Source organism: Bos taurus, chromosome 15 (assembly GCF_002263795.3).
Source record: "Bos taurus isolate L1 Dominette 01449 registration number 42190680 breed Hereford chromosome 15, ARS-UCD2.0, whole genome shotgun sequence".
Taxonomy (NCBI): domain Eukaryota; kingdom Metazoa; phylum Chordata; class Mammalia; order Artiodactyla; family Bovidae; genus Bos; species Bos taurus.
In genome coordinates, this window is record NC_037342.1 from 54,332,887 (window position 1) to 54,454,571 (window position 121,685).

The 121,685-nt window shown below is 48.3% G+C and overlaps 2 protein-coding genes and 1 pseudogene across 2 annotated transcripts; 1 reads left to right on the forward strand and 2 right to left on the reverse strand.

Moving 5' to 3' along the window:
- Nucleotides 1-13,098: 13,098 nt before the first annotated feature.
- On the reverse strand, nt 13,099-14,064 carry OR2AT2 (olfactory receptor family 2 subfamily AT member 2). Its single transcript, NM_001389911.1, has one exon. The coding sequence runs from the start codon at nt 14,062-14,064 to the stop codon at nt 13,099-13,101; it is 966 nt and encodes a 321-aa protein (NP_001376840.1).
- Nucleotides 26,582-27,496, reverse strand: OR2AT2FP (olfactory receptor family 2 subfamily AT member 2F, pseudogene; annotated as a pseudogene).
- SLCO2B1 (solute carrier organic anion transporter family member 2B1) lies at nt 42,628-95,074 on the forward strand. The gene is given in 15 exon segments (NM_174843.2): nt 42,628-42,900; nt 55,254-55,384; nt 56,431-56,568; nt 58,420-58,582; nt 62,415-62,645; nt 62,879-62,977; nt 65,488-65,678; nt 78,701-78,803; nt 82,992-83,291; nt 83,294-83,348; nt 85,557-85,722; nt 90,379-90,542; nt 91,691-91,755; nt 92,100-92,220; nt 93,229-95,074. Coding segments are annotated over 15 exon segments (2,124 nt in total). The 5' UTR covers nt 42,628-42,884; the 3' UTR covers nt 93,410-95,074.
- Nucleotides 95,075-121,685: the final 26,611 nt, after the last annotated feature.

Below are 121,685 nucleotides of genomic sequence, written 5' to 3' on the forward strand. Positions count from 1 at the left end.
GTTCAGCAGTGCATCATCTCGTGGCTGAGACCTGAGTTCTTTCCAATGATGTCACCTTAACCTCACTGAGCCTTCCTTCCCTTATCTTGTAAGAGTGTAAGTGGCTACCGGGAAGATTTCATGCTTAGCCCAGTGTCTATCACATGATAAACATTCAGTTAAGTGAGAGCTATTATTTTTTTTTCTGATTAAACAAATAGACTGCAACATTGACTTTAAACACTTTGCTTGATGAATGGAAGGTGAATATTTTGCTAATAGTCAAGCTTTATTTATTTGGCTGTGTTGGGCCTTACTTGCCTCCTGCAGGACCTTCTCTTGTGGCTTGTAGGCTTAATTGCCCCATGGCATGTGGGATTTTATTTTCCGGGCCAGAGATTGAACTTGAGTGCCCTGCACTGCAAAGTAGATTCTTAACCACTGGACCACTAGGGAAGTCTCCAGAACTATTATTTTAATGAACTTAACTAGGCAACCCTGTCCTATGATTAGAATATAATCAGTGCTGCTATATGTGAGGTGGGGGTCTATGCCCCCACCCCCAGGCAGTGCCACAGCCTGTTCCTGCCTCAGGCTTTCTGATTCTCTCCTTTGGCTCCACAGCTGTCTTTCCGTTATTCTTTCACTCATGTGTATAAAATGTTAAAAAAAAAACAAAACAGTTTTTTTAAATTTCACAAGTAACAAATAGATCCCATTGTTAAGTATTTTCATCAATTCAGAGCTTTATTGAATAAAAAATGGAAATTTTCTTCACATCAGCCCTTCCGCACAGTTTCCCTTCCCTCCTCACAAGTCATCACTATGACCGATCTGGTGTGTTCCTTTCAGACCTTTTCTAAACATTTGTGTGTGCATAGCTATGTTTTGCTTTTAACATAAATGGAATCATTTTGTACTTATTGTGTCACTTATATTCTAACTTAATAAGTCTTGGAATCTTTCTATGTCTGATCTACTTCATTCTTTTATCTGATATTTGGTATTTGATGGTATGGATATTATATACTTTATCTAATAATCATCCTGCTAGAGGTTATTTGAGCTATATCCAATTATTGATATTATGAATGTTGTAATTAACATACTTTTTAAAAAATTTACTTTTAATTGGAGGCTAATGGCTTTACTTTTCTTTTTTTTTTTTTTGCTAATTGCTTTACAATGGTGTATTGGTTTCTGTCATACGACAATGGTAGTCAGCCATAAGTATACATATGTCCTCTCCCTCTTGAACCTCCCTCCCACCCCCCACCCCATCCCACTCCTCTGGGTTGTCACAGAGCACCAGACTGAGCTGTCTGTGTTATAGAGCAGCTTCCCACTAACCGTTTCACATACGGTAATGCATATGTTTCACCGTCACTCTCTCACTTTGGCCCACCCTCTCCTTCCCCTTGTTCACAAATCCGTTCTCTATGACTGCATCTCTATTCTTTCCCTGAAAATAGGTTCATCAGTACAATTTTTCTAGATTTCATATATATGCATAGGATATTTGTATTTCTCTTTCTGGCTTACTTCACTCTGTATAACAGGGTCTAGGTTCATCCACCTCACTACAACTGGCTCAGATTTGTTCCTTTTTATGGCTGAGGAATATTTCATTGTAAAAACGTACCACATATTCTTTATCCATTCATCTGTTGATGAACATCTAGGTTGCTTCCATGTCTTGACTATTGTAAATAATACTGCAATGAACATTGGGGTACACATGTCTTTTTGAATTATGATTTTTCTCAGGGTATATGGCCAATAGTGGAATTGCTGGTTCATCTGATAGATTGATTCATAATTTTTAAAGTAATCTCCATACTGTTCTCTGTAGTAGCTGTATCACTTTACATTCCTACATGCAGTGAAAGAAATTACCCTTCTCTACACATCCTCTCCAGATTTATTGTTTGTAGATTTTTTTTGTTGATGATCATTCTGACTGGTGTGAGGTGATCGGTTCAGTTCAGTTCAGTTCAGTCACTCAGTAGTGTCTGACTCTTTGTGATCCCATGGACTGCAGCACGCCAGGCCTCCCTGTCCATCATCAACTCCCGGAGTCCACACAAACCCATGTCCATCGAGTCAGTGATGCCATCCAACCATCTCATCCTCTGTCATCCCCTTCTCCTCCTGCCTCAATCTTTCCCAGCATCAGGGTCTTTTCAAACGAGTCAGCTCTTTGCATCAGGTGGCTGAAGTATTGGAGTTTCAGCTTCAACATCAGTCCTTCCAATGAACACCCAGGACTGATCTCCTTTAGGATGGACTGGTTGGATCTCCTTGCAGTCCAAGGGACTCTCAAGAGTCTTCTCCAACACCACAGTTCAAAAGCATCAATTCTTTGGTGTTCAGCTTTCTTCACAGTCCAACTCTCACATCCATACATGACTACTGGAAAAACCATAGCCTTGACTAGACGAACCTTTGTTGGCAAAGTAATGTCTCTGCTTCTTAATATGTTATCTAGGTTGGTCATAACTTTCATTCCAAGGAGTAAGTGTCTTTTAATTTCATGGCTGCAGTCACCACCTGCAGTGATTTGGGAGCCCAAAAAATAAAGTCAGCCACTGTTTCCACTGTTTCCCCATCTATTTGCCATGAAGTGATGGAACTGGATGCCATGATCTTAGTTTTACCTTATTGTAATTTTGATCTGTGTTTCTCTATTAATGAGCAATGTTGAGCACTTTCTCATGTGTTTATTAGCTATCTGTATGTCCTCCTTAGAGAAATGTCTGTTTAGGTCTTCACCCATTTTTTGATTGGGTTGCTTGTTTTTCTGGTGTTGAGCTCCATTAGCTGCTTGTATACTTTGGAGATTAATCTTTTGTTGGTGGTTTCATTTGCAGTTCTTTTCTCCCATTCTGTAACATACATTTGAGGCACACATATGCCCAAATATATCTCTGAGATAGACTCTTAGAAATAGGAATTCTGGAGTAAGCAGTAAGTAGGTTTTGTTTTATTTTATTTCTTAAAATTCATTTTTATGGAGTACAGATGTTTGCACTTTGTATTAGTTTCTACTGTATGAATAGATTTTATTTTATAGATTTTAAAATCTGCATGTGTGCATGGACAGGGATGATCCCAGCTTCAAACCCACAGAGTCTAAGAACACTGAGAAGAGACTTCCATAGTTAATATCTACTCACTATAGATTTATAACTGCAGGATGCAAGGTTACTAAGCCTTGGCAGCTGAGTACAAATCTTCATGGAAACCAAAACCTGGTACCGCATCCCCTCCTGATCTAATGAACTTCATGATGGAGCTGGAGATGGTTTTGGAAGTTTCTTTGAATAATAAACGAGAACTATATATGTCGTCTCTTCCTCTCCAGATCTACTCTTTTTGATCGAAGAGAGAAATTTGAGTTGGGGATAAATTTATACATGTGGATCACTGCTTCTGGATGGTAAAGGTAAATGCTGAAAGTGTTTCTGGGGGAAATAATCTAACCATTCTTAGGTAAAAGGCAAAAAATTTTATAGAATAACCAGATTGTTAGGTGGACTCTTTTGTTCGGTTTTCTGTTTCTCAGACACTACCTAACTCCTTAATAACCAGCCAGATGGTAATAAACTCCTAACTCCTTAATAAACAACCAGATGGTAAAGGTATAAACAACCAGATGGTAATAACATCTGGTAAAGGTATAAACATATAAAGGTATAAACATATAAAGGTATAAACATATAAACATATAAAGGTATAAACATATAAAGGTATAAACATATAAAGGTATAAACATATAAGGTATATGTTTATAAGGTATAAGGTATAACATATAAGGTATATGTTTATAAGGTATAAACATATAAAGGTATAAACATATAAAGGTATAAACATATAACCATATACCTTTATATATATAAACATATATATAAACATATAAAGGTATAAACATATAAACATATAAAGGTATAAACATATAAAGGTATAAACATATAAAGGTAATAACATCTGGTAAAGGTATAAACAACCAGATGGTAAAGGTATAAACAACCAGATGGTAAAGGTAATAAACAACCAGATGGTAATAAACTCCTAACTCCTTAATAAACAACCAGATGGTAAAGGTAAATGCTGAAAGTGTTTCTGGGGGAAATAATCTAACCATTCTTAGGTAAAAGGCAAAAAATTTTATAGAATAACCAGATTGTTAGGTGGACTCTTTTGTTCGGTTTTCTGTTTCTCAGACACTACCTAACTCCTTAATAAGCAACCAGAGCCAGCTTTTGGCAGCATGAGGATGACTAAAGGCTTTCTGGGATGTTATGGATGAAATTAATTGAAAGACTTGGAAACTTGGGCCAGAGGAACCTACATGGATCACAACAGTTAAGTCAGAGAAAACAAGCACAAACCAAGATTTAGATTCCTTTTAGGTTTCTAACTTTATTTTGTTTTACTAAAGAAAATGAACCTAAATAGAAGAGCTAAACAGTTGGCTGAGATTTCCATGCAAAAAGCCATTATTCTAAGACTTACTGTTATCACATTATGGAATAAAATATGATTTATCTCTTTACCTCTGAGAATAAAAATGTTCTCAAACTTCTAGGAAATTACTGATTCTTCTATAACTATGGTGACAAATAGTCATCAGAACTTTTTTAAACCTGTTTTCGTCACTCAATGACAGTTCTGCATCAGTACACATATTGCTGAAAGCCAGCCAATCAATCAGTCACCCAGCAACTACTTCACTCCGGTAACCACACTTCCACAGCTAAAGGCAAACCGATCCCTAGATACTCATACTCCTGAAAGTCCACCAACCCCTAAACTCCACATTTTCCACAACTCTATTTAAGATCAGCTTCCTGTGTTGCTCAAAAATAAACCATGCCAGAAACTATAGCTTTCCTGTGCTTAAGCTAGTGATGAACTCAGCTTTTCGTTTCAGATGTTGTATGGTGATCTCTTTTAACATTTCTTATTTATGTCTCTGTAGATGGTATTAATGTCTTTCTTTTCATTTTTATTTTAGTAATTAGCTCTTCTTTCTTTTTTCATGGTCAGTCCAGATAAAGTTCTGTCAAGTTTGTTGATACATTTAAAGAATCAGTGTTGGTTTTGTTTATCTTCTCTGCAGCTTTTCTGTTCTCTTTTCATTTATTTTCAGTCTAATCTTTATCATTATTTCATGCCTACTGCTTGCTTTGAATTTAGTTTGCTTTCCTTTTCTAATATCTTAAAGTTAAAAATTAGGTTATTAATTTTGAGATTCCCCTTTTTTAATATAAATATTAAAATAAGTATTTACAGCTATAAATTTCCCTCTAAGCATTGTTCTGGGCTTCCCTGGTAGCTCAGCTGGTAAAGAATCCACCTGCAATGCAGGAGAACCCAGTTCTATTCCTGAGTTGGGACAATTCCCTGCAGAAGGGATAGGCTACCCACTCCAGTATTCTTGAGATTTCCTGGTGGCTCAGACAGTAAATAATCTGCCTGCAACATGGGAGACCTGGGTTTGACCCCTGGATTGGTAAGATTCCCCTGGGGGAGGGCGTGGCAACCCACTCCAGTATTCTTGCCTGGAGAATCCCCATGGACAGAGCAGCCAGGCGGGCTACAGTCCATGGGGTTGCAAAGAGCCTGGCACTACTGAGCGACTAAGCACAGCACAGCACAAGCACTGTTTTAGCTGCATCTCATAAGTTTTGATATATTATGTTTTCATTTTCATTCATTTCAAAATATTTTCTGATTCCCATTGTGATATCTTTTTTTGACCCATTGGTTATTTAGGAGTGTGCTGTTTAATTTCTAAATATTGTGGAACTAGTATTCAGTAACAGGCTTCTCTGGTGTCTCAGACAGTAAAGCATCTCCCTGCAACGTGGGAGACCTGGGTTCGATTCCCCAGTTGGGAAGATCCCCTGGAGGAGGGTATGGCAACCCACTCCAGTATTCTTGCTTGGAGAATCCCCACGATCAGAGGGGCATGTTGAGCTACAGTCCACAGGGTTGCAAAGAGTCGGACATGACTGAGTGACTAAGCACAGCACAGCACAGCACAGCATTCAGTGACAGCCTTTATTATTTTAAAGAAAGCATAGAAAAAGTGTGCATATTATTTTTTTAATGTATTGCTTAGAACCAAAAAAAGTTAGTGTAGAAATAATGAAGTCAAAGGTGAAACTAGACAAGGTTAGTGTGAACAATTCTGGCAATATACTTGAAAAAACATAAGAAGATAAAAGAAATTAAAGTGAACCATGTTATTAGGAATACAAACAGAAAGAACAAAATAAGAATTTGGTATACTATAACAACTTCATTTACCATAAAGAATATAAACAATCAATGCATAAAAATAGTATTACAGGGACCTCCCTGTCAGTCCAGTGGTTAAGAATCCTCACTTTCACTTTGTGAGTCTGATCCTTGGTCAGGGAACTAAGACCCCACATACTGTGAAGTGTGGCCAGAAAAGAGTGTTACATAAATATGCTTCCCGGGTAGCTCAGCTGGTAAAGAATCCACCCCGATTTGATTCCTGGGTCGGGAAGATCCCCTGGAGAAGGGATAGGCTACCCACTCCAGTATTCTTGGGCGTTCCTGATGGCTCAGATGGTAAAGAATCTGCCAGCAATTCAGGAGACCTGGATTCGATTTCTGGGTTGGGAAAATCCCCTGGAGAAGGGAACAGCTACCCACTCCAGTTTTCTGGCTTGGAGAATTCCACAGACAAAGGAGCCTGGCAGGCTACAGTCCATGGAATTACAAAGAGTCAGACATGACTGAGCAACTTTAACTTTCAAGAAAGAATTTTCACTTTGCATAAGTGATAAGTAAAGTCAGCTTTAGAATTCAGCATTCTAATTAAGTTTAAACATATTTTAAACTAGTTTTTGAAATCTTAGAATCATTTTTTAAATTATTTTTTAATATTTCTTCTTCCCTCCTCTCCAAGTAATATTGAGTAGCATTGAAATATGAAATATAATACATTGTAGGCTCATGATATACATACTTAATACATGACAGCTTGTGTCATTTAGCTGACAGATTTGATTTTTCTGACAAGAAGCTTAGGTAGCCATTTGTGAGGACAGATTACTTTTAAAAAATCCGATCATCTCTGCCTGTAATACAGCTTGGCTTATGTGATTACTCCAATGCTTAGTTTTTTTTTGAAAGTCTCCACTGGGAAGAATCATTAGGACTATTAGTTGTGCACCCTGTGACTCAGGATGAGCACTACACTTTTAAATTAAAGTGAAATTGATTTTCAGGAAATATTTTCCTGATGTAAGTACACCTTATCTGAGTTTAATGTAAGAAGGTTCCGTAGGCTATAAACCTAACTCAGATAGGACCTTAACACTGGCAGGCAGTCATCCTATATGTCCCTGCTTTGTTCCCTTGTCTTTTCTTCTACATGTCTTTTTCATTCTCTCTTCTCAGTCCATAGATACCTATTCCCATTGTCACTACAGCGAGTGAGGAGAGAAGTCACTCAGAGTTCCATCCCATCTTCACTCACCTACCAGCATCTGTGTTCACACCCTGCCTAGGAAGTTGGTCTGTTCCCATGAACTTTTCATGCTCCTATCTGAAGCCAGTCCTTTCAATAATGTTCCCTTCTGCCTCGTATCACCAATTTTTTTACTCTCTCCTGGATTATTTCCATCAGTGTACAAATATGCTGTTTTTACTCCCATCTTAAACTACGGATTAAATTTTTATTTTTTAGGATTCAAAAAGTTTAAAATACAGATAGACTGTGATTTTAGGGGGTAAGGAAAGGACAGTATATGACAAAATATGTTCATTAAGAAGAAAAAAATGTTCAGTATTTATAAGATGTAACAGTGGAAACAGTGGCTGACTTTATTTTTCTGGGCTCAAAAATCACTGCAGATGATGATTGCAGCCATGAAATTAAAAGACACATACTCCTTGGAAGGAAAGTTATGACCAACCTAGATAACATATTAAAAAGCAGAGACATTACTTTGCCAACAAAGGTCTGTCTAGTCAAGGCTATGGTTTTTCCAGTAGTCATGTATGGATGTGAGAGTTGGACTATAAAGAAAGCTGAGCACCAAGAATTGATGCTTTTGAACTGTAGTGTTGGAGAAGACTCGAGAATCCCTTGGACTGCAAGAAGATCCAACCAGTCCATCCTAAAAGAGATCAGTCCTGGGTGTTCATTGGAAGTACTGATGTTGAAGGTGAAACTCCAATACTTCAGCCACCTGATGCAAAGAGCTGACTCATTTGAAAAGACCCTGATGCTGGGAAAGATTGAGGGCAGGAGAAGAAAGGGACGACAGAGGATGAGATGGTTGGATGGCATCACCGACTCAGTGGACATGGGTTTGTGTGGACTCCAGGAGTTGGTGATTGACAGGGAGGCCTGGTGTGCTGTGGTTCATGACATTGCAAAGAGTTGGACACAACTGAATGACTGAACTGAACTGAATTAATATTTCCTTAAAAAGTGAAAGCAAATTCAGTAGATAATAGTAAATACAAAATACAAAATAATTCAGTGTTAGATCAAGGTATTTTTCAGTTACATTAGTATGTTACTCTCTAAATATTCAATCTGTAATAACAGTGTTCTTTGAATGAATACTATGCATAAAATTATTTATAACAAAACTTGTAGCAATATACAAATATATTTATACATACTTTTTAAAAAAATATTCTTTTCCCTTCAATATCTCAAGATATTGAATACAGTTCCCTGTGCTATACTTTAGGACCTTGTTTATCTATTCCAAACATAATAGTTTGCATCCACCAACCCCAAACTCCCAGTCTATCCCTCTCCTCCCCTCTCCCTTGGCAACCACAAGTCTGATTAAATTTTTAAAATCAGGGTCCTGAACAATACTATAATATGCTACCATTCCTCTAAGACAGAGTGGAAACATGGCCAAAATTGCCATATTTTAAAATAATATAGTCATGTTATTTATTATGCATATATTTATAAATATATGGTTTTGCTTATGTTAAAAATGGAAAGGAAAAAAAAACCAAAAATGAATAAAAATTGTTTCTTTAAGGGGGATGCAACAGGTGAAGGGAGCAGAAATGGAGGCTAGAATTCACTAAAAAATGACTTTTTTCATAATTTTGACTTAGAATTGTTTTATTTGTGACTTTAGAATCAGGTATGGGGACTTTGGACATGGAACAACAGACTGGTTCCAAATAGGAAAAGGAGTATGTCAAGGCTGTATATTGTCACCCTGTTTATTTAACTTATTTGCAGAGTACATCATGAGAAACGCTGGACTGGAAGAAACACAAGCTGGAATCAAGATTGCCGGGAGAAATATCAATAACCTCAGAGATGCAGATGACACCACCCTTATGGCAGAAAGTGAAGAGGAACTCAAAAGCCTCTTGATGAAAGTGAAAGTGGAGAGTGAAAAAGTTGGCTTAAAGCTCAACATTCAGAAAACGAAGATCATGGCATCCGGTCCCATCACTTCATGGGAAATAGATGGGGAATCAGTGGAAACAGTGTCAGACTTTATTTTGGGGGGGCTCCAAAATCGCTGCAGATGGTGACTGCAGCCATGAAATTAAAAGACGCTTCCTCCTTGGAAGGAAAGTTATGACCAACCTAGATAGCATATTCAAAAGCAGAGACATTACTTTGCCAACAAAGGTTCGTCTAGTCAAGGCTATGGTTTTTCCTGTGGTCATGTATGTATGTGAGAGTTGGACTGTGAAGAAGGCTGAGCACCGAAGAATTGATGCTTTTGAACCGTGGTGTTGGAGACGACTCTTGAGAGTCCCTTGGACTACAAGGAGATCCAACCAGTCCATTCTGAAGGAGATCAGCCCTGGGATTTCTTTGGAAGGAATGATACTAAAGCTGAAACTCCAGTACTTTGGCCACCTCATGAGAAGAGGTGACTCATTGGAAAAGACTCTGATGTTGGGAGGGATTGGGGGCAGGAGGAGAAGGGGACGACAGAGAATGAAATGGCTGGATGGCATCACTGACTTGATGGATGTGAGTCTGGGTGAACTCTGGGAGTTGGTGATGGACAGGGAGGCCTGGTGTGCTGCAATTCATGGGGTCGCAAAGAGTCAGACATGACTGAGCAACTGATGTGATCTGATGGGGACTTCCCTGGCAGTCTAGAGACTAGGACTCCTTGCTACCACTGTGAGGGGGCATGGGTTCAATCCCAGGTTGGGGAACAAAGATTCCACATGTCATGTGGTATGGCCAAAAACTGATATAATTTTTTTTAATCAGGTATGAAGACACTCATTATTATTTACTGGAATTCTCACTCTCTGCTAATGCCCTTGCTTTAAGTTCCACTTAAGTGCTGCACCTTTATCACAGTTTGTTAAGGAAAATGTTCTTCCCTTTAACCCATGCCATGAAAATGTCATTTCCTGCTCCATTCACTATTCTGAGAATGGTTTTCCCTTCCTGCCTGTTTGGGTGGGGGTTGGGGGGAGCCTAACAGTGTAGAGAACTACATCCTGATCCCTTTTTGACTTGTGTTATTCCTGAAAGGGATTGGGTGTTAAAATCCTTTGGGTTTAATTGAGTGTTAACTCCATTTCTTTCTCTTATTTGGCTGTGCTGGGTCTTTGTTGCTTTGTACTCCTGGCTTTCTCTAGGTGCAGAGAGCAGGGGCTGCTCTTGGTTATGGTGCCCAGGCTTCTCCTTGTTGTGGCTTCTCTTGTTGCGGAGCACTGGCTCCAGGCTCATGGGCTTCAGTAGTTGCATGTTTCCTCGGGGGCATGTGGGATCTTCCTGGACCAGGGATGGAAGCCATGTTGCCTGGTCAGCACTAGAGTGAAATCTCTCCTTCTCCAACGGGAGCAGTTTAGGGCTTCTATTCAATCAGTTCACATCTATCATGGTGTTAACTCCATGAGGAATCTCAGATAAACAGAAACAAGTGCATAGGTTAACAGTATGTATGGAAGACATTTTTATTGATATCTTGGATTAGATATTACCCTGGGTTCTTGCTGCCCCTTGTGCATCCCTCTGAAACATCATCTACCTCACTACACTTTTTCCACCCATGTCTGTCTTCCTAACAATTCACCCATGCGAGTGAATTGAGGGCGGTGATGGTCCTGAATTACCTCTGTCTCTTAGCCTTTACAGTATAGACTGTGCGGGTGTGCATGCATGGTAAGTCGCTTCAGTTGTATCCACCTCTTTGTGACCCTATGGACCGTAGCCCGCCAGGTTCCTCTGTCCATGGGATTCTTCAGGCAAGAATACTGGAGTGGGTTGCCATGCCCTGCTTCAAGGGATCTTGTCGGCCCAAGGATTGAACCCACGTCTCTTACGTCTTCTGCGTTGGCAGGCAGATTCTTTACCACTAGCACCACCTGGGAAGCCCACTATATAGATTAATACTTCCAAGATGCTCAGTAAAGACTTCTTAAATGAATGGACAAAGGAAGAAAATGATATTCAGCAGCTTGATGCTTACCATGGATGTGGAAACCACCACCATCCATTGTACCCCTGGGAAGACTTGGACCAAACATTGAGAACTACTATCGGAAACTCTGCCCAATGGAATGATGCCTTGTCAGAGGTTATAATGAGATACAATATTCATACAGAGCAGAACTGTATAAAGCCTAAATATATAGTTTATTGTAAAGAAAATACTCATGTCACCATCACTCAGGAGAGAATGAAACATTGACAACACCTCATAAGCCCCCCGGCAGCCCTCTCTGAGAACAACCCTCTCCCTGCAGAAATAACCATGATTTTGATGTTTGCAATAAATATACCTTCTCTTTTCATCATAGTTAATGACATCTGTGTGCACTGATAAAAAATGTATTTAGCTTTGCCTGTCTTTAAGCTTTATACAACTGAAATCATATCCCATGTGTCCTTTTGAGTTGTGATTCTTTCAGTACTGTGAGATTCTTCTGGGTTGTTGCATGTATACATAATTCCTTCATGTTTTATTGGCATATAGTGTTACATTTTAGGAACATTTCACAAACTGGGGAAATGCTGCTGTTGCTAGATCATAGAATATGTGTGTCTCCAACATCATAAGAGAATGATAAAGTATTTTCCAAAATGACTGTACCAATTAGCATTCCCACTCCCCATGTATGAGAGCTCCATCCATCCACATCCTAGCCAACCCGGGTATCATCAGACTTTGGCATTTTAGCCAGTCTGATTGGTTTCTAGTGGCAACTATTTGCTGTTGTAATTTACACTTCTATTACTAAAGAGCTTGAGCACATTTTCTTATATTTATTGGACATTTGTTTATTCCCTTTAGTGCAGTTTTTTGCTGTAGCTGTATTTTTTTTTAATGGCTTGACTACCTGTTTTAAAAACTGATTTGATTTTCTGTATATCCTGGCTATGAATCTTGAGTCTTTTTGTTGGTGATATACATAAGAAATGACTTCTTTTGTTCTGTAGACTGGCTTTCCAGTCTGTTTATGATGCCTTTGGATGAATAGAAATTTTACATTTTAAAGCAGTCAAATTTATGCTTTTTTTCTCTACATTTAGAGTTTTAAATATCTTACTTAAGAAATACTTTTCTTCTCCAAGATCAAGACTATAGTCTCCTACACAGTTGTATAGTTCCGCCTTTCCTATTTAAGTTGAGATTGATTTTTGTGTGTTTGAGGTAAGAGACAAATTTCATCTTTTGACATGTGGATATCTGATAGTTCTAATACTATCATACACTGATCTACAGTGTTATTTATATATCAATTGCCCATATATTCAAGGGTCTGTTTCTGGGCTCTCTGCTGTTTTTCATTGATCTACGTGTCTGTCTATGTCTTAATAACTACTTTGTGTGCATTGCTGTCTTTATTCTTACTTTAGACCTATTATGTTAAAAAAATCTAATTGATACTTTTCAGAAGATGCTTTACATACTGTATCTGACATTCTTATTTCTTTCCACAAAAGGATTGATTTCATTACTTAGCTTTTCATTAATTTTGGAAAGGGAAGCTCCAATACTGCATTTTTGGTCCTGCTATAAGTCATTCTTTCCTTCAAAAAAATTTTTATGGCATTCTCTCTTCTTAACACACAGGTATCCTGGGTGCAGGATTAACCATATCTAAGGATCAAAGGTCCTCAGAAGGCCCTAGGTCTTGAGGACATGATATTTTGGTGATGGCTGCTTTGACATCCTTGTTCCTCAGCGTGTAGATGAGAGGGTTGAGGACAGGTGTGAGAATAGCAAACACCACGGTGCCCACGATGTGGAAGTCGAGGGGCAGGTCAGCCCTGTAGGCCACATAGGCTATGGCAATGGATGAGTAGTAGGTGCCAACCGCCAGGAGGTGGGAGCTGCAGGTGGAGAAGGCTTTGGAGCGTCCTTCTCGGGAGCCGATGCGAAGCACTGAGGCCAGGATGTGGGCATAGGAGAGAAGCACCAGGAGAAGGGGCAGGAAGGACATCACCATGGCGATGCAGAAGCCCATGAGGGTCTGGGGGCTGGTGTCAGAGCAGGAGGCCTGGACCACAGCTAAGTGGTCACAGAAGCAGTTGTATATGTAAACAGTGCTGTCAAAAGCCATGTGGGAGGTCTGCACCACTGCTGGGATGGGCAGAAGGAGGGCGGTGAGCCAGGCACTTGCTGCCAGGGCAGCATTGGTCTGTGGGGTCATGAGCACAGGGTAATGCAGCGGGCGGCAGATAGCCACATAGCGGTCATAGGCCATGACGACCAGGATGAAGGCTTCAGAGCAGGAGAAGCTGTGGAAGAGGTATATCTGCAGGAAGCAGGCAGAGAAGCTGAGGTAGTGATCCCCAGGTAAGAGGAGGGATAGCATCTTTGGGACAGTGGTTGTGGTGAAGAGGATGTCCAGGGCTGAGAGGTTGATCAGGAAGAAGTACATGGGCTTATGGAGTCTGGGCTCTATCACCACGGCCACCAAGATCAGGGCATTACCCACCAGGATAAGCAGGTAGAAGGACAAGAAGATGAAGAAGACAGGGAGGAAGAAGACGTCCTGTAGAGAGGGGATGCCCACCAGGTAGAAGATGGGTGAAGAGTCTTTTGATCCATTACAGGCTGTGGCATACATGGTGGGAGAGAGCTATATGCCAGGGAGACAGGCAGTCAGAGCATCTGGAAACTAGATAAAACAGAAGTTTGGAAGGAGAATTCTGTATAGTTCACTCTACGATTGCAATCCAAATCATTTATGACTGAGTTTAGAGGACTGGGGCTATCATTCTTCCATCTTAACCCACAATTTTCTCCTTCCTTCTTCCATAATGTATTTAGTAAGTACCTACAGTGCACAAGGCTGTGAGAAGGTAAATAAGGTGCATAAGGGCCCTGCCTTTACAAGGCTTAAATTCTAGTAGAAGGATGGTAGGTTTAAAAGCAAACCACATAGGCGTTCCCTGGTGGTCTAGTGGTTAAGACTCTGTACTCCCAATGCAGAGAGCCTGAATTTAATCCCTGGTCAGGGGACCAGGTCCCACATACTGCAACGAAGATTCCCTATGTGGCAACTGAGACCCAGAAGAGACAAATTAATAAATAAATATTTTTTAAAAGCCAATCACATGGTTAATTACTAGTTACAGCTATGATAAGTGCCTTGAAAGAGCTTCTGTTCCTTCTCTGCTCCACGTCCCACAGTATCTTTTGAGCATCAGATCTTAGATGATCGCGTAAGATTTCCTACGTCATTGCTTCTTCTTTTGCTCTTGTTTCAAGTTCTACTAAGTGACATCACTCTACCACATCACTAGAAAGAGCTGATTTTTCCAATATTTTTTGAAGCATGCTGCTTGCCCAGGCTACTCATTACCCAGGGAAGGGCTCCCCTTTCATTTTCCGGGTTCAGAAACTCTGCCGGTTTCTCTCCCTGCCAAGTTCTCTGGGTGCTCTCTCTCTCATGTTTCGGTGATGGGAAGGACCCATGCCTTCAGAGGGACTGCCCTCTTCCTGATGGAGCCCCAGCTGATGGTGCATCTTCTCCTCCTTCAGGGTCTGTCAGCATCCTTCCTCCTGGCTGCCCCTGCCCAGCCAGTGTTGTATTTAGCTCTTTGATGCCAACTGTGGTGTGGGCTCCTCCAAATATCAGCTGAGAAGACACAAGGAGCTGTCATGAGAGCTAGAAAGGACCCAGAGAACTGAAAACTGTAGTTGCCCAAATAGAAAAACCTCATACCGTAGGTTGTTCATTAAATGTGCGCTGAGGTCAACTCAGGGACTGCTGAGGCAATTCTGGCTCATCCCTACTTCAGGATGAGCCTCTAATGAGCAGTCCCGGTAGTTTTATGTTTACAACTCCATCACTGCTGTTTGAACTCTATTGATGTCATCAAGCGACTGTCCTTGAAATTCTTAGGAACAACAGCTACTTTCTTTCTTTTCTAAAACAAATGCAAAACAGACTAGCTACAAACACCCTTCATATCCTATAATCATAGAGTGTCAGACTGGAACAAAAAGTTTTTTTAAATCTTCAATTCCAACTCATTTCCCCTACCCCACACTTCTTGCCCACCTTTAAAAAATTCACTAGTTTGCTCTGTGATGGATTTGTATTGTACAGTCTGGCTTCTAGATTTGGAAGTGGGGACTGGCAACTACTTTGTCTAAAATGAGCACAGGAAGGACAACTGTCCTGTGCGTGTGCTCCTGGAAAGAGAATCTCAGAGGTCACACCAAGGACCTGGCAAGAGACTGACCTAATTGTCTCCATGTTAAAGGGTTCACTCTCAGTTAACCAGAACCCTGGTTCAACAAGTATGGTCACCAGGTTTTTTTCACACCTGAAGGACTGCAGACTGCACTGCCCTGGACATTTCTGCCCTCGGGGAAGCATCTGTGGCTGCTGGTCCTGGGTGAGGCAGAGCAGGGGATTGGAGGGGCAGAAAGGCAGGGAGCCGAAGCCAGAGGGGCCCTAATGGAGCCATAAAGTCAAGTTCCCTTCCCCTTTGCAGATGGAGAGAGGGATGCTGAGACCCCAAAGGAGAGGTGGCATGCGGTTTTTCACACCAACTGGTGCTGGACTGTCCAACAGGCAGACTAGGCATATGCTGGGCCACCAGCCAAGCAGGGGCACCAAGAATACTTTTGGAAAGAATTTAACATTTTATCTTTCAAAGCACAATTCAGCTGGTGATCTTAGGAAATATCTAATTAGCTGGACTTTCTTACACTATTTTGCAGGTTAGGGTTCTCATTTTGTTTGGGATTTCGCACTACATCTGAGTGATGCAGTCCTGTGCTTAGGATCTTTTGTTGCTGTTCTTAATCACTCAGTCCTGTCCGACTCTGCAACTCCGTGGTCTGTAGCCCGCCAGGTTCCTTTGTTCATGGGATTTCCCAGGCAAGAATACTGGAGTGGCTTGCCATTTCCTTCTCTAGGAGATCTTCCTGATCTAGGAATCGAACCTGCGTCTCCTGCATTGCAGGCGAATTCTTTACCGCTGAGCCACTAGGACCTAATAGGTACTATTTCCCAGGGCACAGAACTTGCCCTAGCAGGTCCTCCCTGTTGGGATTGTCTAGGATAATGTTACAGTGCAGGTGGGGACAGGGAAGGATAGAGAATCACCAAGGATCCAATCTTATGCTTTGCTTCAGGTGTGTCATCTTCTCCCATCATCCAACCCTGCCAGGGAGTAGTTGTTCCCTTCAGCATATGAGAAACTGAGGGTTGGAACAAGACCCTTGTTTAAGGCAATGGTTGGTGAGGGGTAAGAGCACAGGTAATTCTGGAGCCAGCCTGCTGTAGAAGAGCCCTGCCTTTAGCAACCAGAAGTCCTGGCTCCAGGCCCAGCTCTGCCACTCACTTCTTGTGACTCTGGTGTATGGCTGTTAGCATAACCGATGCCATCTTGGCCCCTTTCAGTGTCTCCTGTCCTTCCACTGACCCTAACCAGGACTGTACTATGCAGTAAACCACTTCTCTGTCATCAAGGGCTTTGTAGTTAACAGATATTGTTTAATAACGAGGATCATGTGGCCTCTATGCTGTTAGTCCCCAAACAATGCTGAAAATCTTCTGTGATGTACTCCCAGCTCTCACAAGACCAGTCATCCATTCATTAATCTCGATTTAGGAATGCATATCCTGTCTCCAAACACTTACCCCCATGCCCTACATTAACTATAAAATTGTCCCAGTGGCCCCTCCATGGTGCATAGTGTAGCTATGAATGCTTCCAGATTGCTGTCTGCTTGATCTTGATAAGTTACCCTATAATAAAAAGATCCATTGATCATATGGAGCTGCCTGCCTCATTTTACAGTCTCAGAATGCCTTCTCAATTTGGCGGATACTTTTCATTCCCTCCATCCTCCAACACTTGGTTTTCCCATCTGTGTAGTGATGGTTTTAGAGGAAAAGAACTCTGAGGGGTTTCTAATCTGATGAACCCTTTTCCAAGTGTCTGCTCTGTGTCTGGCAGACCGCATGTCACATGGTCCATGACCCAAAGGGAGAGGGCGAGGGAGAGGGCTCTCCCAGCTAGTGAGCACCTGCTGCCAGCCAGAGGCTTTATCTGCAGCGTGTCCTGAGGGCCTTAGTGGTCAAGTGTGTGCACTGTGAGTCAGAAAGGACCGGATTCCCATCCCAGGTCCTGACTGCAGCTCATTTCCTTCATCTGTGACCCCTGGGGTTGCTGAGTCCTGCAGAGAGAATGCTTAAGCAATGCTACACAAGAACCTGGAACCACTATAAACTCCAAGTGGGCTAGTGTCTCCAATGTTACTGCTGCCATCAGCCTTGCTTTCCCATGGAAGGCCTTGACCAGGACAATTTGAATCCCACCTCTGAGCACACAGACTGGACAGGGTATGTGGTCCAAGGCCCCACAGCCCACAAACAAACAGCAAACGTGGCTCCTGGGTGCCTGCCTGTTGTGCACGTCCAGCTAGTCTTCCAGATCCCTGGTCTCAGTTCTATCCCTCCCTCCCACATCCTTGCCCTGTCTCCACACTCTGGTCTTTGCTGAGCTCTGGCACGTCACCCCCAGCTCACTCACCTGCCAAGTCCTGTCTACCTTGATGCCTTTCGTGGTGTCCCCTATCTGTCTTCCAACCTGGCTGGCAGAGAAGAGCCTGGTAGCAGATGGGCTGTGGCTAATTAAACCCCTAACTCTCCCTTTCGGCCAGGCCTGCGGGAGTACTCTCCCTCGAGGCAGGGATCCTTTGGGGCACTGAGCCTCCTACTCACCCAGGATTGACTTCTTTATGTTGAGATGGGATTTACCTCTGAGATTTGCCGATAATGAGAACAACATTGTTAATAGCCCTCATGGGTTCCAGAACTTTACAACCAATGGGGCAGCTTTTACTGACATTATTCCATTTGGTCCCCAGAACAGCCAAGGGAGACAGGCAGGTCAAGAGGAGGAAACTGAGGTCCAGAGAAGTGAAACGACTTACTGATGCTTATGCTAATGTTTAGTATTAAAGCTACATGGCAGACCCAGAACTTCATCCCCAGAACTGTACTCTGCATATGGATCAGGGCAGAGGGTCTAAATAGGGTCCTGGGTTTGAATGCCAGTTCTAATATATTTTGGCTATGGTTGGGAAGATCTCCTAGAGAAGGGATAGGCTACCCACTGCAGTATTCTTGGGCTTCCCTGGTGGCTCAGACAGTAAAAATCTGCCTGCAATGAGGGAGACCTGGATTCAATCTCTGGGTTGGGAAGATCCTCTGGAGGAGGGCATGGCAACCCACCCCAGGACTCCTGCCTGGAGAATCCCCATGGATGGAGGAGCCTGAAGGCTAATCCACGGGGTCACAGAGTCAGACACAACTGAGTGACTAAGCACAGCATGTCACTTTAGGCAAGTTACTTGAACTCTGAGTCTGAGTTTCTCCAACTATAAAATGGAACATAACAATATCACCCATCTCATAGGGTTTTTGAGAGGATTTAAAGAAATAATTTAAATTGAAGAAAGTAGGGGAAACCACTAGACCATTCAGGTATGACCTAAATCAAATCCCTTATGATTATACAGTGGAAGTAAGAAATAAATCTGATAGACAGAATGCCTGATAGACTCTGGACAAAGGTTCATGACATTGTACAGAGGACAGGAATCAAGACCATCCCAAAGGAAAAGAAATGCAAAAAAGCAAAATGGCTGTCTAAGGAGACCTTACAAATAGCTGTGAAAAGAAGAGAAGTGAAAGCAAAAGGGAAAAGGAAAGATAAACCCATTTGAATGCAGAGTTCCAAACAATAGCAAGGAGAGATATGAAAGCCTTCCTCAGTGATCAGTGCAAAGAAATAGAGGAAAACAATAGAATGGGAAAGACTACAGATCTCTTCAAGAAAATTAGAGGTACCAAGGGAACATTTCATGCAAAGATGAGCAGAATAAAGGACAGAAATGGTATGGATCTAACAGAAGCAGAAGATATTAAGAAGAGGTGACAAGAATACACAGAAGAACTGTACAAAAAAGATCTTCACGACCCAGATAACCACGATGGTGAGCTCACTCACCTAGAGCCAGATATCCTGGAATGTGAAGTCAAGTGGACGTTAGAAAGCATCACTATGAATAAAGCTAGTGGAGGTGATGGAATTCCAGTTGAGCTGTTTCAAATCCTAAAAGATGATGCTGTGAAAATGCTGCACTCAATAAGCCAGCAAATCTGGAAAACTCAGCAGTGGCCACAGGACTGGAAAAGGTCAGTTTTTGTTTTAATCCTAAAGAAAGCCACCAATGAATGCTCAAACTACTGCACAATTGCACTCATCTCACACGCTAGTAAAGTAATGCTCAAAATTCTCCAAGCCAGGCTTCAGCAATATGTGAACTGTGAACTTCCAGATGTTCAAGCTGGTTTTAGAAAAGGCAGAGGAACCAGAGATTCAATTGCCAACATTCGTTGGATCATGGAAAAAGCAAGAGAGTTCCAGAGAAACATCTATTTCTGCTTTATAGACTATGCCAAAGCCTTTGACTGTGTGGATCATCACAAACTGTGGAAAATTCTTCAAGAGATGGGAATACCAGACCACCTGACCCGCCTTTTGAGAAATCTGAATGCAGGTCAGGAAGCAACAGAACTGGACATGGAACAACACACTGGTTCCAAATAGGAAAAGGAATACATCAAGGCTGTATATAGTCACCCTGCTTATTTAACTTCTATGCAGAGTACATCATGAGAAATGCTGGGCTGGAGGAAGCACAAGCTGGAATGAAGATTGCCAGGAGAAATATCAGTAACCTCAGATATGCAGATGACACCACCCTTATGGCAGAAAGCTAAGAATAACTAAAGAGGCTCTTGATGAAAGTGAAAGAGGAGAGTGAAAAAAGTTGGCTTAAAGCTCAACATTCAGAAAACTAAGATCATGGCATCTAGTTCCATCACTTCATGGCAAATAGACAGGGAAACAGTAGAAACAGTGTCAGACTTTATTTTCTTGGGCTCCAAAATCACTGCAGATGGTGACTGCAGCCATGAAATTAAAAGATGCTTACTCCTTGGAAGGAAAGTTATGACCAACCTAGACAGCATATTAAAAAGCAGAGACATTACTTTGTCAACAAAGGTCCATCTAGTCAAGGCTATTTTGACTATTAGTCAATTTGACTACTACTATTTTTCCAGTAGTCATGTATGAATGTGAGAGTTGGACTATAAAGAAAGCTGAGTGCTGAAGAATTGATGCTTTTGAACTGTGGTGTTGGAGAAGACTCTTGAGAGTCCATTGGACTGCAAGGAGATCCAACCAGTCCATCCTAAAAGAAAACAGCCCTGAATATTCATTGGAAGGGCTGATGTTGAAGCTGAACTCCAATATTTGGCCACCTGATGTGAAGAACTGACTCATTTGAAATGACCCTGATGATGGGAAAGATTCAAGGCAGGAGGAGAAGAGGATGAGGTGGTTGGATGGCATCACTGACTCAATGGACATGAGTTTGAGTAAACTCCAGGAGTTGGTGATGGACAGGGAGGCCTGGCATGCCGTGGTCCATGGGGTCACAGAGTCAGACATGACTGAGTGACTGAACTGAACTGAATGAGATAATAGACATGGGGTATTTGGAGTGAAACACAATTATGTGAAAATTACTCCAGGAGTTTTGTTTGCATTTTCTAGCAATACCCAGGGAGAGGCTGCCTGCATACATTCAGTTTCCCAGGGGACTAGTGATGTTCATCTCCTGCAGGGGAAGATGCACTTTTCATGGGCTCTTAGGGTCTCTAGATGCCTAACAGCTGGCTTTATAGATACTGTACTTCTATAGGATGTCAACAGCTGGCATCGAAGCTTAGACCGCTTAGTACCCAGTAGTTCATTTGTTTTACTTATAAAGCTACTCTCTTATTCACTTTCCCCCAAAAAGGAAAGCAATGAGGGTCAGGGTCAGCACACCTCTATCTTAGGGTATATGTGTGGGAGTTGTTAGCAGCCAGCACTCAGCTCCTAGAGGACAGACCACTGTCTACTCCAGTCTATCCCTTGAACCTCTCAGATTCATTCACTTTTTAAAAAGTTTTTCTAACATGGACCATTTTAAAAGTCTTTATTGAGTTTGTTATAATATTGTTTCTTTTTTATATGTTTTGTTTTTTTGCCTGTGAGGCATGTGGGATTTTAGGCTCCCCCACCAGGGATTGGAGAAGGAAATGGCAACCCACTCCAGTACTCTTGCCTAGAAAATGCCATGGACAGAGGAGGCTGGCGAGCTACAGTCCATGGGGCCGCAAAGAGTGGGACACGACTGAGCGACTTCACTTCACCAGGGATTGAACCCACATCCCCTGCACTGGAAGGCAAAGTCTTAGCAACTGGACCACCAGGAAAGTCCTAGATTCATTGACTTTTCACAAATTCACTCTATTTGGACATAGGGTTTCCAGAATTCTGACTCACCACATTTTCGCGGGAAATTTCCAAGAAAAAGATTAGTTGAATTAACGACTGCCCCTGCTGCTGCAGTCAGTCCCAAGGCTGCAGGCAATCCTCCCCTTCTCCTTCCTCTTTCACCCACTCTAGCTCCCCTTCCCCTTTTCCTTCACATTCAATCATTTCAGTGGATCTAGATGGAGTCCCTTCTAGCATGATCCAGATCCTCGTCCATGTCAGTTCTGGACCCCTGGTTGCTATGCCTCTTCATGCTATGGTTGTTTTCATGGCCCACTAAGAGTTAGAGTTGGCAGAAATAAGAAATGCTTACTTGCCTGAGTGCCAACCTCCCAGTCCCCATTATGGAAGAGCAATTTTCCTTCCTCCTGAAGATCACAGTAAACTGCCCTTGTAAACAAGGTAACTCCTTTTTATGACTGCTGATCTACTCTCACAGTGAGCTTAAAATGACCAGGCAGAAGTTGTAGCTTTAAATTTAGTGAGACTTATACAAGGAGTGGTGGCTGTGTGGGTGCAGGAGGGCCGAGAGGAGCCACTCCACGTTCAAGGTCAGGAGGGGTGGTGGTGAGGAGATACCCCTTGTTCAAGGTAAGGAGCAGCGGCTGCACTTTGATGGAGCAGCCATGAAGAGATACCCCACGTCCAAGGTAAGAGAAAACCAAGTAAGATGGTAGGTGTTGCAAGAGGGCATCAGAGGGCAGACACACTGAAACCATAATCACAGAAAACTAGTCAATCTAATCACACTAGGACCACAGCCTTGTCTAACTCAATGAAACTAAGCCATGCCTGTGGGGCAACCCAAGATGGGCGGGTCATGGTGGAGAGGTCTGACAGAATGTGGTCCACTGGAGAAGGGAATGGCAAACCACTTCAGTATTCTTGCCTTGAGAACCCCATGAACAGTATGAATAGGCAAAATGATAGGATACTGAAAGAGGAACTCCCCAGGTCAGTAAGTGCCCAATATGCTACTGGAGATCAGTGGAGAAATAACTCCAGAAAGAATCAAAGAACGGAGCCAAAGCAAAAAAAGTACCCAGCTGTGGATGTGACTGGTGATAGAAGCAAGGTCCGATGCTGTAAAGAGCAATAATGCATAGGAACCTGGAATGTTAGGTCCATGAATCAAGGCAAATTGGAAGTGGTCAAACAGGAGATGGCAAGAGTGAATGTCGACATTCTAGGAATCAGAGAACTAAAATGGACTGGAATGGGAGAATTTAACTCAGATGACCATGATATCTACTACTGCGGGCAGGAATCCCTTAGAAGATATGGAGTAGCCATCATGGTCAACAAAAGAGTTCGAAATGCAGTACTTGGATGCAATCTCAAAAATGACAGAATGATCTCTGTTCGTTTCCAAGGCAAACCATTCAATATCACAGTAATCCAAGTCTATGCCCCAACCAGTAACGCTGAAGAAGCTGAAGTTGAACGGTTCTATGAAGACCTACAAGACCTTTTAGAACTAACACCCAACAAAGATGTCCTTTTCATTATAGGGGACTGGAATGCAAAAGTAGGAAGTCAAGAAACACCTGGAGTAACAGGCAAATCTGGCCTTGGAGTATGGAATGAAGCAGGGCAAAGGCTAATACAATTTTGCCAAGATAACACACTGGTCATAGAAAATACCCTCTTCCAAGAACACAAGAGAAGACTCTACACATGGACATCACCAGATGGTCAACACCAAAATCAGATTGATTATATTCTTTGCAACCAAAGATGGAGAAGCTCTATACAGTCAGCAAAAACAAGACTGACTGTGGTTCAAATCATGAGCTCCTTATTGCCAAATTCAAACTTAAATTGAAGAAAGTAGGGGAAACCACTAGACCATTCAGGTCTGACTTAAATCAAATCCCTTATGATTATACAGTGGAAGTGAGAAATAGATTTAAGGGCCTAGATTTGATAGATAGAGTGCCTGATGAACTACAGATGGAGGTTAGTGACATTGTACAGGAGACAGGGATCAAGACCATCCCCATGGAAAAGAAATGCAAAAAAGCAAAATGGCTGTCTGGGGAGGCCTTACAAATAGCTGTGAAAAGAAGAGAAGCAAAAAGCAAAGGAGGAAAAGAAAGATATAAACATCTGAATGCAGAGTTCCAAAAGAATAGCAAGAAGAGATAAGAAAGCCTTCCTCAGCGATCAATGCAAAGAAATAGAGGAAAACAACAGAATGGGAAAGACTAGAGATCTCTTCAAGAAAATTAGAGATACCAAGGGAACATTTCATGCAAAGATGGGCTCGATAAAGGACAGAAATGGTATGGACCTAACAGAAGCAGAAGATATTAAGAAGAGGTGACAAGAATACACAGAAGAACTGTACAAAAAAGATCTTCATGACCAAAATAATCATGATGGTGTGATCACTCACCTAGAGCCAGACATCCTGCAATGTGAAGTCAAGTGGGCCTTAGAAAGCATCACTACGAACAAAGCTAGTGGAGGTGATGGAATTCCAGCTGAGCTATTTCAAATCCTGAAAGATGATGCTGTGAAAGTGCTGCACTCAATATGGCAGCAAATTTGGAAAACTCAGCAGTGGCCACAGGACTGGAAAATGTCAGTTTTCATTCCAATCCCAAAGAAAGGCAATGCCAAAGAATGCTCAAACTACCGCACAATTGCACTCATCTCACATGCTAGTAAAGTAATGCTCAAAATTCTCCAAGCAAGGCTTCAGCAATACGTGAACTGTGAACTTCCAGATGATCAAGCTGGTTTTAGAAAAGGCAGAGGAACCAGAGATGAAATTGCCAACATCTGCTGGATCATCGAAAAAGCAAGAGAGTTCCAGAAAAACATCTATTTCTGCTTTATTGACTATGCCAAAGCCTTTGACTGTGTGGATCACAATAAACTGTGGAAAATTCTGAAAGAGATGGGAATACCAGACCTCCTGACCTGCCTCTTGAGAAACCTGTATGCAGGTCAGGAAGCAACAGTTAGAACTGGACATGGAACAATAGACTGGTTCCAAATAGGAAAAGGAGTATGTCAAGGCTGTGTATTGTCACCCTGCTTATTTAACTTCTATGCAGAGTACATCATGAGAAACACTGGGCTGGAAGAAGCACAAGCTGGAATCAAGATTGCCAGGAGAAATATCAATAACCTCAGAGATGCAGATGACACCACCCTTATCGCAGAAAGTGAAGAGGAACTCAAAAGCCTCTTGATGAAAGTGAAAGTGGAGAGTGAAAATGTTGGCTTAAAGCTCAACATTCAGAAAACTAAGATCATGGCATGTGGTCCCATCACTTCATGGGAAATAGATGGGGAAACAGTGGAAACAGTGTCAGACGTTATTTTTGGGGACTCCAAAATCCCTGCAGATGGTGACTGCAGCCATGAAAGTAAAAGACGCTTACTCCTTGGAAGAAAAGTTATGACCAACCTAGACAGCGTATTGAAAAGCAGAGACATTACTTTGCCCACTAAGGTCTGTCTAGTCAAGGCTATGGTTTTTCCAGTAGTCATGTATGGATGTGAGAGTTGGACTGTGAAAAAAGCTGAGCACCGAAGAATTGATGCTTTTGAACTATGGTGTTGGAGAAGACTCTTGAGAGTCCCTTGGACTGCAAGGAGATCCAACCAGTCCATTCAAAAGGAGATCAGCCCTGGGATTTCTTTGGAAGGAATGATGCTAAAGCTGAAACTCCAGTACTTTGGCCACCTCATGCAAAGAGTTGACTCATCGGAAAAGACTCTGATGCTGGGAGGGAATGCGGGCAGGAGGAGAAGGGGACAACAGAGGATGAGATGGCTGGATGGCATCACTGACTTGATGGACATGAGTTTGAGTGAACTCCAGGAGATGGTGATGGACAGGGAGGCCTGGCGTGCTGTGGTTCATGGGGTCGCAAAGAGTCGGACACGACTGAGTGACTAAACTGAACTGAACTGATTATGTCTCCAGTTGAATCAGGACTGCTTAATCCACAGAGGCCAGAGTCATCAGGACTGGAAACACAAATTTCCCCTCTTGGGTCAGTGAGGGTAATGATGAGTGGAGCCACTCTAAATTCCACCCGCCAGTTCTTGGCAGGAAGCATCACTTTTTAATGGACATCCAAGCTGAAAATGGATCCATTCCATTGGACAAGAACACAGACCCTGTTACTGCTCCCTGACTGGAGAAGCTAGTGGTTTTCTTATGCAGTCTTTTCAAGCCTCTCCCCCAACTGTATTGCTGATTCATGAATATTTGCTAACAAATAAGTGATATCAATGCCAAAAATAGAAGAACTTACAGGAAAATTTTAACACTAAAGCAAATGGTAACTTCTTGGCTCCCTCAGTCCCCTGCCCTGTTGCTTCTCTCGGTCATATTGTCTTATAGTATTTCTTTGGGTCTGACTCTCCAGTTAAACTATAAATACCATGGGAGCAGCAAATAGGTCTGGTTTATTTCTGTGCAGATCAAGTAAAGATTTTTAATATGAATCACTGAATGATCAAATTTTATTCATCATGTTAATGACTGGGGGAAATTGTGAAAATCAATTATTCTGTAGCACCAGTGGGAAGACTTCTTGAAGTCCTATTATTTGAGGACCAGGTTTTAGATGTCTGATCAACCAAATGAAGTCAATTTGGATTGCTATAACTCATTTAAAAATCTTTATTGTGTTTATTCTGTACTGGGCACTGTCATTTGTGCCCAGGGAGCTGAATTAGTTGTAACTAAGGATTAAGGGCCCAGGAATTCCCTAGGTTCTGAGGACATGCCATTTTGGTGATGGCTGTCTTGACATCCTTGTTCCTCAGCGTGTAGATGAGAGGGTTGAGGACAGGTGTGAGAATAGCAAACACCACGGTGCCCACGATGTGGAAGTCAAGGGGCAGGTCAGCCCTGTGGGCCACATAGGCTATGGCAATGGATGAGTAGTAGGTGCCAACCACCAGGAGGTGGGAGCTGCAGGTGGAGAAGGCTTTGGAGCGTCCTTCTCAGGAGCCGATGTGAAGCACTGAGGCCAGGATGTGGGCAAAGGAGAGAAGCACCAGGAGAAGGGGCAGGAAGGACACCACCATGGTGATGCAGAAGCCCATGAGGGTCTGGGGGCTGGTGTCAGAGCAGGAGGCCTGGACCACAGCTAAGTGGTCACAGAAGCAGCAATAGGTGTGAACAATGTTTTCAAAAGTCACGTGGGAGGTCTGCACCATTGCTGGGATGGGCAGAAGGAGGGCGGTGAGCCAGGCACTGGCTGCCAGGGCAGCATTGGTCTGCGGGGTCATGAGCACAGGGTAATGCAGTGGGCAGCAGATAGCCACATAGCGGCCATAGGCCATGGCCACCTGGATGAAGGCTTCAGAGCAGGAGAAGCTGTGGAAGAGGTACATCTGCAGGAAGCAGGCAGAGAAGCTGAGGTAGCGATCCCCACGCAAGAATAAGGACAGCATCTTGGGGACAGTGGTTGTGGTGAAGAGGATGTCCAGGGCTGAGAGGTTGATCGGGAAGAAGTACACGGGCTTGTGGAGGCTGGGCTCTATCACCACGGCCACCAGGATCAGGGCATTTCCCACCAGGATGAACAGGTAGATTAAGAGGAAAATGACAAAGACAAGGAGGAAGAGGGATTCAGGCAGAGGGGGAATGCCCACCAAGTAGAAGCAGGTGAGGAGCCCTTTGATCCATTGCAGATGGCTTCCACTGTGAGTCAGTGCTGGATATCAGCAGACAGACTGGAAATATCAATACATTTCTGTAAACCAGAACAAGCATGAAAACGTCAACTGAAACACATATCTTTTTCTTTCCAACCATGGATTTCAATCCTAACAGTTTCTTTGTGCCTAGAATTTCATTGCACAACTAAGATGCCCAGGATGGTGAGTTGTCTCAGGAGCATTGGTTGCAAAGCTGGTCCTGGCTGGTGGGGAAGAGAAATGGACATAAACCCCTGAAGGGCTGTCAAAGGACAGGTAGAACACATACCAAGAACTGGGGCCAGTGTGAGCAGCTCCAGGGACGCAGGGAGTCCCACATGTGAAATAAGTTTCTTACAATCAGCATCATCCCATATGGCAAAAGACTGGCTTGAAAATGAGCAAATTCCATATAAGTGCTGCTGCTACTGCTGCTAAGTCACTTCAGTCATGTCTGACTCTGTGCGGCCCCATAGACAGCAGCCCACCAGGCTCCCCCGTCCTTGGGATTCTCCAGGCAAGAACACTGGAGTGGGTTGCCATTTCCTTCTCCAATGCATGAAAGTGAAAAGTGAAAGTGAAGTTGCTCAGTCGTATCTGACTCTTAGCAACCCCAAGGACTGAAGCCTACCAGGCTCCTCCATCCATGGGATTTTCCAGGCAAGAGTACTGGAGTGGGGTGCCATTGCCTTCTCCGTTCCATATAACTAGAGGCATGCAAAGCTGGGGTGTTTTTAGCTAAAATGGTGCAGAGGAAGTTTTAATGTTTAGATAGGCACTAGATTAAAAATCTTTAAGCAACCATCTGACCCTAGATCCATTGGTTCTTTTTAAAAAGTAATATAACTGAGTGACATTAATAGGAACATGGAGGATTCCCTTTCTATGATGTCTTATTGATAGAGACAGCTGCTTTCCTCAAGGGCTGCTACAAAATGCCATCTGCTTCAGCTGAGAACAGCTCCTCTTTCCATGCAGCTGCTGCTGGGGCTCTGTCTGTCTCAATCTAACATGAGCGCCCTGGGACCTGTCCTTAGATCCTGTCTCTTTGTCATGTCCAGGGACCAACCATCCTGCTCTGCCCAGATCTGCCAGGTTTTAGCACTGCTAGTGCCACATCCCAGGAAATCCCTTCAGTTCAGTTCAGTTCAGTCGCTCAGTCGCGTCCAACTCTTTGCGACCCCATGATTTGCAGCACACCAGGCCTCTCTGTCCATCACCAACTCCTGGAGTTCACTCAAACTCACGTCCATCGAGTCGGTGATGCCATCCAGCCATCTCATCCTCTGTCGTCCCTTTCTCCTCCTGCCCTCAATCCCTCCCAGCATCAGAGTCTTTTCCAATGAGTCAACTCTTTGCATGAGGTGGCCAAAGTACTGGAGTTTCAGCTTTAGTATCATTCCTTCCAAAGAACACCCAGGGCTGATCTCCTTTTGAATGGACTGGTTGGATGTCCTTGCAGTCCAAGGGACTCTCAAGAGTCTTCTCCAACACCACAGTTCAAAAGCATCAATTCTTCGGGGCTCAGCTTTCTTCACAGTCCAACTCTCACATCCATACATGACTACTGGAAAAACCATAGCCTTGACTAGACAGACCTTAGTGGGCAAAGTAATGTCTCTGCTTTTGAATATGCTATCTAGGTTGGTCATAACTTTCCTTCCAAGGAGTAAGTGTCTTTTAATTTCATGGCTGCAATCACCATCTGCAGTGATTTTGGAGTCCAAAAAAATAAAGTCTGACACTGTTTCCCCATCTATCTGCCATGAAGTGATGGGACCAGATGCCACGATCTTCATTTTCTGAATGTTGAGCTTTAAGCCAACTTTTTCACTCTCCTCTTTCACTTTCATCAAGAGGCTTTTGAGTTCCTCTTCACTTTCTGCCATAAGGGTGGTGTCATCTGCATCTCTGAGGTTATTGACATTTCTCCCGGCAATCTTGATTCCAGCTTGTGCTTCTTCCAGCCCAGCGTTTCTCATGATGTACTGTGAATAGAAGTTAAATAAGCAGGGTGACAATATACAGCCTTGACATACTCCTTTTCCTATTTGGAACCAGTCTGTTGTTCCACATCCAGTTCTAACTGTTGCTTCCTGACCTGCATAAATGCAAAAAAGCAAAATGGCTTTTGGGGAGGCCTTACGAATAGCTGTAAAAAGAAGAGAAGCGAAAAGCAAAGGAGAAAAGGAAAGATAAAAGCATCTGAATGCAGAGTTCCAAAGAATAGCAAGAAGAGATAAGAAAGCCTTCCTCAGCGATCAATGCAAAGAAATAAAGGAAAACAACAGAATGGGAAAGACTAGAGATCTCTTCAAGAAAATTAGAGACACCAAGGGAACATTTCATGCAAAGATGGGCTCGATAAAGGACAGAAATGGTATGGACCTAACAGAAGCAGAAGATATTAAGAAGAGGTGACAAGAATACACAGAAGAACTGTACAAAAAAGATCTTCATGACCAAAATAATCACGACGGTGTGATCACTCACCTAGAGCCAGACATCCTGGAATGTGAAGTCAAGTGGGCCTTAGAAAGCATCACTACGAACAAAGCTAGTGGAGGTGATGGAATTCCAGTTGAGCTATTCCAAATCCTGAAAGGTGATGCTGTGAAAGTGCTGCACTCAATATGCCAGCAAATTTGGAAAACTCAGCAGTGGCCATCGGACTGGAAAAGCTCAGTTTTCATTCCAATCCCAAAGAAAGGCAATGCCAAAGAATGCTCAAACTACCACACAATTGCACTCATCTCACATGCTAGTAAAGTAATGCTCAAAATTCTCCAAGCCAGACTTCAGCAATATCCGAACCGTGAACTTCCAGATGTTCAAGCTGGTTTCAGAAAAGGCAGAGGAACCAGAGACCAAATTGCCAACATCCGCTGGATCATGGGAAAAGCAAGAGAGTTCCAGAAAAACATCTATTTCTGCTTTACTGACTATGCCAAAGCCTTTGACTGTGTGGATCACAATAAACTGTGGAAAATTCTGAAACAGATGGGAATACCAGACCACCTGACCTGCCTCTTGAGGAAATCCCTTAGTCCCTGGCAAACTGAGATGTTAGTCACCCTACTAGGGTAGGAGCATTTTATATGCCTTTGGTAAAAGGAGTCATTTTCCCCAGTGAATCCAAGTGGAACATGGATTCTCCACCTATTGGGAAAAAAAGAAAAAACCAGACTCCCAGGCACTTCCCGGACCACTCCATGGTCTTCCCCACGCTCAGCTGCTGTAGCTCAGCAGGTATCACTGTTTGGCCACTTCATGCCCATTGCCTGGGCCCCAGTCCAGAGTGCACCACAGGGAACTAAAACATCTCAGAAGCAATGTCAGGAGAGACAGCCAAGCCCTCTGCAGAGAGTAACTCCGCTCTTGGGAGACCACTGAAGAAAGCTACTGAGGATGCATGGCAGCCCAAGGCCCCCATAGTGAGACTTTCCAACCCTCAGAACTGAGCCAATGGCAGTGTTCACTCACCCTTCCCCTTGACTGAGTGATCCAGGGCCAGATTACGTTGATGTTCACTGCCTCTCTGCCCCAGGAACCCCTGGAGCTGATCCACTTGATTTTCCAGAACCATCCCAGCTTCTCTCCCTCTTCTTACAAAACCCTTCTTGTGTCAAAGATTATGTAAGCACGAAAATTGCTTGCAGACAGTTGAGTCCCTGACTCTTTCTTTCACAAATGAATCTTCAGACCGGGGTGGGAATGGCGAGCAGCCTCAGGTCAACAGCTGGTCTGCACCAGCCTTCATCCTGGAATCTAGGCCTCTAGATCTGGTCTTATACTCTTTCCACCAAGATAGGCCACCTGGAGGATTCAGAAGCTCTGGTTTCCACCTAGGGAAAAAAATAGGCCAAAATTTTCCTTTTCCTCTTTCTGTTTCTTAGACTGCTATCAGAGACAGTTATGAACTCTCTTTTGTTCTGAGGGTGTTTTCAAACAGTTTTAAGTGGACTGGTTACTAAACAGAGGCTCTGCATGGCTAGAAAAAAAAAAGCTATCCTCAAGAAGTGACTTAAGGGGACTTCCCTGGTGGTCCAGTGGTTGAGAAACTGCCTTGCAATGCAGGGGACCCAGGTTTGATCCCTGGTGGGGGAACTAGGACCCCTCATGCTGCAGGGGAACTAAGTCTGAGAGTCACAGCTACTGAGCCTGTGAGCTACAACTCGAGAGTCTGCAATGCAAAGAAAGATCCCACCTTCTGCAACTAAGACCTGATGCACCAAATGAATTTTTTAAAAAAGAAAGAAATGACTTAAAGAAGAGGTGGACTGGATGCTTCTGCATGCAAAAAAGTCATGGCAGTCAGAGCACCCATCCTGAGTAAAACTGTTGTACACTTTGTGCCTGGTAGAACCTAGCTCATAATAAACCCTCAACAAATACTTTTAAATAAATGAATTAATGAATGAGACAGTTAACCCAAGTTCAACTTAACTTTTTCCCATAATTGACTAATCAGCAGGGATTTTTACTTTCTTTTGTTTTAGCATCTAAATTAATACAAACCGTATTTCTGGGGAAGTTGATACAATTCTGAGATGCTGTTCTCTCCCCCCTGACTGAGCCCATGTAAGTGAGTTGTGTGAGGTTTGTGCAAGGTTTGCAGGGCTGTCACAGAATATCAGAGCCAGAAGCATCCTTAAAAGCAAGCAATGTAGTCCACTTCCCATGGCCCTCCCCTCATTTATCCAATAAAGTAACTCAGAGAAGGGAGCTTGACTTGCTCAATCAAGGTCACACAAAGAGGTGAAAGTCAGATGCCCGACTCCCTGCCCACGGCTCCCAAGAGTCCACCATGGAAGAGGCACTGAAGCACCCCTGTCTGACAGCCTGGATCATTCATGTTTCCCTCACTAGCCTGCCGCTTTCTTGAGGCTGGAGACTGAGCCAGCTCATCTCCTGTAAAACCAGCATCTCCATGGGGCCCAGCACCTCGCTTCTCAGTGTTTCCATAGAGTTGTTCTGACCACCACCAGGGCTTTCCCTCCAGCGTCCTGCAGAATCAGACCCTTGATTCTGTGAAAGCTTCTGGCCCTGCTCCCTTACTGTTGCTAATAGGGAGGAGGAGGCCTAGAGAGGGGCTGTGCCTGGCCATAGTCATACAGTCAGTGAGTCAGCAGCCAGCCTGCATGCCCAATAGCTTCAACCATGTCCTATTCTTCACAACCTCATGGACTGTATGTAGCCCACCAGGCTCCTCTGTTCATGGGATTCTCCAGGCAAGAGTACTGGAGCAGGTTGCCATGCCCTCCTCAAGGGGATCTTCCCAAATCAGGGATCGAACCCACGTCTCTTACGTCTCCTGCATTGGCAGGCAGGTTCTTTACACTAGCACCAACTGGGAAGTCAGCCTGCAATGCTATAAGTTGAGGCAGAAAGAGTTTAGCCCATTTCCCTTCTCCTGGAGCCCCTTTCATTGTGGGATGAAGGTCCCTGACTGTCTGCCCCCTTAAACCATGTCCTTCCAGAGCCTTGTCCCTCCTTGGGCTCTGACAGGCTCTGGGCACTTCCTTGTAGCCACCAAGTCTACATGAGGGGGGCTCAGCTCACCTGTAGCTCAGGCCACTCCAGCTGGCCCTTCCTCTCCCCAGGCCAGTGTCACCTCAGTAGGGAGAACCAGGCTGGGGCTGAAACTGGATTCATTAGACCCCTAAGCCCTCATCCCTAGCCTGCTGGGGTCCTGTCCCCTGAGGCCTCCTTCTATCAGGGCCCTGTGTATTGCTTTTCTGGGGACTCCCAAGTGGCTGGTTAGCAGCTACCACTGGGCTTTGCTGATATGAGAACAACAATATTAATAGTCCTCACTGGGGCACAGAACTCTGTGGTCTATGGAGGCTTTCCCACCAATTGAACAGCAATTCAGAACCCCACGTGACAGGCGAGGAAACTGAGGTACAGAGGCGAGAGGAATTGCCCAGTTCACAAGGTCAAGGCATAATCGAGATCTCAGGTTTGCTAATTCTTAGTCTAGCCTCTGAGCCAACCAACCACACAAAGGAGAAAAAGTTTGTGAAAACATCTCCATGTAATTGTAAACTGTGCTATTGGCCAGAGGATGGGGTGTGGGCAACTTTGGAGAGTTTTGAAGCTAGAGGAACAGGTGTTACAGAGCAGAGAGCTACTCAGTTTCCCAAATGTCCACTCTCTCTCTCCTTGGCTTCTCTCACTCTGTCTTTCTTAGACGGAGTTTGTTCTCCATCGAATGAGTCTGAGATGCCATAGAGTGGATATGTGCTCAGACGCTGGGGGCAGACCAATTTGGGTTCAAGCCTGGCTTGGAGCTCTCTGAGGTTCTATTTCCTCTTCTGTTGAACGGGAGTCTGTTCTGTGCAAGCTCTGTACTGGTGAGGTGCAGGGTGAGAAGAGGCGAAGGGGGCCAGCAGTCGTCAGAAGCACCTTCCACCCAGGTTCCCCGACCCTGCCTCTCTCCGGGACTGTGGGCAGGCCCATAACATTCCCAGTCCAGGTCTCTTCCATCTGAGGAAGCGGGTGGGGTGGTCCAGAAACGTCTCCAGGAGGAGTCCATGTATCTCAGGAATATTTTTTTTTAATTTATAGTTCCTTTACTTTTTATTAAAAAATTATTTTATTTAGTTTTGTGGCCACACTGTGTGGCATATAAGATCTCATTTCCCTTACCAAGGACTGAACCTGTGCTCCCTACAGTAGAAGGGTGGAGTCTTAACCACCGGACCATCAGGGATGTCCCATCTCAGGAATATTTTTGAGCTCCAAACAGAAGACAGCCTGGCCCTCTGAATTCCTCCCCGCCCTGCTCCCACACCCAGTGGAGGCCAGCTGCCTAAGCCACTCTGCCCTGGCAAGTTGTCAGTGACGCTCTGTCTATCTCCATCTCGCTCCTACTGCTCCTCACCTTCCCTGGCGTCAGGCTTCGACAGATCCAAAAGGCTGGAAAAAGAAGGTGCCAAGGAGGAAAGGGAAGTTATAAATACATTGGGGGAGAGACTGGGCTGCCTCTTGGTGTGGGCAGGAGGCTCCTGGAGTGCTGGGGAGGAGAGTCCAGAATCCAGGGCCATCACTGGGGCCTCCGGCACACTCATCACTGTCACCATCGTTTCTTCCACCAGGAGGCAGTGTGCCATTGGCTTTGGGGGCCACACTCTTGAGTTCGAATCCCAGCTCCTCCATTTGGGCAATGACGTCACTTCTCTCTTTGTCTCCCCTTCATGAATAGTAGGTAACAGTAGCGGCTATATTGGCTGGAGTGAAGGTTTAGTGAGACACTCTAGGAGAGAGTTCTTTGTAAGCCATGAAGTGCTGTGAAGAAGTTTTCTATATTATCTATATTATATATTATATATACTTTTTCTATATTATCACCACCATAGTCACTGAGAGGCCACCCCCCAGATGTCTTCCCCTCTGCAGGGGGACAGCTTCCTCTGGTGAAGCGGCTTGTGCTGTTGGCCACAAGTGAGGTGCAGGTACTGTGGCAGCTGGTCACACGAGGGGATATGCGCCTGGTGGTCAGGTCTTAAGCACAAGTGCGTCACTGTCACTGTCTCCTCAGGAAAGGGGACCTGTGTGACCAGTCACCTCTGAGGTACCCTTGAACTGCTGTGACGGCCTCCACTGGTGAGGAGGCGGGTGGTATCAGCCATGTCTGAGGGACACATACACTGCTGTCACAGTCCGCTCAGGTAGAGAATTTATGGTTAGTGGTCATGTCAGGAGCACCCCTGCACCACTCTCTACAGTGAGGGGGCTGTAGTATCTGTCACATCAGAAGTAAGTGTGAAATGCTGTGAAAGCCTCCTCAGGTGAGGGAAAGTGTGGTGATGGTTCGTGTCTCACCACACGCTCCTGGCCTGTGGGACTGGGACATCACTTGCACATGTACCTCAGACCTCATTGCACAACACTAACCTATATAGTGTAGGACATGTAGCATTATCACTGGTTAACCAATGTTAACAGGAACCAATGTTCCCAACCAACCAATGGTATTCCTGTCTCTTTAAGAATTTTCCATAGTTTGCTGTGACCAAACACAGTCAAAGGTTTTGACGTAGTCAATAAAGCAGAAGTAGATGTTTTTCTGAAATTCTCTTGCTTTTTTGATGATCCAACGGATGTTGGTAATTTGCTCTCCGGTTCCTCCTCTGCCTTTTTTAAATCCAGCTTGAACATCTGGAAGTTCACGGTTCACATACTGTTGAAGCCTCACTTGGAGAATTTTGAGCATTACTTTGCTAGATGAGTGCAACTGTGCAGTAGTTTAAACATTCTTTGTCATTGCCTTTCTTTGGGATTGAATGCAAACTGACGATTTCCAGTCCTGTGGAAAACTGCTGAGTTTTCCAAATTTGCTGGCTTATTGAGTGCAGCACTTTCACAGCATCATCTTTTAGGATTTGAAATAGCTCAACTGGAATTCCATCACCTCCACTAGCTTTGTTTGCAGTGATTCTTCCTAAGGCCCACTTGACTTCACATTCTAGGATGTCTGGCTCTAGGTGGGTGATCATACCATCGTGGCTATCTGGGTCATGAAGATCTTCTTTGTACAGTTCTTCTGTGTATTCTTGCCACCTCTTCTTAATATCTTCTGCTTCTGGTTGGTCCATACCATTTCTGTCCTTTATTGTGCCCACATTTGCATGAAATGTTCCCTTGGTAGCTCTAATTTTCTTGAAGAGATCTGTAGTCTTTCCCATTCTGTTGTTTTCCTGCTTTTCTTTGCACTGATCACTGAGGAAGGCTTTCTTATCTCTCATTGCTTCTCTTTGGAATTCTGCATTCAAGTGGGTATAACTTTCCTTTTCTCCTTTGCCTTTAGCTTCTCTTTTTCAGCTATTTGTAAGGCCTCATTAGACACCATTTTGACTTTTTGCATTTCTTTTTCTTGGGGATGGTCTTGATCACCGCCTCCTGTAAGATGTCATAAATCTCCATCCATAGTTCTTCAGGTATTCTGTCTATCAGATCTAATCCCTTGAATCTATTTGTCACTTCCACTGTATAATTGTAAGTGATTTGATTTAGGTCATACCTGAATGGTCTAGTGACTTTCCCTACTTTATTCAGTTTAAATCTGAATTTTGCAATAAGGAGTTCATGATCTGAGCCATAGTCAGTCTTATTTTTGCTGACTGTATAGAGCTTCTCCATCTTTGACTGCAAAGAATATAATCAATCTGATTTCAGTGTTGACCATCTGGTGATGTCCATGTGTAGAGTCTTCTCTTGTGTTCTTGGAAGAGGGTGAAGAAATTCTGGAGATGGATGGTGGTGGTTCTACCACAGTGCAAATGTACTTGATGTCACTAAACCATAAACTTAAATGTTTAATATGGTAAATTTAATGTTTTAGATATGTAACCACACACACAGAAGGCTATGGTTTTTCCAGTAGTCATGTATGGATGTGAGAGTTGGACCAAGCGGCAAAGAATTGATGCTTTCGAATTGTGGTGTTGGAGAAGACTCTTTAGAGTCCCTTGGACTGCAAGGAGATCAAACCAGTCCATCCTAAAGGAAATCAACCCTGAATATTCATTGGAAAGACTGGTGCTGAAGCTGAAGTTCCAATACTTTGGCCACCCAATGCAAAGAACTGACTCATTGGAAAAGACCCTGATCCTGGGAAAGATTGAGGGCAGGAGGAAAAGGGGACAACAGAGGACGAGATGGTTGGATGGCATCACCGACTCAATGGACATGAGTTTGAGCAAGCTCTGGGAGATGGTGAAGGACAGGGAAGCCTGGTGTGCTGCAAAAGAGTCGGACACGACTGAGCGACTGAAAACAACAACCACACCCCTCCCCCCCAAAAAAATTAAGTGACACAGCTACCAAGTGGGAAAAACCAGTACTCCTGCCCCAGAGCCTTGTTCTTGTCCACCCACAATTTCCTCTCATTACAAGTGGAACTCCTAATCTGGCAGAAGACAGAGGAGGAGTAGGCATCCACATCAGGCTCAGAGAGAGGTTGATCCTGAGGGCCCCAGGGTGTGGGCCAGGGCAGAGTTTGAAGCAGGGAGGGGCATGGTCAGATTTAAGGGCTGGAAAGTTCCCCCTGGCTCACAGCAAGATGGAGACTGGAGACGGGGAAGAGGCTGGGACACTGCCCAGGCCAGAGCTGCTAGTGGCCAGCACCAGGGCAGTGACAGCAGAACGGGAAGAAGTAGGCTGGTTTGAGAGACGAGTGTGGAGGGGAGGGAGAGAAGGGGAACAGGCAGTGACTGCACCTACTGGGCTCCCTTGGCCTGTCCACTTCAGCCTCCTCTGACAGTCTCCCTTCCAACCCCCTCCTCCCCACGCCCTGCGCCCCACGACTGGAGTCTTAAAAAAGAGCCAGGGGTGCAGATCTCCTCTCTGGACCTCAGGGGGCAGTGTTATGAAGTCTGCAGGGCACTGGGGCGCTTGCAGCCAGGGGCAAAGGCTTGCTCCCCTCTGTCTCCGCTGCACCCCCACCCATGTGTCCTCTCTCCCAGAAGTCAAATTATTAATAACTGTAATCTCTCATGTCCCACACTTGACACTTTACAAAAGCAGTGGTACATCCATTAGCTCACATGTTCCTTCCCCAAAGATGGGGCAGAGCAGGAAGAGACCCAGGATGACCACTTTATAATAAGGAAACCTAGAACCAGGCAGGAAATAATACCTAACCAAAGCCAGGATGTTAGTTAGAGTCAGGGATGGGAGCCACAGACCAGCCAGTGCCCAGTCTGGACCCTGTGCACCCACAGAACAACAGGCCACCCACCGGCCTGGGAGCCCCAAATTCGCCCTTGAACTCCCTCCCACCTCAGAGGTAATTGAGTCCCATGGGGTTGTCAGTGAGGTTGGACTGCCCTGGCATGCACCTGATTTACTTCTTCCTCATCCTCCACCTCCAGAATTACAAGAGTCATCACCATTACCATCATCACCATATTAATGATGGCTTGTGTCTGCTCAGCTCTCAGACTTAGTGAGCACTAATCCATCAACTCATCTGAGCCCTTGGACAGCCCTGGGAAAGTATTTCACAGACAAGGGCACCGAGAATCAGAGACGGCAGGAGACCAACCTGAGATCACCCAGCTAGGTCTCTGGAGAGTTCACAGTCTCCTGGGAGAGCTGCGCACATATTGTTGAAGACAGTGAGATGGTTGGGTTTAGTGCAGCCCTGCTGGGAGGTTTCCCGTCATCTCTACAGATGAGGAAACTGAGCCTCAGAGATCTTCTTACTGGGTCAGGATGAAACCATCTGTTGCCACACTCATGCTCTGTCTGGGCACATATTCTCTCCAGGCTGGAGGGAGAGGCTGGTGAGAGGTAGCGGCAGTTGGCCGCAGGGGAAGGCTGCTGTTAGGGCAAACAGGCTTCTCCAGGAAGAAATTCCAGGCCAGGTTTAAGCTGCAGAAAGCACAGCCAGGGCTGCACAGGGCTAGGTGGGCTGGAGGAGCCAGTGGCTGTGTTGAGCCAAGGGGGTAGGGCTAAGGGGCCAGGCTGGATGCTTACCTGCCTGCAGACCTGTCTTCTCACCCAGTTGGGAAATTTGCTGTGTTCTGATCCAGGAGCCATGCCAGCAAAGGTGGGGAAGTCCTGAACCCTTGGCAGGAGGGGGGTCTGTTTCTCTTCCACCACAGGGAGATATCAAAGCCCAGGGAGAGACTGTGACTTCCCCGTGGTCACAACGCAGCAGAACCTGCTGGTCTCCTGGCCTCAGTCTCCCAATCTGAAAAAGTGAGGGATTGAATTAAATGAGCTCCAAGTTCCTGCTAGGCTCTGACCTTCTGAGTGCCATCCTTGCTGTCCTTGGCTCAGACCCCAGTCTGGAAGTATCCTCGACATGTAGCCCTGGGCAAGTCACATGGCCTCTCTGAGTATCAGAGTCCTCATGGCTGAAGTCAGTATGATACTGCCTCCCTTGGGCAGATCTAATGAGCCATACATGGGATCATGTGGACACAGCTTGGGCTCTGATCCCCGCACAGCATCTGGGGGTAAGGATGACTGAGGCTCTGACAGAGGCCATTGCTCATCTGCCTGGCCAAGGGCTCATTTATAGATATCCGCTCCCTGGCTGCCAGGCCAGAGGGAAGTGGGAACAGCAGTGCTGATGTGGCAATTTAGGGCCTTTTTAAGGAAGGAGACTCTGCCACTCTTCCCCTTCCCCCAGTGCCCTGCCCTGACCTCCATCTTCTGGACACTTTCTCAGTGATCCTCAGAACAGTCCTGAGGTTGGGTCATTTGATATCAGCATCTCCATTTAACAGATGAGAAGACTGAGGCTCAGGGAAGAGAAAGGGCTTGCTCCAAGTCCCACAGAAATGTTATTACAGAGCTGGGGCCAGAACTGAGGTCTTAAGGCTGAAGCCTGGGGCTCTCCCCTTGTCTCCAAATTCAGATAGTTCTACAAAATGAAGAGTCCCCTGTCTTGCCTGGTTTGCAAAAGAGCTTGGGTTCTGCAGATGGCTTGGAGTTTCACAAGCAGCATCTGACTCGACACAAGATGCAGGACTGTGCAAACATCATGGGGCCCTGAAAGCTGCAGAGTTCTGTAAACTGCACCAGGCTTTGCCACCAGCATGGGACTCTAAAAAGGCATCAAGCTTTGCAAACTGTGTGTATCCACAGATGGTGTTGCAATCCATGCACATCCTAGGGCCCTGTGAAATGTACAGGGCTTAGCAAACACCATGATGGTAAGTGGCAATGGTGGGGTGCAAACCAGGTTGGTTGAACCTTAAGCCTGGGCCACCAAAAATGGAAACCTCACTGCTGGATTAGTCCAAGAGTTATCTGAAGGCCTGTTAGCCTAACTCCCAGAAGGTCCTGGAGATTGGACTCATCCTCTAATTCCACAGCTGAATTCAGGAATATTCTTGGACCTGGGTCAGCCTGGGGAGGCTGAAGTGATATATGAAGGTTGCTCATGCCTGAGGTTACTGTATGTTCTGTGCCCTGTCAGGTGCTGTGCATGCTTAGACTCAGAGATTGGTGAAATGAACTTAGCCAGCCAAGCCGGTCCCAACATCATTCCATGTACAGAGCTTCCGCAGGCTCTGGAGCCACAGTGGGTGTAGTGAGCTTCCAGAAAGTTAAAAGGGACCTTTCCTCTCTCAACCACATGCCTGCAGTTTGGAGTCTGGGAGGCTGCACCTCTGCCAATCTCTGTGAGGACTCACAGTGCCTGTCTGAAGGATTTAGAGAGGGAAAGCCAGTTTGGCTTTCTCAAACAGAATTGGGGTCTGGTTTCAAGAATTGATGCTTTTGAACTGTGGTGTTGGAGACTCTTGAGAGTTCCTTGGACTGCAAGAAGATCCAACCAGTCCATCCTAAAGGAGATCAGCCCTGGGTGTTCTTTGGAAGGAATGATACTAAAGCTGAAACTCCAGTACTTTGGCCACCTCATGAGAAAAGGTGACTCATTGGAAAAGACTCTGATGCTGGGAGGGATTGGGGGCAAGAGGAGAAGGGGACGACAGAGGATGAGATGGCTGGATGGCATCACCGACTCAATGGACGTGAGTTTGAATGAACTCCGGGAGTTGGTGATGGACAGGGAGGCCTGGCGTGCTGCGATTCATGGGGTCGCAAAGAGTGAGACACGACTGAGCAACTGAACTGAACTGAACTTCCTATCAACTGAAGCCAGTTGTTGACCTCTTCCTGGGTGGTGGTCCTGCATTCCCATTTCTGATCTCTCAGAGACTCACTCACACTACAAGTATCTGTCAAGGGCCTACTATGTGCCAGGCTGCTGTGATTGTTTCAGATACTCCCCACTTCCTTCTAGCATCCCTTATGCCACTAGGAACCAAGTGGGGCTCATGTGCATCTCTCTGTTGTTGCACTCCAAAAGCTGGACTCCAATCCACATCCTTGTAACATGCAAAGACTCTATTCTTGGAACTGGGTTGGGTTCACTTCTGTATCTTGGATTTGGATGTCGCACAGAGTCGGACACGACTGAAGCGACTTAGCAGTAGCAGCAGCAGCAGCAGAGGTCTTCCTCAGAAAATGCAGCCTGGGCGGAGGAAAAAACCTGGTTCCTAGCATCAGAGGTTCAAGGCAAGACCCCACCACCTCCTAGCCAGGTGACCTCTGGGTGGTTACTGAGACTCAATGCCTCATCTGTAAAATGGGGGGAAAATGGCCCGAAAGGTCATTAGGAGGGGCCAGTGGGGCCTCACATATAAAAGTGCTGAGCAAGGCAGAAGAGGCAACCCAGGTTCACTTTCCCTTTCCCTGCCCTGTTCTGAGTCCCACCTCTGCCACTCCCTTCCCTGAGCTCCGGACCTCAGGCTTCGGTTCTTTCCTGCACTGAATTTGCACAGTGGCCCTGCGAGTGAGGACTATCAGTCCTTCTTTATAGAGGAGGCAGCTGATGCTCAGAGAGGTGCAGGGACTTGCCTAAAGTCACTTGACCATGGAATGACAAAGCTGAGACAGGACTCGGGTCTGTCTGGCTCCAAGGCCTCCATCTTCAGTCTTCAATCCAAAAGACTCTGGGGACCTCTTATATGCTCTTCTGCTCTCCAACCCCACCCTCCACTGAGATGGTCATACTTTATGGAGCTGCTGCCATGATTCCCCATCTCCCAAGGGCTGGCCACTGTGATTCCCAGTGGATGGGGTCCCTCCTTGCTCTGGATCTGTGGAGCTCAGAGAAGAGATAGGGGTTCAGTGAGAGGGGAACAGAGCTTGAGGGAGACAGAGGTTCAGTGAAGGAGGACTGTGGGAGAAATGGCCTTATATGGGGCTCGTGAAGGGTAAAAAAAGTTCTGTAACTGAGATAAGAGTTTGATGAGGGAGGAGGCTCAGAGTGAGTGCTGAGAGGAAACTGGAAAATCAGGACTGAATGACCCCAGGGCTGGGAGGGGCTGTCCACATTCCCTCCACCCCCCATCTCTCCACCACTAGTAGGAGAAAATGTCCAAGGGAAATGCCACACCAAGAAGCTGGGAAGGAACAGGCTGAGGGAAGGCTCGTCAGCAGCCTCCTCCCACCAGAGGGGTTGTATCTAAACAAACCCAGCCTCCTCCACAACCCTGGTCCTGGGCTGCCACAGACAGAAATCAGAGGGATTCAGAGAAAGAGACAGAGAGTAGGAACAAGTGACTAAAGGAGATAAGCCCTTGGCGGGCAAGGTCAAGTCTGAGCAGGACTTCCTTACCCACCTGGAGAGGGGGCTGCTGTCCAGCGTGGCTCAAGAAGCATCGGTCGACCCAGTGGCTGGAATCCGCACACTGGCGCATCCCCACTGCGGCTCCCCAGCTGCTGTCTCCGGGAGCTCCTGTAAGCTCTCACTGCCTCTCTCCTGCTAAAATCCAGTCCTGTAATTGGAATAGGGGCTGAAACTCACCACCCCACTCCAGAAGTCATGGCACCCAGGATAGGTAAGTCTGGACAAAGTAAGAAAGGGGTAGGGAGTCTGGGGGCCATGTTCCCAGGGTGAAGGGGGAGAGCTAACATATGTGCACTGGGGTCGGGGGAGTAGGGGCTCCCAGTTCCCTACATAGAGCCAGGCATATGGCCAGATCTAGTGAGGGTGTGTTGAATGAAGGATTGAAGGACCAGAGAGGTAAGAAGTGTTGCTGTTTACTCAGCTGGAGGCAGGGCAGCCAGCTTAACCTCCCTGCTGAGACAGAGAGACCTAAAGAGCAATGGAAGGGCAGGCCCCGTTACTCCCCATGTCCTGTTCCCTCTCTGAAGCAGGCAAAGATAGAGACAGACAAAGCAGACAAAAATAGAGACAGAAGTATATAGTCAGAGATCCAGCAAGTCCAGAGACACTCAGAGTTGGACAAAGGCGAAGACAGAGGCCAGAGATGGCAGGAGAAGACAAAGATCAACAGGTGTCAGCTGCAGCGTGCGGGAGACAGAGGCTCCAGAAGAGACCAGAGAAATAAAGAGAGGCAGAGACAGAGAGAGGGAAAACTGACAACAGAGATCAGGGGAGAGCAGACTGCATCAGAAAGCTGAGAAGTGGAATCAGAGAGAGACCAGCAGAGACCTTGGGTGTTGGGGTGTGGAGAAGGCAGGTGGGAAGGTGTCTTGAAACCTTGAGAAGAGAAGCTGAGACCAGAGAGTGATGGAAGCACCGTTTGGAGAGGGCGGTGGTTCTGGGAACAGGAGCGCCCAGTGTCTGGGGCAGGAAGAGGGAGGTAGAAGAAACAAAGGATCTTCAGACAGGGTTACGCTCGGGCTAGACACCCTGTGGTGATCACCTCTGGCCTCGCTGCAGCTGTCTGTGTGCCTCTCACCCACTCAGACAAGGCCTGACTTGCATCCAGAGGGAGGGGACGTGTGGGCTTCCTGGGTCGAGCAGGCAGACGCGGCTGTGTTGCAGCCCCGACTTGGGGACTGTGGTGTGGAAGGAAGGGTGGGGTTGGAGCGTCCTCTGAGGGCCTCACAGGAGAAATGACAACGAGGTCAGATTCAGGTGAGTTGGTTTGGAGATGGGCCACCAACAAACCAGGTCTCAGTCAGCCTTGGCAAGCTGTGGGATCCTGGTGATCCTATGGGAATGGGAAGAAACTAGAGACTTTGGTTGTACTGCACCTGTTCCTCAATTGTTATTCTGATGCCAGCAGGGCTTGGTTCTGGAATGTTCTCTGGCTGGTCCTTCACTTCCCACACATACAGCGGGAGGGAGGCTGACCCCAGCATCTGACCACTGAGCCACCAGAAGCCACCTCTGACCTCCCTTCCTGAGCCCTAATCTGAGCTGAGGCCAGGCTTCCTCCATGCCCTCTTTCTGGTCTGAGGGTTGCGGGCAGGACAAAGAGCCTGGGAAGAGACCCACACCCAGCTCGCCCGAGGGAGAGGGGCCAGCAGTCCCAGCCAGGAGCAAACAGCATAGAGAGGAACCAGGGTCAAAACTGGCCCTCAGTGAAGCCCCACCAACTCACCATGTGCTTTTAGGCAACAGGCAGAGCGTCCCGGTCTGTGGGGGAGGTGCTTGAGAAAAATGACCTCCCCAGGCCATTCCTACTTTTGTGATTCAGAGAAGCCACTTTCCCTTCTCTGCACCTTTGCTCAGCTTTCCCTCTACCCAAAGGAAGGCACCTGCCCACAATCCCATTCTGGTGAAATCTGCCTTGTTTTCTAACTCTTCCAAATGCCACCTCTTCCAGGAAGCCTCCCTGACTGATCCTCCCAGTTGGAAGTAACCTCTCTCCCATACGCTGTTTGACCCTCCCTCTGCAGGGAGTTTCCTGGTGGTGTTTGTGTTGTTCTCTCCAGTCCTAGGTTCAAATGTGGGCCAACCCAGGGTAGGAGGCAGGGCAAGGGAAAGAACCAGGTTCACACTGCAGCTCTGCATCACTGGCCTGATGAGAATGCACACTCTCACCCTTTTTTTTAATATGTGAGGAAACACATGCTTACAGAGGGTAAGTGACACATCCAAGGTCACCCAGCAAGCAAGCAGCAGAGTGGGGGGCCAGAACCAGATCAGCCGGATGCCAAAGCCCTTTCCCTTCTGTCCCCTTGCCTTCGGGGTTTCCTCTTCCCTCCACACACCCCACGCTGGCGAGTCTCCACCCACCTTGGGCACTTCTCCACTGGCTCCAGACAAAGCAAGCTGTTGTCTGGGAGCTAGTGACTGCAGAGGGGGCAGGAGAGTTATTCCTCCCAGGCCGGGCCGTGTCCTCTGGGCCACATATCAGGCAGCTGGGAAACACATGGCGAGCTTGCTTAGACCCCACATTCGGGTGCCAGGTATCTACTCCCCAGTCTGCGTCTGTCTCTCTCTGGGATTCACTTTCTCCATCTGTGCAGTTGATGGTAGGGGTTGGCTGAGGTGGTCGCTTGGTCCCTTCCACTGCTGAGAAGCTCAGCTTTCTGTCTCTGGAGGGAAGAGCCCTCTTGTATGGGGCAGGGGCTTGGCTATCTCCAGGGTGCAAGTCTGGGCCCATCCTGTGGGTAGAGAGAAGATAAACTTGGCTCCTGCTACCCCTTCTGGGCTGCAGTCCAGAGCCCTAAGTGCTAACGTTTGGAGTGATGGACAGCAAGGCCCACCTCTCCAGCCTGGGAGCTCCCTGGGAATGGGGCCTGACTTGATCCATTCCTGAAGCCCCAGAACTCTGCACAGGCTGGGCAGAGGTCAGGTATTGGGGAAGGTGCAGCCCAGAAGCTGTTCTTTTTCTTCCTCATGCTCCCACCCCACCCCCCCCACCCCCACCCCCACCCCCATGACATTCCTTCCCTCTTCCAACCTGCTTTGAAAGCCTACTTTGTTGAGGACTGGAGATTCATGATAAGGAATGAGATGGGGCTACAGTGAGGTGCTTGGGAGTAAACGTAAGCACAGAGAGAGATGAGCCAGGACTCATGGTTGGTGGACAGGGTGTGGCCTGGGCCAATGCCTGAATGTCTCTGAGCCTCAGACTCTGTGTTTTAGGGCTAAGGAGGCCGGCCTGCATTCCCTGCAGGCTCAGGGCTCACCCTCCCTTCTCTCTGCCTTCATCTCTATTTTAAGGGTCATCTTGGGTCTAGATGGGGTAGTCGGGGTCAGAATCGGGAATAGAAAGTCCCAGTGCAGGGTCTGTGACCCAGCTTGGAAACCACCAGAAAAAAGCAACAGCTGGAGGCCTGCAGCGTGTTATTGTCTTCCCAACGGACCACCCAAGGGTCCTGCTAGGAGGAATTTCCCAAAGAGGAAAGCCAAGGCCAAAGCCTGAGACCTGACCCCGCTTCCTGTCTTTGATTCCAACCTCCCCCCGCCCCCACTGTACAGAAGCCCCATGGGGTCACATGAGGCACTGCAGCCCCTTGGAGCCCCACGCTCCCCGACCCCACCCCAGGCCCACACCACAGCCCCTGCTTCCCCAGACCCCCACGCTCTGGCTTTCTCTTCTCCCTCCTCCGGTTTAGCTCAGTTCAACAATCATGTTTTTAAGCTGAGCCCTTGCAAGATGAGAAGTGGTTTTCTGAGAAGGTAGGACACCTTGGGAAGCCAGGCTGAGGGTATAACATGTGCGAAGGCAGAGAGGTGGAAAAGAACAGGATGAATTTGGGGAATGGCAGGCTTCTACTGGAGTTACAGAAGAATGTTCACTAGGGTGGCCTTGATCTCCTGGATGCTGAGGCATCTGGACTCACGTGCTGCCGATGGGGTGGAAGGGTGGTTAACCATTGTTGAAGACCACAGTGTACCAGGCAGGATGGTCTTCTTTAATCCTACCACAAATGCTGTGTGCCCAGAGAGGGGAGCTGAGGCTTAGACAGGCTAAATAAACTGCCCAAGGTCATGGCTACAATGTAGCAAACAAATATTTGAACTCAAAGGCTTCTGATCCAGAGGGTTTCAACAGGGGTCTGCTGTAGTCCATCAGGACCCAGGAAAGGAGAGCCTCTGCCTGGGGGTAGTCCACTGGCTTATCAGGCAGATAGGAGGGGGATGTAAACGATGCAGGCGGGTGACCAGCCTGGCATCCCAGAGAAAGGGCTGAGGGAACTGAACCAGGAGGGGGAGTGGTGGTGGAGGGAGAGGGAGCTGGCGTGGGCTGCAGGAGCTAGGCGGGGAAGCCAGCAGGCTGAGGGAGCCCAAGGAAATCTAGGAGGTAGGAAGGGCTGGAGGTGGGGTTGACCATGAGGCTGGCCTCCTCCTATAAACACTTTTGGAGGGAGGTACCTGCCATCATTGTGACAGATGCATTGCCCAGTGTCTGCTGCTGTGAATATTTGCCTCCCCAGGCTCAGGCTGTGGGTGTGTGAGTGCTGGAGGTTGGTAGGTTTTCCAGAAACATTCAGACTCCTTTGTGACACTGCTCTGTCACCTTAACCTTGGCATCTGAACATGGTTCCAGGATGGGTTCCTCCTTTCGCTCTGTAGGGCATATATGCGATGGATCTTCTCACTTTCCAAGCCAAGTTTGCCCACATGTGGCTTTTCTTTCCTTCTCTCCACATGTGCCTTCCAGATGGAGAGCCAGAGGACTGACTTTGGCCCATGTCCTCTCATGGGCTTTCCTGGAGCCCGTGGCCCTCTAGGCCTCTTCCTCTGGGAGCTCCCCTACCAGCCCAGACTCACATATGGCTGAGCTCACCATTACCCTACAATCCCACCTTCCATGGCAGTACACCCAGACCAAAAGCTGTGCCTCTCCCCACTCCCCACTCCCCTGCCCCCAGGGCTCCTTGGCTTCCTGCACTCCCCACCCACCTGCTTTTTCAGCAAATCCTGTCCATCCCACCTCCTGGCTGTGGTTCATCAGCTCATTACTCTGCATCCCTACAGCCCCTACCTGGCCCAGGCGTCATGACCATCTGCTCCACTTCTCCTTACTCCTGCCTTCTCCCTGGTCCCGGCCCACAACCTGACCTCTCCAACTCTCCCCCAAATGGCACAGAGGTCTTCATAGGAGGCCAGGTTATACCTCATCCCTGAGCCCAGGATGAAGCCCAGCCCTCCAGCCCGGCATTCAAGGGCAGTCATAGACTGGCCACTCCAGCCTCACCTCCCCACCTTGACCCCAGAGCTCCTATCCTCCTGGACTACTTGTTTCCTGAGCAGTCTTTGCACTTTCATACTTCTGCCCTTTACTCTGATGTTTCTTCCCTGAGGAAGCCTTCCAGAACTTTCCAATGTAGGTTAGAGCCTCTTCACTATGTTTCTAAAGTCTTGGAACTCCTTATGTCACATAGTGAGCACGTGCTGTGGTTCTGTGTTAGATGTTTGCCCTGTCACCACACACACACATACACACACCCTCATAGCTCCCTGAGGGCAGGGAGCTGCTTGCTTCCAAAACCACAGTCACCTGTCTTATGGAGCTGTCAGCATGTGTGGAACCTTCATCCTTACTCCTAGAAGAAGCAGAGACCAGCTGTGTCCCCCACCGTGGTGACCCTGGGCAAGTCATGGCCTTTTCTGGTCTTGTTGCCTCACCCAGCCCTGGCTTCCTGTCCCGCAGCACTCCGCAGTTCCCAGGGGTGCTGTGGGTCACAGGCAGGGATGCCCACAGGCAAGTGTGAAGGGTCCTGGAGCAAGCCAGATGAGCTCAAAGAGGCTCTCACAGGGCAAACTGCCACAGGAAAGGCCAGCGTCTGAGACCAGCTGTTTCCATATGGGAAAGCAGGCCCAAAGTGGCCAGATCTGCTAATCTTTCAAGAAAAAACAAAAAGTGGGGGTTTTGTGTGAAATTTCCTGACTTTTAAATGCTGGCAACTAGCTTAAAAACACTCAGTGAGCCAGTGTTGTTGCATTGTTCAAGCCAAATGAAAACAGCTAGGAGTCAGATGCGCCTCCAGGCAGGACTGCCATCCACCGCACAATTCCAGAGGGCACCCTTCACCTCACGGTGCACAGCTCACACAGCTGCACAGAGGGCCTTTGTCCAGGGCCTCCGTGTTGTAACCATTGTCCTGTGTTATCTCTCTGCCAGTTCCTCTGACGGCCCAGGCAAAGTGTGTGTGGTGGCAGGTTTCCGGGAGAGGCCTTACCTTCTCTCTTTTTGGAATTTAAGATATTTATTTTCTTGGCTGTGCTGGATCTTAGTTGCGGCACATGGGAAATCTCTGATCTTCATTGTAGCATCCGAGATCTTCAGTTGCAGCATACAAACCTTTCATCGGAGGCGTGCGGGATTTAGCTCCCCTGAGGTCATGGAATGGAATGCAGCAGGTGATTATGGAGCACAGAGGGAGGGCGAGGAGACAGCAGAGGGAGGCTTCCTCAGGGGTCTGTGTCTCTTCAGGGACCAGGGGGAGGTGAGAGAGTAATACTGAGGATGGGTGCCCCTGGAGGACAGTAAGTTCTGAGGCCTGGTGACCGGGCCTGGAGACAGCGCCCAGGTGCATCTGGGGCAAACGCAGACAAAACTGAAACTGTGTGTCATCCTGGAGCTGTCAAAGGACGTTGCCTCTGTGACCCTCATACAGGCTTAAGAGGCCAGGCTCATTATTTCTACTTTGCAGAGGCTCAGAGAGCTGCTGGCCCAAGACCACACTGGGTCTGAGTGACCCTAGGTCATACTCTCTCTGCCGAGGGACAGGCTGGAATATTCTGGAGAGAAAGTGCCTTTTTCTTGTCCTTCCTTGGTCCGAGTCCTCCTGCTCCATCCTCAGGATGTGAGAACCCTCCCAGGCTCTCTTGGCATTCCTCAGCTCGTCCCTCCTCAAAGTTCAAATCTGGGCCTTTTTTACAAGTCCCAAGTTTTCACTGCACTCAGGTCCCCTAGACTAGGGGCCGTGTCCTTCTCACCACATTTCTCCGTCCAGCCTTGAACTGACCAATGAACTGACTAAGTGACTGATAAGCTAAAAAATCAGCTGGTAGAACTGTCCCCATACAACCACCTTTGGCAATTCCCTGGAGGGAAGCCAGGCCAGAATCATAAATGGCTACAGGGGGAGTATTTTTCATAGGTTCTAAGGCCATCATTGGTAGCCACCATTTCATAGTTGCTGTTAGGGGACCAAGAGTCAAACAGGTCTGAGCTCCAGTCTAGGCTTTGCTGTTTACCAGCCCCCGGACCTGGACAGGCCCCTCCCCTCTCTGTGCTTCAGTTTCCTGAAGTCACGGAGTCACAGCAGCTACCTCAATGTTTTGCTTGGCAGATGGGTGAGTGTGCCCAGTGCAGCACATAGGGTAGCCTCAAGGGGAGACAGTGAGCCTCTTCCATCAGGGGGTGACGGTGAGCCAGAGAGCTGGGTCTCCAGCCCCTATCTCCGTGGCCCTTCTGGGTGGAAATTTCTCCTGGTTCCCAGGTTCTAGATACAGCAATGCTCTTGCTGTCCCAAAGCAATTATGGAGGTAGGCAGGGTGTTTGTACCTGACAGCGAAGGAAACAATGCTCACTGAGCATCTACTATGCGTCGTGTCCGTGCTGGCTCTCATATGTTAGTGACACAACCTGTTGATAAGGCAAAGTCTGTTTTTTACCAAGATAAGGGCCAACACACCTCTTGAAGTTTTGGCAGTGTCTCAGAATGGGGAGGAAAGATCAATAGCATTGAGCAAGAATCATGATACAACAGTCCAGGGTTTGTTGGCAGAAACATCAGGGTAAGGATTTCCCAGGTAGAGATTCAAAGAATCAGAGGTGCTCACCCTGCTGACAGTTTTTATTGAACAGTTGCTCCGTCTTTCCAGAAGTTTCTGTAATGAAAAATCAAGCAGTTTGCTGGGGCTGCTCAATCTAAGAAAAGTAAGAAGAAAATTGCTATGAAGACAGTGGAGAAGCAAAGTCAAGTTAATGTCATTGGTAAGGTGTTTTGGGGCTTTTAGGGTCCTCGCTGAATGTGAAGGGAAGGTTCAGGTTCTCAGTGGGCTCTCTCGGCAGTGGGAAGTAGGGGTTGCCGTCCCTGCATTGAGGATGAGGATCCCAGCTGGAGGATTTAAACCTGTGCAACTGCCTGCACGTCTATGAGTGTGCACTGCAAGAAGGAACCCAGGTCCTCGGTCTTGTGGTTGACTGGGGCTTAGACAGGAGGGAGAGAGATAATCTGGAGATGGATGATGGCACTGTCAGAGGAAGAAGTTCACGTGGAGGAGCCAGCTGCATGTGGAAGGGTTCAGTTGGGCCTGTAGCCTCAGAGGTGCTTGAAGATTTCAGGAGAGGGGAAGACTGGCCCTCAGGGGGCCTATGGTGTGCCAGGTCTGAGACAGGCGCCGGAGATGCCTTATCTCCCTGAGTAGATGCTATATCCTCACTTTACAGAAGAGACAAGCTAATCGAGGGCACATCCATGCTCCACAGAGGCCCAGTGGCTGGGCTGGGGTTCAGACCCAGGTCTGGGGACTTTGCAACCTTTGTGTGTGTGTGTGTGTGTGTGTGTGCGTGTGTGTGCGTGCTAGGTCGCTTCATTCGATTCCAGCGCTTTGTGACCCCCATGGACTGTAGCCCATCAGGTTCCTCTGTCCATGGATTCTCCAGACAAGAATACGGGAGGGGGGTTGCCATGCCCTTCTCCAGGGGATCTTCCCAACCCAGGGATTGAACGTGCGTCTCTTACATCTCCTGCACTGGCAGGCGGGTTCTTTACCACTAGCACCACTTGGGAAGCCCCTTGAAATGTCTACTCAGTCCCATATCTGCCTGAGATTTGCTGTTTATAGCTGGGAGGTGGCTGGAGGAGGCAGATCCCTGAGTCTTTAAAGAAAACAGAACAGGCAGAGAAAAGCGGCCCTTCCTGTCAGGCTGCTCTCTGAATCTCAGCCCTCATCTCCCAGACTCAAATTCCTGGCCCTGGAGGGGGTTTGGCCGTGGCCAGGACACTCTGCCTTGTAGACATCTGGAGCGTCTGAACTGAAGGTCTCTGGTTGACAGAATTTCAGGGCAACTGCAATTGCCCTGAATTTCTGAGGGCAATTTCTGAGTCAGTTTCTGAATTGACTGACTTTCTGAGCAATTCCAGAACAGTAGGTGATCAACTGACAAACCTGAACAGACAAGTCTCCTAAAGGACAGTGGACCAGTAGACCAGTGACTCAGCAGCGCACAGACATGAGTGTGCCTGTGCGCACGGCCAGCCGTGTGACCCACCGACAGGCACACAGACCCCTTGCCCGCCAGCTCTGGGGCTGTAGGAGCTAGGCCTTGGAACCACCTGGCCTACCTGGGGCCCCCAACCCTGGCTGCCCAACTGGGAGAGGAAGAAGCTGTAATTTTCTCCTGGGGCCTGGCTCCCTGCCTCTCCCCTCATTCCTACAGGGCCCCCGGGCTCAGCCCAGGTACACTCCCTCAGCTGCCCTCTCTCCTGCAGAGCTGGCCCTTGAAAAAGCCTTCAAAGGATGGTAAGGACCTCCGAGACAGCAGGTGAGGTGTACCTACAGCCCTGGACTCAGGACTTTCCTTCCAGGGGAAGCTCTACTCCTTATCGAGGCATCGGACTCTCTGCTGCCAGCCCCTCTATAGAAGACTCCAGCCCACAGGAAGGGCTCAAAGTGGACTGACAACCAGTCTGACCAGCCCTGTTCAGTGACCAACTGGCCACTCAACACTCTGACTGGCAGCTGCTCTCAGAACCCAGTGGTATGGGGCCAGGGCTTCCGCTTCCCCACCCCTCCCCCACTCCAGAGGCTCATTACTACAGACTGAGTCACAGGAGTGTGGAAAGTTCTGATCTGGTCCATTGACCTTTTGTCCTCAATCTTACCCATGCACTGGGCTTCTTTCAGACCTGGGGATCCACATTAGTGACTTCTGCCCTCCCAACCTCAGCTCCCACTCCATCATCTGGTTGGCCTGCCCCTTGGGAGGCAGGCACTGTTGCCTTTCAGGTGGCCTGGCTAGGACTGGCTGGGCCAAGACAGAGAAGAATGTTGTGCTTCTACCCCTCATTTAATCTGTACAAGTGGTGCAGAGCAGCATGAGGTTAACACGTGGACTTGAGGTCCTGTACTAGTGTGAACCAGCAGAGCTAGTTACCTGTGAACCTCGGTGTCCCCATCAGAAGCACAGAGCTCATGAATGCATCAAAGGCATGGAGCTGTGGAGAGCTTCACGAGCACTTACCATGTTGGCCAAAAAGTTCGTTCGGACTTGTCCATGAATGGATGGGCCCGAACGAACTTTTTGGCCAACTCGCAGAATGTGCATGCAAGACTTTATGCACAGTATTTATGTTATTATGGGTGACTGGGCTCTGCTTGTGAGAGGAACTGGAGTTCGGAAATTGTCCTGTCAGTCTCCTCTGGTTGAGTTTGCTTGGAACCCCCTTACTTTCTCTTCTTCAAAGTGATGTGCACGGAGCGTTACCTCCACTTCCCCCACCTAGGCCAATCCCTCATCTCCTCCCTGTCAGGTGTCACTTTTACTTCAGTGTCTCCTTGTTTCCTCTGAGTGTTCGTACCCATTAAAGGGATTCCTCCCCAGCCACACACGCTTCCATTGCCTCAGCCAAATTACTCAAGCTATTTGAATGGATACTTTTCCAAAGATATGGCCAATAAGCAATGAAAAGATGCTCAACAGCATTAGTCATTAGGGAAACACAAATCAAAACCACATGAGATATCATTTTCACACCCATGAGAACGGTTGTAATCAAAGAGACAGATGATACATATTAGTGAGAATGTGGAGAAATTGGAACCATCACCCACTGCTAGCAATGGGTGTTGGATGGTATTAGAAAACAGTTTGGCAGTTCCTCCGAAAGTGAAACAGAGTTACCCTGTTGATCAGGAATCCAACTCCTGGCTGTATACTCAAGAGAACTGAGCATATGTATCTACACGAAAGTTGCTATATGAATGTTCACTGGACCTGAAACAACCCAAATATCCATCAACAGATAAATGGATAAACTAAATGTAATTGTATGTATTTATATATATATATATATATATACATACACTGGAGTATTATTTCAGTCATTAAAAGGAATGGAGCACAGATACAAGCTACAACATGGATAAGCCTTGAAATATTAGGCTAAGTAAAAGAAGCCAGTCACAAAATATCACATGTATGATTTCCTCTATGTGAATGCATTTGAAATATCCAGAATAAGCAAACTCAGAGAGCCAGAAGATAGATCAGTGGTTGCCAGGAGCTGGAGGGATAGAGGAATGGGGACTGACTGCTCATGGGTGCAGGATTTCTTACTGGGGTGGTGAAAGTATTCTGGAATTAGAGAGTGGTGATACTATATTACTAATTAGATAGTAGTAACTAATTAGATAGTCATGACTTTTTGAATATACTAAAACCATTGAGTTATATACTCTGAAAGGATAGATTTTATGGTATATGAATTATATCTCAATTTTTAAAGATTTCTTAGGCTCCCAGGTACCTTGTGTGAGGAGTATAAAACCCTCGCTGGTGGCGGCTGCAGGCTTCCTTATCCCTCTGGCTGAGCTGGTCTTCTAGGTCTAGAGATGTCGTGATGGGGCCCACACCCCTTCCCGAGGTCAGGAGAGTCCTCAGGGCAGCTTTCAGGCTCCATAAGGAGCTTGTTGAATGAGGGGAAATTCCTGCCATGTTGAGAGACATTTGAGACAATGGAGAGGCTTCCGCAGGAAGCAGGGCCCCAGGAGGGGAGGAAAGTCCTAGAAGTCTGGGCTGCCTGAGGTGCAGGTGGTTGTCCTCTAAATGGAGAGGTGGAGCCTCCCAAGGCTGGGCTTCCAGGCTCCTCACTGAGATTAAACCTCAGGAAACCCTGAAAGATGCCTCTGAAAGGGCTGCAGTGAGTGGGAGACTGACAAGGTTACCATGGTTACCGTGGGTCATGGGACCATGATTTGGGCATTGGACTGGTGAGTTCTGTGATTATATGCTGTGTAGTGCCCTGTGGAAGTATTTCTATCTATTCCAAACTACCCGTAGGAAAACCCTGTATGCCTTGACTTTGGACCAAGCCTTGACCATGCACGGGGCCCTAGACCTCTGATCTTAGACTAATCCAGACAAACCCTGACCCAGAGTTAGCCTCCAGGAACACTGGACGTCTCACAGATACAGGCCCCAGGAGGGTAGGGCTATGCATTTTTACACTAGCGCCAGAGCTAAAAGGATGTGTGACGGCATCAGCAGCTTCTCGCTAGAAGGAAGCTTTATGCTGGGAATGGAATGAAGAGGTGAATAGGTGGTCCCAGTGGGATCTGGCCAGCTTAGGCACATGGAGCACACACATACCCTCTGAGGAAGGGCTGCTTCAGCTCCTGAGATGCAGGAAAGCTGTCGGTGCTTTGACTCAGATTCTCACCAACCCAAGAAACACCTTGGGTTGCCTGGTCAGAGTCATTCTCTGAGATTCCATCTCCACTCTCACCCTCTGGCTTTCTGTCCCACAGGGCCAGTGGGTGAGGAGCTCCAGGTGCCAGACAAGGACGCCAAGGCCATGGTGGGCACAGAAGACACACCTGGAAGCAAAGCCAGCCCAAATCCTCAAAAGTTACGGCCAAGTGTGTTCCACAGCATCAAGGTACCTCTCGGGACCTGGGAGGAGAAGGGTCATCTGAGCCCAACAGAGCAGGCTCTGCCACTTACAGGCTGTTAAATGCCAAGCAAGGCGCTGCCTTTCCCTGAGCCTCAGTTTCCTCATCTGTAGAACGGGTGATCGTGATCTCTAGAAGCACGTAGCTTAATTTCAGGCACATGTTCTTTCCTTCCAGAGAGGCTCTTCTGTGGGCACTGGGGGACCAGTCTTTTTGGCGCCAATTTTTTTAGGGCGAAAGAGAAGGACCCCAGGGATCCTGAACCTGTGTGAATACTGGGAGCAATGGCTCAACCAAGGGCGGCCGTAAACAACCAAATCTGTGCCAGCACCTACACGGTGCCAGGCCCTGTGCCAGGGGCCATTCCACACAGTCTTATTTAGCTCTCACAGTAACCTGGGGAAGCAGGGGTGTCATCCTTGTTACACAGATGAGGAAACCGAAACTTAGAACAGACATTCTATTTTTAAGCTCCAGCATAAACACCCTATTTTTAATTCTGTGAGACACGTTTTTCTCTTGGGAATTCGATCAGGTTTTCAGGAGGGCTGCAGGCAGGCAGGATGTTTGCGTGGGGCTGAGTGAGGTGAGAGTGTAGCTTGGGGGTTCGCTGTGTGCAGGTGGTCTCCCAGGGAAGTTCAGGTGAGGACTGGGTGGGGTGGGGCGAGGTGAGATCTGGGGAGCTTCCTGGGGACAGGAGGGGTTCTAGTCCAGCCTGGGAGACCTCTGGGGACAGAGGGGCTCCCACCATCCTTGGCCCCATGCAGACTCTACTCTCAGTCCTGTAGATTTCAAGTCTCCCCCAGACCCCCGGGGTACCCAGGACAGCTTTCCTATTTTTCAGGCCTGTGAGAATCCATGCACTACCCCAATAATACTTTCTCTCCTCTTGCCCTGGACTCTCTTTCCCTTCCTCTCTCTGCTCCTGCTCCTCCTGTATGTCTGTCTCCTCTGACTCTGTTCCTCCCTTTCTCTGTCTCTGTCTCTCTGCATCCTCCGCCACGACTGTCTCTACCTGCGGCCCCTCCACCAGTTCTTCGTCCTGTGCCACAGCCTGCTGCAGCTGGCACAGCTCATGATCTCCGGCTACCTCAAGAGCTCCATCTCCACGGTGGAGAAGCGCTTCGGCCTCTCCAGTCAGACATCGGGGCTGCTGGCCGCCTTCAATGAGGTACTGGCCCTGGCAGCACAGCCACGGTGCGGGGGAAGGTGGTGGGGAATTGAGGGAGATTCTCACCTCCACTCCCCCTCTCTCACGGCCCTAATGTAAACCCTTCCCCTAGTGCCACGTGCAACCCCATCACAGCTCCTTCCGATCCCACCCTTGAGGAGCGGGGCTCTCTGCTGGGGTTCACGGAGGATTTTAGAGCTAGTCAGGGTCCCCATTACCCGCACCTCCCCACCATTCTCCTTTTGGTTACTTCACCTTTTCAGGCACCTGACAATTGTCTGGCCCAGGAAGGAATCAGAGGAAGCCAACTTAACAGTAGGGAGAGAGGTTTAAGTGAGATCAAAGGCAAAACTTTGGGGACCTTAGGGTAGAGAAGGGAGCAGATGATACTAGACTGTGGAGTTGCTGCCGGATCCACAGGCCTCTGCCTCTGGGCTGACAGCCCAGCCACGAGGCCTGGACAAGCTCCTCTGGGTGGATTTGGAGACCAGAGTTCATCTGTGCCCAGCCCCTCCCCCACCAGATGTTTTCCGCCTTGGAGAAGGCTGTTGTCCAGAGAACACTCTCTCCCCACCCCTCAAGATTTCTGTGAAATTGTCTCTCCCTAGGGTGATGTGTCACATTCCTCCCAACCCAAGGCCCATGGTCTCCACTCACTCCCCAGACTCTCCTTATCACCCCACTCCCAGATGTCAGAGATGGGGAAAGAATGTCTTTACTGTCATTATGCAGTTGTGGGACCTCGGACAAGTCACTCCCTGACTCTAGGTCTCAGTGTCCCATCTAAAAAATGGAGAGTGACTGTCCCTCCCAGGATCAGTCCTCCCAAGGCCCCTCTGCTGATACTGCCCCACTCCATCAGCAAAGAACCGGGGTTCACGGGTACGTTCCCCACCCACAGTCACAACCAGGAAGCAGCAGGGTGGAGCACACACACCCCAGCTTCTGACAGCGGAGCCTGCCCTGCCCTGCCAGCTCTCCAGTCCCCTCCAGCACCCACATCCAAGGATTTTAATTCTAAGGCTTGAAATACCAGCCTTAGTCCTGTGGCTTTAGACTTTTTTTGTGCTTAGTCGCTTAGTCGTGTCTAACTTTTTGTGACCACATGGACTGTAGCCTGCCAGGCTCCTCTATCCATGGGGATTCTCCGAGCAAGAATACTGGAGTGGGTTGCCATGCCCACCTCCAGGGGATCTTCCCAACCCAGGGATCAAACCCAGGTCTCCCGTACTGCAGGTGGATTCTTTACCATCTGAGCCACCGGGGAAGCACTAAACAAGACAGAAGTTCTGATTCGGGGTTAGGACACATGGGCATATCTACTCTGTGCTGTGCTCAGTCATGTCCAACTCTTTGGACTGTAGCCCGCCAGGCAACTCTGTCCATGGAATTTTCCAGGCAAGAATACTGGAGTGGGTTGCCATTTTCTATTTTAAGGGATCTTCTTGACGTAGGAAATCGAACCAGGGTCTCCCATGTCTCCTGCATTGGCAGGCAGATTCTTTTTCACAGCGCCACCTGAGAGACCCAGACTTCATTTATTTCCCATTCATGACACTCCAGAAGCTCAAATCCCTGTCCTTGACTGTCCTACTACCCGTGTTTTAACATGGGATCCAACCCACACTCTAGAATGAAATTGAACTTCTAGCCCTGTCCATGCTGCTCTTATTTCTCTCCTCTATTGGAGCAGTAAGTAGAACACATCCTAGGAGGACCCAGAATCTGTGTTTTTAACAGGGACCCAAATGATTCTTATTCAACCATTCTGCAGAAGGGAACACTGAGATTGGTGATTGAGACAAGGATGCCCTCTGCTCTACTTTCATGGGTCCTCTCATCCCTTTGCAGGTGGGGAACACAGCCCTGATCGTGTTTGTGAGCTATTTCGGCAGCCGGGTACATCGGCCCCGCCTGATCGGGTGTGGAGCCATCCTTGTGACCCTGGCGGGCATACTCATGACTGTCCCGCACTTCATCTCAGAGCCGTACCGCTACGACCGCACCAGCCCCGGTAAGAACAGGAGGGGCTGGGCTGAGGGTGGACATGAGTTGCCACATTACTGTACACAGGGTCCACTCCCAGGCTTCCAGTGGTCAAGATGGGTCCAGCTTCCCAGAACACCTATAGTCCCCCACACCCCCCCCACCACTGCCTCCTTTAGCTTCAGCCCGGATGAGTCCTTCTGGCAGCCCTGGGCAGTGGTGACAGGGGGGGTAGTCCTGGGGCAGAAAGCTGAGGCCCTCTGGGTTTCTCTTGGTGAGGGCCTGCTTGTATGGTGCTGCTTTTTTTTTTTTTTTTTTTTTTGAGGTGGAGGTGGATTTAGGTCCTGGTCTGTGTGGGTCCTCAAGAAATATTTGTGGAATAATAATAACAGTATCACACACCACTTACTAGGTACCACTGTTCTAAGCACTTAATGTGTACTGATGCATTTAATTTACACAAGAAGTCAAAGCATTGATGAAAGAATGAATGAATGAAAGAACAAACAAAAACATGAAAGAATTTTAGATGGAATAGTGAAGCCCCTGTTTAGCCCAGAGGGATTTTGTTGAGAGTCAACTTGACAGATGGATGCCTGTACCTTGGAGAAGGACTCAAGCAGTCTTCACTGTCCCATCCATCTCTCCACCCATTCACTCATCTACCCATCCATCCACCTTCCCATCCTATCCATCTACCCATCCACGTACATACCCATCCACTCATCAATTCATCCATCTGCCTACCCACCTACCCATCCATCTGCCTACCCATCCACCCATCCACCCACCTACGCATCTACCCATCCACCCATCTACCCATCCACCCAACCATCCATCCACCCATCCACCTACATATCTACCCATCGATTCATCCACCCATCTACTTATCCATCCACCTACTTATCCTCCCCTCCATTACCCCTTCTACCCTCTCTGCCCATCTGTCCATCTGGTGGTCCACCCAAGAAAACATTTGTGCTTCCTACTTTGTGCTGGACCCTCTTGAGGGGCTCAGTCCTTGCCCTCTGGGAGCTCCCAGTCTGGGAGAGAAAACAGAGACAAACAATACCTCCCTTCCCCCCACCCAGTGTATCAACTGTGAGGAAGGAAGAACTGGGCAGAAGAAGCCCAGGGAAGGAGCCCACAGCCCAGCCTGGCATCATGGAAGGCTTCCCAGGGGAGGAGAGCTGTCAGAAAGCATCCTTTCTCCCTTGTCCTCCCATCAGCTCAGACCCCAGAGCTCCTACTCTGTGCCAGGTCCAGGGATGGAAAGATGGAGCAGATACAACCGGCCCTAAGAAGCTCTGAGGGAGCGTGGGTTGGTGTGAGCATGGGCAGCTCTGCTGCAGAAAGTCCAGCACAGGACAGCCAGGGGCAGCCGGTAGAGACCTGAGTAGAGGATGGACACCGGAGGCTGGAATGAGCTGGAGGAGGCGGCATCTGACTGTGATGTAGAAAGAAAGTAGAGGAAGCTGCTCAGGAAATGGCTGGAAAGCAGGGGAAGTCCCAGAAGACAGCAGAGTGCTTCTCTAGGCCTGAGTGGAGAACTGTCAAGAGGTCTGACTCAGACGCCAAAAAATTATGCTTACTCATATTTCCCCATCCAGAATTTTCATTTTAACAGAGTTTTTCCTGTGCAGGGTCACACACATTCTCCATCCTCACCACCATACAACACCCTTCTGCTCCTTATGGAATCCCAGGAAAACTTCTTCTCCTGTCTGAGCCTCAGTCTCCAACGGGTGTCCATTGGAGCATCTGTCCAATGGGTGAACTGGACTTGGTGACCTCTAAGTACCCACCCTGAACTGACATACAAGGCTATTTCATTCACTCATTCCTCATCATTAATTAATTAATTATCATTAGGGTGGCTCAGATGGTAAAGAAACTGCCTGCAATGCAGGAGATCCAGGTTTGATTCCTGGGTTGGGAAGATCCTCTGGAGAAGGAAATGGCAACCCACTCCAGTATTCTTACCTGGAGAATTCCGTGGACAGAGGAGCCTAGCAGCCGACAGTCCATGGGGTGACAAAGAGTCGGACATGACTAAGGGACTAACACACATACACAGCATTCAAAAGATATCCTTGGGCTGCCCAGGTGGCACTGCTGCTGCTGCTGCTGCTAAGTCGCTTCAGTCGTGTCCGACTCTGTGCGACCCCAGAGACAGCAGCCCAACCAGGCTTCCCCGTCCCTGGGATTCTCCAGGCAAGAACACTGGAGTGGGTTGCCATTTCCTTCTCCAATGCATAAAAGTGAAAGTGAAAGTGAAGTTGCTCAGTCGTGTCCAACTCTTAGCAACCCCATGGACTGGAGCCCACCAGGCTCCTCCATCCATGGGATTTTCCAGGCAAGAGTGCTGGAGTGGGGTGCCATTGCCTTCTCCCAGGTGGCACTAGTTGGTAAGAATCCACCTGCCAATACAGGAGACTTAAGAGATGCAGGTACGATCCCTGGGTTGGGAAGATCTCTGGAGGAGGAAATGGCAACCCACTCCAATATTCTTGCCTGGAGAATCCCCATGGACAGAGGAGCCTGGTGGGCTATAGTCCATGGGGTTGCAGAGTCAGACATGACTGAAGCAACTTAGCACCCAGCACATTAATATTTATGTGCCAGGCCGTCTGCTGGGGACTCAGAGTTGGAAAAAAAGACAGATCCCTATAATCACTTTCGTATCTAGTCAGCACTGTCACAGGCACCACTCACCACTCCTAACGCTTACAACGCTTTGAGCAGGTGTTATCATTATCCTATTTTATGAGTGAGGAAACTGAGTCTCAGAGAGGGAGGTACTTCCTCAAGGCCCACAACTAGTAGGCATCCCCTGCTAGTCTGGCCCTAGAGCCTCTGCTCTGACCACTGAATTCTTCTGCTTGTAAGTTCCATATTTCTGTAGAACCTCCATTCTAGGAGGCTTGTTCGACAGATGAGGAAACTGAGGCCAGAGGGGCTGAGGTCCTCTGCCAAAGAAAGTCTCACCGTCTTCAACCCAGGCAATCTGGTTGAGGGTCCAAGTCCTTGAGCTGGGTTCACATGGCTTTTTCCAGCCCTAGAGAGTGTCTCACTGGGCTGGGTGGACATGGCTCAGAGACCCAGCTCCCAGAAAGGACTTGGCCAGCCACAGAGAGGAGGCCACTTCTCTACCCACATTTGGGGTAATAATAGTATGAGGGTCTTCTTAAGTTTGCTCACCAAATATTGGCGAGCTACAGGAAACAAATGTCTGGCACTAAATTAAGAAATTTCCCTTTATTGCACTCTACCTCTGCGTCCCGAGCTGACACGGAGCCCTTCCCAGAATGAAGGCCTAAGGGCACCAGTGCCCTCCACAGCCCAGACTCAGCACCCCTCCCTTTTTCGGCCCTGCCTTCAGCCCTGGCCTCGACCCTTACACTCTGTGAGCCAGGCATGCTGAACTCCTCAAGACCTTGGTTTCACATGTGCTGTGGCCTCTTTCTGGACCCCACCCCTGACCACCACCTTCCCTTTCTGGAAAATCTTGTTCGTTCTTTTCCTCCCAGTTCACACCACCTCTTTGAGCTGTCCTACCCCACCCTCACTCAAGGTCCACCGTCGCCATGGCGCTTCCACATACCTCTGCTCAGAGATGTGGCATAGGGTGGGTTAAGAGCACGGACTCAGAACCGGACTGCCTGGGTTCCAATCCTGGCTCCACCCCTTGTTAGTTGGTGCCTGAGCATCAGTTTTTTCATCTGCAAAATGGGAGTAATGAGAGTACCCATCCCCTGGGTTTGTTGTGGGGGTCAGAGGGATTCAGAAGAGTTCCTCCCATCAGTAAGTGCTATATGAGTCTTAGCTATTGTCCTAATACTTTTATCATCTCTCAGCAGACATGCCACAAGACTTTGAGGCTTCCCTGTGCCTGCCCAGCACCAAGGCCCTAGCTTCAGCCTCATCCAACAGCAGCTGCTCTAGCTACACAGAGGCTCGGCACCTGGCTGTGGTGGGGATCATGTTCACAGCCCAGACCCTGCTTGGTGTGGGCGGGGTGCCCATTCAGCCCTTTGGCATCTCCTACATCGATGACTTTTCCCACAACAGCAACTCGCCCCTCTACCTCGGTGAGGATGTACCCCACACCTCGGGCTCTGAGGGGGGGCCAGGCTCAGGTCGGGCTAAGTACGAATCCCTGCCCTCTGCCTTCTGTGGCCACTAGAGGCCCAGAGGAGCCCTGGAGAGCTTCCCAGGCCTGAGCGGGGGAGATGGGCTGCTCCTGCCCAGTGGAGGCTGAGCAGGCCCTGACCTGTGAAAGGAAGCTGGGCCAGAGGGCACTAACCCAGGCTTCCTGTCGCAGGTATCCTGTTTGCAGTGACCATGATGGGGCCGGGCATGGCCTATGGGCTGGGCAGCCTCATGTTGCGCCTTTACGTGGACATTGATCGAATGCCAGAAGGTGAGCTTCAGAGCACACAGTTGTCCCCAGGGCCACACAGACACAGTTGATCGACTGCTGGTATCATAGGAGACACTGAACCAGAGGACCCAGCAACCCCACTGACCTGGGACATGCCTCTTAACCTCTCTGAGCCTCAGCTTCCCCATCTTTGAGATACTCTCTGCCCTGTCCATCTCCCAAAGCTGCAATCAGAATGCAGTGAGAATGTGGAGATTAGCCAGCAGTTGCCATCAGATGGAGAGTTGTAATTGTTGCCCCTGTTGTTATGAGTCTTCACCGAGTTCCACCCTGACTCCCCGCACCCCAGGCCCTCAGCCCTCTGCTCAGATACACTATGGGACAGACAGGGCCATGTATTCTCTTGGTCTCTTGGGTGCTCCCATCTTTATGGGGGACAGACTTCAGGACTCAGAGAGGACACTGGCATGATGGAGAGAATTTTGGAGCAGGACTCAGTAACTTGGGCCATCTCAGAGGGGAAATTCGGGGTGACCTCTAAGGACCTTTCAAGTTCTGACCACCTCAAAGCCTGGCCACCTATGCTGAGGGCACCATTTGGGGAAAAGGAGTCTCTAATCCAGGTGGTGGTCAGGGTGGGTCAAGGTGTGGAACTGAAGCTTGGTTCGAAGACAGTCAGGACGGGGGAGTGTTGGGGGTCTCAGAGCTCTGGCGTTCTGTGGGGAGTGAGAGTGGATTGTTTCTAGAACAGGTCACTGTGGCGTCTCAGCTGCCTGCTGGTCACGCCAAGCAGCTCCAGGCCCCCAGCTCTGCCTTCTGCATCCTGCTGCTCAGATGTCCCATCCCTCGCTTGGAGATTTTCCAGCAACCCTAGAAGCCTCAGGTGACACACACAAGAAGATGGACAGGCAGATTCCGCTTCTTGTTATCCAGCTTCTGCCCAAGGGTGCCTCTAGTCAGGATAGGTCTGGACAGCTCTGAACAGGAGTCACTAGGGGTGGCCCTGCCCCAACCCCCTTCCTTCTAGAAATCTGGGCCCAGGATCCCAGCTTGGACTCTAGTTACAATTCTATTCTCCCTTGATGAAACAGTCCTAAAAGTCAGGACTCAGTTTGCCAGACACACCCCAGTTCCGGAGAAGGGAGTATGTTTCTGGCTCTGTTGATATCCTGGTGGTGCTGACACCTTCACAGGCAGACATGGCGTTCCTGTGGACTGTGAACCAAGGTGCTGTCTCGCTATTCCTTCTGTCTCTCTGGGGGATTTCACTGGTTGGGTGGGTCACATCCACTGCAAGCCCAGACCAGTATGTGAGAAGCGGAAGATCTGAGATGGCTGTGCGTGAATTCCCACCAGCCTGGAACACAAGATGGGGGAATAATAAGTGGAGGAGGAAATTGCACAAAAGCCAACCCCACCCCCACTTTTACAGATGCATTTGCTGAGTGCTGACTGTGTCCTCTGGGCCCGGTTCCAGAGGCTCTCAGGACAAAGCATCTGGGAGCCAGCCCCACTCATGGGGTTGATGTTGTCATGCATCCATACTGTTAGAAAGTGTTTGCAGGTGCTGTGGCAGTTGAAGAAGGAGGTACCTAACTCAGCCTTGGGGTCAAGAGGTCTGATGGCAGAGGTGGGCACTCCAGTAGGGAGGCACATCTGGGACTGTTGTTGTTGTTTGGTCGTTAGGTTGTGCCCAATTCTTTTTCAATCCCATGGATTGTTGCCTGCCAGTCTCGCCTGGCCATGGGATTTCCCGGGCAAGAATACTGGAGTTGGTTGCCATTTCCTTCTCCAGGGGATCTTTCTGATCCAAGGATTGGGCCTGCATCTCCTGTGCCTCCTGCATTGGCAGGCAGATTCTTTACCCCTGAGCCACCAGGGAAGCCCATATCTGAGTTCATCTTGTCCTGATTATACCTAGATGGGGCTCAAAATCACCTAGGGAACTTGTTAAAGGTACAGATTCCTTGGCTACCTTTCCACCCCCTCCGGTGGCAGTTCTAAGTTGATCTTGGAAAAGGCTGAGTATTTTTGATAAGCACCCCTTGTGATTTTAACCATCATGCAGGTCTGAGAACCCCAAGAATCATTCTAGCCACCAGTTTAATAATAACAATCAAAAAATAACAGTAAACAAAGAGCAGACACTGTGTCTATGTTCTATGTGCCAGCGCTGTTCTAAGTGGTCTACACAGACTAGTTTCTATGATTCTCACATCAGCCTTATGATGTAGGTACTACTAGCATCTCTGCTTTTCAGGGGAAGAAACCAAGGCACAAAGAGGTTAAGTAACTTGCCCAAGGTCACACTATTTCCAAAGTCCATGACCTTAACCATGACACACACTGCCATAAAGTTGAGAAAGTCAAGGCCTAGGAAGGGTCAGGGATGTGCCCAAGGTCACACAAGACACAACTGGCAGAGCTACAACTGATACCCAGATCTCCCGACCCCGGCCCAGGTCACGTCCTACTTCAGAGGCTGATCTGAGAATGGTGGCCAAGAAGCTACATACAGCCCATCCCGACCCTAACACCCTCTCTTCCAGGTGGCATCAACCTGACCTCGAAGGACCCCCGATGGGTGGGTGCCTGGTGGCTGGGCTTCCTCATCTCGGCTGGCGCGGTGGCCCTGGCCGCCATCCCCTACTTCTTCTTCCCCAAGGAGATGCCCAAGGAGAAGCAAGAGCTTCGCTTCCGGCGAAAGGGCTTGGCAGTTTCAGACCCACCTGTCAGCAAGGTAAGCCCCTCCCTGTCCCATCCTAACCCAAGCTCCAACCCCCACACGCTTGTCCTCCTGTATAACCTTCAACTCCGTTCTCCTGGGCACAGCAAGTCACAGCTTCCAAAGCCATCTCCATAGAGCTCTGTCGCATTCCCCAGCATTCCTGCATGGTGCGTCTCCCCTGCCCCTTGCACAGCTGAGGGGATGGAGGGCCAGAGCCGGAAGTGACCCACCCAAGGAGATCTGGGTATCAGCTGTGGCTCTGCCAGTTGTGTCTTGTGTGACCTTGGGCACGTCCCTGACCCTTCCTGGGCCTTGACTTTCTCAACCTTATGGCAGTGCGTGTCATGGTTAAGTACTGCTGGGACCAGAACCCAAAGCCTATCTGAGCCCACGCCCCTTGCTCTAACCACTACCCTACTGCTTCTGCTTGTCGCTGAACGTGCTTAGTAGATTGTGAACATGCTTCAGCAGTGCTGAGAACTAGAAGGAGGTGGAGAGCTTACAGGAGGGTCTAGAAGACTTCTCTGAGGAGAGGGGGATTCCACTGGACTTTGAAGCCTGTGTGGAAGCATGGCAAGGAGAGGGAGGGCCATTCGAGGTGGGAAACAGCCTGGACAAAGGACTTGGCTCTAGAAATGACCATGGCCTTTTCAGGGACAGTGAGGGGACAAACAGGTATTGAGTGCCTCGCTGGGGACCAGGCATCAGGCTGGACCCTGGGGCTTAGCATGTGAGCCCCACCCTTAAAACAGGCATAGCCTAGTGAGGACAGAGTCTCTTTGATAAGTAACAACTGGCTGAGTGCTGCAAGGGGATCTCACTGAACCATTCTGCTCAGCTCATGGGGCAGGTGGTCTCTCCTCAAAGGACCCTACTGAGGCCCAGAAGGTGCAGGGATGTGCTCAAGGTCACATGTGACAGGAGAAGGCAGGACTATGTGAGGCCACTGGACAGGAGAGAGGATTCTGGGATAGGGTTCTCTACGTTTTCCAGGGACCCACAAAAACACGAGGCCTGAGAAATAATACGTTGGCTCTCAAATACAAAACAAAAATGACAAAATGGAAATGTGTTATAAAAGCTCAATTATATGTCATTAAAGTCAGCTTCATTCATTTTTCTTTAATACTCATACACATTTCATTATATTCACCACTCATTATATTCTGAAAATTTGTGGGTTAGATTTTCTCTTTTCCCAAGTCTGGGTGTATAAAGACAAATACTCCTATTTCACCTTTACACCTCACCTCCCACTCCCCACATGCAAACACATAAACAATACTTGAGTGACCAGATGTATGGGGCTGTTCCCACACTGATCAATTCTCTGCAACATCCGCTGGGTGTCCTACAACCTAACTCCATCCTGACTCTGTCCACCTGGGGACAGTATCAGATGCCATAGGGTAAGGCTCACTCCCACAAGACTGCCCCTGCTGCAGACGCCGCTCACGAGCAGGAGGCCCCTAAGTCACCTTCAACTTCTGTCTGACTTGGCTACAAATCAGAGTTTCCCACAATGCCCTCCTCGGATTTGATTATTTGTTGGAATGGCTAACAGAGCTCAGGGAAACACTTGTTTACCAGTTTATTACATAATAAAGTGAAAAAGTGAAGTCGCTTACTTGTGTCCAGCCCTTTGCGACCCCATGGACTGTAGCCTACCAGGCTCCTCCATCCATGGGATTTTCCAGGCAAGAGTACTGGAGTAGGTTGCCATTTCCTTCTCCAGGGGATCTTCCTGACTCAGGGATTGAACCCAGGTCTCCCGCATTGCAGGCAGACACTTTACCGTCTGAACCACCAGGGAAGTTCCCCACTACATAATAAAAGTGAAGTGAAGTGAAGTCGCTCAGTTGTGTCCGACTCTTGGCGACCCCATGGACTATAGCCTACCAGGCTCCTCTGTCCATGGGATTTTCCAGGCAATAGTACTGGAGTGGATTGCCATTTCCTTCTCCATAATAAAGGATATGATAAATGATACAGATAAACAGCCAGATAAAGAGATGCCTAGGGCGAGGTCTAGGAGGGTGCTGAGCACAGGAGCTCTGTGGAGTCCAGGTGCATCGCCCACCCGGCACGTGGCTGTGTTCACCAACCTGGAAACTCCCTGAACCCTATACTATTGGGATTTTTATAGAGGCTTCATCATGTCAGCGTGATTGATTATTAAGTCTATTTTCAGCTTCTCTCCCCTCTCTGCAGAATTAGGTTGCAGTGGTGGGCTGAAAGCTCCAAGCTTCCAATCATGGCTTGGTCTTTCTAGTGACCAGCCCTAACCTGGAGCCCAGTGGAGTCACTTCATTAAAACAAACGATGTTCTTATCACCAGGAAATGCCAAGGCATTTAGGGGCTCGGTGTCAGATGCTCTTACCACTCAGGAAATTACAAAGCTCCAGGAGCTCTGGGTCAGGAACCAGGATCAAAGGCTAAATATTAGAACAAAAGATTTTCTTAGCACCCTTATTTACAGGAGTTTTAGGATCTCTGTGCCAGGATTTTGAGAAACCACAAACAATCATAAATTAAGGAAGTTAGTTGTTGCTAAATAATTCTAATTTCAAAGGGACAATTTATAAAAATCCTGTCAAATATTTTGCAGCAAGAATAATTCAATTTAATGTTGCAGGTTGGTGCATTTGAATACATTTGCCATAATGTGAGATAGTGTCTCCTTCTTAGAACAAGAAAGTCTGGGCTTAAGGCGAAGGGCTGAAAATGCCTCTGCCGGAAAAGCTGAGATTCAACCCCCAATCAGTCTGATACGGCACCCGCACCACTTTGTTGTCCACCCCCTGCTGCAGCAAAGGGTGTCTACATGGGGCTGGGGGACTAAAGAAAATTGATGTTGGGACAGCCAGCAGGGGCCAGAACAATTAAAGCCTTGCCTGCCAGCTTCAAGAGCAGCGGGTAGCCCTGGAGGGGGAGTCCTGTGGCTTTATCACCAGGTGCTAGCACAGAAAGGATTGGAAGGCAAGGGAAGGTGTGCAGAGAGCAGCTGGGGGCAGGAAGATTGATGTGACAGCTATGGCGTTGGTCCAGGCAGGAACCGGTGCATTTGCAGTAAGGCAGGGTGTGGGGATGAGTCCAAAGATCCACGAAGGAGGGGAAACACATAAACCTGTATCCTGCTCTGCTATGGGTCAATCATCCCAGAGACAGCGAAGGGCTGATGCTGGCTCAGAGGCAGGGGGAGGCAGGCGTTGGAGAGAGATCAGTTTCAGGGAAAGGAAGAAGACAGCTTGGAACCACAGATGGTCCTTCCCGCTTCTGTCTAGCTCGGGCCAAAATATGAATGAGATGGAATTCCTGGAACTTGCAGAAGAGTTCTTAGAAGCAGGATGATCACAGAAGAAGGGAAGGGACTGGTTACCAGTTATGGGTAATCTCCAAGTTGGGTACTAAATCTGAACAGAGAAGTGCTACTTGGGCCTGGGGTGGAATAGGTGGAAGAAGCAAGGGAGAGACTAGGCTAGGCTGGGCTCAGTCATGTGTCCTTGCTCAGTCATGTGACCTTGAGCAAGTCACTTCCCCATTCTGTTCTATTGTGTAAGACACTGGGTTTACATTCCTGAAGCAATGTCTTGTGTGTCTTGGATTCTGAGAACACACGATTCCTTGAGTCAAAGCTGCTGTGATGCAGAGATTCTCATTTTAAGAGCTATGTCCCTGTGATGCCTTGAAACCCTGGCTCCTAGGCTGTGAACCTGTCTGACTGTCTGGATTCATTCGTCAGCACATGGGGGATGGGGAGTGGTGAGGGAAGGGGGTGAGAGGTTCTGAAAAAAGAACCGAAGGCCGAGAACATGATGATCTGCTTCCAGCAGCTTTCAGGTAATAAATATTGAAGTGGGAGGAACTGTTCCCCCGCCTGCTGAGGCTGCCTCGGCTTGCAGTTGCTTGGGCTGGCCCAGTGTGCTCAGGCCACTGATGAGGTGGACGGACCATGAGGAAGGGCCCAATTAGGTGAAAGTCCAAGTGTTTTGACATGGTAGAGTATCTTTTGCAGAGAGTAGAAACAGGCAAGAGAAAATGAAGGGTCAAGGGGGAGGCTATTTCTGAAGTCCCTTCAAGCACCCCCTCACAGGGGTTCTCTAAATACCTTCCCAGAAGTAAATGCAGCTTTTACTGGTATCCAGGATGACTTTTCACTTTCATGCATTGGAGGAGGAAATGGCAACCCACTCCAGTGTTCTTGCCTGGAGAATCCCATGGACAGAGGAGCCTGGTGGGCTGCTGTCTATGGGGTCGCACAGAGTCGGACACGACTGAAACGACTTAGCAGCAGCAGCAGCAGGAGATGGTGGTAGGTAATAGAGAGGATTGTGTGACCCAGAGAAGGTCTCTGGCCTCAGTCTCTCTGTCCGTGCAATAGGCAGAAGACTGAACAAAGTCTGCTAGCTCTGGGAGGTTTAATAGTAACATGAGTACTTTCACAGGGGGAGAGTGTGAAAGAAAGTCCCACAGCCCCTGCCCCAGGGAGCTCTCAGGTCGTGACAGCAGGCCAGGTGCGAGAGATGGAAGATGACTGAAACACAGCTGAGGTCTGAATGACAGAGTTCTCTGCCAGGGGGTAGGGGATGAACAGTCTCCACAGAGAAGACTATGAGGTCGGGGGTGGGGGAGGCCATACCCGTACAGGAGCGTCAGGAGCTCAGCTTCCCTCCCTTTGGCTCTGTCCGTATGTCTGTGACCTGAGAGCTTGGGTGGCTACGCAGACATCTTTCTAGAAGGGAACTAGGGTAGGCCTCACCTCTCTCAGGTCTCTGCTTCCCTGTCTTCAATTAGCCAGTTACTAAGGTCCTGTCAAAGGCTCGGGGCTCCTGGCAGATGGCTCTGCAGCGCCCATGTAGTAAAGAGGTTTCCTAAGTGCATCCTAGCAGGTCATCTGGCCCCATATGGGCAGTGGCCATAGGATCCCATTCAGCCAGCAGCCCTCTTTGCTCTCCAGGCCCTTTGGCTCTTCTGAGCTGCCCTTGGTCCTGGGCCAGGGACTGAAATCAGATCCCCTGGGGACTGCAGGTCCGCACCCTCTGAGCACCACTTGCCTCTCTTTCCCAGGAGTCTCCATGTCTATTATTTTAGGGTATCTCCCAGAGTCTGGGATTCTATACTATCTGGTTTTAAAGTTCTAAGTTTATACTAGTTGTAGGCTCTCAAGTATTTGTGTTCTATTGCTTTAAGATTCTAGGCCTCAAATGATGTGTGACTCCCCAAATTCACTTTTCCAAGTAGCTACAGTTTTGGCCTAAGACTCTGTGCTCCCTCTTGCAGCCCCTGCTAGGTGCCAGGTGACATGGTCTTCCCTGTACCCAATGTCTCTCCTTAGCTGGCACTGCCTCCAGATCCCTCCCAGTTGGTTTAGGAGCCCTTCCCCTTCCCAAGTGACCCAGCTCTTGTGACTGCATCCTCACCCCACCTCATCCAGCTCAGCCGTCACTGCATCTTACAGACAGAGGGTTTGGGTCAAGATTGTGTCCAGAGCTTGGCCAGCAGCACTTCCCCCCGCACCAGTCTGTGAAAGGTCAGGGCTTGACCCCAAAGGGTTGAAGACAGGCTTCTTCTCCCCGGCACGATACTGATCCAAGCTTCCTCAGTCATTGGGTATGGAAAGTCCCTTGGGGTGATCTGCTCTGTGGCTTTTAAACTGCACCCCATAGGACCCCAAGGTTGCCACCACAGGGAGACTGAAGAGAGGGGTTCCCCAGCAGGGCCAAGGACCTTCCTCCGTTATACTCACACACTTTAATCAGACAAGTTCTACTTTTTGATGTTTTTATACCAGTCTTTTGGGTGAGATATAAATTGAGAAGGGGGTTCTATTGCAAAAACCACTTTTAACCAATTAAAAAAAAATTTTTTTAAAACACCAGCATAGTCCAACACCGCCAAATGATAGAGGAGGAGACTGAGACTAAAGAAGGGAGCTGACTCTAGCTGATCTGGCCCAGGATGCAACATACAAGCATTTCCTTGGTGTCTGAGTCTAAGGCCGCCCTCTGTGGCAGGCAGGAAGGCCAGCAGCAGCTTTGTCTGCACCATCCCAGCCTGCATGTGAATTCTAACTCTGTCACTTACTAATCTGAAATCTGTAAAATGGGAATAACCAGACCATCTACATCCGTGTGGAGGGGGTTGTAAAAGGAAATGAGATGAGGTTGTGAGGTGGGTGGTTCAATACCTAGCCTGCAGTCTCAGTAAACAGGAGTGCTTGTTCTTAGCATGGATCAGGCCAGCTCTTAAAAGGAAAAATGACTTTTTTTCTGCTATTCTTCTTAGATGCTTTTCTATATCCTACTTCCACTATATTCCATAAAAGGTTTAAAGGCTACTCACACCAAATACCTGTACAATACTGGTAAGAGAGTGGGAAATAGGCCAACTTGTATTGCCTACTCTGTTCTACGCCCTTTGTATTAATTAGCCCGTTTAATCCCTGTAACTTACCTATGAAATAGGTTCAGTTTTTACCCCTGTTTTGCACCCGAGGGTCTGAGTTGCAGAGAGACAAAATAACCTAGTAGAATTGCTAGTAAAAGGTGGAGCTGGGATTCAGGCTCAGAAAAGCTGTCTCAGGGCCTGTGCTGAGTCACTCAATCAAGACCAAGACACAGAAAGATAGAAATAACAGCAAAAGGTTATCAGAATGAGAGAGAAACAGAGACGAATTTAGATGCTATTATTGAAACACTCACTTGGTCCTGAGCTTTCTGGTAGCCACAAGGAAAAGAGACACGATCAGTTGCAAGAAACTCATGGATGTAAGAGAGCTGGGAGCACACCACCCTCCTCCCCCACCCCTCGCCCCATAGAATCTTAGATGCCCAGGAACTCTGCTAGAAAACACCATCTCCCTCCTGTGGGAGATAAGAAGTTGAATAGAAAACCCTAGAGGATACTCAGGAGAAGGCAATGGCATCCCACTCCAGTACTGTTGCCCGGAAAATCCCATGGATGGAGGGGCCTGGTAGGCTGCAGTCCATGGGGTCGCTAAGAGTCAGATACAACTGAGCGACTTTACTTTCACTTTCCACTTTCATGCATTGGAGAAGGAAATGGCAACCCACTCCAGTGTTCTTGCCTGGAGAATCCCATGGACGGAGAAGCCTGGTAGGCTGCAGTCCATGGAGTTGCACAGAGTCGGACACGACTGAAGCGACTTAGCAGCAGCAGCAGCAGCAGCAGCAGAGGATACTCAGTCTCCTCCTCTAAAACTTGGTGGTATTGGACTGTACCAGTGTTTTTAAAAACTGTTTTTTGCAGTAGAACCCCTTTCTCAATTTATATCTCACTCAAAGGACTGGTATAAAAACATGGAAAAGTGCAACTTGTCTGATTAAAGCATGTGTGTATGCATGTGTATGTGTGCGCACGCGAGTTTGTATGTGTATGTTTGTGTGTGCATGTGTGTGTGTCTGTGTGTGTACAAGTTGAGCAGCCATCCTGTGGCTGCTTCCCATGACCACGTGTGATGGCAGCTGAGGGCTGGCAGAGAGTTCCACATCACCCACTAGGGTCAGCACTGGCTCCACAGGGCTGGGGTCACAGTCCTGGCCCAGCGCCTTCGAGGAACCCAGCTTCCTCCGAGGACAGCTCCTGGCCTCTGCAGGCCCCGCAGGCAGCGGGTTCTCCCACGTGCTGGACCACACACAGAGTCCCCACTCCTGCGGGCTGCAGCAGTCAGCACACAGCCCAAGAGGGGAAGTTCGGACCAGATCCCAGACCTGCTGACCTGGGCAAACCACAGCCCACATGTGTCAATCTCTGAAGCCTGCTCTGAGCAAAGGCTCGATGATTCCTGTTTCTGGAGCCCGCTCTTAGTCAGGAGTCCTCAAAAACAAATGTGGGGAGGGAGGCGGAACTTCTGAAGGCCACAGAGACAGGGACTGGAGGTCAGTGTTCCCAGTACCCACAGAAGAAAGCCCAAATCCCTCAGCCTGGCCCTCTGAACCGCCCCACTCTTGCCCTGAGAGGTTCTTTTCTTTCCCCCAAAGCCAACAGTGACTGTTTATTCATAAACTTGACAAGTGAACCCATCTGCTGTTACATTCATTTCTTGAGAGGATCAAAGGTGTTAGAAAAGTAAGTTTTAAAGAGTATAAAGAATACTGAGACAATTTCTGATTGGCAAGCATTCTATTAAAATTGTTTCTGTGGAAGTGGGGGAGAATCTCTAATTGGTTTCCAGATATATTTGACAACCTATGGAGGGGAAAAAAGAGTAGTTTGTGAGTATTTCAAAAGAAATGGTGGTTCAGTGTTAAACCTGGCAGGTTTTTGTGTCTGGCCATTTCTTGTAACAAATAGAGGTTGATGGGGTGCTTTTCTGTGGTGATACTCTCACCATGGTCCTGAGAGGCTCTTAGCCACCATCAGGGTGGTTCCCCCACCTCCCACGCCCCTCTCTTCCCGCCATCACCCTTCTGCTAGTACTACACCTCTGCTTCAAATAACCTCTCCCTTCCTGTCGATCCGATCCCAGACCTCACCTCTCCCTGGATGCCCTCCGGACCACCCCCCCCCAGCCCCTCCTGTCCCTCCCCTCCTGTCTCCAAACCCCAGAGGGCAAGATGGTGCTGGGGGTGGTAACGGAGACTGCTCTGCCAATTACTCCCTGGTGACACATGCCCTTTTGGGGGAGGCCCTCAGTTTCCTCTTCTGTGAAGTAGGTGCAATAATAATCCCTCCATCAGACTGTTGTGGGAATTAAATGACAGGGTGGATGTGAAAGTGCAGTGTAGACCACAGAGGGTGTGCACATGTCGCAGCAGATGTCACTGCGGCTTTTACTGTTTACTTGGGGTCAAGGAACCCCAGGCAAGGAACTCACAAGATGCTGCGTGTCTGAAGGATGGGCCTGCCCCACCCCCAATACGAAGATTGGGAAGAAATCAATCTATCCCCACCCTCCTTACTCCCATTCCTGGGGCGGTACCCTCTCCCTCTGGGACCCAGGAACTTCCCTAGCTAGGCTAGGCCTGAGAATGGAGTAAGGAGAGTTTCTAATTCTCCTTAAGAGAAACTCCCATTCCTGGGGCGGTACCCTCTCCCTCTGGGACCCAGGAACTTCCCTAGCTAGGCTAGGCCTGAGAATGAAGTAAGGAGAGTTTCTAATTCTCCTTAAGAGAGCATGTCCAAAAGAAATATCAACATGAGTCACAAACATCGTTCTAAATGGTCTAGTTGTTATTTAGTTGCTAAGTCATGTCCCACTCTTTGTGACTCCATGGACTGTCACTTGCCCAGGCTCCTTTGTCCATGGAATTTCCCAGGCAAGAATACTGGAGAGGGTTGCCTTTTCCTTCTCCAGGGGATCTTCCTGACCCAGAGATCAAACCCTGTATTGGCAGGCGCATATTTTACTGCTGAGCCATCTGGGAAGCCCAAATGGTCTAGTAGCCACATTCAAAAGTAAAAGAAATTAATTTTAATAAAATATTTTCTTTAATCTGCTATATTTAAAATATTTCCATTTTACCATAAGTATAAAAAACTAATTGTGAGATATTTTCCATTCGTTTTTTTCATACTGAGTCTTTGAAATGCAATGTGTACTTTACACTCTGGCCCATCTCAGTTTGGACTAGTCACAGTTCCAGTGCTCAGTGGCCACATGAAGCTGGTGACTGGTGTGTTAGACAGCACAGCTCTGAGACGCAAATGAATAACAGACCCACAGTGCCTCATCCAGAGAAATAAGACTCAGATTTCAGGCCCCTTCACATCCTCCCACAATGGTGCTTTCTAATTCTGCCAGCCCTGCACCAGATCTCTGATTCACAGGCTTGGTGGATCAGATGTGTGTTTTTAACTCAGGCAGGCTTAAGCTAAATCTTAGTTCTGTCCCGTGCTAGTTGGGTGATGTTGTGCAAGTTACTGTCGACTGGAAAAAAAAAAAGCACAACGCAAGAGTTGTGAGTTAAGTTTTATTTGGAGCAAAAGGAGGACTATAGCCTGGGAGATAGCATCTCAGATAGCTTCAAGCTTCCTGCCAACACAATAGCATCTCCTGTTGATGTTCTCGCATTTCTTCCAAGAGCCTGGTGTTGCCTGTACCCACTGCCCGTTGGAGCCATCTCTTGCACTCCTTCTTTCCATAGATGTTCCTCAGATGCCACCGTTTGGCTCCAGGCCTCGTGCTAGGCACCAGGGTTTCAACAGGGAAAGAGGTAAACGTGGTCCCTGCTCTTGCAGAGCTCAGAGGAGAGACACCGAACAAGGTTTGACTCAGACTCTAAGTGTCTATAAGGTAGATTATTCCTGGTTTCCTCTGAAAATCAACTTAACTTCTACTCTGAAGGCCCATCCTGCTGGCTCAGCAGGAAAGTCAACCTCAGCCTTTCTCAGGGCTCTCCCACCAAGGTAAAGCAAATGTCCTAAGGTCTTACAGGATATCCAGGCACCAGGGAGGTCCCATCCTCACCACCACCGCACCCCCAGCAGGCATCAGCCTCAATTCCCCATGGCCCATGTGGTCCCCCTTAACCTGTTTGGGGCTGAGGAGCTCCATGTGGGTGGGAACATGGGAACTCAGCCTCTTTCAGTCAGTCTGCAGCCTGCCCCTTTGAAGTGAACTGCTTCTTTGGGCACTGTCACAGAGGCTATGTGGCTTTCTGCTGCTCAGGGAACCCACAGACTGCTCAGGGGCCTCCCTCTCACCTCACACTCTCCACAACTCTCAGTGTAATCTCGATGGAGTCAGGCTTTGGAAACAAAAGCCAGAAGGGAGAGAATCTTGCAGCCATGACTTTTTGCCCTGCCACAAACCTCCCCTGAGGTCAGAGAATCCAGAGCCCAGTACCTGCTGGGATAGAAGTAGAGAGGAGGAAGGAAGAAGCCCACAGGGGAACAAACACCCTTGAACTGATTTTGGAATAAATTTCCTTACCCGGGCGAGGCTAGGCTTAAGCCAGTCAACACCTGGAAGCAAGGTGGAGGAGGCTTGGAACAGGGCACTCCTGGCGTGGGAGCCCTCATGGAGGTTCTAAAATGTGGGGAAATCCCACATTTGCTCCTTAGCAAAAAGATGGGCAACAAAAGAGAAGGTGTCATATACCAGCCAGAGGATGAAGCTTACAGGGGGCTCACAGAGGCTTTATGGGGAGAAAAGAGGCAGAACTGAGACCCCAGATGGACTCTCCAGCCCAACCCACCCTTCCCCAGGGTGGACAGCACTCCAGACCAGGGGAAGCCAGCTTGTGCTAGCATGGTCCTAGTTATGGGGAACTCACTTCCTCCCAAGACAGCCTTGGCCAAACTGCTTGTCACACTGGGCTTCAGTCTTCTTCCATGGAACTTGTTGCTTCTAATCCTCGTCTCAGACTGCACATAAAAACGTAGTAAAATCAGGACTTCCCTGGTGGTACAGTGGATAAGAATCCACGCTCCAATGAAGGGACACGGGTTCGATGCAAGGTCCGGAAGATTCCACGTGCCACGGAGCAACTAAGCCTGTGTGCCACAACTACTCAGCCCGTGAGCTGCAACTGCTGAAGTTCATGCTCCTAGAGCCTGTGCTCTACAACAAGAGAAACCACTGCAACAAAAAACCCAAGCGCTACAATGAAGAGTGGCCCCTGTTCTCCACAACTCAAGAAAGCCAGGGCGCAACAACGAAGACTCAGTGCAACCAAAAAAATAAATTAAAAAAAAAAATTTTTTTAATGCAGTAAAATCAGACTTCACTAGATCACTCATATTTGAATGACCCTGTGCCAGTAGCAACTTCTCTAAGACTTAGTTACTCATATAAAGATGTGCACAGTAATAGTACCTGTATGAAAGCATTGTTGTATTAGAGCAGGGCGGGTAGACAACGCAGCACTCAGTGCTGGGTCGCTCAGAGCATTGGTTCCCTCCTGCCTTTAGGGTGAACTGACCAAATGCACACAGGCCCTGGAGTCAAGCCATCTGGATTCAGGTCCTAGCCAGACCACTTACTAGCTGTGTGACCGGGCAAATTACTTCATCTCTCTGTGTCCCAGTTTTATTCCCCTGAAAACCAGGGATTATACTGTTCTTAAGAAAGTTGCTGTGGGGTTTCAATGAGTTAACAGTCGTGTTATTGGAACAGCACTGGGATGATAGTAAGTGCTTAATAACCATTAACCGTTATTTAACATTTTATCCTTCCCTCCTTGGTGCAGTCAGAAGACTGCAGTTGTATCACCCCAATCTCTTTTCTGGGATTGAAGACCTTTTTCTCAGGAGTTGCACAGAAGCCATCCTTTCCCACATGGCAGAGCACACCCCAGGGTAGCTGTGAGCTTCCTCGCAGTGTGGTCCAGGGGGCTGAGCAATCCCCTCTGGCTGTGGTCTGACTCCTCCAAGAGGATAAGGGGGCTGTTGCCTCTTGCCTCCCCCAACCCAGATCCCTTCCTGTTGCTGCAGACAGGATGGAACAGGACAAGCCCTGGAGGCACCTGCTCGTGGTGACTCTCTGAGTGATGGCAGCCATGAGTGATATAAAACTCAAGATAGTGCGGTGATAACCTTTTATAGAAGCTGGTGATGCTGCTGGTTGTGGTGAAGACAGTGGTGGGGATAACAATGACGGGAGAGACAGTGATAATGACATTAGTGATTCTGATAATGACGTTGTTGCTGGTGATGTGAAGGGTCAAGTGACAGGATGATGGTAGTGATTGTGAGATTGTGCAGGTGCTTGGTGACCTTCCCAGAGACAACAACAATAGTAAGGCCAATCTTGGTTGTTCATTGGTGGTGAAATTGGTGATATGAACAGGGGTGATATTTAAGATGATGAAAATAATGACGGTGGTGGTTGCAGGAACTTTGGTTATTATGATGTTAATAATGGTGATGACAAAGTTCAGCCGTTGGAATTTCATCCACTTTTCAAAAACCACTTGCTAAGTATCTACGGGGCCAAGAACAAATGGGACGCTGCTGGCAGTGACAGACCCCTCGTCCTCTCCTCCCCCAGAGCTCCCTTCCCTCGCCCACAGCACTTCTGAGCAGAATGTTGGGCATCTAATTGACTGCCCACGGCCGTGTGTCTTCCCAGGGTGAGGATTCCTCTTCTGAGCAGAGCCCTGCAGACTCCCCAGAGAAGAAAGACAACCTAGCTCAGATTGCCCCAGACCTGACTGTGATCCAGTTTATCAAAGGTAAGTGAGCTGAGGCCAGAGGTGGGGCCAGAGGGGCAGGTGAGACTGTACAGAACCGAGCCCCCTGTCTGCCTTTCTTGATTCATCTTCCATATCTACAGGCCCCTCATAAGCACCATACATTTCTTGTAAGACTTTGCTCATAGGATCCCTTTTGCCTAGAACATCATTTTTTATCACTATCTATTAAAAGCTTCCTTGTACCTCTAAGTCAAGCCATTCTCTCCATCCCTCAGCCTGGCTCTCCCTGCTGTCAGCTCTCTGAACTCTCAGGGCTCCTGTATCAGCTCAGATCTGTGCTGTCCAACCCTTCTACCAAACAGTGAGCTCCTGAGGGTCTGGCTTGTGATGGCTCATCTGTGACCCTTTTTCTCCTCCCACTACAGAGCCTGCAAACAGGAGGCTCTCAGTAATTTTTTTTTTTATTATTAAAGTCTTTGGCTGTAGCATGGGTGAAAGGAACTCTGGGCTGAAGTCCAGAAATCTAGACTTTCATCTTGGGTCCTTGCTCCTCCTCTCTGGGCCTCAGTTTCTCCATCTGTACAGTGAGGGGTGAAATCCATGTCACTCTGACCCTGAGACTTTGAGCTAAATTGATCAGTAACCAGGGTCCATGCTGTGGCCACGTCATCCTATCTAAAGAGTCTGATCCTGCAAACCCAGAGCCTGCTGTGCATCAGGATCTTGTAGGGCACAGGATGGCAACTCAGAAGAAGGGGTGGTTTAGAGGCCCACCCCTGGCACTGCCCAGTGTACGATCTTTTAGAAGTTACTTTCATCCCCTAACCAGAGTTTCCTCATCTAAAAGACTGGGTCAGTAATCCTTGCTCTGCCTCTCTCAAGGACTGTTAGGAGACTCAAATGGGATGATAAATGGAAGGTCCTTTACATACTATTAAAAAGCTATGCTTATATAAGGTACAATTATTTTTTCAATTATCATTTCTGCCCTGCTGTTATTATTCTGACCATATCTCAGGACAGTAAATTGAGTGGCCTGTGGTTTAGGAGGGTGATAACCACAGGGTTTGCTTAAACCACCCCCCATCCCCAAGGACTTTTGCATTAAGAAGTTAATTAGGGGAGAGTTTCTTGGGGAACGTTTCCTAGGATTTGATGTTGGGGTACTAGTAATCTAGCCCCTGGTGTCCTCAGATTTGATATTAGGATATCAGCCACCTATCCCCTGGTGCCCTAGGATTTGATGTTAGGGTACCAGTAGCCTGGTTGTCCTCTATTCCTAGGGAAAGAAAGGCCTGGAACCTGTGAGGCTGGACCTAGAAGCAGGGGCTTAGACTGCCTAACCTGAGGTCACCCTCAGCTGCTGGAAGGCCCCAGTGCCCTGCTCCATGGAAGAGCCTATTAATCATTGCTTTGGCGTCAGCCCTGAAGAAAGCTGAGGCCAGTCGCAGAAATTGGATCCTAGAGTGGGTGTCCTGGGCCAGATTATCTCTGATGGTTTCAAGCTCCTACATGATCCTAGGAGAGACCAAGACAGGGTTGGCACAGGCTGGCTTCTCGGCTTCCTGCTGAGCTCCAGGGAGGCCAGTCTGATCCTAAGGTTTGGCCTTGACAACCTGGGACTGGGAGAGGGAGAGGCAGAGAGAAGAATCAACATAGTCTTTCAGCTGCTGGAATCCTAAATTCTTAGAAGAAGACAGCCTCTGAGCTAAGGAAAGGCCATCTGATGGGGGAGACATAGTCCCTGAGCTGGGAGAGGCGCTGTTTGGTGGGGAGACTAAGTCCCTGTCTGATAGAGGATACCTAGTCCCTGAATGGGACTTCAGGGGAAAACTTGCCTTGGCTAATGGAGGAGACCTGCTTCTGTGCTGGAGGAGGTTCTCCTGTCTGATAAGGGAGACACAGTCTCTAAGTGGTGAGAAGCCCTGGCTTGTCCAAGGGGAGGAGACATTGTGATGAGCCAAGGGAAGCACCTGTCTAGCTAAAGTCTCTGAGCTAGAGACAGCCCTGGAATTCCCCTTCAGGTATCCCTTATCTAAGCTATAGGCATAACCCTGCCCTCCAGAAATTTTCCATCTGTCCTAGGGACAATTGAAGATGATGAAGGGAGATAGAGAATAGAAAGGAACTGCACTGCATTGATCAGCCCAGGAGAATGGGATGGAAGCAATCCATGAGATGGAGCCCTCCCTCTGAAGTCAGGCATCCAGAGGCCTAGGAATGTAGGCTGGGGTGGGAGTTGGGGCACAGAGGGGAAATGACCCTGACACCAGGAGTCAGGAAACCCCCAGCAACTCCTGGCCTGATTCAGACCTTCCTAGATGAACTTGGGCCAGTCCCTGCCCCACTCCTGGCCCTACCTGTACCATGAGGTTACGTGTATGTCTTGGACCAAGCCCAGGCTACTCCTGGCCAGGGCAGTTCAAGGAGGGAGGAAATGGAGCAGCTGGCTGGGGTGAACGCCCGGTGTCACATCTTCCCCACTCCAAGTGCCGGCTGGATGTGCTGCGTGTGTGGCCAGGGACTCGGACAGGAGGAGGCCTGGGACACGAAGGAGGGGGAATTCCACAGCCCCAGCTCTCCCAGCTACACCCTGCCTAGACTCTTTGTTTTTATGCTCTGGCACCCAAGGAGAAGTGTTCTTGGCCAGGCCAGGGTGCTAGGGAATCAGCTGGCTTGGCTCTCCCCATGCTCTGAAGACAAACAGAAACTTCCCATGACAGGGACACTGGCCCTGCTGCTGCAGGAACAGAAGGGACCCCCCACCCCAGATTCAGCCCAGAGGAGCCCATGTCCATCTCTCCCCTCAGCCCAGCCTGGCAAGTAGTTTGCGTCTCTGATGCCTCTTTTCTTTTTTCTTTTTCAATAAATAGTGTTTATTATTTTAGATATAATCCTGTAGAATGACCTATTGGTATGAATCAGGATTTTTTTTCCTTTTTTTTTTTTTTGGCCACTATGCTGCATGCAGGATCTTAGTTCCCTGACCAGGGATCGAATACATGCCCCCTGCAATGGAAATGTGGTGTCTTAACCACTGAACCTCCAGGGAAGTCCCTGATACCCTGATGCCTCTTCTTAGAAAGGCCTTTTCTCCTGTCTCCTTCACGCCTTGTGTCTCTAACTTCATCTTGCCTTCTGAGGGCAGAAACATGTCTTTCTCTTCTGTTGTCAGTGGAGAGAGGTCACACAAAGCCTTCTTGGGCATCACCTTGGGTGGCCCAGCTGATGAAGGCCCTGAAGCCCAGACCTTGGGACTGACTCAATGTGTCGACTTGCAGTGAGGATATCTGTACATAGGCATTGGTTTAGGAGGTGACAGGAGAGGGGAGAGCCATCCCTTCTGTTCTTGGCTCTGGGCTTTTGCCCTGACTTCTCCCCTGGAGGACTCCCCCACTCCAAATCCTCCCCTTCTTCAGGCCCTGCCTCTGCCTCCAGTAAGCTGCCAAGCACCAGGCCTGCTCAGTTTTCACCTTCTCTGAAGATTTTAGTTTCCACCCTAACATTTTGCTGTTTGATCACCTTGAGTCTGTATGTGCACTCACTTTCTCATTCATTCTATAAATATTTATTGAGTGCCTACTATAGCCTGGGCTCTGGAGATTCAGCAATTGACATAATAGATAAAAATCCCTGCTCTGATGATGCTTACATTCTGACTGGGTGACAATAAAATGGTTAAATGAGTGAAGTGTTTACTATGTAAGGTAAAGTGCTATGGAGAAACATAAACTAGGAATGGGGAAATCAAGGCAGTGGGTGCTGTCCCATGTTGGAGACACAGAAGGGAAGACAGAGGCCTGGGTTACCTTGGAAAGAGCTATTGCAGGACAGGCTAGAAAGGACTGAGTGGGGGGAATGAGATGGACAGTGGAACAGAGGAAATGAGATGGATAATAGAAGAGAAGAAATGAGATGGGACTAGCTGAATGAGAATCAAACAGGATAATTTAGAAGCAGACTACATGGAATTGCATCTTGAGTGGAAATGAATTGGAAAGAAATGTAGTTGATTAAAATGCAGTCTAACTCAATGGAATGAAATGCAACCAAACTTCAAAGATGAAACAGAAGTAAATGGAATGTCATGGGATGAAACTCAATGCAATAGAATTAAATGGGACGAGACAGGATGGAAGACACGGAACAAGCTGAACAGGGCAGGATGGGACGGAAACGTGTGGCATGGCCAGCCCACCCTGACCGTCCCCCCGCTCACCCCGACAGTCTTCCCCAGGGTGCTGCTGAGGACGCTGCGCCACCCCATCTTTCTGCTGGTGGTCCTGTCCCAGGTGTGCATGTCATCCATGGCGGCGGGCATGGCCACCTTCCTGCCCAAGTTCCTGGAGCGCCAGTTCTCCGTCACAGCGTCCTACGCCAACCTGCTCATAGGCTGCCTCACCATCCCGCTGGCCATCGTGGGCATCGTGGTAGGGGGCATCCTGGTCAAGCGCCTCCGCCTGGGCCCTGTGCACTGTGGCACCCTCTGCCTGCTGAGTGCACTGTGCTGCCTGGTCCTCAGCACCCCCTCTTCTTCATGGGCTGCTCTTCCCATCAGATTGCAGGCATCAGCCACCAGCCTGGGTGAGTATGTTTGAGAGCCGGTGAGCATAAGCTGGAGGAGGGTGCCAGGGGCATAGGAGGGGGGTGGCCCAGAAAAGGCCAGATCAGTGGAGTAGCCCCCACCTCACATCTCCCCACCTCTCCCCGCTTGGCTCGCTGTGAGCAGTGGGACTTCTCCCTCGAAGGCTCAGTGAAGGTGTCAGTCACCACCAGGTAGGGGTGGAACTTGTGGGCAGGACAGCTCAGGTCTGGGAAGGGCTGGAGGCTGAGGCAGGGCATGGCACATGTAAGAAGGCCCTTCTCAGGAACGCTGCCCAGGGGACATATGCCCTGGGAGGGAGTTGGACTGGAGACCTTGGAGATTCTTGGTCCTTAGAGACTGGGAGCTAAAATTCCTGTTGTCCTGTGACCCTAAAGTACCAGTCTTTTTCCCCAGATGTGAGGGGCAGCACCTCTACCCTCCAGGAGGAAAGCCTCTGATACCTCTCCCTTCCCCTTCTGCCCCCTAAACCCCGTGGACACAGACTCTCTCCCCTTGGGAACCATCTTGGAGAGGATGTTGGAAGTTCCATTGATGCCTCTTCTCCAGAATGATTGCATTTTTCCTGGGAAGCCACAACAGGCTCAGGCTGGCACAACACCCAGCTAACATCCCCCAACGTGCTCTGTTCACTCCTCCCCTTGGCGTCTCCTCCCTCCATCCCCGTGCCAACTCTCCACACCTGGGGCTCCTTCTGTGTGGCTGTGGGCGAGGCTCAGTGCAGATATGCTCAGCTCTTGCCCACCCTGTCCCAGGTCCCAGCTCGTCGACCTCTCCCCTCTTTCCTCATCCCTTCTCTTCTCCAAGGTCTGAAGAGCCTCCTTCCGGGCATGGAAGAGGGGCTTCAACCAGGCCCTCATGAAGCCTCTGGTCAGAGGAGGGAGCCAGGCCCTTTTAATCATTTTTAGATTAAAAAGTAAATGAATATTTTACCACAGTTTTTATTTTTAAAGCAAATGGGGCAAAGTCAGCCTACCTCACAGGCCCCATTTGTCTCTTCTTCTGAAGTCTCTCACCTTGACCCGACATTTCATCTGACCCAGATTCTCCTCTATATTCTTGCAATTTACTCACTGAGCTTTGGGTTCTAATTCATTGAAGAAGCCTTTAGGGACCAACTGAACAAATTGAGAATTTCTCATACTCCATCATGGGCTTCCCTTGTGGCTCAGCTGGTAAAGAATCAGCCTGCAATGTGGGAGCCCCGGGTTAGGAACATCCCCAGGAGAAGAGAAAGTCTATCCACTCCAGTATTCTGGCCTGGAGAATTCCATGGATTGTATAGTCCATGGGATCGCAAAGAGTTGGACACGACTGAGCGACTTTCACTTTCACTCTCATATTCCATCATAACTAATGGTATCCGCAGCTGCCAAGAACTGAGGATCTTCCATGCGCTCAGACGCTCCCATATTCCATCTCACTGAACCCCTTGTGGGATCTCCGGGAGAAGTCCTACCATTATCCCCATTTCACAGATGATGATAGCCAGGAATCCCCTCCCTTCTGATCTCCTGTCCCCGTGTGCCTGGCCCTGGCCAGAGTAGAGCAAGGGATCTCCTGAGACTTGGGAACAGACCCTCAAAGGGAGTCAGATGGAACCAAGACATGCCCTGGGCAGTGAACAGGGGAGTGAGAGTGAGAGGGAGGTCGTGAGACTGCAGGATGGCAATAGGGAGAGGGAATCCGCAGAGGTGGCAGAGACACTGAGGCCAGAGAGAGGCAGGAACAGGTGGGAGACCTCACAGCTACTCAGGTACCCTGACCGGACCCCACACCTATAGTTCTAATTTTATCAGAAAAGGAAGCAATCCAGCTCATTGAGATAAAGGTACTTTTCATCTGAGACTAAATTCTGGGAAGAATTTATCTTATGTCCCCTAAAAAGAGGGTCACTGAGGAACAGAGATGGTCACAGAAGCAGCTCAACGACTTGTAAGATCTTGGGGCTGAAAGGGGTCTCGGAGCCTCTGGCCCACACCATGCTTCCCATTTCTCCTGTTGGAGGCCTCTTGCAGCTTCCTTGGTGAGGGGCTCACCACTGCATGTCACAGAACAACTCTGACGGTAGAAACCTCTGTGCAGAGCTGAAATCTGACCGTGGCTCTCAGGGGAGGTTGCAGGAGCGAAGTAGCCTGGCCTGAGGGAGGGAGAACCAGACCAACCATGCCGGCCTTCTCTCCCACCAGCGCCCAGCCTGGCCTGGAGCTATTTCCAGGCTGCATGGAGTCCTGTTCCTGTCCCTCAGACGACTTTAACCCTGTCTGTGACTCCAGCTCCCGTGTGGAATACATCACGCCCTGCCATGCAGGCTGCAGAAGCCGGGTAGTCCAGGAGGCTCCAGACAAAAGCCAGGTGGGTCAGGCCTCCGGCTGCCCCCCGCCTCTCATAGGTTCTGCTCTCTCTGTCTCTGTGTGCCTGTCACACCCTCCACCTCTGAATATCCTCATTCTCTGGCTCTTCTGTTTATCAGCTGTCTTCTCCTTCTGTTGGCAGATACAGAATATTATTCTTTCAATAAGTCTTCATTGCCAGTCTTGTGCCAGGGCCCCGAGTGCAGAGGTGAATCAGATCTGGTCCCAGCTGTCCAGGCAGGGGAGGTGTGAAGGAAGTAACTCAGGAATTCCAGGGGTCGTGACAGACAGAAGCGGTCCCCACAAGGACAATCAATGATGGAAGGAGATGTAGCCCACCTGGGAGGGTCCCAGAAGGCTTCATGGGATGTGGCATTTGTGCTGGATCTTCAAGGGTGAGCAGGCAAACTAGGGAAGGCTTTCCCGGCAGGGAGGGCCCAGCACACGGCATGTAGGCACGCATACACACATATGCACATACAGTTAGAGCAGAAGCCTAGGATTTCATGGAGGGAAAGCAAGGCTCAGACAAGGAAGAGCCTCGAATAGGGAAGGGCCATGAGTAGAGACTTTATCTGGAGAGCAGTGGGGAGACTTGGATGGGTTTTGAGCAGGGGAGGTCAGACCTGTGTTTGATCACATTTGAGGCCATAGTGTGGAGGAAGGTGAGTAGAATGCAAACCAGGAGGCAGGGAGGTGAGGGGGAGGCTGGAGCAATGAGCCCATTCCATTAGTCAATCACTCAGTCAACAAACCTTTGTGGAGCCCCACCTTTGTGCCAGGTCCTGTGCTGGGGGCTAAGGACAGACCCAGAGCCAAGGGGCCCTGCTCTCAAGGAGCTCCCAGGGGTGGGGTGTTGGGGAGAGGAGGGGAGGAGTGGGCAGCATAACCAACGGCAGTGCATTCTATGGGAACCTGAGAAAGATCACCAGGACCAGTGGCTCCTCCCCTGCTCTCTCCTCATTGCGCCCGAAGGACAAATGGGGACAATACTCACCTTCCTCAGGTCCCCAGGCTGGAATATAGTGTGTGTGCGTGGTGGGACGGGTAGTGTCAGGCTGGTTGTTATGACAGTACCTCCCTTTCTCCAGAGTCCCACCCACATCATGCAGAACCCCTGCTGGGCAGCAGCCTCTAAGCCCAAGACCCCAGTGGGGAGGGACCTGGGCCTCACAGGCTGGCATGGAGGGAAGCACCTGGTTGATGGTACTTCAGAAGCCAGCCAGGCGCCTCCCGAGCTATGTATAGTTTGCATTTGGAATAGTCACAATCAAAGCCTTTTCAAGAGTCCTAGCACTCACTGTCCTGACCTTGTTTGATCTCCCTGAGACCCTTTCTAGAGGTCCCCAGGCCCTGGCGGCTGGGGCAGGATCCTGGAGGTGACTGTGAACTCCTGCAGATATGGGGCTGTGAGCACTGAGGCCAGGCTATCTGGTTCAGACCCCTGCTCTGCTTCCAGCTGGCTCTGTTACCTTCAGCAAATGGTTTAATCTGTGCCTCAGTTTCCTGCTCTGCGAAGTGGGGGTGAGAGTATTGAGTGCCTGCTATACACCAGGCACTGTACAGAATTCTTCATCTAGATATATTTATTAAGTGAAGAGCCACATGACATGATCCATGAGAAGCACTCAGCCTGAGAAATTTTACGGATGCGGTGATACACATTTCTGTCATGCCCATTATACAGATGGGAAATGGAGGCCCAGGAAAGGACAAGGCATTGCCCAAAGTTTTAATGCCAGAGCTAGTAGTAGAACCAAGGGCTGTGGCCTCCGAGCCCAGCTCCCTCTCCAGAGCACCCTCAGAGGTGGTGTTAGGCATGGCATTTGGGGGAGGGTGCAGCTGAGTCCTGGTTGACACTCAGAAACTGTCACATGGGCCTGGAATTGTTTCTCTTTTTAAAATTGATTGATTGATTGATTTTTGGTTGTGCTGGGTCTTCGGTGCTGCACACGGGCTTTCTCTAGTCGCAGCGTGCAGCTTTCTCATTACAGTGGCCTCTCTTGTTGCAGAGCACAGGCTCTAGAGTGCGTGGGCTTCTGTAGCTGTGGCACCAGACACACCGTGGCATGTGGAATCCTCCTGGACCAGGGGTCACTCTGGACTGCCAGGGCAGTCCTGGAATTGTCCCTTGATGAGCCTGCCTCCTCAGGCCGACTTGAACTCCTCGGCCCAGGGATGAGTCAGTCAGTGTCCGTCACAGCTGCACTCAGTAACCATTTATGAATGAGTAAAGGACCAGAGGAAAAACGGAGATGTGGATGGCTGGCAGCATCTAGGGCTCAGGGGCTGGGGCCCTAGGGGATGAGACTCAGAAGCAGCTGGAGAGACTGAAGCCATTCATAAGAAGAACTTCCTGCCATGGAGCTAGATGATTATGAATAAAGGGCTGGGAAAACCCCAAGAGAAAGGCTTGTAGCTTTTTCATCCCTCCCAGCAGCGTTCTGCCTCTCAGAACAGGATTGTTCACGTCCGGTAACCTGGCCTTGGTATATTTCTCCACTTACCTGTCCCTCTATTGTATCTCCAACCCAGTGAGTTGCTCAGTGTAGTGAAGGTCCAAATGGTGTGTGCTCAGGGGGGCCCATATATGGCCAGCATAGCCTTGTCGTGCAATGGATGGAACACCCAGTCACCCAAGCTGGAATCCTAGGTCTCCAGTCTCTCCTCTCTCTGTTTCTGTGTGTGTGTGTGTGTCTCACCTTGCCCTAATTCCACCTCCTAAATACAGGGTTGGCCAAAAGGTTCGTTCAGGTTTTCCCATATGATGTATGTTTGGAAAACACCCGAATGAACATTCTGGCCAAAGCAGTATCTCTCGAATCAGAACCCATTTCTCTATCCCACTCTCCCTCCCTCCTGCCTCTTCACCTGCCTCCTGGGTCAGGTCCACCCTCGAATCAGCAGAGCAGCTTGTGTGCTATCAGGCCTTGTCTCTCCCATGCTTAAAGTCTCCCTGTGGCTCTGGGCATCCACGTCACGGCTTCCCAGCCCTTTCCACACTAGGAAGAGTCTACAGCTGCCACAGCTGGAGGTGAAAGGCCCAGAGGGTTCTCTCTGACCGGAGCTCGCCAGGTCATCCCGAGGGCCGCTGGCATCCCTGCTCACCTGTCTCTTGGCCGAGGCCGAGGGTCTCTGGGACACACTGGTTGGGAAACTGATCTACAGGGCAGAGGAGCAATGCCAGGTCTTCTTGGCTCAGCTTTGCCCCCTTCAGGCACCTGAGGTGGTATAGACCAATTCTGAAAGACCTGGGGCTTTTCCAGGCCACCTGGGGGTGGGAATGAAGGATGGAATCAAATGCTCCCCACACCAGCCTGAGGACACTTCCTTGCACTTTAGAAAGCAGTCTGCTTTTCCTCATTCTTCAGCCTTTGGTGGGGTCCCAGTTTTCCAGGAGTCTCCTATTTGGCTTTTCACCTGGCTGGAGGGAGGGCCGGGGCTCGTCCTCTGGCCCTGCAGCCCCCAAACCCCGGAAAGCTGTGTTCCATCGCACAGGGTTCTGCAAACACCCTGCCAACCAAAACCTGTGTCAGGACTCTGCTCGCCTCCCTGGGTTCGCCTCACTTAGTTCTGAACCTGAGGAATTTTTCCTTTTTTCCAGCCTATGGATACTTTCGGAACATTGCTTTCAATGTTTTATCAAGTGTTTTAAATCACTCAGCAGGATGGCTGACAGGGCACCTGGCCCACCCTCTTCTGGAGACAGCAGTCGGTTCCCTTTTGTGTCCAAGGCTCTTCACAGTGTGGCCCCAGCACACAGCGTCCCCGCACCCTGGGGGCCTCCCCTCTGCCCTCACATACATGCAAGGAAAGATGTTCTGGCTTCTTTCATGCTGCTGTAATTTTACATTTGGCACTCCTTCTACTCAAGTTTTCCTCTTGGCAAACTCCTATTCATTCCTCAAGACCCAAACCCAACACCTCTCTTTGGTGAAGCCTTCCTTGGTCCTCCCTTACCTGCTGATCCAAGACTCCCCCTGTGATGTCTGCCTCTCTCTCCATCCTGGACTTGAATCTCTCCTTGAGGATCCACTCTAGCATCCAGTGCCCGGGAAGACCTCAGGAAGGCAGAAAGGGGGACATGAACTGGAAAATCTCAGTTCCTTTCCCCCAAATACTCTTTGCTGCTTTAGTATTTGTACAGACCATCAGGAATTTCAAACATTCTGACATTGCCAGGTGAAAAAAATGAGTGAGCGTATGTGGTGTGTGAGTGTGTATAAGTGCATGAGCATGTGTGTGGGGTGTGAGTGTCAGTATGTGTGAAGGTATGTGTGTGTACAGGTAGTGAGTGTGTGATTAAATGTATGTGTGTGAGAGTGTGAGCACATACACGTGCATGTGTGTGTCTGTGTGCTGTGTTGGGGGTGACTCTCTTCTGGTTCTTTCTCCCTTTTCTCTTCTCCATGCCGCCCTCTCCCCATAGCCTCAGCCCACCTGTGTGCAGACAGCCTGTGTCCAGATACTGTCTGGCGCTCAAGCAATCCTGACTCAGCCAGTGGGTCAGAAGTCCCAGCATCCAGCCAGCTCTGCCCCAGTTTGCTGTCGTTGGTGTCCGTGGCTCTCTCACACGCCTCCCGGAGCCTCGTGCCCTTGGCCAGCTGCTTGTCCTTAGAGGTTCCTGAAGGCTCTTCTCCCCTCCTCCCCACCCTAGGTCTTCTACACCAACTGCAGCTGCGTGGCGGGGGGCGGCCCCGTGCCAGCCGGCTCCTGCGACTCGGCCTGCGGCCACCTGGTACTTCCCTTCATGATCCTGGTCAGCCTGGGTGCTGCGCTGGCGAGTGTCACCCACACACCCTCCTTCATGCTCATCCTAAGGTGAAAGCAGGGGAGTGCCTGAACTGGGGGACACCAAGAGGTCCTTAACCACAGGCGGGACAGAGAATCTGGAGGGAGGGGTTTGAGGAAGCCGGTGTCCTGGGCCCCTGCAGCAGATCAGGCTGTCATACCATCATCCTCATGGCAACTGCTGAGATGAAGTTTTCTCCCCATCTTATAGATAGGAGAACTGAAGCTCAGAGAAAGTCAGGAGCAAGTGTTGAGGGGATTAAGTGCCCACTGGGGACCCAGCCTGTGCTGTGCATTCCCTCTTGGTCCAAGATCTTCCTAGCCATTGTCCTGAGGATACCTGCTGGGACCGACAAATTGTCGCTTGAGGCCAGAGTCAGCACCTCCTGAGGTGGGGGCTGGAATAAGAGGACCTCAGAGCAGGATATTTCCAAATTTTCATTATGCTGGGATTATGTTATTCCCTATGTCTTTTCTAGAAAATTAGAAGAGGCATGCCTTACAATATTAGAAGGCATGTAGATCCATAAATCAGGCTGGCTGCAAGAGCGAAAATAGAAGAATCAGATGCCCCAGCAGGCAGCCTAAGAGGAGTTAATGCAGTCAGTCTGCTGCACAAATTCTGACTCCTAACACCCATCAGCTGTGGGATCTTGGCCAAGTCATTCAACTTGTCTAAATATCTGTCAGTCTCTTTATCTGTAAAATGGGCATAATGCTATAGCTACAACATGGCGGTGACATGGGGAGGGGGGCACACTAGAGAATAACTGAGCCATAGCGAGCACTCTGGGATTACTAAGAAGAGGAGCCAGTGGTCACCAGGGCCACCCAGGCTGAGGTATCTTAGTGATCAGGGAAGTTAAACCATGTGTCTGACTGCCCAGCTCCAAGTTTTGCCAAGTGTAGAAGGAAGGGGAGAATTTGGTGGGAGCAGGGGCTGGGAAGAGAGGGGTGCTGTGACGCACAGGTAGGTCAGCATAGGGCCCTGATGGTCAGTGGGTATAGTAGGACCAGGCTCTGTAGGTTGAAGGGAGTGTGGAGCCTGTGCCCTACCCACCAAGGACCTCAGACTGGGGGCAGGCTGATGTTGGGTGGTGGGAGAGAGGGGGATGGTGAGAAGCCCTTGAAGGCTGGAGCCCTCTCAATCCTCATGTGATTCTTTCCCTGCTTGTTAGGGGAGTGAAGAAAGAAGACAAGACTCTGGCTGTGGGGATCCAGTTCATGCTCATGAGAGTTTTGGGTAAAGAACGTGCTGGGGACCACTGGTCCAGATACCGGCTATGTGCCAGGCCTGGGGGGCACAGGGATGAGTGGGAACCAGTCCCTGACCTTAGGCTTCACCGGTCCACGGGGCTCCAAATCTGACCTAGGTACCCTGGATGTGGGTGCGCAAGCAGCTAAAGAGCCCATCAGGGAAATGGCATCCAATACGAGGGTGAGGGGTGGGCTTGAAGGCTGAGGACTTAATGGGCCAAGAGGCTCCCAGTGGCTCAGAGCCCCAGTGGTTCAGTGCCAGGGACGGGGCGGGGTGAGGGGTACAGGGATGCCAAGGTTCCACTGTCCCCTGAGCACCTCCTCCTTCAGCCTGGATGCCCAGCCCCGTGATCCACGGCAGTGCCATCGACACCACCTGTGTGTACTGGGCCCATAGCTGCGGGCGTCAGGCCGTCTGCCACTACTATGACCATGACCTCCTTCGAAACCGGTAAGACCTGGTAGTCAATTGCCAGGGGGCTATAGGGAAACTGCTAAAAATATTCTTGGGGTCCCATCAGGGAGGGGAGGTCTGCTGACACCCACCTGCAAAGTGACACGGGCTCTCTCCAGTGCTAATCCCCAGGCCTGCCAGCTAGATATTGTCTCCCCTTTGGATGGATGAAGATAATGAGATTTAAGTAAGTGGCCCAAAGTCATACAGCTGATAACTAGCAAAGGTGGGCTGAGTGAGGGGAGACTAAGGGAAGTCAAGCAGTGGTGAGAAAGACAGGAAGTTGGCATGGAGTAGGAAGATGGCTCTATCTAGGACACTGGAGGCCTAGGATCCAGGCCCAGCTCTGTCTCCCTCATTGTGAGACCTACCTTTTTTGGGACTCAGTCTTCCCATCTGTATAATGGGGAGCCCAAAGGAACCTGAAGGCAGAGAGGCTACTGGCCCTGAGTACAATGGACAGTTAAGGAGAGGGACTTACTAGCAGATCTGGAAGCAGGGAGCTGTTTACTTCCAGCTCTGAGGAGTGCATGGTTCCAGGAGGGCTTCCTAGAGGAGGAAAACTCAAAGAAGAGGGGTGAATTAGAGAAGCAGGAATCCTCTTGTGGCAGGCGAGGTGATCCAGAGTTGCAACTAACAGGCTCCTTGAGCCCTTAGAAAGACCTAGAGCGAGGCAGGGCCAGCCTAGGCCACGAGGCAGTCAGGGCAGGACAGAGGAGATGCCCAGGCTTCTCCCCCAACCCAGGGCTCCCTTTCCAGATCCTTTCCCACCTTCCAAGGAAGGACTCCCATGAGGATCAACTTCAGGAGTTCCCCTGCCTCCCCAGCCAAAGCCATGGTGACAGGGTCCACTGCCCTGAGGCTGGAGGCCTCTCCCTGACAAGGCCTCAATGTCTCCACTGCATAATGGGTGATGATTGCTGACCCGACTCTGCTCCCAGCCCCAGCATATCCAGGCTTTGAATGGGGAGGTCCTGAGTTCAAGGGTTCCTCACTCTTTCCCAGGTTCATCGGCCTCCAGTTCTTCTTCAAGACAGGCTCCCTGGCCTGCTTTGCCTTGATTTTGGCCATCTTAAGGCAGCAGGACAAAGAAGAGAGGACCAAGGCGACCATACCCAACCCTGGCCTGCAGCAGCAGCTGTTAGCATCAGAGGCAAAGAAGGAGCCTGAGGAATCCAGAGTGTGAGCTGTCCCAGGGCCCCAGCCTAGCCAAGAGCAGCAGCCACGGCGAGTACCTCCTCAGGGCCCTTTGCCTGGAATTGGGTATTGGGAACCCTGTTTTCCAATTGTGAGTCTTCCGCTAACTTGTGTGGCTTTGAGCAAGCCATTGACCCTCTCTGGGCCTGTGTTTGTTCATCTGAGCCAAAGAGTTCTTTGGGGGTTTGTTGTGTTGACCCCTCCTGGAGCATGAGGGTCTTCCGCCTTTCTCCCTCAGCCACACAGGCTGACCTGAAAACAGACTTTCTTGGGTGGAAGGACCGCATATCTTCCCCCCAGGGCCCTAGGATGGAGAAGTGGACAATTGTAGGCCAGGCTCCCCCACACACTGGGGTCCTGGCCCCTCTCTGTTGCTCACCTGGAGCCTCAGCCTCCATCTGAGCCTTAGCCTCCATCTCGGTCAGATGGAAATGAACTTGTGAGCTTTCAGGCGTCTTCCAGCTTGGACCATCTATGTGGCCTGGACATCCAACTCAGGAGTCTCCTCCCCAGCCCCACTCAGCCTGAACGTGGGGCCAGTACAGCCTCTATTGAGATGTGTCTATTTGGCGCCCCCTGGAGGCAGAGTCATGAGCATTGGCGAGACACTCAGGACATCCAGGCTATGCAGGGCCTTCAGAAACCTGGTGAAGGCCGCAGGGGCCTTGGCTGAGCATGGAGCCTCCTCTCTGGACTCAGGAAATCCCAGCGCTTACCCTCAAGGTGTCAGAGTCCGGCTGAGGCCTATTCTCTGCCTGGTAGTGAGGGGGATCCAGGCCCCACTCTCGGGCATTTTCTAATTTCGAAGACCAAACCCACTCATCATAGACTCTCTGGTATCCATGTATTGCCAAGATTTCATATGTTTGACGTGGGCCCACCACTGTGACTTCTGTGACGAGAATCTTAATTTCACCATTTCCTCCCCAGTGCCTGATTCAGTGTGTCAGCTGGGATTGTGTAGACAATGTCTCCTTCTGTGACACCCACATATTGGGGTAACATCTGGTTCTCGGTGATGCCTGGGTTGGCGTAAGAACCTGTTCTTTGTGATGCCCAGCCCTGTGATCCGGGAACAGTAATGCCTGATTCTGTGTAATAAGTGGGTCTGTGGGCTGCTTGGGTCTGAACAAACGCCCTTGTCTGTGTCAGGCCTTGTCTGGTTTTCTGGCCAGGTCTTATCTGGCTTGATTATCTTCCTGGGAAAGGGAGAGAATTTCCCAACCTGCTCCCAGCCCGTTCTGTCACCACCCATACCCAACCTTGGGAGACAGGAGACAGGGAGTCATCAGCAGGAGCTTCCCCAGCCCAGGTGCAGCCCTGTGCTGAGGGCCAAGGGAGAAGCTGGGGGTTTAGCCAGAAGCTCTTGCCTTCTGTGCAGCTCTCAGTGGCAGGGCTTTGGGGCTATTCTATATGAAAGAAGAGGGAGATACAAACTTTCTAATTCCCATTTTTATTCTACCTTTGACAGCTTTAAATGTTTAACAAATATCTGAGCCTGTATTTTTTCAATGCCAGAAATTTAAAAGTCTCATCCAACAAGATGAGGCTGTTTCTATGTTCATATTCCGCCTCCTTCCCTCTTGTTTCCCACGTTTTGCAGAAATAATCTGGAATCATAAATATAGCTTATCAATAAATTTGTTCTTGCATAGTGTCTCTTCTATTACAGAAATCTTTCTCACAAACTGCATTACAGCTTGCAACCACATTATTTCCAGTTATTTAGATTTAAGTTTTACTGGATTCATTGCTTACCATTATTTCTTGTATATTACATCTTCCCCTCCTGGTATAGTCTGGTCTCATTTTCTTTGGCTGGGCTACTTCCTCTAGTAACATTTTCAGAAGTGGAATAAGGTCACAAGGCTTTCCAAGTCCTTACCTGCCCAAACAGTCATTCACGTTTTACAGAAGAGGAAATGGTTCACAAAGGATAAGCAACTTGACCAAGATTACACAAAGTAAATGCTGGAGCCAGGATTAGATTTCAATTTTGTGAGAACTGGAGCTTATACAATTTGGGAAATTCTCTTTAAGCAGAAGAATACAAAATTAGGAAGAAGGTGAATATTTACTTAGAATTTAAAAAGAAGTCAAAACAATGTATCTCACAATTCAGAAAAATAGCCTAAGATTTTTTACTGTCTGCTGTGCATACTTCCAAATTTTCCAAAATTTCCCCCCTAATGATTGGAAATATTTTCAACAGACTAGCTTCTGGTTCTGTAGATTTCAAACCTGTTTCTCCCCTATTGTCCATATACTTCCAGGGCAAGGCAGCAGAAAACACATTCATGTCACCAGATGACCTCTGAATATGACACTTTGATGTCACAATGCCAAATGAGTTGGACTGTGGATAGGAAGATTCCTAGAAGCCATTCTCTATACAGAGGTAGCTAGCAATGATTTATCTCTTCGTGGAGGTGATTGATAACCACATAAATATATTCCAACGAGCCCAAATTAAATTGATCTCCAACTCCACTCCCCCTTAGCCATATTCCAGAAATGCCCATGCCAACGACCTTACATAAAGGGAAGATGGGATACAAGGGAAGTTGGAGTGGAAAGAACTGGCAATCTTGACCCATTGTGGTGAAAGTGTCAACCTTTGCAAATTTCCCGAGAACTTGACAACAGGGATATATTGCAGAAGCCTCTCCCTGGGCCTGAGTAGAGGCCCTGATGCTCAAGCAGCCTTAGCTTCATGCTGAGTCCACCTCTGGGTTGAGCTGAGATTCAGAGAAGTTGAGGTGCTTAAAATCATCCAAGCTGGTCAGGAGGAGGCGACTCCAGAAGTAAATCGCAAGAGACACGTGTGGCTGAGAGCCAGGGGTGGAACAGCTAAGGGCCAGCGGACTTCCCAGATACAGGGAGCAGCCCTCTTCCCTGACAAGGCTTCTGGCCAATGAAAATCCATGAGCAGTTGCACCTGTTAGCTCCCTTTCTTCTCACCCTGTCCCTGGGAGTTGGAGGAGAAGGTATATAGTCTCCTGCTAGATTCTATGGTGGTAAAACCAGCTGAGAACAGCACTGGAACCAGATTGGACATCCTGATTCCTGGCCTGGAGTTCCTTTGGGCCACAGACCCATCCTGAGAAACTGCAGGGCAGGCAGATCGCCCTCAGAAGCCATGATTGGAGCACAAGTAAACAAGGAGCAAGAACCTACGGTACTCTTGCCATTCTTTGGATGTGTTGAATTCTTTCCCCCTAGAACCTCTACATGTGCTCTTCCCTCTATCCATCTGGCCTTGTTCACATCCCACTCCATTGTTAGTCTCAGTCTTGCTTCATGAAGTCCTGCCCAAACTTCCAGTTCAAAGGCCACCACCTCCAGGGACACAGCATCATATAAGCAACAGGAGTGGGTGACTGTACCACCTTAGGGAATCAGATAAAAGATATAGATGCCCCATTAAAGATGCACACAGACTTATACACAATTGTGCATCTGATTTCAGAGGTTGGGGATCATCTAAAGCCTGGCTGTAGCCCTCCAGTTGAGTAGAGAAAGAAGAACAGAATTTTAGAGTCAGTTCAAATCTGGACTCTGCCATTGACTAATGGTGTGACCCTGAGCACGATTTAACTTCTCTGCCTCTGAGTTTCTTCACCTGTAAAGTGAGGTTGATTATTCCTACTTCCTGTACCCTAAAAAACTACGAAGACAAAATAATGATAATATACGCATTCACAGACAGTACCCCTGATGACCAATGTTTGTAAGTTTCCCCCCACTTCTCCTGTCCCTGAAAGAATTTAGGGAGCACACGGGGGTTTGAGAGGACAGTGAAGACAGAAGGAGGAGGTGCCACTGGGGGGAGACACGTTCCCTCTGCCCAGCCCTGGCTGCTGCTCTGCCTGTCGCCTAATCTCTCTTCCCCTGTCAGCCAGGGCTCAGCCAGCCCAGCCTTATCTCTCCCCACAGCCAGCCTAGGACAGCTTTTCTCAACTAGATTTACATTTTTATTGATTTTCTTTCTCCCTTCGAACAGTCCCAGCAGTCCCTTCCTTCTGCTTCCCCTTTTGCTATAAAATGGGCTACTGCTGGAAACAGTTCTGGCACTGGCCAAGAAGTGATGGTTCAAGGATGGATCCACTGACCATTCATTCATTCATTTATTTAACCACCCAACCAACCAGCAGTTTATATGGCTGCTCTACACCCCTGTCCTGGCCCTGCTGGGGATGCTGCCTTGGGGCCAGGATGGGAAACTCCCAGTATAAGCAGATAAGCTGACAAATAGTAACAAAAGCATGAGTAGTCATTTCGGAGAGGGGAGAAGGGCATGGTATGGAGTCTCCCTGGAGCCACCATGGAAGGCTTCCCAGAAAAGGTTAAGTCAGAGCTGGCCTTGAAGATTAGGTAGGAAATCCCCAGGTAGAGGATATGTGAATGGGCGTGAGAAACAGTGGGAAGAGCAAAGATAGGAAGGAATAAGAGAGCAAGGTGTGGGCTTCCCTGGTGGCTCAGGGGTAAAGAATCCAACTGCCAATGCAGGTGACACAGGTTCCACCCCTGGTCTGGGAAGATCCCACATGCCTCGGAGCAACTAAGCCCATGCACCACACCGACTGAGCTTGCTCTAGAGGAGGTGAGCCACAACTGAGTCCATGTGCCGCAACTGCTGAAGCCCGTGCACCTAGAGCCTGTACTCTGCAACCAAAGCAGCCCGCGGACTGAAACAAAGAGTAGCCCCTGCTCCCAGCAACTAGAGAAAAGCCCATGAAGCAGTGAAGACCCGGCACAACATAAATAAATAAAAATCACATTAAAAAAAAGAGAGAGAGAAAGAGCAAAGTGTGTCTGAGATACGGTACAAGAGTGATGTGGTTGGGACGTACTACATGTGCAGGGCCATCAGGAGAGAGAGGAGAGCTGAAGCTGGAAATACCTGTGGGGACCAAGCCTTGATTTCCAGCTGAAGGCTTTGGATGTCTTCCTGAGGGCAAAGAGGAGCCCTTGAAGCACTGATTGATGGATCAGTCAATTGACTGGTTATTTTAAGCAGAGAGTGACATGACAAGATTTGTGCTTTAGGAAGACTGCAGGCTGCACCATGGGGGCTTTGAATGGAAACAAGAAGCTGGATGCCAAGAGCTCAGGCAGGAGACTGGTGTTCTAGTGAAGAGGAGATGTAGGAAGCCTTGAACCAGGTCGACAGCAGCATCCTAGAAGTTTGGACGTCTAAGATGAGTCTTAAAAGATGAGTAGGAACATACCAGGTGGAGAAGTTGGGGACAGTGTCCAGGGAGAAGAAACTACACAGATAAAAGCTCAAAATACAGACAGTTCCTGTCAAGCTTGGGAAATTTCCACTAGTTCAGCAGGACTACAGTGCAGTCCAAGAGAGAGATCATGGTGAGGGATTATGCTGGAGCAGTTGGTTGGGACCCTCAATTGCTCTCAGTATTCTCTGTCTTCTGAACCTAGAGTCAGGTGGAAGAAAAGAGGGAGCACTGGCCTTGTGTACAGAGGTGACCTTGTGGGGCTGTCTCCCCTGCAGACTGTGAGAGCCTCTCCATGATCACAGCACTACACAGCATTACATTTTACAAAGTCCCTTCACAATGATTCTCAGAGCTGCCTGGTGAGGAATGTAGAACAAAAACTATTATCTCCACACAATGGCTAGAGAAACTGAGGCAGGAACTTGTCCGAGGTTGCTCAGGTATCCCCCTCTTAAACCCCAGTGTTTTTTCTAATAAACATACTTGTCCCTGACTCACACACACACAACAGATGTAGTAGCTGCTAACTGATGTGACTGGAACCTTCACCTTGAAGGTGGAGACATTCCAGCTGGGAAAACAGAACCAAGTTCCCTCTGCTTTGGAATCCAATAGACATGAGGACAAATGCCAGCTCGTCACTTTCCAGGTGTGGGAAGTCAACTGCATTCATCTCAGCCTTGGTTTTCTCATCAGAAAATTGGGAGAAAAAAATCCTATGTTTCAAAGAGTTGTGATGAGGGTTTAATGTGATAATGTAGCACTGTAGCAGTTAACAATTGCTGAGTAACAAATTATCCCCGAACTCAGCAGCTTAAAACAACAAATGTTTATTATCTCACACAATTTCTGAAAGAGGAAATAGCAACCCACTCCAGTGTTCTTGCCTAGAAAATTCCATGGTCAGAGGAGCCTAGCAGGCTATAGTCCATGGAGTTACAAAGAGTCAGACAGGACTGAGTGACTGAGCACAGCGCAACATCCAATTTCTGAGGATCAAGAATTCAGAATTGAGAGATTCTGGCTCAGAATGTCTCATGGGGTTGCAGTTGAGTGTCAGCCAGGGGTGAGGTCATCAGAAGGCTCAACCAGGATCGGAAGATCCACTTCCAAGCTCCCTCTGTGATTGTTGTCAGGTCTCCATTCTTTTCTGGCAGTTGGTCAAAAATTTCAGTTCCATTTTACACAAGAGGCTCCATGAGACTGCTCATGACCAGGGGGCTAACTTTCACTAAATGAATGAGCCAAGAAAGAGAATCTACTAAGATGGAAGCACAGTACCCTTTATAATCTAATCTTGGAAATGGCATACCATTACTTTTATCATACTCTTTTGGTCACACAGACTAAACTTGGCATGGCGTGGGACAGGAACACACACCGGTGTGGATACCAGGAGGAGTGTGGATCTTTGGGAGCTGTTGGAAACAAGCTACCACAAGTGTGAAAACAGGGCCTGGCACCCAATAGGTACTTATTCATTAGCAGCTGCTATTATTCTCCCAATGCTCACAGACTAGCCAAGGAGACAAGATTTGGACATGAAAAGATGAAAAGCTTGGCAAAGTAGACTGTGAAGTGAACTGGGCAATGTTCAATTACATGATGGAAGAGGATCCGCAGGAGAAAGGGGTGGAAATAAAGAAAAGCCACCTGGCGGAGGTGGAGCTGAGAAGGGAGGCTTCAGAGAGGAGACAGAGGGTGAGTGTGGCATGCACGGTTGGTTGCCTTCCAACAGCCAATCCCCTTTTCCTCTTTCCAATAGCAAGGTGCCCAGGCACAGGATGATCCAAGCCATTCATGGTGATGAATGGCTTTGCCAGTGAGTAGTCTAATAATGAACGTGTGACTTTATTTCGGTCAGTGAGATATGAGGGGATGGTCTTCTTGGAAAGCACCCCTCTTGGATAAGAGAGAGGCATGAGAGAAGATCCTTTTCTTTTCCATGCCCTTTCTTCCTGCTTGGGAGGTCATGATACTTGGTGCTACATCAGCCACTTTGTGATCATAAGGAGAACCTCTCTCTCAAGGGTTAGAATGGAAAAAGCGTGGGTTGTCAGAGACATGGTTGAATAGCCAGACCAACCCTGACTCCACGTCCCTCTGGCTTCCTTGTTAAGGAAATTAAAAGTTTAAGCCATCAGTTTTTTTGTTTGTTTTTTTTGGGGGGGGCACAGTTCTGGGTTTTTGTTGCTTTGCACGTGGGCTTTCTCTGGTTGTGGTGAGTGGGGGCTACTCTGTTGTGGTGCTTGGGCTTCTCATTGAGGTGGCTTCTCTTGTGGAGCACAGGCTCAGTAGTCGTGGCATATTAGCTTAGTTGCTCCGTGGCATGTGGGATCATCACAGCCCAGGGATCAAATCGGTGTCCCCTGCATTGGCAGGCAGATTCTTACCCACTGCATCACCAGGGAAGCCCCCCACCAGTTGTTTTTTGTTTGTTTGTTTGTTTTTGAGGTTGGGTGCTCTGTGTGCTCAGCTGTGTCCAACTCTCTTTGGCCCACCAGGCTCCTCTTTCCATGGAATTTTCCAGGCAAGAATACTGGAGCAATTTGCCATTTCCTACTCCAGGAGATCTTCCCATCCTAGGGATCGAACCCATATCTCTTGCATCTCCTTCATTGGCAGGTGGATTCTTTATCACTAGAGCCACCTGGGAAGCCCTTTTGAGGTTGGAGGAAAATATATTTAAATTGTGAAAAATGTATAAGAACTAAAAGAATTTTAAACTAACTGGAGTTGCTACTGTGTGGAGACAGGGGTGTGATAGATTGGAGTGGGTGACACAAGAAAACCTGAGACATCCTCTTATCTGGGAAAGGAATTTTGAGAGATATGAGAAAGAAAGGAATAAATACATCAGAGAGGGAGGGTGGCTGGTTACATGATACCTGAGTGAAATTTATGACAAAGCGATATAGTGAAAATATTTAAATTTCCAGTTGGGCTGATGTGCCATCCAGTAGAGTGGGGAATGCATGTCTTGAACTCTTCAGCTAAGACTCATGTGATCAATAGTGTGGGGACTGAAGTGTGTTGTTGTGATGGCCTCTGTTACCTGGAGGAGTGCACACAGGGTTAGAAGGCATGGTGAAGTGAGGATGGGCAGAAAGTTATAGGAGCTTGATGATAAAACAGTACAGAGAATACTTTAAGGAGACACAATACCTTGCCCTGTCCTCCATGCTCATTTATGGATTTAATAGTTACCTCAACAGAGAAAGTTTCAAATATACATTCTTTTCAATATATTTCTCAGTATTTCCAAAAATGTAGTAAGCCTAGTCATGGGAGCATTCAGAATCATTTTAGGTGGTGTGCCATAGACATTTGGCTTTTTGGTGTTGTTTGTTTTTAAATTTTATTTATTTATTTTTGGCTGTGCTAGGCCTTCATGCTGCAAGTGGGCTTTTTCCTAGTTGCAATTAGAGAGGGGGCTGTTCCTAGTTGTGGTGGGCTTATTTTGCAGTGGCTTCTCTTGTCGCAGAGCATGGGCTGTAGGGCACACGGGCTTCAGTAGTTGTGGCTCTCATAAGCCACCAGGCTTTCTCTTACTTGCATTCTAACTGAGAGCAAAGAATTCCAGTCCCCTCTGAGTTTCCTTTTCCCCAGGAAAGTAGAGTGAATCTGTGGTACATGAAAGGGTCCTTGGCTGGGAGGCAGGAGTCCTTGGTCTAACCCCAGTTCTGTCTCTGAGTTGCTCTGGGATCTTGAGCAAATCCCTGCCCCTATGGACCTCCAATAATCATAGCTAATATTTATTGACTGCTTGCTGTGTGCCAAGCATTCTGCTAAGAGCTTCCCTTGCATTATCTCATTCAATCCTCCCATCAACTGTGCTATGTCAATATTATTATTGTCTTTATTTTTTAGATAAGGAGACTGAAGCTCAGGGATTTTAGGTAACTTGCCCAAGGTTACAGAGCAACTTAGTGCTGGATCTTTGGATTCTGAATTCAGGCTCATCTCTCTTCTCAAAAGACCCGGCTCCTAAACATAATGCTATACTGCTTTGCAGTAAAAGGAAGTCTCTGGACAAGATGACCTCTAAGGGCCTTTCTAGCTCAAATATTCTTTGACTTGCTGTCCCATTTCTAGCTACATGATGAACAAACCAGCTTATCCTAGAGAAGAAAGAAATAAGGACTGTCTTTAGCCATCTAAAAAGCTGTCATGTGAGTGGAAGATTAGACCCAGTGTAGCTCAGAGGACATGAACTGGACTGATGTGGGAACACTACAGGGAGGCAGCTTATATGAGGGAGAGCTTCTTAGCTTCCATTCAGCCAGGGGTTGGGGTATGCAGAGAGGCAATGACGCCCCTGTCATGAAATTGACACAGGCTGTGCTTGATAAACATTTGTCAGAAGTACTGCATTGAGTAGGAATGGAGTTGAATGGCTTAAAACCTGGGGTAGGAATTAAATGGGATCATATACTCTAGTATATTCTAATACTCCCAGCACCATAACTGATACAAACAGAGTCAATAAATTGCGGTTTCTTTTCCTTTTTGACACTGAGATTCTTGGATTTTAAGATGCTCTAATATGGATTGTTGGCCCTTTGGCTTTAATATGCCACAGTTCTATAATTTCAACACACTGTAATTCTGCCCTGCTAACATGCTATGATTTTAATATTCTAACTTGCCATAATTGTGTGACTGTAGAAACTGCACAGTCTATGATTTTGTAATTTAATAGTCTCTAGCTTTAACAATCCCAGATTCAATAAAATGTCTCTTACCAGCTCCAAAAGCATGAAGGAGTTGCTCTGTATGTAGTGCGTCACTGGCCTGGACACACATTGGGCTACCTCCCTGCTCAGGTTATCATCCCACTGCCATCCCCACCCAGCCTTGGGCACTCTATTCCAACTGACCCTCCTCCCTGATTCCTACCTCAGGCTCACTCTGCAGTCTCCACACCCACAAAGCAGGTATATTCACTCTCCATCTTCTGGCGATTGTTCATTAAATATGAACCTCCTCCGTGCCCAGGCTTATTCTTATTCCAAAAGGAATATAAGAGAATGAAAAGGCATGATTGTAATACCAAGGGCTCAAGTCCCTTGCTTTTAGTTTCAACTCAAACTCACCTCTACCAGAAAGCCTTATTTGACTGACACTGAATATCTAGCACCAAAAACCTTAATCACAAATGGGAAGATCTGACATCTTTGGTTGATTATAGAGCATATTTTATCTCATCTCTCTGATCATAATTGAGGTTCCCCCATAAATGAAGAGTGTCTCTTGAACCAGAGTTTTATAGAGGAAGACAATGTCTTCCCCATCAGAATGGAGGCTCCTCATAGGCATGGTCTATGCCTCTCTTCGGAGAAGGCAATGGCACCCCACTCCAGTACTGTTGCCCAGAAAATCCCATGGGTGGAGGAGCATGGTAGATTGCAGTCCATGGGGTCGCGAAGAGTCAGACACGACTGAGCGACTTCAATTTCACTTTTCACTTTCATGCATTGGAGAAGGAAATGGCAACCCACTCCAGTGTTCTTGCCTGGAGAAACCCAGGGGTGGGGGAGCCTGATGGGCTGCCATCTATGGGGTCGCACAGAGTCGGACACGACTAAAGTAATTTAGCAGCATGTCTCTCTTATATCACACTTGAGCTTGAGTTAAAAGCAGAATCTGGTTTCTCCACCAGATTAATAAATTCCCAAAGATAAATTCATCTCTCTGCCATAGACTGAGGACTTTATAAAAGCAGAAGATATATCTCCCCTTAATATGGGGAATCCCCAAAGATCAAGGACTGAGTTTTTTCCCTCATACTGGGGGCAACTGCCTGAAATCAAGGGGTTCAGGGTGCTCCCTTCTCTTTCTATTTCTTTTTTTTTTTTTTCTCTCTTTCTATTTCTTTAACCCCAGTTCAGGACTCTAGTCTTAAGAAGGGATATTTTCTCTAAATCAGATAGACAAATGAAGAAGAGAAGATTAGACACTCAAACCTTTCCCCCAACATGTCCAGACCTTTTCTTGCTCTATCCTGGGCCACCTCCTACGAGCTGCCATCCCTCTGCCCAGATTGGGCCCCTCCCAGCAACTCAGAGCAGTAAGTGAAGATGTCAGCACCTTGGACAGCGCCCAACCCATTACAGGACTCGGAGCCAGCGGAAGCCAAGCTCTCCAACTCCCTTAGCCTCTGGGTGATGGATTTCCTCGTTCTCAATTTGATTAAAGCCCAGTAGATAACCAGAGCGCCTTGTTCCTTTCTCTTCTCTCTTCCTGATGAACATAATTAACTCCGTCAGGCTGGGAATACTTGCTCTTAAATACTGCCTGCCCAGCCCCCACCTAGACATGAATCAGAAACACATAGCCAGAACAACTGAAAGACTCACATTTTTTTCTTGGAGAATGGAGGTGGGAGAGGAAGCTCTCCCTGAAATGTATAGGGGGCTGTGACTGGAGATGAAATGTGGTGGTTGGGTAAAAAAAATCCAAAACTGAAAGTCAGGAAATCTGAAGCTTAGTTCTGAGTTTGCCACTAATCTAGATAGGATCTACAGCAAGTGGCATGCCCTTTATGAGACTGTTTTTTTTTTTTTTTTTTTCATTTTTAAGATGAGGATGTTGTATTAGGCAATCTCAAATGTTGTGTTCAGTGCTAAAATTATTTAAAACAGACAGGGGAAGAGATTTTCCCAAGGCCATATAGCAAGCTGATGGCAAAGGTGGGTCTGAATTCATGGCTCCTGGTTTCTACTTCAGTGCTATATCCCTTGCATAGAACTCTCCACTTTGTCCACATCACAGACTTTTTGCCTGGGAACAGGGCTGAAGAAGTCAAAGACAGGCGGGATTGAGTTCATTTGTACCAACAAAAGGAAATAAAGTTCAAGATATGTGGAAAAGCTAATCTCTCTTCAGAAAGCATGATAAAAATAACTAAGATTAGGGGAAAGGAACACCTGACAGACAGGAATTCAGCCCTAAACTCAGAGAAATCCAGAGATGTTTTGTGTTCTGCCCAAGGCCATCAGCAAGGCAACTGTAGAATCCTCTTAAACAGAAAGAGTGAACTCTTATCCTGATCAAGTGTTGGGGGTGCCCCCATCAGAGAAGGGAAAAATATCAATCAGGAAGTATGTATTAGGTTACTAAAATGTGCCCAGATCTGCACTAGGCACTTTGGCAGGAACATACTAAATGGGACGTGAATTCTGCTTTCTATACTTTGATGTGCTGCTTCTACTTAGAATTACTTCCAATACATCTGTATATGTCCAAATACTGCTGTCCCATCAAGGCTCAAACCAAAGTTTCCCCTGTTGGGAAAGCATCCATAATCTTATCCAGATGCCACTTCTCTCTTCTCTGAACCTCCAACACATTTTCTTTATTCCTGTTTTATCGTACTCAGCATCATCTGTCTTATCTGCTCCCATCCCCTCCCCTAAGTAGACAGAGAGCTTGCATTTTATTCGGCTTTGAAGCACTCAGAATACTTAACACAAGATCTGAGATGTGATAGAATCTCAGAAAGTACCGGATGGATGGATAGATGGATGGGTGATGAATATTGATGTATGGGCGACTGGGAAAGAGAGTAGATGAAGGGATTGATGTGTGGATGGGTAAGTGGGTGTATGGGTGTATGGTGGGTGAATTTATGGATGGACAGATAAGTACAAAATATAGGTGGGGAAAAGGTAATCAGGCTGGTAGGTAGGTGGGAAGATGGACAGGTGAATGTCCATGAGTGATTCTATGCACAGCTAAACGAAGGGTATGTAGGTGGACAGTGTGGTTGGTGAGTGGATAGATTAATACATAGTTAGATAGTTGTGTGGGCGAATGATGTATAATTACATGATTATATGGTAAGATAAATGTCAGGGTATATGGAAAGAATAATTATGGGAAACATGGAGACATTCTTACATATCATAAAGATCATCATGGAGACTTTCTATTGCTAACATCAGGAAAATGACCATGGGGGTGAGCTGACTCTATCCTTAAATTGAGTCAAAAGTGTGCTAAGACTCCAAAAGATCTCAGGCTGATATCAGTGAAAGTCTAATAACATGATCAAAAAAGGTAGTGGTCTTTTTCCGGGGCTTGTGTTCTGCTCTGTGCATCAGGAGGGATGATGACATCCGTGTCTTATCCACATAGTAGATACAGTGATGAGTAATCTGTCAAGTCTACCAAATGAGGAGCTGGTGAAAGAACCAGGAGTATTCAGCCTGGAGAAAAGTCAGGGATGATAATCCCTATGGCTCAGGATCTGGCTGGCTGTCCTGGGGCATGCCCTGTGGCCCCAGAGGCAAAGCTAACTCCAAGAGGAAGTCACAAGACTGGGGTCTCAGCCTCATGGGAGAAAGGATATCATACAATGAGAAGGGCTTTCCTGGGAGAGTGAGATTTCCATCTCTAGGGCTGCACAAGAAGGACATCCTCTAGCAGAGAAGGTACAAAGTGGAGACTTGCTTCGTGTGGAAAGCAAATAAAGGCAACTCTACAGTCTCTTCCCACCCCCAAATTAAATCATCTGCTCATCTCTTCAATCCTCAACAATTAGGTTTAGCTGTGTCCTGTGTTCACATTAAAATGTGGGGAATTTCCATCTAGCACTGAGGGTTTGGGGAGATTTGAGACAGAAATAGGATCTAATGGAACCCTCAACTTTCTGTTTGGGTCTGGGGTATGAGGAATGAGGAGAAACTGAAAATGTCCTTTCAGAGGCCCAAATGACAAGGGAGGGGGAGAATCAGAGCCACCCAGAGCCAATCCATGACCTAGATTCTCTGTAATTAATGAGCCTACGTCACGGACGTGTTGGCCTCTGATCAACACTGTCTCCCCAACCCCACCCCGCTCTCTGGTATGAGAAGATTAAATCAATTAGGAGGAGGAGGAGATCTGGCTGGCGCTGGTTAGGAACAGTGGATAATTCACTTACATAACAGGGGATTGAGGTTTAGACTTGGCCCCTGAGTAGTGGGCATAGATCCCAGACCCCAAGCTTTTGGGAAGAGACCTCAGGGGTTGCGAGTAAAAGCAGAGGGGGAAAGAGGGGCTGCAGGGGAAAGGGCAGCCATGAGCCCAGATGGAGGCCCATATTCCATCTTCCTGCTGAGAACTAACTCCCTGTTCTCTGGTCTGAGAGAGGGACAAATTGAAAAAATGACCCCCAAATGAGGTGTCCCAGCCACCAGGATTTTTCAAAAATGAAAATCTGACCAAGCCTCTCTCCTTAGCCTGGCATTCAAAGCCCTGCAAATTTGCCAGCTGCATCTCCTGTCTCCAAGGGGTGGGGGTGGGTAGAGAGGCAAAAAATACCTCCTAGTTTTTCTCTCTCTGCCTGGTCCTAGCTAGGCACTGGAGGTACAGAGAGAAACAGACCGAGAAGTATGGCCTAGTGGAGGGGACATATACCTACAATGTTCTATGCCAAGTGGTACAACATAGGCCCGCATGGGCAGGACCCAGAGAGGTCACGATGTGGAAGACTACCTGGGGCCAGTTCCAGAAGGCTCCCCAGGGGAGGCAGTAATTGCACTCACTGAGCCTTAAAGGAAGGATGGATTAGTGGGAGTTCACTGCGCTGACCTGGTTGAGGGAGGGCCTTGGGTGGAGGGAACGGCATGTACAAAGGCATGGCAGTGAAACAGCTTGGCACACATTCAGGGAACTAGTTGGTGTGTCTGGAGTCTAGAGAAGGACGTAGGAATCGGGGAGATGAGCCAGGAGAGGTAGCTGCTCCCAGTCTCACTTCTGATGGCATGCCAAGAAGGGACTGAGGCAAGGACCCCAGAGTCTCTCTGATCAACCCTCACTTCCTGAGCACTGACGGTGTACCAGGCCCAGTGCTGGGACTGGGAGAAGATGGGATTGGGGATAAAGAGATGAATGAGAACCAGCTCCTGTCCTCCAGGAGTTCTAGAAGTGCACGCAAATATTTCCCCTTACCAACCTCATAGTCCCGGCTTGGCTCTAGGTAGGACTCAGGCCTGGCTGATGTCTTTGGAGCTCTGCTTGTTGGCTGGATCTGCCTGCAACCCCTTGCCCAAGGACTGAGATACCCAGGCAAGCAGTCTTGCTGGTCAAAAGTGACCTGGCCTCTGGAGGCCTGCTCCTGACACCTAACTCCTGAGGACCAGTCCTGTGGCAAACAAGGTCCCCATGAACAAATTCAGATAAGATAGGGGAGAGTGACCAGCTGAGCTGGTGTCCTAGGGAGGGAGGCAAGGCATGAATCAAGAAACGGTATAAGAGTTAGACTCGAAGGGTTTCAGGAGACACTAAGGGTTGTTATCTTGGGTCATGCCATCCTATGGGAAACAGGAGGATGTAAGGTCAGGAGCTGCAACAGTTTCAAGCGCCTCAATTACAAGATTCATTGGGTGGTGGCCCATGGAACCTTAGGAATTCAAGTGGCCCACACACAAGCGGTCTGTAGGAAGTGGCTGGTAGAAATCCCTCCCTTCCCTATTCTCTCCCTTCCTTCAGTCTTTCCTTCACCAGCTCTCAGTACCTCTTCTCTTCAAGCAGGTTGAACAATGAGGCGCAGACCTAGGGTCATCCTGTTCTTTGTCCAAATGACCAGCATTAAGCACAACATTCCAGCACATCCAGGACTTGTCTGCATTTAAAATGTTGGCTGGGAATTGAAGCTAGGGCCTGAAATTTAGTCTACTTTTAAAAGATTTAGGAAGTAACCTTAGTGATTGCAAACAAAAGAAACATACTGAAACTAAGCAAAACAGAAAAAAAAAAAAGATTAGCAGTTCCACTGGGCAGCTAAGAATGGTTGAGAAAGCTGGAGAACCAAATGAGGATGCAGCTGGACTCATAGCCAGGGTTATATAATACCACAGGAACAACTGGCCCTAGCACTTCCACCAGCCTGCCCTTTGAACATCTCCACCATACTGCGACCTGGACATGGCACTGCTACATGATGTAAGCACTAAAGAATGCTAACGAATCTTCTTTCCAGCCTCACTAATTGTCTCACCAAAGCTCTGAGACAGGTACAACTGGTCAAACTGGCAGGAGGTGGCAGCGGGAGAGAATCTGGCTCCTTTTGACTTTGAAATTGAAGATTGGGTCTTAGTTTCCATAAGGACTCACCTAGTGGGAGATTCACTCAAAATATAATACAAAGCAATGGATTGGTCTTCAGTTCAGTTCAGTTGCTCAGTCATGTCTGACTCTTTGCGACCCCATGAATTGCAGCACGCCAGGCCTCCCCGTCCATCATCAATTTCCGGAGTTCACTCAGACTCACGTCCATTGAGTCAGTAATGCCATCCAGCCATCTCATCCTCTGTCGTCCCCTTCTCCTCCTGCCCCCAATCCCTCCCAGCATCAGAGTCTTTTCCAATGAGTCAACTCTTCGCATGAGGTGGCCAAAGTACTGGAATTTCAGCTTTAGCATCATTCCTCCCAAAGAAATCCCAGGGCCGATCTCCTTCAGAATGGACTGGTTGGATCTCTTGCAGTCCAAGGGACTCTCAAGAGTCTTCTCCAACACCACAGTTCAAAAGCATCAGTTCTTCGGCACTCAGCTTTCTTCACAGTCCAACTCTCATTAGGCAGGAGAAAATGTGACAAATGCCCACTACACCTTTATTGAGGAGTCACTAAATGCTGGATGTATTCCAGGAGTTCTACATAAGCAAATCTGCAAAGCAAACTCTCTTTTAAACTGGATATTGGTTGATCCCATTTTATAGCTGAGGAAATTGAGATTTGGGAAGTAAACTAACATTCATTCAACTGGTAAGTGATGGAACCAGGATTCCAATACAAGTGGATGGTTTTGTTGTTTTAAATACATTATGCTGTCTCCCAAATTGTAACTACAATGTCTTCACACAATGATTGATGGGCTAATAAAATTATGAATAATTTTTCCCTGCTTTTTTATGTTTTTCTGTACTTTCTTTTTTAAAAAAAAGAGTATAATTACTCTAATAATTATAAGACAAAATAAAATGACAATAGTTTAAAAGATTCTACCAGTATTAACACAATCATGGAGAAACTATGCATAGAAAAAAAGACTGGAAGGAAATTTGTCCAAAAAGTCTCTGGATAGTGGGATATGGGTCTGCTTATTTTTCTTTCAATTTCTGTTTTTCAAATTTTTTATAGTGAGCACACTCTGAAACAAACAGTAAAATAAGTTTTATTTTAAAACCCAGCGTAAAAACGGTATTAGCTAAGAGACAGTACAACCCTGTCTTAATCCTTTCCAGTTCCCATGTGTGTGTGTTAGTCACTCAGTCGTGTCCAACTTTTTGTGACCCCAAGGACTGTAGTCCACCAGGCTCCTCTGTCCATGGAATTTCCAAGGCAAGAATATTGGTGTGGGTTGCCATTTCCTTCTCCAGGGGATCTTCCCCACCCAGGGATCAAACCTGGGTCTCCTGCATTGTAGACAGATTCTTTATCTGAGCCACCAGGGAAACTCTTCAAGTTCCCATAGTCATGTCCTATAGTGGTTGGAAGCCAAGTTGGTTCTGAGTTTTCTGGAGCAGCCTGGCAGTCCCTTGCAGTGTTTGCAGCAGAGCTGGCATAGCTGGCATGCATCACAGTCACCAGTTATCTCAGGCTGAACACTCTGAGCCATCATGGGAATAACCCAGCATTCCCACCTCTTGTTACAATGTACATGTTATCAGGCTCTACTAAACTCTGAGGATTTAGCTCAGGGGGCTAGGCTCTTCCTCTCTGCTGGTTTTTTCTCTCATTTCCCAGGCTTCAGTGTTCACCTTCCCTCCTATGAATGGGGTGGGGATGCTCAGTCATGGGAAGTTTAGATCCGTCAAAGATGCCATCTGCATCTCCTGGTCTGAGTTGCAGGTCCCCTATCCCCTCTCCTCTCTGCACTGCCCCAATGCCAAGTGAGGTTTGATCCTGTCTGGCCCCTGTCTGGTGGGAGAGTCAGTCTTCCAACCTCAGGGAGACTCTAGACTATTCCTTGCCTTAGGAATGTCCCAATCAGGGCTTCCCAGGTGGCTCAGTGGGTAAAGAATCCACCTGCAATGCAGGAGGAATGTCCCAATCAGATGGAAGAGGCAGTGTTTTTCCACTAATGGGGAGTGGAATGGGGAGACAAGACAGGAGAGAGTAGGAGTTGATTCATACAGGAAGAAATCAGCCTCAGCCAACGTTGATCCCTAAAGTTTCTGCCCCAGGACCCCACTACCTCCTTACCCCCTCCTCCAGGGAGGACAGTCCCAGTCATAGCCTCCTGGGCCCTCTGCTCCCTCCCGTCCCCCACCTCCCCAAGCACACAGGGGTTTCTTGTGCCCTGTGTATCATCCCCGGCATCCTCCGGTAAGTCACACACACCACTTCCCCCCACTTCTACTTCCCCCTTCCTGCTCCCCTGGGCAAACAGAGGGAGGTAGATCATCTGACAGGTCCTCCATCTCAATGGGGACATTCTTATCTCACTGCCCCTTCCTGGACCCCTCCTCTTCCCCCTTCTCAGTTTCTTCACAAATCCACTTCCTCTTCTTCTCCTTCCTTGTACACCCTCTTCTTGCTGAGCCCCCAGAATCTCCAGGTAGAGGCCCACTTGGCTCCTGAAGTGGCCAAGCTGCCACAGTAAGGGATGCAGTAGGGTAGAGTAGAGGTGGCTGGGGAAGGGAGAAGGGCCCAGGCCAAGGCAGAGGTCGCCGAGGCTGGGCAGGGCGGGGAGCCAGCCTGAGAAGCCTCAGCCAAAGCTGCCTCAGCAGCTTCTGCTAAACTCCAGCAAGGCATCTACGCTCACTGCTCACTCCGCTCGGGTGGCCACTCCAGAGCTGAGAGGCTCTGGGGGAGGAAAGCATCTGCTTAGGTCAGCACAGCCTCCAGAAACCTCTTCTGCAGAGGAGGAAGCCCCAGAGAGTCCCAGTCCCACCTCTGGACAGACGGATAAGAGGAAATGACACTTCCTCCTCCTTAGGGAGTATGACTTGTGACTTAGTTTCTGGCAATCTAGAATCCAGGGCTGAGAGGGTCCCCAAACAACACCTGCTGGATACAGGAATCTCTTCTACTCCCCAGTGGCTGTAGAGTACTCTCAACGTGCCTTCTGGGGTGGGACGCGCCTTCCCTCCTACAGCAGCCCAATCCACTGGGAAATTGTCCACACTCAGTTATCAAACTGCCACCAGCATCTCCTCTGTGCCAGGACCCGGGCTGGGCCCTAGGGATGCAGGGATGAACATGGTCCCTGCCCTCAAGGAGCTCTCCATCTAAGGAAGGAGACAGATGTTGAGCACACACAGTGATGGGGAAGCTGTGGGAACCCAGAGGTGGCCCAGAGCCAGCAAGGTGGGGGTCAGGAACTGCTTCCCAGGGCAGGCAATGGATCCCAGGGGGCCTTGAATAACCAAGCAGCTTCAATTACCACCTAAATGCCAACAACTCCCAGCCTTGCAGGTCCAGCCTTGACACGGCTCCCGAATGCCAGACTTAAATATCCAACTGCCCGTTCAGCATCTCCACTTGGATGTCTAGGCATCTCTAACACATCAGGATCAAGGCCAAGTTCACCCTCTCTGCCCACCCCGCACCTGGCCTTCCCTCTCTCAGTGCACAGTCACATCATCCACAAGCTGGACACCCCAGAGCCATCCTTCCCCCAGCCCCATATCCAGTCTGTCACCAGGCACCAAGTGACAAACCCATCGCTACTCCCACCCCCACGCCACCACCCAGCCCAAGCACTGGCATCTTCCACCTGCACGCCCCCAAGAATATCTTCAGTTGTTTTCTCACACTTGCCCCCCTTGTCCTGCAGCAACAGTGGTCTTTCCGAACAGCATATACAATTGTCACCTTTCTGCTTAAAAGCATTCGTGGCTTCTCCTTGCCTTTGGGAGAAAGGTTAACATCTTGGACAAGGCCTGCAAGGCCCACAAGGCCTGGCCTTTGCAGACCTCGCCAACTGTATCTCAGCAACCCTCTCCTCCATCTCTCGATCTCTTGTCTCTGCCCCACCCGCAGCCTGGGGCCCCCACCTCAGAGACCTTCGTACATGTCATTCACACTGCCTCCCCCTTGGGCACAAAGACGTGGTCTGCCATCCTTTCCTTTGCCAATTGACTCCATGGATGTCTGTTCTTTGCATGTTCACTGTCGCTGAATGCTAGTCTCTGGCCCTTCTCACTTGAAGGAGTAGCTTAAGGACACAGCCAATGGTCACAAAGTAACTGGCAGATTTGCTACCCAAGGTCTCAGAACCTCCCAGCTTTCCCAGAGGCACAGCCCCGACTCTGGCTCCCAGGTGCCTTCCAGAACTCCCACTCTTATCCTGCTTTTCCCCTCCATTTCTGGGCTGGGGGCCGGGAGTGGAGGGTGGGCAAATCTCACCATCCCCTCAGCCCAGACACTTTCTGGGCCTTACAGTGAGCTCAGAGGGGCAGAAATGAAGTGCCCAGGTTGGTACCCTCTGCCTGGGCTTGCAACCCTGGGCTCCCTGGGCTCCCAAGTCAGCCAGCCATCCTCAGGCCTCAGGCCAGGTACTGCCTTCTCTGTACAGTTTTCCAGGACTCCCTGAGGCAGGAAGGCTGTCTTCCCCAGGCTCCCACAGCACTCAGTATGCCCAAAACTGCCAATCTGCCTGTGATTGTGTTGGTTTCTCTGATCAGCTTGCTCGGGTGCTGGGTATTACATCTCTGAACCCTGAGTCTGGCTTCAGGGTGATCTCAAAAGATAATCTCACCTGAATAGAGATTTCTCCAAAGAAGACATACAGATGGCTAACAAACACATGAAAGCATGCTCAACATCGCTCATTATTAGAGAAATGCAAATCAAAACCACAATGAGATATCACTTCACACCGGTCAGAGTGGCCATCATCAAAAAGCCTACAAACAGTACATGCTGGAGAGGGTGTGGAGAAAAGGGAATCCTCTTGCACTGTTGGTGGGAGTGTAAATTGATACAGACACTATGGAAGATGGCATGGAGATTCCTTAAAAAGCTAGGAATAAAACCACCATATGACCCAGCAATCCCACTCCTAGGCATATCCCCTGAGGAAACCAAAACTGAAAAATTCACAGTGCCCCAGTGTTCACTGAAGTACTATTTACAATTGCTAGAACGTGGAAGCATCCCAGATGTCCATCGACAGATGAATGGGTAAAGAAGTTGTGGTACACATACACAAAGGAATATTACTCAGCCATGTAAAGGAATGCATTTGAATCAGTTCTAATGGGGTGGATGAACCTAGAGCCTATTATACAGAGTGAAGTAAATCAGAAACAGCAAGATACAGTAATCTAATGCATATATACAGAATCTAGCAAGGCAGTACTGATGAATTTATTTGAAGGCTAGCAATGGAGAAACAGAAAAAGAGAACAGACTTATGGTCATGGGGAGAGGGGAGGGGAGGGTGAGATGTATGGAGAGAGTAACACGGAAACTTACATTACCATGTGTAAAATAGATAGCCAATGGGAATTTGCCGTATGACTTAGGAAACTCAAACAGGGGCTCTGTATCAACCTAGAGGGGTGGGATGGGGAGGAAATGGGATGGAGGTTCAAGAGAGAGGGTATATATGTACACCGAAAGCTGATTCGTGTTGATGTTTGACAGAAAACAACAAAATTCTGTAAAGCAATTATCCTTCAACTAAAAAATAAGTAAATTTTAAAAAAGAAATAAAAGAGAGTCTCAGAAAAGCCTCAGCTCTAGAATTTGGGACTAACATCTCATAAATGTGGACTTTTGTCTTTTCGCATCAAGTGCTGTTAAGTGAGAAGGTGGAGTCTGAGCAGCCTTAGTTTTGACATCAGCTCCACCTGTTTTTAACCAAGAGCAAGTGCTTAGCTTCTCAGGGCCTCAGTTGCTTACCCTCAAAATGAGAGCAACATCCCCCTCTTAGGAGTTTCATAATTAAGTGAGTGATCGTATGCAAAGGTTATGGTAGATAGTGGAGAATCCCATGGACAGAGGAGCCTGGTGGGCTACAGTTTATGGTGTCACAAAGAGTTGGACACAATTAAAGCAACTTAGCATGCACACACATGGACGTGTGTTCAATAATTCCTTCCCCTCTCCCTTGCCCAACATTCTCCCTGATGGGGACTTGGCATTTACCTGGATGAACTTGAACCTACGGTTGTCATCTATAGGCCAAGTCAATTCAGATCATTTTGAAACCTAGTCTGGCCATCTGACATTGTCACACTCCCACCTATAGACTAGATACACATTTTATTTGGCCTCATCCAAGTCCTTCAAAAATACATCAGACCCACGAGTCAACCTGGGGGATGGAGCCTGAGCAGGGCTCTAGTCTGCCCTCCAGGCTGCCATTGATCTGCTAATCAATTCTCCTCCACCAGGTAGCTAGGCAGCTAGGGATTCCCCTGGAGTGTCAGTCACTATTTGATCCTGCCCCTCATCTTGCTATAAAAATACCTTGGGAGATGTTCCAAATGCCTTTTGGGTTTTTTTTGTGTTTTTTTTCCCCATGATTATAGTTGACTTACAGTGCTGTGTTAATTTCTGCAGTACATACTGCACAGTGATTCAGTTAAACATATATATTCTTTTTTTATATACTCTTTTCCATATGGTTTATCAGGGTACTGAATATAGTTCTCTGTGCTATGCAATGGGACCTTGTTGTTTATCAGCTCTCTGTATAAAAGCTTACATCTGCTAACCCCAACCTTGCACTCCATCCCTCCCCCAAACCCCTCCCTCTTGGAACCACCAACCCCAGAACCACCAGCCTGTTCTCTGTTTTTGCTTCACAGATAGGTTCATTTGTGTCAAATTTTAGATTCCACACGTAAGTGATATCATGTGGTCAAATGCCTTTTTGAAATCAAGGTTTTTTCAAGACTCTGATAGACCCACTGACCTCACGTTCTCCCAAAGGAGGAGATGGGAGATTAGCCTGAAAGTAAGTCTATGCTGGGTCTTGATGACCACTGCATTTTCTTCTTCTTCATTTTCTAATGATATAAAGCATTCTGTTTCTGCTCTCTCTGTTAGTGTTGTGAAATCTGAAGAATTTTTAGTCCTCAGTGGAAAGCTGCACTTAGAAATGAGCAAATTAACCCAGGCTACTTGCTTACAACAGTTGACTAGTGGCTGAAAACAGCTCAAAACACTTAAATTAAAACCTCCCTCAACCACAGGAAATTTGCTTTCTGGATGAAGGTTTTCTATAGCCAGGTAAATTTCTGTCCTGCTCTTCTGACTCATGATAAATGTGGAATGGTAAAATTCAAATAATCGCTGTCTTCTTATAATACTGAGTCAAACATTCACTTGTTAAAAATATAACAACACTGTGCCTTCATAAAAGCTGAGCTGAATATTTTAAGACCTAGCGAATAAGCTGGGCCGATTATGATTTTCAAAGTTTTGTAAGATTACTGAGAACATAAAAAGCCAGTACAAGAGGGAGAATAATGAAATCCAGCAGGAATAATTTGTAATTAGAAAACCCCATGCAATTCTTCAGCCAAGGATAATGGTGATCCATCTTAAAAACACACGTGTCCCATGCTGGGCACTGATGAGGCTAATCAGACACACTCCACTGACATTTTTCACAATACTGAGGGCCCCATAATTGCTGGTGGGGGCAGACAGGCAAGCTTCTCACTGCTCTTCTCAGGAGATCATGATGATTAAGAGCAGGCCTGGAGCCAAAGAGCCTGGGGTGGAATCCCAGCCCTCCTCCTACTCTGCGACCTTAGGCAACTTACTTGCTTCCTCTGTGCCTGTTTCCTCAACTTTAACAGCCGACTCAAGAACCACTACGTTTCAGAGTGGTGGTTGTGAAGACTGAACCAGGCTTTGAAGTCAGCCTGACCCAAAATAGATCTCTCCTATTCTCCAGTTGCTACCAGGGTGCTCATAAGACAGGGCCAAAGGAAGCCCTCCCCTTCCCCACCCTACTGGCTCTCTCCTAAGCGAGGGGCATTCTGGCACCTCCTGGAAGAAGCAGCCTGCTTGGAGGGGTTCTGCACCCACAGGGGTCCTGTCCTGACGCCCAGTGCTCCCCCTCTCCCCAGTGCTCCCCCTGCCACTGTGGAGCACGGCCTGGCCTTGGCCCAGCTGGCCTGCTGGTGATCCGCCCCGGCTAAGCAAGGGTGGCTCAGCTCCAGCAAGAGCTAAAGGCTCCTCATTTTGTCTCTGCTTCAGCTTAACCATCTGGGGTGGGTTGGGGGAAGGAGGAGCAGCAAAATGGGGAGAAGAAATGTACCTCTGCCTCATCTCCCCCCTTGGCTGGGGACAGGCTCTGTTCAGTCCAGCACCGTCCTCAGCCCAAGGGAAGCCCCCACCCCGAGGGTCCCCTGCACAGTGTTCCCAGGCATGGGGGTGATCTGCCTGTCTTGGCGGAGCCTCCACCGTCCCTCCATCTGTCCTCCTCTCGAAGTCCTTCCCTGGTTCAGCCTGTCCTGCCTGTTGAGTTCAACAGCTCTTCTCAGCACTTGCCATGCACCTGCCCCTCCCCAGGCTGGGTGCCGGGGGCACAGAGGTGACGTAGACCAGGGCTCTGCCCTCCCAGGGCTCATTTCATAGCACCCGAGCACAGGTTGCAGAGCCCACAGCCTGAACTGGACTCCCTACTTGGCCCCTTTTAAGCTGTGTGGTCTTGGGTCAACTACTTAACCTGAGTGTCCACTTCTTTACTTAAAAATTGGGGCCAAAGTACCTCCATTTCAGGGCCACTGTGAGAATTAAATACAACAATGTATGTAAAGCGCTGAACTCAGTGCAGTTAGCCGGCCTTCCCTCCCTCCCTCCCTCCCTCCTCCCCTAGAGCCAGCTGCCTCTTCCAGAGGAGAGGGCCATGACTGCTGTGGATGGATGTGGTGCCCTTCCCCAGCCAGGATGGGGGCGAAGAGTTCAGGGTCAGATGGGCCCATGCACAGCCCTGTGCTGGGAGGTGCAGAGCACAAATCAGGCACGGCTCTGCCTGCCAGGCGCTTTCTTTCAGAAGTAGACTCAGCCCTCTGACCTCCTTTTTTTCTCTCTCTCAGTGGCTAATCAGGGCCAATTGTGGGGTCCTTTTTAGCCTTTCTTTTTCTGAACTTCCAACTGGCTTCTCTTTTCCTTCCCCAGGGCAGGGCAGGGGACACACTGGCAGAGCCAAGCTGCAGCCGCCACCACAGTCAGGCCCTGCACTGAGGAGGGAGAGATGTCTGTCGCAGAGCTGCTGAGTGCGGGATTGCCTCAGTAGGAAACTGATTCTTGACTGTGTGGGCTGCTGCCTATCACCTGCTCGGAGGTTCCTGTCCTAAGTCCAGGAACATGTTGGGGCAGCCAATAATCAATGTTCTGGCGAGGCTTCAAGGTCTTGCTACCCATCTGCAGCCTTCCATAAAGTGATGAACTCAGAGAGATGCCCGGGGAAATCAGGCTCTTATTAGGGTTAAGGAACTCTACCCCTACCACATGTAAGGTTGAATGCTTTCTCTACCATTTTGGGATATAGTTGGGAAAATCTAGGGACCTAGAATATGACCCACTGGGGGAAGCCAGCACTAAGTCATCATGGTAAATGGTCAACATGCACCTGGGAAAGTAGCAGAGGCTCTGGGATGGCAGGAAACCACCAAGCCTAGGCCAGTGTGGCAATAGATGGTCTGTCTGCAAAGAGCAGGGCTCTCTGGGGGCTGTTCCATGAGCTGGGAGTTCCAGCACTAACATCTTCCATCATGAAGAAAGAACTGAAACTACAGTGAAGTAAAGCCGCTCCAGCAGGGTAGAGGGGGAGGGTGGCAGCGGCTGGAGCTAGGCAGGGCTGTCACTTACCAAGAAGCACAGATCAATGGAAAGGGTAGGCAGGTCAGGGCGATGTCACATAGGAGCTCTGAGCAGAAGCAGAGAAAGAAAGATTCGGTGGGGTGATGGGGGAGGGGGCAGTGAAGTCATCAGGATGCCTTCTGAGAAGAAGAATGTCACCGTGAAAGTCAGGAAATCTGGTTCAGGAGGTAAACTGGAGGTGGGCTCACCCACAATCTTGAGCACCAAGGCCTGTGCTGCAGTTACCTCCACATTCCACGTGGGTGCCGGGGGAGTGATGCTGGAACCACCCAGGCCAAGGTGTCCTCCAGGATCCAGCTCCAGCTGGCAGGAGGCTGCCACATGTTCACATCACGCCTCCTCACCTGGAGCTGGAGCCTGCTGCCTGACGGCTCCTCTGCTAATGGCCTCCAGGTGTGTCCTTGGGCCCCTGGGGGGAGATATCCTGGAGGACACACCCCCTCCTACCCAATTCCTACCCTACCTGGTCACCTTCAGCCACAGAACCTGGGCTGGCCTGGGGCAGGCCATGGTGCACTGGTACAATCCCTCCCCAGGTGGGAGGCGTATCAAAGGTCAGACTGCTTCCTTTTCTGATTGGCTACTGATCTCTGAGCCCCCTCTTCAATGTCACTTCTGGGTCCTTGGTATCTTTAGGACTTCAGCCTTCAGGACCCAGAGGTGACTTGTAACTTGTATTATGGAATAAGATGGCTGGATGGCCTGCATCTCTTTGGGGAGAGGGGCTATCCTGATACCTTTGTTAGACTAAGTGCATCTGGGCCTATGGGTCTCCATGATAACGGGCCTGTTTCTGTATATCTGTAATTCTCTCTGCATGTCTATCTTTGTAACCGTTTGTCTTATGTTGGAGGCTATGTGTCTATGTGTGTCTCTGTATATTTCACAGCAACGATTTCCTTGAGTGAAACAAGTTCCATCAATGTTTATTGTCTAATAAATGGAAGCCCAATATCACCCTTCCTGCTTCACCTCCCTAAGGCCTTAAATTTTCATTCCAGGGTTATTTCCAGCCTAAGTGGGGTGTGGGAGGGATCTGATTCATGCTCTTCTGGACTCAGGAAGGTGAGAGGCCCATGGCTGATGAACTGCAAAGCAGCAGGGGTGCCAGAAATCACTCTCCTGTGGCTTGGAGCCGGCCCCGAGCTCCAGACACCTTGTAGTCACTGGGTCTATCCTTTGGGTATTCTCCTGGTCCAGGCTGTGCTCCTGGACATGAGCTTATATTGGTCACCAGCTTTATCATCACCTCCACCACCACCACCACAACCATTGCTGTTACCATCAACATAACTAGTATGCCATAGCCACTGTCACCATCAGCAGCGCTATTTCATCACTAATGTCAGAGATTTCTAGTTACTTTTCAATAACTATTTCTCCTTCTTCCTCAGCAATAAGGACCACAGCTTTTTGCTGGGAAAATTGCCTCCTCCCCCCTGACCCAGTTAAGACTAAAATTCCCAAGCCCCTTGAAGCTAGTTAGATGTGACCATGCCAGTGAATGTGTTGGATGAAACTATGAGAAGTAACCATAAAAGGAAAGGGCACCTTTATTTATCTTTTGCCTCCATCTGCTACCGGATGTGATGGCTGGTGCCCTAGGAGCCATTTTGTACCACAAGAATGAGGACCACACTCGAGGGAAAGCAGAGTGGGAGGCTGGAAGAAGTACTGATTTCTCATAACCATGGAGAAGCCGTTCAGACTCTTAACTGCGACATCTAGACTTCCTTTTATGAAAGGAAAAAAACCCTCCTATTTCCATATCATTTAAGAGGTTGTTATTTTGTGCATTCTGATGCCTACAGCTAAATCTAATCCTAATCAGTATACATCACCTCATATTAGTTTGCATTAAATAGTTCAGGCCAATGATCTGTATATGAAGGATGGGGCAGGGTGAGGAAGACAGGACATGAGGGGTGGTGCAAAGAGAGATAGGGAAACAGGGAGGGAGACTGAGTGAATTCCAGGACATGGGAGAGATTTCTTCCCTTGGGAAGTAGCCATTCTGAGGCAGATAGAAGCAAGGGTAGGCATTCAGCACCATGGACAGATCACAGAACTCAGTGAGGCGGGGACAGGGCAGGAAAAGATGAGAAAAGCTTTGTGGTGGTCGTGATGGTTGTTTTTCCTCAAGGTACGTTCATTCACCCTCACTCTATACCAGGCACTGTGCCAGGAATTGGGATAAATATTACGACAAATTTCCACCATGTCCACATTTAGTTCCTAAGACCA

Coding starts and splice junctions, on each gene's coding strand:
- OR2AT2 (NM_001389911.1), bottom strand. CDS start 14,064: ATGTATGCCACAGCCTGTAATGGATCAAAAGACTCTTCACCCATCTTC.